The sequence below is a fragment of the Dama dama genome, chromosome 30 (assembly GCF_033118175.1).
Source record: "Dama dama isolate Ldn47 chromosome 30, ASM3311817v1, whole genome shotgun sequence".
Lineage (NCBI taxonomy): Eukaryota > Metazoa > Chordata > Mammalia > Artiodactyla > Cervidae > Dama > Dama dama.
The window spans coordinates 68141013-68247333 of record NC_083710.1 but is presented as its reverse complement, the minus strand read 5'-3'; the positions used below and the strand labels follow the sequence as shown (position 1 = coordinate 68247333).

The window sequence follows — 106321 nt, the reverse complement described above, 5'->3', positions numbered from 1 at the left end:
GTTTTCAGGGTCTGACATCAAAGGGAGATATTTAAGTAATGTTCTGTTGCCTTAGCACTGAGCACCTTGCTTAGCGAAAGTGCCACACAGCTTCTCATTTGTAAAACTTCATGCATTTACAGGGAGCTTATTGCAGGAGTAAGGTACAAAAATTCTTTCAATTTAAATTATCTTTACACTGAAAACTGAACTTTAAAATGTCTTAATGAAGAAAAAACCCATGTGACCACCCAGGCTATGCTGAGGTGCTGTCTGCCTTCTAATACCCTCTTCCCATTTACATATCTAATTCTTCACTGGCAGAAACAGATCACTGCATGATTTTTTTGCTGGAGGAAAGGCATGGTAGGAGATTTTTGTAAAGCACACTTAGGTCTCTCAAGGTTTGAAGTTAAAATTTAATATTATAAAGGGAACTGATTTTATACTTATTCTGACTGAAATTAAAATGAATATTGGATATTTCTGAAGGGATCTTGTGAAACAATGCCCGTGGAAAAATGAAGAACTTAATATATACACACATACACATACTTTTATGGCTGAAATGGCATGGGGACCAATGAAGCTCAGAAAGTAAGCTGTCAAACCCATCAGTCTTGATTGACTTTCATTTTAAATGCATTTGTTCCTATACCACTGTATCTAGGGAATGCATATTCTCTGTGCCATAGAACTGAAATTAAATCTCCTTTCTTGTAGTTGAATGCTTTCGTTCAATTTAGCCTGTATCTGGATAGGAAGGCAAGATTGAAGATAGACTGGATTTAAATATTAAATACTATTTTTAAATTTTCAATGTGGATTGGGAGTTGTTAGCTTCTGTTCCAGTCAAAAGAAACAACATGAGACAAATACAGAGTGTTATTGAGAAGGGTATAGGGCCCGGGGTCACATGAGCCGCTCAGAGACTTTGGAGGACTTCTGAAGGACAGGACAGTAACAGAATTCTATTTATATTAGTTTCCCAAGGCTGCCATAACAAATTACCACACACTCGGTGACTTAAAACAAATGAAATATTTTCTCTCACTGTTCTGGAAGCCAGATGTCCAAAATCGAGGTGTTGGCAGGGCCACCTTGCCTCTGAAGTCTCTAGGGAGAAGCCTTCCTTGCCTCGTCCAGGTTCTGGTAGTTTGTGGCTGCATAACTCCACTCTGCCCCCATCCTCACATGGCCTTCCACCCATGTGTGTCAGCGTCTCAAACCTCCCTCTCCTTTCTCTTCTAAGAATACCAGCTCCTGGACTTAGAGACCATCATAAATTCAGAATGGTGTCATCGTGAGATGCTTATCTTACATCTGCAAAGACATTCTCTTCAAATAAGGTCACCTTCACAGTTACAGAAGTTAAGATTTGAATGTATCTTTTGGGGGCCACTATTCAACCCACTACACTATTACTAAAGAAAACACGACGGAGGAACTAATTGCCCCAAACTTGTCAAAGGGGAAGCATCAGAAGTAATGACAGTAATAATTAGTTTTCAGGGCAAAGCCTCAAGAGGTTCTAAGCTCCGTATGAGTGAGAAAAACAGGGATGGGACATGGAAGAGAAACAGGGAAGATGATGGAAGCTCCACAGAAGAGTAGCTACATCCCTCTTTACAGCTCTCCTGTCTCTTCCCTTCCTAAGAAAAACCCTGGCATTAATTGCTTTTACTCCTGATCTTCTTACCAGTGAAGACCAGAAAACAATGCTCTCAAGTCATAAACATTCTTCCTGAGGAGAGTTAGTCTTTGGAGTTCTTATTACTCCTCACCATTTCAGAGAACATCAGTTGCTCCTTTTCTGCCTACTTTAATGCTGCTTTGTCATGCCTGTCCACATAAAGAGTTCAGAACAAACTTCCAGTTCAGGAGAAAGACCTATTGAACAAATATCCTATTTATATAAGCTGTGTATGGTCCTTGATGCAGTCCCACAGGCTGGAGTAAAAACCAGGGAACAAATGATCATCAGATACGTGAAGAGAAGTCATGCAAAGAGGGTTTATTACACTGAATAAAACTCTTTAAAATAAAGCAAACCAACTGGGAAAAAAAAAAAAAACCACCTCAAATTACTATTTTCAGGAAGATTTTAAGAAGCTATGGCCTGGACTTTACCAATCTGTGAAAACAGGCTTGTTGAAGGATTAAATGAGTTAATAGATGCAAAAGCACCTAGAACAGGGTCTATAATAGCATGATTACATCAAAAGAGCAACATTCATCCAGGATTTACAAGAAACATCTTGGAACATGTTCTTTATATAATCTGTATCTATCTGAGTTACAATAAGAGACAGACACCACATCCTATTGTGAACAGGGGAGGCTTTCATATAAAGAATTATTCAGCAGTGAGAGGAAAATAACTCTAAAATGTGGTAAGGAAGGGAAAGCCTGTCTTTGGCCCCAGAGAGAGGACCTGAGGGGGCGTGTCCCAGAAAACACGCTTGGCAGGTAGCCTCCCCAGGGCTCGGCTTCAGGTGTGTGGGAGAAGATGTGGCTGAAGTCCACTGGACGGCCAAGAAGTTCGTTGGCTTGCAGAGACCAGATATCACCCACAACCACTAGACAAGAAGGAAGCAGGGTGCAGGGTGCAGGCGGGCGGGGACGCAGAAGGAGCTGGTATACCAGGGGTGACAAGAGGCGTTTGCTCTGTCTACACTGGGAAAGCTGTGGGAAGGGGTTACCGACCTGGGCTGGAAATGTAACGTCACTGGGGACAGCTGGAGACTAGCCGAGCATCACCACTTGTCCTCCGCTCTGCCCTGCGGATCAAGGGTGCAGCAGCTGGAAGCAGCCACATGCCCTCTTAGCCCGCAGCGTCGCTCCATCGCCCTCTACTGAGAGATGTTAGCACCGCGCTCACTCTTGCGGAGAAACGCTTAAAGGAATCCCATTCATTATCACAGAGCAGGTATTGAAGAACAGATTTAAAGCTTAGAGGGAATAAATTGATAACTATAACAGAATCTAAGAATTCGTGTTGGAAAATACTTGGATAATTGAAAACCTCTTTCTTGTCCCTGGAGTGGAGCAATGAGGTAATTATTAAATGTTTATTAAATTTAGTCTGGCGCAAACAATAAATTATTAATGTTCAGCATGACTTTCTTCTATTTTCTTATGATTGGAATATTCAGGATAGCTGACACTTTAGTGCTAGGCACCCTTAAAAGCAGACTAGATGCATTAACCTATTCAGTGTTCACTATAAACCTTTAAATTCCATACTGTTGTTATTCACACTTGAGGAAACTTAATACATATATTTTATTGACCATTACTTTGGATCAGACCAACAGCCACAGTCTTTCTAGGTACTTGTGGGGAGGTATTCTATCTGCACAAATGTCGTGATAGTTCTGATTAAATCCCACCTCTGTATACTTACGGTTTTATAAAACTTAAACACATTGGGCAGGGGAGCAGCTATTGGTATAATTCAATTCAATAGACCAAATCAAATACAATTAATTATTTTTACTTTTTACTAAGAACAATGGAAAGTACCTAGAAACACTAGTTGTGCTTTACCACTTTAATGAGGTCAATATCTAAACAATCTAATCCTTCCATAAGAGGCTGTTACTTTTTGGGGGTGGCAGGTGGGGGAGAAAAGAGCTACAGACATAGAACACTACAATCCCCCTGGGAGATAGTTGATTTTTTTATTATTTTGCTAACCAATCTTCTTTACTTTCAATTGAATATATATACATATATATATATATAAAATAATAAATCATACAGCTAGACTGATCTTACAGTGGGCTTTTTGAGTAATGTGCTGAGATAATAAACTGAGAAAAATATCTTGGGGGGGAATTTCTTTTATTGTCTTTTATTTCTAAAGGATTATTAAAGCTTAAATATTAGGACTGATTAGGACATAGGGAACCATAAGCAACTCTAATGTCATTTTTCTTTTTAAAAAGAAACTATTTACCTAAAGAAAGTATGAGGAAGTATTAGAACATGCTGTCTGGCTCTACTGTTCCTACCCTTCTGGATGAGAAACAAAGAATGGTATTTAGTTTGTGGTGAAAGGATAAAATGCCCTACTAAAAGTGATGCTATTAAAAAAAAAAAAGACAACATTGCTGGGAGCTCAAAAACTTAACAAAGAAACTTCTTTTTTGGAAAAATTAGCTTTCTTTAGCATCATATTCGGATCAAATACTTTACTCTGAAAGAAAAATCAACATACATATGAATAAATTTATTTAAATATATTTGTATTTATTTCAAATATTAATCGAATTTTTTCAATCATTTGCACTACTGCAGGGACAAGAAAGCAGCTGATTTTCAATTACACTAATTATTTTTCAATATGATTGATTGAATTCTACTATAGTTAACAAAAAGAAATTTAACTTCATGTTAGAATTTAATCATTCAAGATGCCTGCTTTAACAGCTACACTTAATTGTTCAAAACCACAACTTATATCTTCAATGCTTCATCACTTTCTTTTGTAGTTTTAGTCACTGCCATTACAGTTGCTAAATTACAATTTATCAATAATATTATTTTACTTAGATGTAGTGCATTTATATTTTATGGTGATTTAAACATTGCTGGTAGCTCATAGTTTTATACATATACAAAGTAATACTCATAATGATGTTCTGAGATACTGAATGTTCCAAAATAAAGCTTTCATATTTAGGTTCACAGTGAAGTTTCATCTTTAAATTTCAATGTAGATTTATTTGATTATTTGGAAACTTTATATTACTAGGATCCCCTTGAAAGGTCATGAAACACATGGATACCCTTGGCTCCTATCCTGGTTCCTTTTTTTCACTTATTGCCTGAATTCTCTTGTTCAGGTCATTTAACTGCTCTGCTAGGAAATAATGTATAGTTTTCCTTTTATCCTTTTGATGGTGGGGGTAGGATTCGAATCATGCATATGGCAGCAATTTATGAACAATCAGACAGTGCTCTAACACTCCTTCCCAGAATCCCTGCTTCATCTTCTTATCTATTCCTCCCTGACTTTTGGAAATAGACAAAACTGGCTCCCTCCCAAATGAGGTATGCCACAATTCACTGCGTACTTCCTCAAGGGAATGTTTCAGGCTGGGAGTGTCTCCCAAACTCTGTATACATAAGCTTAAACAGAGCTGGTGATAAGTCTTGGTGGAAAAAGCCTGAGTCTTAGAGTCAAAGAAGGCAACAAACATGGGACTGTCCTCACCAGCCATGTGGCTTTTGCCAATTTGTTACTCCTCCAAGCTATAGCAGGCTTCTGTTACAGCTCAGCTGGTAAAAAAAAAATCTGCCTGCAAGGTAGGAGACCGGGGTTTGATTCGTGGGTTGGGAAGATCTCCTGGAGAAGGAAATGGCAACCCACTCCAGTATTCTTGCCTAGAGAATCCCATGGACAGAGGACCCTGGCAGGGTACAGTCTATGGGACTGCAAGAGTTGGACACAACTTAGCGATTAAGCTATAGTAGTTGTGACATGGGTAAAAACGAGATAACATTTGAACTCAGCAGTCTGCATGGCCGTTGTAAAAATCAGCCCTAGGAATATAGGTGAAAGTACTTTGTGTGTGTTAAGTCGCTTCAGTCATGTTACAAACCATAAAAATAGACATGTTATGAAAATAATATTAGGAGGCATAGTTCAGTTCAGTCGCTCAGTCGTGTCCGACTCTTTGCAACTCCATGAACTGCAGCACGCCAGGCCTCCCTGTCCATCACCAATTCCTGAGTTTACTCAAACTCATGTCCATTGAGTAGGTGATGCCATCCAACCATCTCATCCTCTGTCGTCCCCTTCTCCTCCTGCCTTCAATCTTTCCCAGCATCAGGGTCTTTTCAAATGAGTCAGTTCTTCGCATCAGGTGGCCAAAGTATTGAAGTTTCAGCTTCAGCATCAGTCCTTCCAATGAATATTCAGGACTGATTTCCTTTAGGATGCACTGGTTGAATCTCCTTGCAGTCCAAGGGACTCTCAAGAGTCTTCTCCAACACATAGTGATAGATGATAAATTTCAATTCAGACATACTTTCTTTGGAATATCTGTTATATCCTGCTGTGTTGATTTTACATGGGTTTTCTCCTGTACCCACTTTTGTACTCAATTTTACCTTTTTTTCCACCTTTAAACATATCATGGCACCCTATGTATTACTTAACTGAAAGTCAATTATATTGAACAAGGAAGATAAATCTTTAAACAATAATAAGGCAATTTACTTATACTTGGAATATTAAAAAATTGCTAAAATCTTTTAAGTTATTATTTTATTATATTACTAAAAGGCTGTGGAAAAAGAAGATGGAGTTCAATCTGCCTAAGGAAATTATTTTTAAAGACCCACTGAGTAGAGCAAAAAGAAAAATTTCATTCCAAATCACAATTGGCTTGCTCAGAATAGTTTTCAGAATTGATCTGTAATTGATAAAGAAATTAACTTTTTTCCAGTTTGGGAACTATTTTCAGATTGTACCTGACTTTTCTTGGGAATGATAGAAAATACATGCTCTAAACTCTACTCACTCTTGGGATTTAAAATATGTTCTTATAATTTCAATTTTGCTTACAATTATACAGCTTACTCTGATTTTCCTCTTCTTTTATGATCTTCAAGTATTACCTACATCAAGCATGTATAAAACATTGTCTTACTTTAAACACATATGGTGAAAATCATTCAAGCAGATGGCTATCCACAGTTGTTGGTAACCAAGGATCCAGTGTAGGTTCAGTTGTTGCTGAAATGGAGTCCAGTTTAATAGCTCAAATCAGGACAAGAATTAAATTGGAAATTGCAGGCTGAAAAATTCTGCATTTGATCACAAAGAGATTATAGGAAGGAAAGAACACAGTGAAACAAACAGGCTGTATTTTAAAAAGAGCCAGGCTTCTGATAGTTCTGTTTTATCAGTTCATAATCAAAGTAAGCAATATAAATCAATTATTAAAACACTAATATGTGTTTGAATTTTTAAAAAGTATTTTAGGAGAGCCAAATTTCTTGCAGATGTCAGTGGCATTAACATCCTCTTTCTTGACGTTTAGAACCATGGTGTACTAGACTTGCCAAACAGAATTCAGTTTCACTTTGTTGGAAGTCCAGGGGTGGGTTATGATTTTAGCCTGTCTTCTGCCCATTCTAGCTAGGTGTTTAGATGTTTGTAAAACTTCCTGTTGTTCTCAAGCTCTCAAAAGTAGTGGCAGGCAATTTTGTAGTGGTAGTGCAAATTTGTAATGCAAACAAAACCTTCTAAGATTACTCAAGATCGGAGTTGGTCATAATCTCTTACTTGTTTAGCTATATTACATACTAACTATACAGCCAGTAAAAGTAGATTCTACTGTCTCATAAGATAGAAGGCTCACTTGGTTAAATTAAAAATATTGCGGGGCAGAGATTAGAGCAAATCAATCATGTAAGCTTTTTTAAGTCTTAATTCCTTCTGATATATGCAAATGGGGTTAATAATTGCACCTAAAGGAAGACATTATGAAGAGTCATTGACACAAAAAAGCATATGAGATTCATAGAATATTCCTGATTTAGAGCAGAGCAGTTAGGAGTATACATATTCTGAGTCCAAAATTCTGGCTCCATTACTTGCTGTTGGACCTTAGGCAAATTATCTAACCTCTCTGTTCTTCGAATTCTTCAATTATAACATGGGATTAATAAAACAATACCTCATTCATAGATTTGCTGTGGGGATTAAATGAACTGTTTGTAAAGCACTTATTACATGGCTAGCACTTACTGTTTGCTAACTAAATAACATAGCCATAAGCACACAAATGTAAGTTTATCATTAGTATATATTTATCTTAAAAATGGAATATTTTTGGTAGAACTTGAAAATTGCCATATATTTTGAAATTTAGAAACCTAAATAAGGATATGATAATGAGGTAAATATCCTGTTAACACAAATATAATGTAAACAAAACAAGCTAGAATGATATTTGTTATAATTCAACACTCAAAAAATTATTCTCTATGCTGACTAATATTAAAACTAACTGTCATTCTTGTAGTCTTAATTTTGTTTGTTTTGTTTTGGGGCAAAAAATATTCCATTTCTTACAGTTTGGGAACTGTCAAACCAAAGACTTCCAGTTTTATTTTTTTTTAACTATATTTTCAAATTACTCTCACAGGTACATGAAAACATGCTCAATATGACTAAATACTAGAGAAATAAAGAATCAAAACCACCATGAACTATCATCTCACACCTGTTAGAATGGCTATTATCTGAAAGGCAAAAAATGCTAAATACTAGCAAGGATATGGAGAAAAGGGAACCTGTGTATGGGTTTGTATATTGGTGAAGCCGCTATGGAAAAAAGTATGGAGGTTCCTCAAGAAGTTAAAAATAAAACTATCATATGATCCAGTTGTTCCATTTCTGGGAATATATCTGAAGGAAGTAAAAACTCTGTGTTAACGAGATATCTTCACCCCCATGTTCATACCAATATTACTTATAATACCCAAGACATGGAGAAAAACCTCAGTGGATAAATTGATGAATAAATAAATTTTGCTGTGTGTATGCATATATATTCCACACACAGTAGAATACTATTCAGCCATAAAAAGGAAGGAATTCTGCCATTTGTGACAACATGGATGGACCTTGAGGGTATCATGCTAAGTGACCTAAGTCAGATAGAGAAGGACGAGTTTCATATGATCTCACTTATTTGTGCAATCTAAAAAATAGTAAAAATAACACAAAAAAAGAGATCCAATTTGTGGTTTCCAGATATGGGGTGTGGAGGGAGGAAGAATTGAATGAAGGTGTTCAAAAGGCACAAACTTCCACTTATAAGACAAATAAATGCTAAGGATGTAAAGTACAGCATGACTATAGTTAATACCATCGTGTAGCACATTTCAGCTGAAGTGACTTAGCAGCAGCAGCAGCAGCATATTTCAATGCTGTTACAACAGTAAACCCTCAGAGTCCTAATCACAAGAAAAAAGGACACTATTTTTCCTTTTCTTTTTTGGTATCTGTATGAGACGAAGCATGTTAACTAAACTTACCGTGGTAATCCTCTCGCAGTATATATAAGTCAAATCACTGTGCTGCACACCTTAAATTTACACATTACTGTGTGTCAATTATATGTCAAAGCTGAGAAAAAATAAAATTACTCCCAACAATAATGGATAATTTTTTCAAATGTCAATTTTAATAGATATGTCCAAAAATTATTTGCATTGGTAGTAAACATTCAGTTCAGTTGCTCAGTAGTGTCTGACTCTTTGACACCCCACAGACTGCAGCACACCAGGCTTCCCTGTCCATCACCAACTCCTGGAGCTTACTCAAACTCATGTCCACTGAGTTGGTGATGCCATCCAACTATCTCATCCTCTGTCATCCCCTTCTCCTCTGGCCTTTAATCGTTCCCAGCATTAGTAACTTGAATACTTCTTTTTCTTTGCTATCATTATCATTCATTTAAATTAGCTGGACCTCATTAAAACTAGAGGAAAAAATTAAGAACTGCCAAGAAGTCAGTGTATAAGTTTTATATTGCTGCCCATAATAAATTGCCCCAAAACTCAGAGGTTTAAAACAATAGCTAATTCAATATTTTATCATTGTGTAAGTCACCACTGGGGAATCCCAGGTGTCACAGGGGTGAAGTATCCTCCTGCCAATGCAGGAGATGCAAGAGATGCAGATTCGATCCCTGGGTCAGGAAGATCATCTAGAGCAGGAAATGGCAACCCACTCCAGTGTTCTCGCCTGGAGAGTTCCATGGACAGAAGAGACTGGCAGGCTGAAGACCATGGGGTCACAAACAGTCTGGACAAGATTGAGCATGCTGTGATTTATGTCAGAGAGTGTTTTGCCTATGTTCTCCTCTAGGAGTTTTATAGTTTCTGGTCTTACATTTAGATCTTTAATCCATTTTGAGTTTATGTTTGTGTATGGTGTTAGAAAGTGTTCTAGTTTCATTCTTTTACAAGTGGTTGACCAGTTTTCCCAGCACCACTTGTTAAAGAGGTTGTCTTTTTTCCATTGTATATCCTTGCCTCCTTTGTCAAAGATAAGGTGTCCATAGGTTCGTGGATTTATCTCTGGGCTTTCTATTCTGTTCCATTGATCTATATTTCTGTCTTTGTGCCAGTACCATACTGTCTTGATGACTGTGGCTTTGTAGTAGAGTCTGAAGTCAGGCAGGTTGATTCCTCCAGTTCCATTCTTCTTTCTCAAGACTACTTTGGCTATTCGAGATTTTTTGTATTTCCATACAAATTGTGAAATTATTTGTTCTAGTTCTGTGAAAAATACCGTTGGTAGCTTGATAGGGATTGCATTGAATCTATAGATTGCTTTGGGTAGTAGAGTCATTTTGACAATATTGATTCTTCCAATCCATGAACACGGTATATTTCTCCATCTGTTTGTGTCCTCTTTGATTTCTTTCATCCGTGTTTTATAGTTTTCTATGAATAGGTCTTTTGTTTCTTTAGGTAGATATACTCCTAAGTATTTTATTCTTTTGGTTGAAATGGTGAATGGCATTGTGTCCTTAATTTCTCTTTCTGTTTTCTCATTGTTAGTGTATCCTCTATGACCCACCTCCCAGAATATTGGAAATAAAAGCAAAAATAAACAAATGGGACCTAATTAAACTTAAAAGCTTTTGCACAACAAAGGAAACTATAAGCAAGGTGAAAAGACAACCCTCAGATTGGGAGAAAATAATAGCAAATGAAGCAACAAAGGATTAATCTCAAAAATATACAAGCAACTCCTGCAGCTCAATTCCAGAAAAATAAATGACCCAATCAAAAAATGGGCCAAAGAACTAAACAGACATTTCTCCAAAGAAGACATACAGATGGCTAACAAACACATGAAAAGATGCTCAACATCACTCATTATCAGAGTAATGCAAATCAAGACCACAGTGAGGTACCATTACACGCCAGTCAGGATGGCTGCTATCCAAAAGTCTACAAGCAATAAATGCTGGAGAGGGTGTGGAGAAAAGGGAACCCTCTTACACTGTTGGTGGGAATGCAAACTAGTACAGCCGCTATGGAGAACAGTGTGGAGATTTCTCAAAAAACTGGAAATAGAACTGCCATATGACCCAGCAATCCCACTTCGGGGAACACACACCGAGGAAACCAGATCTGAAAGAGACAGGTGCACCCCAATGTTCATCGCAGCACTGTTTATGGAAGCAACCTAGATGTCCATCAGCAGACAAATGGATAAGAAAGCTGTGGTACATATACACCATGGAATATTACTCAGCCATCAAAAAGAATTCATTTGAATCAGTCCTAACGAGATGGATGAAACTGGAGCCCATTATACAGAGTGAAGTAAGCCAGAAAGATAAAGACCAATATAGTATACTAATGCATATATATGGAATTTATAAAGATGGTAATGATAACCCTATATGCAAAGCAGAAAAAGAGACACAGATGTACAGAACAGACTTTTGGACTCTGTGGGAGAAGGCGAGGGTGGGATGTTTCGAGAGAACAGCATTGAAACATGTATATTATCTAGGGTGAAACAAATCACCAGCCCAGGTTGGATGCATGAGGCAAGTGCTTGGGGCTGGTGCACTGGGAAGACCAGAGGGATCAGGTGGAGAGGGAGGTAGGAGGGGGGATCGGGATGGGGAATACATGTAAATCCATGGTTGATTCATGTCAATGTATGGCAAAAACCACTACAATACTGTAAAGTAATTAGCCTCCAACTAATAAAAATAAATGGAAAAAATAAATAAAAAAAATAAATACGTGTGAATATCGATTAAAAAAAAAAAAAAAAGACTGAGCATGCACGCAAGTCAGGATTTGGACACAAGCCCCATCAAGCTAAAATCAAGTTATAAACAGTGCTATGTTTACTTTCAGAGGCTCTAGGGGAAATTTTGTTTGCATGCCTTTTCATCCTCCAAGGTTGCTTCCATGGCTCTGGGCCCCTTCCTCCAGAGTTGAGTCTCACATGGCTTCTCCTTGACCCTGACACTTCTTCTCCCTAAGACGTTTAACAACACTGTTGTCACACTGGGCCCAACCAGTTAATCCAGGGTAATCTCCCATATTTTAAGATCAGCTGATTCACGGCATTAATGCTATCTGCAACATTAATTCCACTTTACCATAGAACCTAACATACTGAAAGTTTCTAGGGATTAGGTCATGGACATTTTTGAGGAAGCAGCATTATCCTGTCCATCACAATTAGCAACCATTATCAGGTAGCAAAATCTTATATCTAACCAGGTTATAGGAGTACCAATTATGGGATGCAAAAGATAACTTTCATTCACCTAAAATGCTCAAGACTAATATAGATATGGTGGGTTTTCTGCCCACAAGGTGAAGCAGATAGTAGAAAAACATCTTTTAAACATCATCAAAACTCACAGAAATTTGATTTAGGGAAATTTTTAGCACTGGCAACAAGATTAAAAGGATTAATTTTCACAGAGGCTTTCAGGCAGTGTGTGCATTATTTGTGAATGTGTGATGTGGGCAAAGATCACCTCATTCTTTCAAATAAAAGGCAGCCAAATATCAAAGTTTTATCAACTTCTACAACAGCTATCTTTGCAGATGGTATGGAGGACTTCCCCAAAGTATTGCTAATGTAGTAGATCTTAAAGATCAGTCATGGAGAATTTTACTGTGTCATTAAATACTTGCTATGTATTTTAGTCCCCCAGGCATGCTAGAATTTACTACAATGATTTAAATAGTAATTAAAAATCAAAAGTAGTTCTTCGCCACACTGAAGTCTGATTTGCAGAATAAATTTAACTGATATGGTAACCTTTTTTTTTTTCCATTTTGATAAAACACAGAATCTTAGTTTCCTGAGCAAATTATTTAAAAAGTAAAGAAACCTTATTATAACCTTATCAAGAACAGACCAATAATCCCCCCCCCCCCCCCAAAATGTTCTTCTAGCAGGTGAAAGGAAATTGTTTCAGTTTTACATTAAGTACACAATTGCTATTAAAGCTTCTTTTTTCTTTGGTAATCTCTTAGATACAATTTACATATTGACATTTTCAGTATCATGATATTTAGTTTTACAATTTGGGGTTGTCTGATTAGAAATTTGGAGTGTATGATCCAAAGCACATGAACACAACTTAATAAATTCACATTTTGTAGGTTTCAGAAATAGAATACATTGAGACATATATGGATTTTTACTAACTCTGTTACCACAGAAAACCAAACAAATAATAATTTTGTAGCCGGTTTTACCATGAAAATTAGGAACAAGTTGAAATGTATTCATGTATAGTTCCATTTGTTTGCTCACAGTGTCAGACTGACTTTAAAATGCATTAGTCTCTTTTAGGGCCATGATCAATACTTTTAAAACTTTCAACTCTCCTGGGTTTCTTAAAACCCATGGTCTGTAATGTAATCAATTGGTGGTATCAGTTAATTTTCAATATTCTTCTACTGAATCTCCTAGTCTGTATCCCTGTTGCTTTAGCTCAAAGGAAATCAAAAGGGGACTTCAGAAACTAGAAGCAACATCCCCTTGAATGAAGTTTGTATGACTCCAAACATTTTGATTTTAACTAATGAGAAAATGGGTACTGTTGATTTCTAAGCAGATAACTACTCATCAATTCTGAGCATAACATCATGATTCTGCCCTAACTGCAATTAAATTCTGCCTGTAAAATCAGGTTGTTTTTTTTTAAAAAAATAGGGAATAGGATCTTTAGTTTTCTAAGTAAACCTTTCTTATGGGATCTACATAACAGTTACATGAGTGCCAATCCTAAAGAAAGACAATGCCAAAGAATGCTCAAACTACCGCACAATTGCACTCATCTCACACGCTAGCAAAGCAGTGCTCAAAATTCTCCAAGCCAGGCTTCAACAGTACGTGAACCATGAACTTCCAGATGTTCAAGTTGGATTTAGAAAAGGCAGAATAACTAGAGATCAAACTGCCAACATCCACTGGATCACTGAAAAAGCAAGAGAGTTCCAGAAAATCATCTACTTCTGTTTTATTGCCTATGCCAAAGTCTTTGTGTGGGTCACAACAAACTGTGGAAAATTTTTTAAGAGAGGGGAATACCAGACCATCGGACCTGCCTCCTGAGAAATCTGTATGCAGGTCAGGAAGCAACAGTTAGAACTGAACATGGAACAACAGACTGGTTCCAAATCAGGAAAGGAGTACGTCAAGGCTGTATATTGTCACCCTGCTTATTTAACATATATGCAGAGTACATCAGGCAAATGTCAGGCTGCATGAAGCAGAAACTGGAATCAAGATTGCCAGGAGAAATAGCAATAACTTCATATGCGGATGACACCATTCTTCTGGCAGAAAGCAAAGAACTAAAGAGCCTCTTGATGAAAGTGAAAAAGTCGGCTTAGATAGAACTCAACATTCAAAAAACAATGAACACAGCATCTGGTCCCATCACTTCATGGCAAATAGATGGGGAAACAGTGACAGGCTTTATTTTCTTGGGCTCCAAAATCACTGCAGATGGTGACTGCAACCAGGAAATTAAAAGACACTTGCTACTTGGAAGAAAAGTTATGACCAACTTAGACACCATATTAAAAAGCAAAGACATTACTTTGCCAAAAAAGGTCCATCTAGTCAAAGCTATGGTTTTTCCAGTAGTCATATATGGATGTGAGAGTTGGACTATAAAAAAGCTGAATGCCAAAGAATTGATGCTTTTGAACTGTGGTGTTGGAGGAGACTCTTCAGAGTCCCTTGGACTGCAAGGAGATCCAACCAGTCCATCCTAAAGGAGATCAGCCCTGAGTGTTCATTGGAAGGACTGATGCTGAAGCTGAAACTCCAATACTTTGGCCACCGTGTGCGAAGAGTTGACTCATTGGAAAAGACCCTGATGCTGGGAAAGATTGAAGGTGGGAGGAGAAGGGGATGACAGAGGATGAGATGGCTGGATGGCATCACCGACTCAATGGACATGAGTTTGAGTAAACTCAGGAGTTGGTGAAGGACAGGGAGGCCTGGCCTGCTGCAGTCCATGGGGTCACAGAGTCAGACACAACTGAGCGACTGAACTGAACTGATACCCTTTCAGTTGTTTTCGACTCTTTTCAACCCCATGGACTTGTAGACTGCCAGGTTCCTCTGACAATGGGATTCTCCAGGCAAGAATACTGGAGTGGGTTTCCATGCCCTTCTTCAGGGCATCTACCCCACCCAGGGATTGAACCCCTATCTCTTATGTCGCCTGAATTGGCAGGCATGTTCTTTACCACTAGTGGCACCTGTGAAACCCATTTAACAGTTTTCTAGGTCAAATGACAACATGCCTTATACTCAAGAAGATCTTTGCTTGTATTGGTTGGGTTTTAGCTGTTCCCTAATTAGTTTATATTTAATATTGTAATTTGTAATTCAATTAAATTATTAAGTGACTATGAATAAAAGTAAATTTGGCTTACTATAAATAAACTAAATTAAATACTATGGAAAGTTATTAAAGGTTAGTCACTAAAAAAAGCCTTATGTCAAATTAGGTGGGCGAGGCACCTCTAAACCAAAGGGCAAAAATCTCTACTGGTTAAATTGCATTAGAGAAAGTTTTAAGACAAACAAACAGAACTTGAAATAAAAGTGTATGGTGTTTCTATAAGAAAGACAAAATGAAACACCACTGGTCTGAAAAAAAAAAAAAAGGAAATTGGTTTAATCAAAAGTTTGGCAAACAAATGTGCATGTCTACATATTTAATTGAAATAAATGTTGAACACACACACACACACACATATATGTTTTTATGAGTTTTTACAACTTTGTGTTCTAATCATATTTTTTGATTAACTGATCAACTAACTCCGGGTCTTATTTTTAGATAGCAAGACTTTACAGAAAGTTCCCAACCCTCTCTGTTAATTATCAATGTAACCACAAAGCACTGTGGAATGTTGGCTCACTGAAAATGAACTATGTATATGACAATATCATCCAGGGCCTTGAAGTTAGCTTGGTTATGTTTTATTTTCATGACCCTCGACAAAGTTTTTAACCATGTGAGTTTAGTTTCTTTCACTCTGGACAAAGTTCTTAAACACTCAGATTCGGTTCCTTTACTTTTAAATATATAATTTAAATAGAATTTAAAACCCCAATCTTAAAGAGATCTGATTAAGATCTGATTAGTAAATATATGCAAAAATATGTGGCATAGAGCAGTCACTCAATAAATGTTAGTTCCCCTCTCTTGACCTGGAACTATATATTTGCTCTTTTAGAAGATTTATGTAGAACTCTGTTGATTTTCTTCAGGATCTATTTCCCTTTACATTTTTATTTACAAAACTTAATATTATAGCAAAAATTTTACTTAATTTGTGAATGTGTAATAGGTATTTGAGTTATAAAACTCATTATGGTTTTGAGTCTTAAAGAAGAAATCGGTGTGTCTCTCCTGTACTGAAGAATCCTGCTTGTCTTGCTTAAATGTGGATGCAAGAACACTGTAAGAGGTGTCATGCCTTTTATAACCAGATACTTAATGCAATTCTCCCCTTGACTTGCCTTCTGAAAACTTCACTTGATTGTCTTCTAAAACATCCTGATCAGGGTAAATAAAGAATAAAATCTTTTATTTGGATTTAAACCTATTTAATCAGAAGCAAATTGCCTCAAAATAATGGTGTTGGCCATACTGCATCGAAAAGCTCTAGTTGTAAATTTCATAATCTAGGATCTTTCTCCACAACTGGACACATGCAAAGCCTTGTAATGCAAGAAAATGATAGACTACTTTGGATTTTCATTTACCTACAAAAATGGAATTATTACCTCCTTTTGAACAGCTATCACCAAGAAGAAATCCTTCTGCTCATATGTTTAAAACATATTATATGATAACTGCTTTTATTAAAAAACATGTCTCTTGAAAGACTTACTTCTCCCCCAATACTGGGCAATGACAAGATAAAAATACAAGATACTTCCCCTATAGTTTGGATGTTTTTCTGTCCCTCTTATTTTTGTTTAAATAATAAAATATATAGCAGTAGAGTGCAAAACATTGATGAATAAAGTGCATAATGAAAAACAGCATCCTATAATTTTCTGCTTTGTGGGTATATTTCTAGATCCACAAGAGAGATGTGGCATTAGTGGATGAAAGTGTTTAGCATATATGTTGTGTGTTTAGGTGCTCAGTCGTGTCTGACTCTTTGTGACCCCATGGAGTGTAGCCCACTAGGCTTCTCTGTCCATGGGGATTCTCCAGGCAAGTACACTGGAGTTGGTTGCCACGCCCTCCTCTAGGGGATCTTCCCAACCCATGGATTGAACCAAGTCTTTAGCATTGCAGGCTGATTCTCTACCATCTGAGCCACCAGGGAAACCCATTTAGTAAGTCTTTAATAATACATTAAATAACTCTAAAGTAAAATGGTATTGTCAGAGAAAAACTTATCTATCACATATTACCATAATCAATAAAACATATCAATAGATATTGTCATTATTATAATAAAGAGCTTAATCCTATTTACCACTTATGATTAAATCATAAGTTTTTAACTAATGTGAGATTAAAATATGGTATTCTGTATCTTTAACTTTTGATAAAAATCTATTTTGCTATATTATTTAATATAAAATAATATGCTATTATTAAGCATTATATTTTAACAGAGAGAATGGCTTTAATCTAGCATATATTCATGATTTCTTTGCCCAAGCCAAAATATATTTAGTGCTTTTGTTAACATAAAATGTTATTTCATACAAATTAAAATTAAAAAGAAAACTGCAGTTAGGTAAACAGCAATAAATTCAAATAGAAAAAAAAGTATTTGCTAGCTTATTTTATGCTTGACATCTATTATTTTTATTTAAAAACCATTAGATAAGAAGCTTGAGCAGAAAATTTAAAACTAAAATAGCCTTTTCATGGGGAGTAGCTCTTGTGTATGAGGCAATGGCAACCCACTCCAGTGCTCTTGACTGGAAAAATTCCATGGACGGAGGAGCCTGGTGGGCTGCAGTCCATGGGGTCCCAAAGAGTCAGACATGACTGAGCAACTTCACTTTCACTTTCATGCATTGGAGAAGGAAATGGCAACCCACTCCAGTGTTCTTGCCTGGAGAATCCCAGGGACGGCGAAAAGATATTACAGACTTTATGGATGAAAAGTAACAGAAAGCAAACTATTATTAGCTGTGTGCCAGACACTTAAAAGAGTTTAAGGCAAGAATAGAAAATTGGTTGGTACCTGAGCATCACCGGCTTGGGGTGGGGGCTTTGGAATTTAGAGATCTCTTATTTTTTCCTGCTTCAAACTAGTATTATTGAATTGGTCATCAGTAAACTATTTTAATTCATGACTTGTATCATTCTACTGTGCTGGGGGAACAATATGATGGTCTACCATTTACATAGGTCTTTTATTTTTGCACAGTAGAGGTTTTCAGAATATTGTTTAGACAATCATAATATGAATAGTGTGGTTTTTAAATTCAGTACTATTTTTAGTATATGTGAAAGAAAGTAAAAAAAAAAAAGTCACCTTTTAAAAAAGATAACTTCATCCACATTTATAAGATCTCAGAAGATCTATCTGCTAATATTTAATTGTCTTGGACTGGAATTTAGTGCTGTTACCTGTGATGAAGCTACAGTTTATTTTCCCACTTGGAGGAGATAACAAAACGAGAGGGAAGAGGAGCCCACGTGGTGGGTCTCTTCCTTCTGCTTCAGGAGGCCAACAATTTCTGGTTGGTGAAACACAGAAAGTTTTAGTTTGAAGAAACATGTAGAAACCACAAAGCCACCTCCTACTGTTTGCAGGAGGTGATGGAAAAGATGATTCTTTGCCATCTGAGTGTCTGCGGCCTCCAATCCACCGTTCAAAACTCGAGGTGGGTGATCCAGAGAGGGTATGAGTGAGCTGAACAAGCACCAAAAGGACAGGGAGCAGAGAGAACTTAGTAAAAGTAGAACACAAACTTCCTGCCTAGATGCTGACAGGATGAGAGATGGCCACACAGAAGGAGCCAACATGCCCGGGAGAGGAGTTCACAGGCGTGAATGGGAAATTCATAAGAGAGTTTTCCCATATTTAGAAAAGTTGCTGACAGCTGTCGAGCTGGTGAGTAGATGAGAATCTTAAGTATTGCTCTGTTCTGTGTTTTGATCTTATTTTAAAAGTTCTTTGAAGGCAAGAGGGGAGAATTAAAGTTCTTTATGAATTCCTACTGGAGGCTAAAACTAAGTTTTTTAACCTTGCAAAACATCAGGTGCTAAATCAAGTGGGTCTCTGAGATCAATAATTTATAATCCTAGGAAGAAACACATCAGGAAAGGCAAGGTGCTTCTCTTAAGTTGATCTCGCTGGTCAGGTCAGTTCAGTTGCTCAGTCATGTCCGACTCTTTGCCACCCCATGGACTGCAGCACACCAGGCTTCCCAGTTCATCACCAACTCCTGGAGCCTCCTCAAACTCATGTCCATTGAGTCAGTGATGCCATCCAACCATCTCATCCTCTGTCTTCCCCTTCTCCTCCAACCTTCAATCTTTCCCAGCATCAGGGTCTTTTACAATGAGTCGGTTCTTCGCATCAGGTGGCCAAAGTATTGAAGTTTCAGCTTCAGCATCAGTCCTTCCAATGAATATTCAGGACTGATTTCCTTTAGGATTGACTGGTTGGATCTCCTTGTAGCCCAACGGACTCTCGAGATGCTTCTCCAACATCACAGTTCAAAAGCATCAATTCTTCAGCATTCAGCTTTCTTTAGAGTCCAACTCTCACATCCATACATGACTACTGGAAAAACCATAGCTTTGACCTGATGGATTTTTGTTGGTAAAGTAATGTCTCTGCTTTTTAACATGCTGTCTAGGTTGGTCATAGCTTTTCTTCCAAGTAGCAAGCGTCTTTTAATTTCATGGCTGCAGTCACCATCTGCAGTGATTTTGGAATCCCCCAAAATAAAGTCTGTCACTGTTTCTACTGTTTCGCCGTCTACTTGCCATGAAGTGATGGAACCAGATGCCATGATCATTGTTTTCTGAATGTTGGGTTTTAAGCCAACTTTTTCACCTCCTCTTTCATTTTCATCAAGAGACTCTTTAGTTCTTCACTTTCTGCCATAAGTGTAATATCATCTGCATATCTGAGGTTATTGAGATTTCTCCCGGCAGTCTTGATTCCAACTTCTGCTTCATGCAGCCTGACATTTGCATGATGTACTCTGCGTATAAGTTAAATAAGCAGGGTGACAATATACAGCCTTGACATACTCCTTTCCCAATTTGAAACCAGTCTTGTTCCATGTCCAGTTTTAACCGTTGCTTGCTGAACTGCATACAGATTTCTCAGGAGGCAGGTCGGGTGGTCTGGTATTCCCATCTTTAAGAATTTTCCAAGGTCACTGTGGCCAATTAGGACATTATCATTCAGCCAGGGCATGCTTCCTTCCTTTCTAATCCATCCCCAAGTTCATTTCCTGTGAGAATCACGTTCAGAAGCAGAAACTAATTTACCAAGATGCATCAAAGCAACTGCCCTCCCATCAAAGTCCAAACCTTCTCTTTTCTCTTAAACTTACTCTCAGAAGAATGTAAGGCAGAGTTCTAACACTAAAAGAATATTACTAAAATGCTTGTAGAGAGAGAAGAAAAGGTTGATTGGAATTAATACTACCCAGTACACATTTTAAAGAAATATAGGGATTTCTCTTTTTTTTTTTCTTTTATGAGTGTGGTACACATGAAGAAATTATCATCCGATACATACAGAGGGCTTATTCTGTGTTGGATGCTTACAGCATCACACTGGTTAACTCATTGAGTCCTCACTAAGTGAAAGAGGTTCTGTCGGGATCATTCACAGTTTTCCTATAAATAAACTGAGGGCTGGCTCAAGTTCACACCTTTGGCAAACAGGAGAACTGGGAGTTTGATGTTGGAGATCACATGCTCAACATTACATACACAGGGACATCTCAGAGATGATGCAGACTGGGTTCCAGATGATCACAATAAAGCCAATACTGCAATAATAAGTCATACAAAATTTTTGGTTTCCCAGGGCATAGAAAAAGTAATATCTAAACTATGCTGTAGTCGATTAAGTGTGCAGTAGCAGTATATCTAAAAAACAATGTAGATTTTCATACAATTGTATTTTCTTAAAAGATGCATGTGTAACAAACATAACCCTAAGTGAGAAAAGTGCTTATTGAGCCCATGAATAATTAAATCCTTAATTTATTTTAATTATAATAATGGCTATAAAATTGATTCAATACTAAGGTGATATGAATTTATCATCCAATTATGTGTATTTTGTAACTTTTGGGAAAAGTTACAAAATAACTAATTCTATCCTATAATATCTAATTTGCTCTGTTACTTTTTTTATATTGGGTTGGCCAAAAAGTTCATTCAAGTTTTTCTGACTATCTTAAGGAAAAACCCAAATGACTTTTTGGGCAACCCAATATAAAATAAACAATTAACTGTACAGAACGAAGAGCATGAAAGTGAAAGTGTTATCATTCAGTTGTGTCTGACTTTTTCTGTGACCCCATGAACTATAGCCTGCCAGGCTGTCCATGGAATTCTCCAGGTAAGAATACTGGAGAGGGTTAACATTCCCTTCTCCCTGGTCTCTTCCCAACCCAGGGATTGAACCCAGGTCTCCTGCATTGCAGGCAGATTCTTTGCCATCTAAGCCACCAGGGAAACCCAATTATATTGATTTGTTTAGTACATATTTAGTCTTGGGCTTCGCTGGTGGCTCAGCTGGAAAAGAATCAGCCTGCAATGCGGGAGACCTGGGTTCGATTCTTGGGTTGGGAAGACACCCTGGAGAAGGGAAAGGCTACCTACTCCAGTATTCTGGCCTGCAGAATTCCATGGACAGTATAGTACATGGGATCACAAAGAGTCAGACATGACTGAGTAACTTTCACTTTCACTTTTCAAAGTCTAGGTATAAAAGTGTAGAAAAATTATACAAGCATTGTTTCCCTTAATTGAAAGCAGTATTCTCACACTAACTTTGCTAAAGTCCTATGTACTTTATCTATTGCAAATAATGACAACAAACACCTCTAAATTACAGATAATTTTTATCTGATATTTCCATTGTTTTTGTTAGTGCACCTTGATTTCCAGTTACCTGCTTTTATTAATGATGAAGTACATCTTTCTTTAGTAACTTAGATCCTCTTTTTATTCCCTTGAATTCCACACTCTCCATTTTTATCATTTCCCACCTTAACTGGATACAGAATGTGATTTTATACTTCAAATAGTCTTTCTCTGTTGTCCCACTGATTAAATATCAAAGAACATCTGATGTTAAAGGTAACTGTGCCAGACTCTGGACATATGGAGATAAATATCTTTAGTCACAGTCTTCTGAGGTCAAATAAGCCATTACAATGTCATATGATTAGTTGCTATCCTCTAGGGAAACCCGAAGAGCTGATTTTGGGGTAATTTTGTCCTGGTTGGCCAGAGGAAATGATTCCTGAGTTGACTTAAGTCATCAGTGGAAGTTAGCCATTCAGCTATGGTGACTTAATCATCTCTTATCACCAGCACCTCACATGATACCTGTCTCTGACACACAGTAGGTACTCAATAAAGGTGGAGCTGATTGAAGAGCAGGTGAGACAAGGAGTCTGGGGAAACTGAAGATAATTATCCAGGTCTGAGTATGTATTGCAGTCAATGGGCTCCTTTGGTGGCTCAGATGGTAAAGAATTTGCCTTCAGTGTGAGGACCCAGGTTTGATCTCCGAGCTGGGAATATCCCCTGAAGAAGGAAATGGCCACCCACTCCAGTATTCTTGCCTGGAGAATTCCATGGACAGAGGAGCCTGAAGGGCTACAGTCCATGGGGTCACCAAGAGTTGGTCACGACTGAACAACTAATACTTTCACTGTAGTTGGAGAATTTTGGAAATGGGTTTGCAGATATGCTGGGAGCTATAAAATAGCCTTCTCTACCAAAGGTATTTACATTTGAAGACAATGAGATTTCAAAGAGGAGACCGTATCTAACTTACTTTTATAAAGTCTACTTTAATTTCTCATGCTTCATCTTGTTAACTGGCCTGACAGTGCTTCTCCCAACCTCTCACTAAAGCACCAACATGATGAAAAAAAACAAATGGTACCTTAATAACATTCAAATACCAAGACAGAAAACCTATTCGTAAGAATCTACAAGAAATCTCTACCTATATGTGAAGCTGGATTGAGAAAACTGATTGGTGGCCTAACCGCAGGTAACTTCTGTGACAAAAATGCAGACCAATAAAAATAAATGAAAAAAAAAATAAAAGCAGACTTTCTTCAGGAAAAAAAAAATGCAGACCAAAGCCATCAAAAACGGTAGGAAAGAAAGCACTATACCTCTCTTGTGACACCTGGCTTCTTATTCAGAGACCCAAAATATGTGCTAAGAACAAAGCAAAACCAACATCCAAAGTAGTTATCCCTGTGCTCTGTGACAAGTGTGTGTGTAGATAAAAATATTATGCCCATGTCTCTCTTTTCCTCCTCTTCAAGACCATTGTTTTATATATTTTTCAGAGATGGCAACAAGAACCTTTTTCCCTACTATTTATGGACTGATTAAAACACTTATATACCAGACTATGTAGACTATCTCAGCACATGAAAAAGACTGTAAATTGTGCAGGTGACATTTCAGACCACGGTCAATACAAGTAAAAATCATTAACGTAAGAAAATATTAACATAAAGATCTAGAACAAAATACAGTGTACCCACAATTGATCTCTGGATGGGAGATGACATCCTAAGAATTTAATTCTAAAAAGAAAGGACTCAATTTAAAAAAAAAAAAAAAATTTGGATGCTTCTCCTTGCTCCCTAGTAGCTTGCTTGCTATTCCAGAGCACATATGACAGTCATAACAAGATAAAGTGCGTCTATGTCTATATTCCATACCATAAAAATTGCAACTGTGTATTTCTGGTCTCTACCTACTGTCTGTCACATATTAGGTATCAATACATATTTCTTCTATGATTTTTTTCTAAAATCATAAAGACAGAAAAAGAACTTTCGACAAAAATAACACTTGCCAGTCAAGAAGAAAACACTCATACTCTAGTAGAAAAACATATTTATAATGTCCAGGTTCTTCAGACATCTGAATTATGAATAAAACATTTCTCAATGCTTATTCTCCCTTCAAATAAAAAAAGTAATATTAAAACTAGATAATACAAATTTTGCCTATCAAATTGACAAGTTGATGTACCTTGTTACACGGATGGTGGTGTGAATGTAGATTTATCACAATCTTGCTAGAATACTTACAAAGAGACAAAGCAGGAGATGTACAATCACAATTTGAAAACAAATGTAGACATGGCATTGAACAAAACCCAGCTATGTTCTTTATAGTCCTGTAGATCACAATATACTCCAAATAAACAATGTACAGGAAATAAGGACAAATACAAAAGTACATATTCAAGAGTGAAATAAGATGACTGATAATAATCCAGCCACATACCCCAAACATTAGTTATGTCATTCTTCATGTTCTCTACGCAGGAAACTCTTATATGTAAACTATACTTCCTAGTTGGTGATATTCCAGACTTACTACTCTCCTTATTCTTAGATATGCATTATTCTGATAGTTTTCACTAAGGTTAGGGGTGCAACCCAGGAAGTAGATGTATTTTGCTAATGTATGCATTATGTATGTCCACATACTGTGTTAACAGAGACATTCAAGACACAATCATATGTTTTATTCTGTACTTTTATTATACTTTTATTTTCTAAATTTTGAACTAAAAGTCAAAATAAATTAGATGTTTACTTTTATTTTGTATTATGTGTGTTCTTATGTTTGCATTGTCTAATTAAACATATATAAACAGCATATAAATGTGTATAAACATTTTTGATGGTAATGGTAAGTCTGTTCGTTTCTCATATTATTAAATATCTGTTCATTTAAGTAGCTTTTTGCTGCATATGTTTGTAGGATTAAGTTATCTTTTTATTCTAAAATTTGCTAAAAGTTTCATTTAAAAAACAGATGTTTGGCTTTTATTAAGTACTTTTGATATCTTTCCAGAAGATCATTTATTTTGTAATATGTCTGAATTAATATTTTCTAAAGTTAATCATTCCTTGTTTTCCTGGAATAAATCTTACCTGATCATAGGGTGTTCTACTATTTCAATAAACTGCTGATTTTGAATTGGTAATATTTTTATCTAATGTTTTATACATGTGTTCATGAGAATTTGGTAAAGAGAGACAGATTAGATAAGCAGACACATAGATACACATAGACAATATCTGCACACCTTTGTCTGGTTTTATTTTACTAGCACTGGAGCCTCATATTATCTTTTTTGAAACTTTCCCTTTTTTCCTATGGTCTGGGACTGTTTGAAAAAACAGAAATGGGGAAAAGAGAGTTACTGCTAATGGGCACAAGGTTTCTTTTGAGGATGATGAAATGTTCTAAAATTAGATTATGGAGATGTTTGCACAACTGTGTAAATATAAAATCCATGGAACTATACTCTTCAAGCATGTGGACTTTATGGTATGTAAATTATTTCCCAATAAAGCTGTTTAAAAGAGTATTATTTCTTGAAGATTTAATAGATTCTATACAAATGCTTTTTCTAGCAATTTTCCTATCAAATCTTGAAATTTATTTCTATATAATTTCACTTATATTTCACACATTTTGTTTATCTGTAGTCATGTTTTCTATGTCTTTCCTAACACCAATACTGTCTTTCTTTGTCTCTTGTTTCTATTTGAAAAAGAATTTCTTTAGTAACTTTTTCAAGTAAACTTTTTTTTTAAGTCCATTTTAAGTGCGTTTATATTTCATTACATTTTTCCTTATAATCTCTTAATTTTTAACAGATGTTGGATTATTCTTTTTTCCTTTTCATAGCTTCTTGGTTAAATTTGTGTGTATAGAAAAAACCAATAAAAAGAAATAGATAAAAACTAAGTAGCCTGGCTTATTGGTGATTTTAATTTTTACCCTCAGGTCTTCTATATTTCTGGTGTTATCTAGAGTCGGTATACATCACTGTTATAATGAAAAAGAACCACTATTTAAAAATTACATTTATATAAAAATACTGAAGTTTTTATGTTGAAGAATTAACAGTAGGACATTTTGATTGATAACTTTCAAAGCATTTGTGAAATGGTTGTTTGGATGAACCTGTGTTAAAATCAAAATCTATTTTTTGTTATCAAACAATATGTGTATTTTGTTTCCTCTTAGGCTGTCCTTGATGGAGCAATGATTATGAGAAAAATCTTAATTTTAGTCTTTTCTTCTCATTTGCATAGATATATATTAATAATATAAAAATTATGTGTCCTTCGTCTTTTAAAATCAGACATAAGATCTATGAAAAAAAAATTCTAAAATTTTTATTAGAACCACATTTGCCTCTGCGAAAGCATCAGTCATATTGTCAAAGTGAAAGTTAAAGTCATTCAGTCTTGTCCAACTCTTTGCGATCCATGAAATTCTATAGGCCAGAATACTGGAGTGGGTATCCATTCCCTTCTCCAGGGGATCGTCTCAACCCAGGGATTGAACCCAGGTCTCCTGCATCACAAGTGGCTTTACTAACTGAGCTATCAGGGAAGCCCAAAGTGAAAGTGAAATGGAATTCTCCAGGCAAGAATATGGGAGTGGGTATCCATTCCCTTCTCTAGGGGATCTTCTCAACTCAGGGACCAAAGCTGGTTCTCCTGCATTGTAGGCAGATCTTTTACCATCTGAGCCACCAGGGAAGCCCCCCCCCCCCCATGTTGTCAAACACCATCATTAAAAGTGTGAGCTCACTCAATGTAAGGGATGAGGTTTGCACGTGTAGGAGAAATGTCCAAAGTTAATTGAGGAATTCCTGTGAAGTTTCAAGAGAAGGCAGGACCCAAATAGATTTCTCCTTTTTTTTTTTAAATAAAGCTAAATAAATCAGAGTATTGGAAAGGCAGATCATTCAAGATTCTGGGAAGTTGTCAGATAATAAATACAAATTTTTCTTAAGACTAGTTGTTCTTGTTGTTTGAATGCATGTGATTTATCTGTCAGAAGGTTCATTCTCTGTTCCTTCAACTTGGATGCATGTTTGATACCTCCCTCCTTGAATCCCATGTTGTATGAAACTCATGAGTTGGGTGTGGCTTGAGGATGCACTACTTTGGGACATAATTAGGTAGTTTTGGTGAAATCCAAAAGTGTGTGCATGTATGTGCATGTCTGTATATATTTGTAGCATAAATGTCCACATACCAAAAGGGCTGCTTCCACGTAGTGAACTCAAAATAAACAGTTCTGCCTTTATAGTAGCAATATTAAAATATGAGTTGAGGTGACTGACCCAATCATCAAGGTGAGCAATAGGAGGATTGAATGAATGCACTGACACAAGCAGCAGAACCGATGTTAGTTTGGAGACAGGGTAAAACTGACAGGCTTGATAATAGGTTAGAGATCAAATTGGATATAATGGGCCAGAGATTAAAGTCAATGATGTCTAACAGGTTTCTGTCTTAGAAAAATTATCTGAAGGTTATATTTATTTATACTGAACATATCAATGCAGAAACAAATGGTAGAAATAGAAGATCAGTTCAGTAATTATTTAGTTTATATTGTCTATAGTGCGTATGGGTTGAGGTGCTGAGTAGGTGTCTGCAGACCAAGGCTGGAGATCAGGAGAGTATTACAGGCTGGAAATATCAACAAGCTCTAATTAAAATGCAGTCATTATGAAGCCGTGGGGTAGGTTAGCTCAGTCATGGGGAATGAATAGACTGAAAAGAAAGTCCAAGACAGAATCTTGGAAAACAAAAGCCTTTGAAGCAGACACAGAGGTTTCAAAGTAGAAAGAATAGAAAGGTTGCAGTGGAGACCAAGAAAATATCAATGACAAGTGAGTCATTAGCCGTATTCAGTGCTTTAAAGAGGTCATGTTATTTAAACACTAAAAACTATTTTTTGGACTTAGAAATCCTAGAAGACACAGTGAAATATCAGAAGAAATCTGCTGCAGATGTGAGTCCAAAATGGAGGGATGAGTGAGTTGGGGAATCATATGTAAATGAAAGAAAATGATTTCAAAGTGTTTGGCTCTCAACCCATACTTCTGAAATGAATAACACTGTGATGCCATTGGTAAACCTGAGCTTTTCCATTGGTTAACTCTTACACATTTTTTCCATTTACCATTCACTTACAAAAGTAACTTAGTTTTTCTTAATTACATTCATGCTCTTTAAACGTGAACACGGCTCCTCTTCAATTTTACAAACTTTGACTATAAAAAGTCTGAGTGAATCCTTCATGAATATTTTCTTTCATTCCTTTTTACTTCTTTGTCTCTGTCAATCTTTCTTTTGTGTCATCTTTCTGAGATCACAAATACGTTCTTAAGGGCAGAGAATATTAATGATTTCTCTTGGTATTATGGCACTAAGCTTAGTGCCTCTGTTTCAATATACGTGTGTTTGATGGGTATTCTTCTCTTCCCTCGGTCTTCAAACCTCTCAACTCAAGATGTCCAAGAAAGTTTGTGGGCTACTAGTTGCTCACAATTCTCAAAGTTAAAAAAAAAAAAAAAAGGTCCTATTTGAAGTTTGGGAAATGCTGTATATTATTGTCTTTCATGGAGATTCTAAATATACATGAGCATAGAAGACTCTCTGTAAAGTTCTCAACAGTTCAATGCATATTAGTATGTTACAGTACTATTTAGAAAATGATAAACTTTCGAACACCTAAATTAGTTTTAATTTGTCCTTCAGAGAAGGTCTCCAGACATTAACTTCACTTTACTCTTGCTCACCAACTGTCTACATTTTGATTAATTTTGTGTTTCCATAGAGGGTTCCATAGTTCCAATTTTGTGGTTTGTTCCTCTCACATTATTCTCACACATACAGTATATATTGTTACACCTCCTACCTCCTACTGTTACTCACACAAAATGAGTTTAACATCTAGACTTCATCTCAGGATTCCTTATGCTTCACTGCAGTGAAGAAATTTTCATGCTCCGCCATATCAAATCTAAATCAAAATCTAAATAGCTAGGTTTCTTCATGTCTTTACACTAAGCCTTTGTGTGAGCCTTGTAGCCCCTCCTGCTGAAGGTGTATTCCTAATTACAAGTCAAATATGGCCGTTTTCTGGTCTTGCCAAGTAAATGACTTTGGACAAATTTCTTTGTTGGGAAACACTTCAAGTTTTCTTTTACTTAGACGATTTCTTTTTCTTTGAACTTTTGTGCTTAATCTGACCAGTTTTGACTTTTAGGAGTGTATGAAGGTTTCTGTGAATCTAATTTTTAGTTTTTTATAGTCATCTGTGTTTATGGGTGATTGTCATAGCAATAATACAAAATCTTAATCTACCATATATTGGCTGTGATGTGAACTTCAATCCTTTAATCTTTTGATTCACAATACGAAATATTGTTTGTTTTTGATTGCAAATAATTCTATAATCAATGTCCAGTTTATTTTTCTATATTTATTTAATACCAGGTTTTGGGATCATAAAGACGACTATAACTAATAACACAAAATCTAAAAAGTAATGCCAGTATCACTTCCTGGACATACTATGTTCACAATTAGGGTTAAAGCTCTATTTGATTATTTTCCAAGAGCAGATATAAGGGGGATTCTCACTCTAATATCTATAAGAGTATCAATAACTTGACTATATTTGGTTTATCTTAAACAAATAAACAAACAAACAAGGACAGGCATGTCTCTCCTTCCTCCCTTACTGATTCAAATATTGCCAATATTTGCTGTTTATGCCACTATCACCTGGAGCCAGACATCTTGGAGTGAGAAGTCAAGTTGAAGCTAGTGGAGGTGATGGAATTCAAGTTGAGCTATTTCAAATCCTAAAAGTTGATGCTGTGAAAGTGCTGCACTCAATATGCCAGCAAATTTGGAAAACTCAGCAGTGGCCACAGGACTGGAAAAGGTCAGTTTTCACTCCCATCACCAAGAAGGGCAATGCCAAAGAATGTTTAAACTATCACACAATTGCACTCATTTCAAATGCTAGCAAAGAAATACTCAAAATCCTTCAAGCTAGGCTTCAACAGTATGTGAAGTAAAAACTTCCAAGAAAGGTAGAGGAACCAGGGATCAAATTGCTAGCATCTGTTGGATCATAGAAAAAGCAAGAGAATTCCAGAAAAACACCTATTCTGCTTCACTGACTGTGCAAAAGCCTTTCAATGTGTGGATCACAACAAATTGTGGCAAATTCTTCAAGAGATGGGAATATAGAACCATCTTACCTGACTCCTCTGAAACCTGTATGAAAGTCAAGAAGCAACAGTTAGAACCAGATATGGAAAAACACACTGGTTCCAAATTGGGAAAGGAGTACATGAAGCCTGATATATTGTCATCCTGCTTATTTAACTTATATGCAGAGTACATCATGTGAAACGCTGGGCTGGATGAAGCATAAGCTGGAATCAAGATTGCTGGGAGAAATATCAATAACCTCAGATATGCAGATAGTACCACATATAGGGCAGAAAGCAAAGAGGAAACCAAAAAAGAGTTTCTTGATGAAGGTGAAAGAGGAGAGTGAAAAAGTTGGCTTAAAACTCAACATTCAAAAAACTAAGATCATGGCATCCAGTCCTATCACTTCATGGCAAATAGATGGGGTTGGAAACAGTGACAGATTTTATTTTCTTGGGCTCCAAAATCACTGCAGATGGTGACTGCAGACATGACATTAAAATTTGCTTGCTCCTTGGAAGAAAGCTATGACAAACCTAGACAGCATATTAAAAAGCACAGATGTTAGTTTGCCAACTACTGTCCATATAGTCAGAGATATTGTGTTTCCAGTAATCATGTATGGATGTGAGAGTTGGACCATAAAGAAGGCTGAGCACCGAAGAATAGATGCTTTTGAACTGTGGTTTTGGAGATGATTCTTGGACTACAAGAAGATCACACCAGTCAATCCTAAAGGAAATCAACCCTGAATATTCATTGGAGTGACTGATGCTGAAGCTGAAGCTCCAATACTTTGGCCATCTGATGCAAAGAGCTGACTCATTAGAAAAGACCCTGATTCTGGGAAAGATTGAAGGCAGGAGGAGAATGGGATGAGAATGAGATGGTTCGATGGCATCACTGACTCAATGGACATGAGCTTGAGCAAACTCTGCAAGATGGTGGACAGTGAGGCCTGGCGTGCTGCAGTCCATGGGGTCGCAAGGAGTCAGACATGGCTGAGGGACTGAACAATAGCAATGCCATTATTGTCGTTGATAATAGTGATTTTTAGATTTTTAACCCATAATGAAAGTTGCTCAGTTGTGTCCAACTCTTTGCAACCCCATTGACTATACAGTCCATGGAATTCTCTAGGCCAGAATACTGGAGTCGGTAGCCTTTCCCTTCTCCAGGGAATCTTCCCAAACCAGAAATCAAATCTAGATCTCCTATATTGCAGGTGGATTCTTTACCAGCTGAGCCACAAGGGAAGCCCAAGAATACTGGAGTGGGTAGCCTATCCCTTCTCCAGCACATCTTCCTGATACTTATTGATACTTTATAAGTGCCAGAAAGCAAGTTGTTTTTATATAAAATGAAATGCCTAAATCTTAGGTGTACATTTATTGAGCTTAGATAAATGTATATTTGTATCTTATTATTATGATATATATTATATACAGTATTAATATACTATTATTAATTTATTATTATTACTAAATATCCTAAATTTATAGTCAACATATAGATCCCAAACAAGTCTTAACAATTCCTTTTATAGGTTTTATATAAATAGTATCACAACTGCCTTTGGTACATGCTACTAGACATATGTATTTTTACTCTTTGCCTCAGGATCTTGACAAAAGAGGCCCATTTATACATCCAGTTATTTCTGTAATTTGGTAAAATTGATTTATATTCTATTTTTGGTTCCATATATGCCATAAACTATATAAATACTTCTAATTGCTTATTAAAATGACAAAAGTGTTTCAGAGCATATATACTAAGAGATAACATATCTCCTTGGGGCTGAAGAATTTGGTCCCTTAGACTAGTTTAATAAGTAGACAGATTGAATAAGTAGTGTAATAAGTTTAATAAGTAGACAGACTGAATACCTGGGTAATAATGCTTACTTCTTACTGAGAATGTATATAAAGATTGGTAAGATTCTTATGTACTTATTTTTTAATAATGATTCTATTATTGGAATGAAATAATTTCTAAATCTCACCCTTTGTGACCCCATAGACTGTAGTCTGCCAGACTCTTCTGTCCATGGAATTCTCCAGGCAAGAATACTGGAGTGGGTAGCCATTCCCTTCTCCAGGGAATCTTCAACACCCAGGGATCGAGCCCAGGTCTCCTGCACCGCAGTCAGATTCTTTACCATCTAAGCCACCACGGAAGCCCCATAAATGGATACATGTATTTCCAAATAACATGTAAATAATACCAGTGGGCTGAAACTAACTATAGGCAGAGGTAAGAAACATCACAACCTCTAGACTTAAAATGAAAACTTTGAAAGTAAAGCCAATTTCCTTTCTTTGAAGAACAGATGAGGAACAAGGGGAAACACTAGGTATCTTTGCACTATAGTTGTCCGTGTTGTTTTCTGTTACAGAAAAACAGCTATATCTACCATCAAGACCGAGACATATAAAAAGGAATATTTCTTTTGATAAAAGAAACTTGCCCCTTCTCACTTGCTATCATCCCACCTTAGCAAAGGAATATTTTTGTATTACTTAAAATCAGAAAAACAAAATGAGAAAAAAAGGCAAACTGAGGATATAAGATGAGAAAATATTTCCTTCTGTAACAGATTTTATTTTTTCTTTGACTGTTAATGGGCAACAGGTTCTAGTTTATTTTTATTGTGTGGGAGCGGGTCCTGTCTGTTCACATTTGTTGAACATTCCACCTCTGTGTATACTAGTGCGTGATGGTGGCCCACACACACACAAAGTCATTTCAATGCCAGAAAGTGGCATGAGACATAGTGAAAAATATAGATAAACTCTAAATTGATTTGGATTTGGTTCAAGGTCTCTGAACAAGAGCTGAACTCTGTCTTAAAACCCATAGAGAAAACAGCTTGTGAAGAGGTGGATTCCGATTGGCTTTGCTTGAATGGGAGTTATTAATTTAGGTCAGAGAGAACATTTTTAGACAGAGCTTCCTCAAGAAATAAATATCATTCATAACCTACATTGTCAGAAAAATAAAGGTTTTCTATCTCTGTTAGCATGATAAAATAAGTAACTCAACCACACAGAAATGAGCTGCAGTAGAATAGTTCTACTTTCATGTCCTATATTTTTTTTTAACTGACCTGACATTCTGAGTGGAAAAAGAAGAGTAATACTCACGTAGGATGGGCCTGATTCAATAAAGTCCATAGTTTGGGAAAGTCCCTATGATTAACCAGAGGCTTCTCTGGTGGCTCAGATAGTAAAGAATCTGCCTGCAATGCAGGAGACCTGGGTTCAATCCCTGGGTTAGGAATATCCCCTGGAGAAGGAAATGACAACCCACTCCGGTATTCTTGCCTGGAGAATTCCATGGACAGAGAAGCCTAGCGGATTACAGTCCACGGGGTCACAAAAAGTCAGACACAGCTGAGCGACTAACACTGTGATTAACTAGTTCATTTATTTTACCATTTGGTAATGCAGCTTTTCTTTTTATTACTTTGAAAATGACAGCATTAATATTTTATATATAGTACAAAAAAAAGAGTGGGCATTACTATAATGATGACCATTGGAAATAGCTTAGTATCTTTTTAAAATACTTATCTCTAAATTTCACTTATTATAGTGATTCAATAACAGATTCCTTCTGATGCAATACACAATAAATAAGACTAAGGAATAAGAATTCCTAAAAAAGTCATAGGAAGACTAAGGTATTGAGACTATACCGTATGAAATAGAAAAGATTAGCAAAGTAAGGAAGGTTTTAAAGTTTACATACATATTTTTAAAAGAAAGCTGTGACTGGAAAACTTTTCCAGAGAAGAGTTTGCATATATTTTCCTTAGAATGTGATAAATCTTATGCATAAGTATTTCCAAATATTGCAATTATTAATTTTAAGAACTCTGTGTGTGAAATTTAAAAACATAGGAGGGGAAGGTTTGAAGGTTTCCTTTCATGGCAGTTATTAAAGTAAAATACATTATTATTTGTTTGACATAGCTTATATATATATTTTACATATTTATACATAGTATAAAACTTTATATATACAATTACATACATTTAAATAATTTATATATATTAAATATAGAGGAATTCACCTATATGCAAGACCATTCAAGTCACTTTTATAACTTTGACTCTGTAGTTCATAATTGGTGTACTTACCTTTAACATTCAACTTTATTCAAAAATTAATTTAAAGCATTAATTAGTTCATTCTATTTCATGTACTTTACCTAAACCTGAAATTAACTTGATTACAACCAATTTTTATGTTCATTATGAAGAAAAAATAGCAATAATAATAATTTACCTTTTTTTGGAGGGTTTTTTTTTTTTACTTAAAATTATTTCATGTAACCCATAAAGAATTATGAATAGAAGAAAAAGATTCTTCAGAGGGAGTTCTATGCCCTTTAGCCTGGAGGCAAGTTTAAATGCTAAACTACTGTATTGATTATAGAGAAGAATAGCTGCTCAAAGGTTGGCTGTCTAGGACTACCCTATCAGAGCATGATTAATTTATCCAGGCTAAGGTTGGCAAGTTCACAATGAGTAAGAACAGAATTCCTTTAAAATTCTACTATTTTATTCCTGGCAACTCATTTTGAATTTTTCTTCCAGTATCAGTGAGTCACTGAAAAAGATTTCCTTCCTTGCACATACGCCTCTTGTGACTAAGACTGCTGAGAATAAATAGATAAAAATACCTCAAGTACTGGCAAAGACTTAAGGACTTTTCACCAGGTCGTTTTCCAAATAGAAAATGTTGAGTAATGTCATTCAAACATAAAGTCTCTCCTTAAATTTCTCTCTCCAGCACTTGAACAAATACACTCTTCAACTGATTTTACTTTATTATTTTAGTTCATCTTTCTCTCTTTTCCCCTTAAAAAGCACAATTTATTTCACTCATTAACATTCCCCTTTCAATCTAAATGATCTCTTACTTTCTCATTAGAAAACATGAACATTTATTTATTTCTCCCTATATGTATATATGGGGTGTTCCTGATGGCTCAAAGAATCCACCTGAGAATGCAGGAGACACAGGTTTGATCCCTGGGTTGAGAAGATCTCCTGGACAAGGAAATGGCAACCTACTCCAGTATTCTTGCTTGGGAAGTCCCATGGACAGAGGAACCTGGTGGGCTATATATAGTCTATCGGGTCGCAAAAGAATCAGACACGACTTAGCAGCTAAACAACCATAACAATATGTATGTATGATGAGAAACTTACAGACTCTCAATGAAAAAATATTTTTAAATATATGTCCTCCCTCCATTCACATAAATAAAGAAACCTCATCATCAGATGCTATAATCCTAAATCAAACTTTGAAAAAAACCTCTGAACAATAAACAAAACTCCTGTTTCAAGTAATTTTTAGCTCAGACAATTAATGCGATCTTCCCCACAAAAGCTCATTAAATGACAACAAAAGAATTAAAAAGTAAATTCTGCTTCAGTGGTAGTAGAACATACAATTTTGTGAGATACCATTTTAACAGAACCGATATAGAGGAGGACCAAGTAATCCTGTGTTTGTTATTTAACACATGGGCTTGGAAAAAACAACCAAGCAATCCCCAGTCTGAATGTAAGAATGGATGAAAGCTGAGGGGGAAAAAAAACACAGAAGATATAATCAACACTAAAGCCCAAATCCTATCACGTGAGAAGCTGTCATGTAGAAATTTCATGCTGTTCCATTCTGGCATAACAGTAAATTTAAATGTTCCTTGAGCAGTGTTAAGCTTCTTGTGAGACAATCCTATAAATGGGTCTTTTTAGTTATAAAAATGTTAAGAAAACATGCTTTTATGAAATGTCAATGTGTTTCCAAAGAGTTCCTGTGGTTCTGGAATGAGGCTATAGAAATTCAGTTCATTCCTGAAGTTTTAGCTAGTTCCTTTCAATACCTGTTTACCCTTTAACACCACAACTAGGACAGAAAGTTATGAAAATACTAAGCAAGTCTACAAAGGGAACCTAGTTTTATGGAAAACAGGTAAACTAAACACAATTTTTTCTCCCAACCCCTGTTGGGCATAATTGGCAGTTGACATTAGTATGGTTAAGTAATTTTGATAAAATCTCTACTTCTTCAGTGCTTGTTTACTACACCAAGGGTACTTCTGTTTGGATCCAAGATGGGACAGGGTCCAAGAGAGTGAGAGGGTAACAGGCAGGAAGGCCAGGGGTCTCCAAATGGAGAAAAGAGGCTGTAAGTGCCAGACATTTTTATCTCTCTTAAACGGCAGGAACAAACAAACCAGCGATCTGTTTTTCCTTCTCTATACAAATTTAAAAGGAGGTTTCTCTTAACATTCTGTGTTGCCATGACACCTGGTCTCACCTAAAGCTAACTACTCTCAAACTTTGAGTTAACCAATACATTTCTTTTTCGTATGGAAATGTTGTCTTAAGCTATGTTAATGAACCCCAGACTCTATCTTCAAGTTGGTTCCGCCAAACGGCCTAATTTACTTACTCAGGTATTGTTCCCCTAATCTATGTAAACGGAACTACTTGTTGGTATTCTGCCCTTCTACAAGATTCAAGTCAACCGTTTTATGGCCTGGGATGAATTATCTGATGCCATTCTAAATTTTATGACATTCCTTTCATTTCATTAACAGACTGTGAGTGACTATATAACATACAGCTAAAGACTAGGAGGGGGGTACTCTTTTGCCCCCTTCTGATGCCTATGTCAGAAGCTTTCTCTATACTTTAATAAAACTTTATTACACAAAAGCTCTGAGCGATCCAGCCTCGTCTCTGGCCCCCGACTGAATTCGTCTCCTCCGGAGGCCAAGAATCCCGCGTCTTATCGTTCAGCAACAACCTTTCAAGAGTGACACAGGAAGACTATGGACTCACCTCTTCCCATGAACACCCTGAAACTGAAGAAGACCTGAAGGGTGACTAAACAGTGATTGGATATTTACGGACCAGATAGAAATGAACAAAGACAGAGACACAGTATACACAGGAATACCACCCCCATGTGGTGACCCTGGGGAGGGATATTGTTGAGGGCTTGAGACAGACTCATGTGCCCTGGAACACAGTGAAAAAACAATCATTTAAGGGCATCTAGATTATGCAGGGGGACTTCCCTGGTGGCTCAGAGGTCAAAGCGTCAGCCTGCAATGTAGGAGACCTAGGTTCGATCCCTGGGTTTGATCCCTGAGTCAGGAAGATCCCCTGGAGAAGGAAATGGCAACCCACTCCAGTATTCTTGCCTGGAGAATCCCATGGATGGACGATCCTGGTGGGCTACAGTCCACGGGGTCGCAAAGAGTCGGACACAACTGAGCAACTTAAAAAAAAAAAAAAAAAAAAAAAAGATTATGCAGGAACAATGCCTTCACACAATGCTGCTACTTCAAGACCAGGAGAGATGGCCGTTTTTACCTAGTTCATGAAAACAAAATCAAAAGTGAAACAAAATGAGGAGACAGAGAAGTATGTTCTAAACAAAACAAAAAAAAAATAAGATCTCAGAAAAATTCTAATGAAATAGAGATAAGTAATTTATATGATAATAAGAGTTCAAAGGAGTGGTCACAAGGCTGATTCTTAAATTCAGGGGGAGAATGGGGAAACTCAGAACTCCAATAAGGACTTAAAAAATATGAGAAAGTCCCAAGATTGAATCATGATGAAATAGAAAATCTGAATAGACTGATCACTAGTAATGAAACCTCCTTGTGTCTCAGATGGTAAAGAGTCTGCCAGCAATTCAGGAGACCCAGGTTCTATCCCTGGGTTGGGAAGATCCCCTGGAGAAGGAAATGGCAACCTACTCCAGTACTCTTGCCTGAAAAATCCCATGGATGAAGGAGCCTGGCAGGTACAGTCCATGGGGTCAAAAAGAGTCAGACACGACTGAGCAACTTTACTTTAGTAATGAAACTGAAAGTGAAAGAAAGTGAAAGCGAAGGTCACTCAGTCGTGTCTGACTCTTTGCGATCCCATGGACTATATAGTCCATGGAATTCTCCAGGCCAGAATACTGGAGTGTGTAGCCTTTCCCTTCTCCAGGGGGGTCTTTCCAACCCAGGTCTTGCACATTGCAGGCAGATTCTTTACCAGCTGAGCCACAAGGGAAGCCCAAGAATACTGGAGTGGGTAGCCTATCCCTTCTCCAGAGGATCTTCCTGACCCAGGAATCGAACCAGGGTCTCCTGCATTGCAGGTGGATTCTTTACCAACTGAGTTATGAGGGAAGCCACTGAATCGGTTATCAGAAAATCCCAGCATGCAGAAGTCTAGCCACTTTTACTGGTTTCTGCCAAATAGTTAAAGAAGACACAATGTCTATCTTTCGCATATTATTTTAAAAATGAAGAGAGGGAACATTTCCAAAGTCCGTTTTTGAGGACAGGATTACCCTGATATCAAAATCAGACAAGGAAATAATTTAGAAAAAAAAAGGCCAGTACCAGTGATGAACATAGATATGTGGTGTAGTTGTGCTTGTTGTTGTCATATCCAATTCTTTGCAACCCCATGGACTGTATGTAGTCTGTCAGTTTCCTCTGTCCATGGAATTCTCCAGGCAAGAATATTGGAGTGGGTTGCCATTCCCTTCTTCAGGAGATTTTCCCAACCCAGGGATCAAACCTCAGTTTCCTGCACTACAGGGAGATTCTTTACCGTCTAAGCCACCAAGGAACATAGATGTAAAAATTCTCAAATATTAGCAAACCAAATTGAACAGTACATTAACAGGATGATACAGCATGATCATGTGGGACTCACTCTAGGGATGTAAAGATAAAACATTTGTAAACATTTATTCACCTAACATAGGAGCACCTAAATATTTAAAGCAAATATTACCAAAAATAGAGACAAACAGCAATACAAAAATAGTAGGGGACTTCACTATCTCACTTATATCAATACATAGACCATCCAGATAGAAAATCAATAAGGAAAACTGTTCTTAAATGACACATTAAACCAGATACAAACACAGTGTTCCATCTAAAAACAGCAGAATACATATTAACTTCAAGTGCACATGCAACATTCTTCAGGATGATAAACTACATTAATAAAATGAAGGATAACAATCTTAGAATCATCTCATCAGATGTAGAAAAAGCATTTGACAAAATTTAACAGCCATTTATAATAAAAACTCTTAAAGTGGGTACAGAAAAAACATCATAAAGGACACGTATCACAAGTCTGCGTCTAAGACCATCTGCATGTGTGCCTGTGAAGTTGCTTCAGTTGTGGCCCACTCTTGGCGACCCTATGGACTGTAGCCTTCTAGACTTCTCTGTCCGTGGGATTCTCGGGGCACGAATACTGGTGGGGGTTGCCATGCCCTCTTCCAGGGGATCCTCCTGACTCAGGGGATGAACCTTTACCCCTACTGCCACCTGGGAAGTCCCAGTTAAAATCATACTCAAAAGTGAAAAGCTAAAGGCTTTTCCCCTAAGTTTGGGAACAAGACAAGGATGCTCACTCTCACCACTTTTACTAACATAGTATTGGAAGTCCCAGCCCCAGAAATTAGGCAAGAAAAAAGGCATCCAGTTTGGAAAGGAAGGAGGAAAACTGTCACTATTTGCAGATGACACTAAATATATATACATATATATATGTATATATATGTATATACAGACACACATATAAAATTCCAAATATTCCACCAAAAATTATTATAATTAAATAGGCTCTTGAATGGGGGGGGGGGGGGGAAGAGAGAATGAAAAAGCTAGCTTGAAAGTCAATATTCAGAAAACTAAGATCATGGTATCCAGCCCATCACTTCATGGCAAATAGAAAGGGGAAAAGTGGAAGCAGTGCCAGATTTTATTTCCTTGGGCTCCAAAATTAATGCAGACGGTGACTGCAGCCATGAAATAAAAGATGCTTGCTCCTTGGAAGGAAAGTTATGACAAACCTAGGGAACATGTTAAAAATAGAGACATCGCTTTGCCAACAAAGGTCCATATAGTCAAAGCTACGGTTTTTCCAGCATTCATGTATGGATGTGAGAGATGGACCACAAAGAAGACTCTGAGAGTCCTGTGGACTGCAAGGTTATCAAACCAGTCAATCCTAAAGAGAATCAATTCGAAATATTCACTGGAAGGGTTGATTCTGAATCTGAAGCTCCAATACTTGGGCCACCTGATCCCAACAGCTGACTCACTGGAAGACCCTGATGCTGGGAAAGATTCAAGGCAAAAGGAGAAAGAGGCAGCAGAGGATGAGATGGTTGGATGGCATTTCTGAGCAAACTCTGGGAGACAATGGAGGACAGAAGATCCTGGCGGGCTACATTCCACAGAACCACAAAGAGTTGGACATGACTTAGCAACTGAACAACAACAACAATGATCACGTAGAAAATTACAGTCAATTATATTGTACCAACTTTCTATGGTAATGGATGGTAATTGGTTTTATTGAGAGAACCATATTCTAATATATAAAATATCAGTTCACTATGTTATATACCTGAAACTAACATAACATTGTATGTTAATTACAACTTAATAAAAATGTACTTGCTTGGCATTTTAAAATTTCAGTGTGGCAATCTAAATTTGAAGAAAAAAAAAAGCAAAACAAAGCAGTAGGCCCCAGACACATAACAAAAGAACATATTTGGATATGCATACAGGAACTGATAACTCTAGTGCACATATGAGCTGCATTTTTATGCTATAAAGGATAAACTGCAATCTGGTTGAAAGATAACACTAAAAGGTGTGAAGCCAATTTTAAAATATATGGAAACTGTCTTAGAGAAGCCTGTTTTTGGAATACATTGAAAAAGGCCACATTTAAATGATAATTTTTAGTATTTCTTAAGTGTTTAAAAAAAACAAGCCATCACCACCTAATATTGAGGTGTCCATATAAGTTTTTAACCTATTCATGATGAGATTTTAAGGAGGCTGTACTGTCCAAGACAAACCTAGTTACAAGGCCATCCTATCTAACAGGAAACATAAAGGAAAATTTTAGCACTGTTTTCTTTTACAGACCTAATAAGATACATTGATAAAAGAGCTACTGAATCTAGGGTAAAATCATTTTTTACATACTCTAATATATTTGAAACATATATAGTAAAGAAATGGACTTTCAAAGCAATAATGTAATTTATAAAGAGCTGTTAAAGTACTTTCACCTTAAACATGTAACTTAATAGTCTCAATAGTTGCTGATGAAAGTAGCTTAGGATTTATTATTCCCATGCTACACATGAAGGACCTAAGGAGAAAAAAGATTAAGTTCAAATGCTTGACCACACACTTTGTAACTGGGCGAGGCAGAACTAGAACAGTTTATACTGTATCCTGTATCACATCATACTATCTCTCCAAATACATTTTTATTAAAAAGTTTGCCAATATGTATAAATAAATTAGCAATTAGCAAAGGAAATATACACCTAAAAATCATCTGTTGTAGTCCATAGTATAAAAGTATAGATGGAGATTCTATAGGAAACTACACAGGGTAGGTTTTAAGACCATGCTAACACTGGTTTTCCTATTAGGCAGACCTGGGCTTGGGTCTTATTACTATCATGAGTGGACTGTGTGACCTATAACATAGGTCATATAACAAATGCTGAGAGTGAACAAATATTTAGGGTCAAGCACACTGTAAATGCTCAATAGTTGTTGATACTTATTAGCTACTATTTTGTAATAAGCATGTACTAAGGCCTTGATTTTTTATCCTTTTTTTACTGAAATATAACATACAAATTCTAGAATGTAAAATCCCTGTGAGGGAAATTAAAGACAAGCTAAAGAAATCAAGGGATACACATTGTTTATGAAATAGAACACTTGGCACTACCAAGTCAGTTCTTGCTAAATTGACCTATAGATATAATTCAATACCAATAAAAATCAGAGCAGATGTTTCTGCTAATTTTTGTTGTGAAAACTGAAACAAATTTATCAATAAATCTATCATTTATGAAATGCCAAGTACTAAGACTTGTGAAGATATTTTTAAGTAAATTTAGGAACACACACATCTGCTACAAAAATTTATTACAAAAGTAGCCAAAGTATTAACAGCATGTTTTTGGTAGAAGATCAGAGAAGTAAATTAATGGAACAAAATAGACTGCAGAGACAAACTCAGAAATATTTAGTCATTTGATTTGAAGTAAATATGCCCAAGAATGAAGTGTGAAATAATGTATATCCAGTAAATTGTATTGTACCAATTAGATATCCTTATGAGAGACATAAAAAAAAATGTGACCCCATTCACTTGATACGAAAATGAATTCTATTTGGATTTGTAGGCAGAAATGTGTATAACAAAGCAACTTTTAGAAAATAGCATAGGATAATATATTCATGATCTTAGAATGGGCAAAGACGTTCTTCAAAAGCAGTATCCATAAAAGAAAAGTAGAAAGGACTAGAATTCATTAAAATTAAGAACTTGTGTTCATTAACAAATACCATTAAGATATAGTAACAATTTAATTTGTATCTAAAATAAGTATAAGGTAGAAAATTCAATAAGGCTGAGCAAAATGAATTTAACAAGGACAATACCAAAACAGAATATTCAAATAACTACAGTATTAGCTTTATATTCATGCAACAAATTGAAGATTTTGTTTCTCAAATTGTATCTTTATTCCATCTAAGTTTAGGATTTTTAAATTTGTATTTTTCTTATATGTGGTACATAATATTTCAGACACACTAGAAAGTAATACATAGCTACAAAACCATCCATCACACCCTTCCCTGACAAACACATAATAACTCACAAAAGATTCACCACCTACATTTTTCTGTACTACCTAACATGCATTTCAGAGTGATTTTAAATATATACTTGTGGATTTTTCTCATTTTTTATACAATATTACAATCTTAGGATTTCTGTTTAGTACTCTATAAACTTTATAAATATGACTTTAAATAATACCATAATAATAAACCATTTATATATTCCCTTATATATTTGAATCATCGTCTATTATTTACAATATGAGGATCTAAAGGTTCTACCATTATTTATGAGAGTCTCTTTCCCCTCCCCGACTTGGTCAAAATCTACCAGTGCCTTATTTTTTATTTTTATTGAATACACCTTAAAATACCTATAGTTCTTTATAATTTCCAAAAGTTTCACACATGTTTTCATTTAATCCCATAATAAACCTTTTTTAAAATTTCCATACCCCAATAATAGGGACTTCCCTGATGTCCCACCTTTTTGCCTTTTCATACTGTTCATGGGGTTCTCAGGGCAAGAATACTGAAGTGGTTTGCCACTCACTTCTCCAGAGGACCACATTTTGTCAGAACTCTCCACCATGACCCATCCATCTTGGGTGGCCCTACACGGCATGACTTACAGTTTCATTCAGTTAGACAAGGCTGTGGTCCATGTGATTAGATTGTTTAGTTATCTGTGATTGTGGTTTGCATTCTGTCTGCTCTCTGATGGAGAAGGATAAGAGGCTTATGGAAGCTTCCTGATGGGAGGGACTGACTGAAGGAGAAACTGGGTCTTGTTCTGATAGGTGGGGCCATGAACTCATCTTGTGCCCATCTTCTGTGAAAACTCCAAAATTACAACTTGCTTTTGGGGTTTAAAAGATCCTGGACTTTCTCATTATAAATTTCCATATAGGATACTTCCAAGGTAAAGAGGTCTGTGACTCATTTCGCTCCAGAGATCCTTAGAAATAAAGCACAGCAGAGCCTTGGGATGAGGATTTATTTACTCAGCATTGCCCACCATGGAGAAGGATTATCAAGAGCCTATCCGTCCATATGCAAAAATGCAAGCATTATATCCCTGAAAGTCTTTCTGACGAATTCCGTTCCCCAAGGAACTTGAAAACCACTTCTTGACCAGCACGAAGCAGATCAAAGGCTAACAGAGTTTTGCCAAGAGAATGCACTTGTCATGCAAACACCCTCTTCCAATAACACAAGAGAAGACTTTACACATGGACTTCAAACAGATGGTCAATATCAAAATCAGACTGATTATACTTTTTGCAGCCAAAGATGGAGAAGCTCTATACAGTCAGCAAAAACAAGACTGGGAGCTGACTGTGGCTCAGATCATGAACTTCTTATTGCCAAATTCAGACTTAAATTGAAGAAAGTAGTGAAAACAACTGGACCATTCAGGTATGATCTACATCAAATGCCTTATGATTATACAGTGGAAGTGACAAATAGATTCAAGGGATTATATCTGATAGACAGAGCCTGAAGAACTATGGACAGAGGTTCGTGACACTGTACAGGAGGCAGTGATCAAGACCATCCCCAAGAAAAAGAAATGCAAAAGGCAAAATGGCTGTCTGAGGAGGCCTTACAAAGAGCTGTGGAAAGAAGAGAAGTGAAAGGCAAAGACATACCCATTTGAATGCAGAGTTCCAAAGAATAGCAAGGAGAGATAAGAGCCTTACTCAGTGACCAATGCAAAGAAACAGAGGAAAAGAACAGAATGGGAAAGACTAGAGATCTGTTCAAGAAGATTAGAGATACCAAGGGAAATTCTCATGCAAAGATGGGCAAAATAAAGAACAAAAATGGTATGGACCTAAGAGAAGCAGAAGATGTTAAGAAGAGATGGCAAGAACACACAGAAGAACTATACAAAAAGATTGTAATGGCCCAGATAACCATGATGGCATGATCACTTACCTAGAGCCAGACATCCTGGAATGTGAAGTCAAGTGGGCCTTAGGAAGCATCACTATGAACAAAGCTAGTGGACGTGATGGAATTCCAGTTGAGCTATTTCAAATCCTAAAAGATGATGCTGTGAAAGTGCTGCACTCAATATGACAGAAATTTTGGAAAAATTAGCAGTGGCCACAGTAATGGAAAAGGTCAGTTTTCATTCCAATCCCAAAGAAAGGCAATGCCAAAGAATGTTCAAACTACTGCACAATTGCACTCATCTCACACATTAGCTAAGTAATGCTCAAAATTCTTCCAGTCAGGCTTCAATAGTATGTGAACTGTGAACTTCCAGATGTTCAAGCTGGTTTTAGAAAAGGCAGAGGGACTAGAGATTAAATTGCCAACATCTGCTGAATCATCAAAAAAGCAGGAGAGTTCCAGAAAAACATCTACTTCTGCTTTATTGATTATACCAAAGCCTTTGACTATGTGGATCACTACCAATTGTTGAAAATTCTTAAAGGAATGGGAATGCCAGACCACCTGACCTGCCTCCTGAGAAATCTGTTTGCAGATAAAGAAGCAACGATTCACCAGACCAGGTTGGATGCATGAGACAAGTGCTCAGGGGTGGTGCACTGGGAAGACCCAGAGGGATCAGGTGGAGAGGAAGGTGGGAGGGGGAATTGGGATGGGGAATACATGTAAATCCATGGCTGATTCATGTCAATGTATGGCAAAAACCATTATAATATTGTAAGTAATTAGCCTCCAACTAATAAAAATAAATGGAAAAAAAAACTATATGGCAAAAAAAAAAAAAAGCAGAGACATTACTTTACCTACAAAGCTCTGTCTAGTCAAAGCTATGGTTTTTCCAGTGGTCATGTATGGATGTGAGAGTTGGACTATAAAAAAAGCTGAGCACTGAAGAATTGATGCTTTGAACTGTGGTGTTGGAGAAGACTCTTGAGAGTCCCTTGGACTGCAAGGAGATCCAACCAGTCCATCCTAAAGGAAATCAGTCCTGGGTGTTCATTGGAAGGACTGATGCTGAAGCTGAAACTCCAATACTCTGGCCACCTGATGCGAAGGACTGACTCATTGGAAAAGATGCTGATGCTGGGAAAGACTGAAGGCAAGAGAAGAAGGGAATGACAGAGGATGAGATACTTGGATGGCATCACTGACTTGATGGACATGAGTTTGAGTGAGCTCTGGGATTTGGTGATGGACAGGGAAACCCAGCATGCTGCAGTCCATTGGGTCACAAAGAGTCAGACATGATTGAGCGACTGAACTGAACTGAACTGAATTACCATCTGATTTTTCAGATGGTAAAGAATCTGCCTGCAATGTGGGAGACCTAGTGTCAACCTCTGGGTCAGGAAGATCCCCTGGAGAAGGGAATGGCTACCCACTGCAGGATTCTTGTCTGGAGAATCCCATGGACAGGGACTACAGTCTATAGTGTTGCAAAGAGTTAAACATAACGAAGCGCCAAACACTTTCACTTTCACCTCAATATTGCCTCTCCCCACTTTCCTCTCTCCACTGGTAACCAATAGTTTGTTCTCTATAGTTGTGAGTCTGCTTATGTTTTGTTTTACTCACTGGTTTATTGTATCTTTAGAAACATGGATAAGTGATATCGTATAGTATTTGCCTTTCTCTGTCTGACTTATTTCACATAGCGTAATGCCTTTCAAACCCATCCTTGTTGCTGCAAATGGCATTACTTCATTCTTTCACATGGCTGAGTAGTATTCCACTGTATATATTTACAACATCTTTATCCATTCATCTGTTGATAGACAGGTTGTTTCTATATCTTGGAAAGTACAAATAATGCTGCCATGAATATTGGGGTGCCTGTATCTTTCTGAATTCTCTATCTTTACATGTTAGAAGCAGCTGCTTCTGGTACAGGGTTGTGTGAAGGGAGCTTCAGGGGCTAGCATTCCCTCTAGGCCTCCAAATATGCTTCACTCAACTGAGTTAGGCTCCTGCTCTCTCTGGAATTTAGTATTTTCTTTGTTTTAGTTAACTCCCACTCTAAGATGTAGTGGATAATGATCACATATGAATAGTAAAAACTCTTTAAAATGCAATGTATGTTAAGACATTAGGCCAAATTTTCCTTAAGTCCCTGGGAGTACTCATCATTATAATTTTGTTTAGAGGGCACAGCCATTTCATTACTTTATACTGAATACAACTTCTTTCTTTCACCAAACCTTCCTCCCCTTTCCCTTAATCAATTAAATCTACTATTTTTTTAAATTGCCCACCTACAAATTAGGCTGGTAAAATCAACTAAAGTACCCTAATACTCTAATATTTGCAAATAAGCCAAATGTTGTAAATATATATATTACATTCAGTTTAAATGTAATTATAAATATCATTACTAAAATATCATTGGTAGGAAAGTAACTTCTATTTCCACTGCCTCATCACCAACAGCTAGTATTTCTTTTTATAACAAGTTATTTTTTCTCTTTACTTCACTATTTTGGACTATACTTTTTTATAGGACCACTATTATATTATTCATCTTTGTATTCATCTAACATTATAACATTTACTTCACACAGTTAGGGAAGTACATAACAGTTGCTTTTGTCTGTAGGTTAGGAGAAGAAAACTGCTACCTAACACTTTTGCCTAAAATGGTTTTCTTCAAATAGAAGAATTATTAGTGAGGATGCTTCTTATATTAATTAATAGATATCATCATGCAGGAGAGTTTTTTGTTTGTTTTAATATATACCAATATATTATTATTCTGCATTCTTATGGTATGGCAAGGCTCCAATAGTCCATACACTATTACATAATGAATATGAAAATCAAAGTTAATTATTCTAAATCTGATGAGGTAATATCCTTAAAAGTGCACTCTTAGGGAAAATGTGCTTCTTACTCTTAGGGAAAATATTTGCTTTTGTTCCTATAATAAACTCAAAAATTCCCCAAAGAATATTACTATCAGTTATACTGTAAAAGCATTTGATTAACTCGGATCTTTTTTGGCCCTTTGACTAAAAACTAGATTTAAGCAGATGGATTAAGGATTTGGATGATATAATAACCAGCTCTGATTGGCATCTTTCCATAAATTAATTGTTGGGCAAGAGAAAACGTCATATGGAAAGTAAGTGCACATAGAGAGGTAACTAACAATGTCGCATAGACGCTGGGGCAAAATAGGTATAAAGGAGGGAAATGAGGGAGAGAGTGATGAAGGGAAAAAGAAAGAAGGGAGTGAGAAAGAAGGATGGAAAAGGAGGGACAGAAGGAAGACGGAAGTGGGGGCGGGGAAGGAGAGAGAGTGAGTGGCAGGGAGAGAGAGATGAAAGCAAGCAAGGGAAAGGCAAGACAAGGAGAAAATGAAAGAAGGGGAAGGAGGAAAGGAAGGGGAAGTGTGGAGGGGAGGAGAGGAGAGGGAGAAAAGTACATAATCCTTTTTTAAAAAAATGCAATCAAATGTGGTTGCTCTAAATAGATTCACTTGGGGAATCAGTTATTTGGTGAGTTTGCCTGGCATAATGAAAATAGCACTAGACTAGGAGTCGAAATACTTTAGTTCTTCTTCCAAATAGACAACCAGTTGCCAGTGTAATTTTAGGCAAATATGTTAACTCTTATCTTCAACTTTCTAATTTGCAAATTTAAATGTTTAGACTAGCATCCCTTCTGGCCTTAAAATCTTAGGTCTCTCAATGTTTCCATAGTAGAAGGCAAATTAATTGAAGGAAAATGAGAAATAACTGAGTCAGTGATGCTGTTTAGATAAGAGACATTCTGTCTTCATAACTGATGGACTTCTGAAAGACCTTCCTGGTGCAACGAGTGCAAAATTTGTATATTAAGGGTTGTTTGATTATGGAATTTCCAACAAGTGTCGCACTTGGTGTGTTGGCAACGAGACAAGGAGATGGATAATATACTCTTAGGCTGGTATGATTCTGACATTCATTACCAAAGATGTCGCTGTTTATGATATCTGTGGAGAGCTGTAATGCACTAGCACACCTAGGAGACTGGTTGTAAACTTATATTAGGCAATCAGGGAGATGATGATAAACACGACTCGAAAGAAGCTAGTGACATGAACATATTTTACCAGATGCTTGGAATACAAGAATTCAGATAAGACTGTGCATATGTTTCGCTCTGGCAGTTGAATTTATACTCTGTGAGTTGATCAAATCACATAAAAATCAAGACTCCTTGAAGAAGTCAGATGTCTACTTTTACTGATCACTTGAACTATATGGTGCAGTTAGAGCTGCCTTTGAAATGGAAAGTATTTATTTAAGTCACAGATAAAAGGTTGCTCTCAGGAACCTTTCAACCACTATTTCAATTATTTTCTGGCATGATAAATTTTCTTCCACAGATGCTTATGCCAACTGCACTACTGTAAGTCAGCACTTGAAAAATGCCTTAATTTTTTACCTTTGAAATATGCATTCAGGTATTTGCATTTAAAAGGCTGTTCACAAGTTGCTGAAACAATGCAAATGAATACCTTTTCCTTGTACTGCTTTGGAGCTGGAATTTTTAAATATGGGAGTAGTTCTGGGAACACACCTTAATTATAAGCCAAAAACAGGGCGCCTGAATCTTTTCAAAGCTAACAACTGTAACTTACCGTGTTACACATTTTCCCTGATAAATATGCAAAAAGTAGGAAGTTTGAAAAATGTCAAGAAAAGAAAACTATTTTCTACTTTTTTCTTAATCAATTTTATACCAAGAGATTTGGTCCAGATGATTAAATATTCTTCAAAACCACAATGTTAGTGACTATATGGTATTATATTTGTAGATATGTCATCATTTATTTTATAATCTAACTTACAGCACTTCAGTTGTTGTTTGTTTGTTTTTTTTGTCATTATAAGTAATGCCAACATGAAGAGCTATGCTCAAAAACTTTCCTTTATTCTGGTTCTTCCCTCAAGCTGGATATCTAGAATGTAATTACAAGATCAAATGATATTCCCTTTCTCAGTGCCACTGATACATATTGCCCAATACTTTCAGATCCAGAAGTTGTGAGAGGTCTCTCTAAATATTCTGCCCTCTGCAACAAAGAAGTATGCTAATTGGTTTAAAAATCATGTTGTTTCCACTTGCTCCCTTCTTAGTAGTGGGGTTTAACAATGGGTTAAACATACTTTTATGGGTACATCATCTTTCATTTATATATTTATGTGTGTTATTTGCTCAGTCATGTCCAACTTTTCATGACCCCATGGACTGTAGCCCACAAGGCTCCTCTGTTCATGGAATTCTCCAGGCAAGAATACTGGAGTGGGTTGCCATTCCCTTCTCCAGGGCATCTTCCCAACCCAGGGATCAAACCGGGGTCTTCTGCATTGCAGGCAGATTCTTTACCGTCTGAGCCATCAGGAAAGCATATATATATTTGGCATTTATTTAAAACTATTAACTGACCTTCTCATTGGAGATGTGTCTGACAGATAAATAAAACACTGAGGACTGTAGTCAAATGAATTAAAAATGCTACTAATTGTACTATCCCTCATGAAGGTGAATAATAAATACTAGTGTGTGAAAGACTCAGATGATACACAGAGAATCAACTTGTTAAACTTTATTTAGTGCAAAGATATCCAAATGAATTTTACTGTTAGTCCATTCTTCATGTAATACATATACATATTCTGGTAAGGTAATGGCTTTGAAAAGCATGTCCTGAAAATTCACTATTAAGTATATCAGCTCCTTGTCATATTTTGCAAACTTTTTTTCCCGATGCTTGCCTCTTAGTATATTTTCTGTTTAAAATTACCCAATAATCAATACTCACTCCACCTAGTGAGGTTAAGCCTTACATTACCATCACAGTTGCTCTATTTATTCTACTTTCTCTACCCCTGCTCACCGGTTCCACCCCTAATAAACAAGCACAAAGAGATGTGTTGGTTAAGGGTGAAATTTGTAAAGGCCAAAGTTATTTGTTATATATTTAAATAAATAAATAAATAAATATAAAATCATGCTATCCGAGGAAACCACCATTTGTTTTCAGGTATTCACTCCGACTTTTTCTCAAGGCTTTTGCTGTTCTCTGGGTGAATGGAGCAGGGATGGGTGGGTGGGTGGGTGCGGGTGCACACGCATGCATGGTTAAAACAGTAAGGATGTACAGAATAAGGATGCACTGTTTGACTAAAATGTTCTTCTGCCCTGAGTGCTCATAATTCCTAAAGTTGTCCAGCTCTTTACAGGCCACTTGGCAAGTTCACTGGCCCTGAAGTACTATTTTCATCTCTCTCTAAATTTCGTCCCCACAAATCTGGAAGCAACATGAAGACAGAGACAGGCTTTTTTTTTTCCTCCTACACGCCCTTCTATAGCACCCACCCTCTCTAAAGCAGCACCTGCCATGTGATCATGGATGGATCCTTCCCACCCAGCTTTGTTTAGCTGGAGCAGAAACAAACTTCTACCTCAGAGCCAGGCATTGCATTTGCAAAGTGAGTAAAAATTCACTTATTTTTGTCTTGAAAACACCTTAGAAACCTAGAAACCCGAGACAGTCATGACTAAGCACTTGAGGAGACACAGAAAATACAGGCCTGAGACCAGATCATGGCAGACCAAAGCAGTGTGCAAAGTTAAGTTATTGGTAAAGATGAGTGTACATAAATTGAAGAGCACGGTTGGTTAATAAAAACAGAATGATGCAGACAGGACAACAGATAGACCCAGACAAGATGAAGAGAATAGCCACTCTCATCCCTGGTAACTTTCCTTTTATCGTCTTAGAACTAACTCCAGGATGCCTGTCAGTCACTCAGTCATGTCTGACTCTCTGACCCCATGGTCTGTAGCCTACCAGGCTCCTCTGTCCATGGGATTTCCCAGGCAAGAATCCTGGAGTAAGTAGCCATGCCCTTCTCCAAGGAATCTTCCCGACCCACAGATTGAACTCCGGTCTCCTGCATTGCAGGCAGATTTGTTAGTGTCTGAGCCACCAGGGAAGCCAGAACTCCAGGAGGCCCAGCCATAGTCTTGATCTTGGTGGTTCATGAAGTTTCCCAAAATTATTCAATAGCAAGCCTTTAACTAAACTAGTTCAAGTAGTTACTAATATTTGCAATTCAATAAGTTTTGGTTTGAATGCTTAACAATCTTATTTGAATTTGTGGCCCTAGAATCCAGCACAGAAGGATTCAATATGTATCAGGTTAGTTGCTCAGTTGTGTCTGACTCTGAGACCCCATGAACTGCAGCACGTCAGGCCTCCCTGTCCATCACCAACTCCTGGAGTTTACCCAAAATCATGTCCATTGAGTCGGTGATGCCATCTAACCATCTTATCCTCTGTCATCCCCTTCTCCTCCTGCCTTCAATCTTTCCAACATCAGGGTCTTTTCAAATGAGTCAGCTCTTCACATCAGGTGGCCAAAGGATTGGAGTTTCAGCTTCAGCATCAGTCCTTCCAATGAACACCCAGGACTGATCTCTTTAGGATGGACTGGTTGGATTTCCTTGCAGTCCAAGGGACTCTCAAGAGTCTTCTCCAACACCACAGTTCAAAAGCGTCAATTTTTCTGTGCTCAGCTTTCTTCACAGTCCAACTCTCACATCCATACATGACTACTGGAAAAACCATAGCCTTGACTAGACAGACCTTTGTTGGCAAAGTAATGTCTCTGCTTTTTAATATGCTGTCTAGGTTGGTCATAACTTTCCTTCCAAGGAGTAAGCGTCTTTTAATTTCATGGCTGCAATCACCATCTGCAGTGATTTTGCAGCCCCCCAAAATAAAGTCTGTCACTGTTTCCACTGTTTCCCCATCTATTTGCCATGAAGTGAATGGACCATATGCTGTGATGTTAGTTTTCTGAATGTTGAGCTTTAAGCCAACTTTTTCACTCTCCTCTTTCACTTTCATCAAGAGGCTTTTTAGTTCCTCTTCACTTTCTACCATAAGGGTAGTGTCTTCTGAATATCTGAGATTATTGATATTTCTCCTGGCAATCTTGATTCCAGCTTGTGCTTCATCCAGCCCAGCGTTTCTCATGATGTACTCTGCATATAAGTTAAATAAGCAGGGTGACAATATACAGCCTTGATGTACTCCTTTTCCTATTTGGAACCAGTCTGTTGTTCCATGTCCAGTTCTAACTGTTCCTTCCTGACCTGAATACAGGTTTCTCAAGAGGCAGGTCAGGTGGTCTGGTATTCCCATATCTTTCAGAATTTTCCACAGTTTATTGTATCCACACAGTCAAAGGCTTTGGCATAGTCAATAAAGCAGAAATAGGTGTTTTTCTGGAACTCTCTTGCTTTTTCGATGATCCAATGGATGTTGTCCATTTGATGTCTGGTTTTTTCTAAAACCAGCTTGAACATCTGAAAGTTCACAGTTCACGTATTGCTAATGCCTGGCTTGGAGAATTTTGAGCATTACTTTACTAGTGTGTGAGACCTGTGGCTAATTCATGTTGATGTATGGCAGAGGCCAACACAATATTGTAAAGCAATTATTCTTCAATTTAAAAAAATATTGATTGGCATATAAGATATATCACAAAGTACAAGAAAGAGAATTTAGACAATATTCATTGGGAAAGAGAATTAATACAAAGCATTATAAAAGTAAAAAAAAAAAGATTGAGGAAATAATTAAAGGCTTAGGTATTTTCAGAGTTCAATTGAAAAGCCAACATGAAGTTCTTCCTTTTATCTCTGGACTTGTATATAATTCCATTTCTTATCCTGTTCTAAGAATTAAATACACTATGCATTTTTCATTTTATTATTTTCTGTTTTGCACTACTGAATTAAATACACTATGCATTTTTCATTTTATTATTTTCTGTTTTGCACTACTGAATTGTTTTACATTTTGAATATGCATTTGAAATCTAATGATACATTATTTTATGTTATGTAATTCATGTTTTGCTTCCTCCACTATTTGTAAGTCCTTTGAGTATAGGGAATATATCATAATCTTGTATTTTCCATACATTAAATCCTCACTAAAATCTAATTTAATGTTTCATATTTGAAAGGGCCTGAGGAAACTTCTCACCTTACTAAAACCTTCTCATTTTCTACCCATTAAATTTGGTAATGATTCCACCTTCAAATGAAAAATGTGACACAAACATATGTAGAGTGTTATGAGTGAAAATTATAGCCTTGACAGTTATAAAGTTATCTACTTTATAACATATATGAAAAAAAGTGATTGCATACCATCAACTTCTTTTGCCCAGCTTTTTTTTTTTTTTTTTTTAATATAGGTATAGTTGACTTAAAACTATTATGTTAGCTTCAGGAGTACAACACAGTGATTCAATGTTTTTATAGACTATACTCCATTTGAAGTTATTATAGAATATTGGGTTTCTCTGGTGGCTGGGCTTCCCTGGCGGCTCAGGCGGTAAAGAATCTGCTGGCAACGCAGGAGACCTGTGTTCAGTCCTTGGGTTGGGAAGATCCCTTGGAGTAGGACATGGCAACCCATTCTAGTAATCCCCATGGACAGAGATGCCTGGTGGGCTAGAGTCTATAGCGTCTCAAAGAGCTGGACACGACTAAGAACAGCACAGTACATTGGCTGTATTTCCCTGTGCTATACAATGTATCCTTGCAGCTGATTATTGAATACTTAGTAGTCTGGACCTCTTGGCTTTCTAGGTGACTCAGGGGTGTAAGAATCCACCTACCAATGCAAGGAGACACAGGAGACATAGGTTCGATCCCAGGCCAGGAAGATTCCCTGGAAGAGGAAATGACAACCTGCTCCAATATTCTTGCCTGGCCAATCCCATGGACAGAGGAGCCTGGCAGCCTACAGTCCATAAGGTCACAAAAAGTAGATTGTGAGTGAGCATGCATTCTTGCTACACCTCTTAATCCCCTACCCCTGTGGGTCTGTTTGTTTTGTTATATTCATTTACTTTTTGCATTCCACATATAAGTGATAACAGAGTCTTTTCTTTCTCTATCTGACATTTCACTATGCACAGTACCCTTCAGGCCCATCTATGCTACGTGTATTTGAAGAAAATGAAAACATTAATTTGAAAAGATACATTCACCAATGTTGTTGTTATTCTTTGGTGTGTGCAGAATTTTATTATTCCATAGTGAGCCCTGAGAGATGAAGAAAATGACCTACAACAAACCCACATTTCAAGGACCCTGTGTTGTCATTTAGTGTCAGCATTCAAGTAGTTTTTGGGAAAAAGGACTTGTTAAAAAAATAAATCAGGTTTCTCAGTTGTGAATCTAATTTGGGTGTAAAAGTTTTGTTGATGAGATAAACAAGTTCAATCTTAGATATTTCTCCAAACGACATAAAAAAAAAATGCAGTGCCTATGATGGGGGAAAAAAAAAAAAAGGAGGAGGGTGGATAAAAGAAACTTTCCTATCAAAATTTCCCATTGATTTTACTTTGCTCTATCCGGTCTTTTTACTTATAAGGCAACACAATAGCTTTGACATCAGAACATATTTCTTCTAATGGAAGTTAAGGGAGACCTTTTGAAATAAACATCTATCCCCTAGTGAGTGCTCTGGAACTGCTGTTCCTACTGAGCATATATTACAACAAGACTTGGGATTGAGAGGAGAGCTATTTAAGATTACTGTTCAAATACTCTTCTTTTCTACCAATTGTTTATAAGAATACTCAAAGCCATAGATAATAAGTCCCAGCATAATACGCTAGCTTCTTTCTTTCAGTTTTGAGGCATGATAGCACAAGTCAGTGAATGTTCTTATAATAAACAACTCAATTAGTGCAAAGAAATATGTTTAATGAAAATTCTAATGATGCAAGAATGAGATGGAAGGAAAAGAAAGGACTGAAGGGACATTTGACAACATATTAAGATAAATTCATGAGCTATTTTATTTTAAACAAATGAGCTTACAGTGCTTATGGAGTTGGAATATATAGTAAAATAATGGTGACACTTAAATTTAAAATTTTAAACACATTTTCCAGCCAACACTTGAGAGGGAAATTATCTTTAAATCAAAATTATTCATATTAACATCTTTTTTACCCCTGATTTCTGCTATAAAATTTAAAATTCCCAGGATATAATAAATATCAGCAAAGAGTGGGCAAACTAACGTTTCACTAAAGAAGATTATCTTTTCTGACAAAGTAGTGATAATCATTCTCAAATTCATCATAAAATGTGAATATGTTGAAAGGGTTATATTATCTTGCCAAAATAACTTAGTTCTAAAAATAAACATATCAATTTAACTACACTACCACTTAGCATCTCCCCTAAACCCACCTTGTTTTGGTAATTTATAATTCTGCTTGTCATATGTTCTTTCATTTATAAAAGATGTGTATTTTAAAAATAAATTGGCTTATTCGGACATAAAAGAAATTGAAACAAGCAAATAACCACTCTTTAAAATATATTTATTAGTGACCAATGGAGGGGTCTAGACCTGAACCCCCAGTGAAAGAAACTGACTTTTCATATAGTTTTACCAATTTCATAATTATTCTAATTCCTAGATAACCCAGACTTAGAGAATATAAAATTTAAAGAGGAGAGATTGGACCCCGGTGTTTTGGGGAATCTTCTGACAGGTGATGAAAGGAACTGGAAAAAGCATGTAACAATCCCTTTTGGTGTCACTCATGACATTGTTTGTTCTTTTGGGATTTAGCAACCAAGATTTGGTTGGGCTTCCCAGGTGGCACAGTGGTAAAGTACCCACCTGCCAACGCAGGAGATAAGAGAGACATGGGTTTAATCCTTGGGTTGGGAAGATCCTCTGGAGAAGGAAATGGTAACCCATTCCAGAATCTCTGCCTGGAAAATTCCATGGACAGAGGAGCCTGGTGGGCTACAGTCCACAGGGTCACAAAGAGTCAGACACAACTGAGCACAACCTAGATTTAGTTATTTGGGCTCTACTCTGTACCGTTAATCACTAACCACTTATCTTGCATCATTTTCCCTCTCAGCACATAACCAGATCTGTTACATCAAATCTTTTTATTTTTTGTTATCTCTTACCCCTTAGAAAGTAAGTTCAATGAGAGTGGAGACTTTGATTTCTTCATTTCGAATATCACCAGTGTCTGCCTCAGAATTGGTACACAATTCATATTGGCTGCCTGAGTGAATGAATGAATACACGAAGGCATGAATTACATGTGGGAATATCTTAGTAAGGTCAAAGGTCTAAACCACAACCTTGTGGATGGGACATTTCTCTGAAAGAAACTAACATTTGTTGTATCATTTTGTGAAAGAAGTCGATTCTAAGGCATTAAATGGGGACTCAGGAAATTGGACAATACAAACATTCCCTTCTTTTGTGAAGTGAGGGATAAATTTTTATATTGAGGCTGGAGATATGGATATAGGGGATGAGCCATCCACCTTGAATTAAAGACAGTTCCAGAATGGGAGAAAGAAGCAGCCCCATAAAACTCTAAAAGGAGTCTGGGAAAGTGTCAGGGTGTAGTTAGTATCCTGTCACTATACAATCCAATGTCTGACATTTCATTCCATTCAAATGAAAATGTCAATCTCATCTCACTTGGCTGTTGTGGAAAGACCAACGTGTTTTTGCCTACCCTAAGTACAACATAACTCGCGGAAAAGCATGTATCCTCCCTACTAGGAAACCAGAGTAGTGGCACTAAGAATAGAGATCACTGCTGGTAGAAAGCCCTGGAGAAGAGCATGAAAACCCACTCCAGTACTCTTGCCTGGAGAATCCCATGGACAGAGGATCCTGGCAGGCTGCAGTCCATAGGGTCACAAAGAGTCGGAAATGACTGAAGCGACTTAGCACGCACTCACACTGGTAGAAAGGCAGCCTTTGTGGATGACTCAGGCAATGGAAGAGGAGCAGAGGGCCTGGGGGGTGGTTCTTGAACTTCAGCAAGGCAGAGAACTTTAATTTCTGGAAAGATCTGATAAGAGTGATTATCATATCAGATCTGTACACATATCAATATATTAAATATATAAGGTCATTTTAACTATATTACTTTATTTTATACTATAAAACTAGTATACTTCATTTTATGTAAAGAATGGATAGTATCTCCTAAAAATACTGATTCATTCAATATCCAAGCATGTATTATTTAGCTCCAAATACTAAAGCCTCTGTTCCAACAATATTATCTAAAGTTAATATTTTATCAAATAGGCATCATTGTTTGAAGTTAAGACTGGACAAGACTATGGATGATTCACATGAATGTATCATTCCTCAGAGAGAAAGAATATAAACTTTAGCTTCAGAAAAACCTGCCAAGTTTCAACACCTAGGACAAGGTATAACCAGAATGAGGAATTTTCTGCAGTCATAATGCTAGCCTTGATACTAACAACTATGACTTTCTGTCAGATCGTGCCAAGAATTTAGGTCATTACAATCTCTGCAAAGCAGCTTAAACTTTTGTTATAGAGAAAGGTTCCTATTTAAGGATTTAAGCAGGAAATGACAGGGTCACATATACTTTTTCAAAGATCACTGGGACTTTATGTGGAGTCTATGTGAAGAACACTGGAAGACATTCAGAGGGAGATTAGTTATGTGGATGGTTCATCAATCTTGATGAGAAAGAGGAAGGGTCTGCAGTAAGATAGCAACATGAAAGACACACAGAACTGTGGGAATGTTTTCGATCTTAAGGAAGAATAGTGGGCAGCATTTATTGACATGTTAGAGGATGAGAAAAATGTGTGTGATTAGGTAAGAAAAAAAAAGATGATCCACATATTTGATTTAAGCTATAAATCTTCAACCTCTGAGAAAATGCCTTGGCTCTATGAAACCCTTTTCCTCCTTGGTACCATAGCTAGCCTACACTCTCCAGGTTTCTATGTGGTTGCCAAAGGCCATATGAGTGAATTCTACCTAATATAATTGGATGGAAATATGTACTCCATTTTCTAACTGCCACTTGGCTGCATCCAGAAAATACAGTGGAAAACTGAGCCCTTAGAGGATGAAAGAGCTAGGTTTTTGCATAATTGCAGAGAGTGAGCCCACTTCTCCATTCTGTCCCCACCCTTATGACCTGAGTGTGAGAAAGAAACAGCACTTTTTGTGTTGAAGCCTCTACATTTTTTTACCATGTGTTTTATTACAACTCACTCCTTTTTTTAAAGTTGCTAAGTGTTCTACTAGTTCCCTAGCAATTAGAGAATGGATATGAACGGTAGAACAACACTATATATTATGTGTAATGCATTAGGGATTTTTAATGATTAATGGTGCTAGTGGTAAAGAACTCACTTGCCAGTGCAGGAGATGTAAGAGATACAGGTTCAATTCCTGAGTCGGGGAGATCCCCTGGAGTAAGAAATGGCAATCCACACCAGTATTCTTGCCTGGAAAATTCCATGGACAGAGAAGCCAGGCAGACTGCAGCCTGTGGGGTCCCAAAGAGTGGGGCACCACTGAAGCAACTTAGCACACAATGCTTAATATGACTAACTACTTCTGATTCCATGGTATGGTCTTATTTTTTCAATTAGTTATTTTTGGTGTCTTTATAAAATTCTGAGTTAAAAAATCTTTCCTTATATCTTTTATGAGGAATATTTGAACTAGGTGAATCCAGCTGAGAGCTGTGATCAGTACTCTGGAGGCTGGCCTGAGTAGAGCTGCGAAACTGCAGGTTACTTATTTGCCAGTTTATTCATGAGCTAAATCGTTACCTAGCATGAGCGCATGCTCAGTTATGTTTGACTCTTTGTGACCCTAGGGACTGTAGCCCGCCAGGCTCCTCTGTCCACGGGATTTTCCAGGCAAGAACACTGGAGTGGGTTGTCATTTTCTCCTCCAGGGGATCTCCCTGACCCAGGGATCGAAACCACATCTCTTATGTCTCCTGCATTGCAGGCAGATTCTTTTCCTCTTGAGCCATTGGGGAAGCCCAAATTGCTACCTAGAGATAATTACTATTCTTTTTGATGTATTTTTGCAACTTATTTGATTATATGAGACTGGTTTTATCATAATTCTTCCACTTTTTGTCTCATATTTACAAAATAATATTTCATTATAAGTCAAATAATGTATCATTTTTTCTATGGATGCTGTTTTTGAATGCATTTGTTTGCTGTAGACAATTTGCAATCTTTGATTAACTTGAAGGCTGTTATATTTTTATATATCTAAATTCTGTTAAGATCCATCCTAAGTTTCACACAGAAGCCATGCAAATTATTGATTTAAGACCCCTTGAACTGAGAATTTCCAACTATTGGGCAAGAAGGCAAAACTCCAACTATTAATAAAAATATCGCAATCTGTGTGACATCTTTTATAGTCCGATATTTTGAACTCTTGTTCATTTACTGTATGTGCATAGTCGTTCAGTCATGTCCAACTCTCTTGAGACCCTATGGACTGTAGCCTGGCAGGTTCCTAGATCCATGGGATTTTTCCAGACAGTACTGGAGTGGGTTGCCATTTCCTATTTCAGGGATCTTCCCGATCTGGGGATTAAACCCTCATCTATTGCATCTCCTGCATTGGTGGGCGGATTCTTTATCACTGAACCACCTGGGAATCCCTATTCTTACACTAAGTGTTCTCAAAAGAAGGTTTCATTTGGTCTTAAATTCCTTAAAGAATAACATGCAGATATAATTGGCAAAAATTATCATTTTTCCAATGAAAAAGGGATTAACAGTAGTACAGCAATAATTCAGTAAATCCCAGTTAAACTAAATTTACTTCATTAGGTTTTCAGTTCCTACTATGCAAAAGGCACAATTTCTAAGCTTCACAATCACTATCAAGTATATCTTTATTTTTAAAATGCCCTAATCCTATTTTATAGAAAAATTATAAAATGAGGGTATTCTATTAAGTAAAATTATTTTAGTGATGTATTTGAAACAACACTAAAAAAGTGCTCGGTCTTTCAGCTGGTCTGTCTAAAGAACACTTAACACATACTCCAGGTTATTGAACTTAAAATTCATGTTGCTATCCAAAAGTTCCTTTTCTTAGAATACACATCAAGCATTTATAGAAGATGGTGAGTTAATGTAATATTCTGTTATTTTATCAAGAAATGTAATATTTACTAAATCCTTTAAATTTTGATGTGTCCCCAGATGTTTATTTCATATCAAAACTTATTTATCATTTAAAGACAGAGATACTAGTAATTAATATAGATTTCATTCCTCAGTAAAAAAGAAAACTAACAAATTCTCTATTGACTAACGTAAAAATACACTCATGCACGGTTCTACAAGGTTACTTTCATAAAGGAACTATGTAGGCTAAGCCAATTTTTATTCCAAATGGCAATGACTTGTATCAGTCAATAGGTGCTGGCTTGCCAAACTTCTCTCTCTGAAGTTTTATAAAAAATGTGGCCAAATTCTACCATTTCCTGGAAAAATTAAGACATCTTCAACAGTAAGAACAGATTTAGTACAGCATTTGCAACTAAAATGTATAGTGTTCCACAGTTTTTGCAGAAGCTCAAAACTGCACTGTTGAACACAGAGCCTACCTTTATAGGACATCATTTAGATTTTGGCTCTCTGGTGGTTAATGTTCTTGAAATACATGGAAAGTTCCACCTTTTTCTAAGTTTCAAATTTGAATAGTGAATAAATATTCAATTTTTATACTTAAAATTATTATTGAATGAAATTATACTGAAAAGGTAGTGATCAACCACCTTTCAGTAGTTTAAGAATTTCCATTAAATTCAGGAGGAAAATAGCTCGGTTAATATCACAGCTCGGTTAAATGGAAATATTTTCTTTATCCAGGTTTTTTTTTTTTTTTTCCCATTTGTGGCTTGGATTGGTGACTTTGTTCATACTCAAGAGGGTAAACTAAGCCTAACGAATCAAGTATGAGAAAAACCTGGTTATTTAGCATCACAGAAGTAATGTATTTGAAGACTATTCGAAAATCTTAGCAAGAGCTCCTTTATTGTTTTGGTGGAGGTGACTGCAACAGTTCTACTGGAGATAGTGATCTTGAGATAGTGAGTTTTTTGGTTTTTTTTTTTTGAGATAGTGAGTTTATAAACTGAGGTGTTTTATCTCCTTCACAGCAAAATTTCATTAAAGAATAATAGCTTTCTTCACTTTCTTCCCTCACCACTCTGTTTTTTTTTTTCTTTTTGTACCCCTCACATGCCACCTACAATCTCTGGCTTTCCCTCCTCTGCTAGACATCTAAATAGGAGAGTTCACTGTCTTAGCCTTCTTGAACTCTGTAACAAAACCACAGACTGAGTGGCTTAAACTACAAACATTAATTTCTCACCATCCTAGAGGCTAGGAGTTGAGGGCAGGGGCCAGTTGGTCAGGGTCTTCTGAGAGACCTCTTCCTAACTTCCTCACATGGCAGACAGGGAAAGAGAGTTCTGCTTTCTCTTTTTATAAAGACACTAATTTAATCACGAGGGCTCCATCTTTCTGGCATATCTGCTTCCCAAAGGCCCCATCTTCAAATATTATCACATGAGGGCTTCAACATGTAAATTTGGGGTGGGGGATATAAATATTCAGCCCATACTATGCCCTGCTTTGCAATCCATTTATTTTCTCTGCTGATATTTTCTTTCCACAGAGTTTTACATATTCCAGAAAGAGAGGAATTGCTTTACAATGATGTGTCAGCTTCCGCCATGCAACAATCTGAATGAGTCATAAGCCATATGACTTAGGCCTCCCTCCTACCTCCTCCTCTTCCCACCCCTCTAGGTCATCACAAAGTGCCTGACTGGGCTCCCTGCCTGACTGAGCTTCCCGTTAGCTAGCTATTTTACACATGGTCGTATATATATGCCAATATCTTTGTATTTAAGTGTTTACTCTGAATTTATAAGTCCTGCCCTGGCCATTCATCTAAACTTCAGAACTAAACATCCAATTACCTTAAACTTATCACAATTTGTGTTGTTTCCTGCCTTTATTTCTTACTGCATCTTTGCATCTCAGTCACAAATGGAGTCATGTACCTATTGACTCAACCCAAAAGCTTAACAATTATTCCTAGATGTCCATTACATTTCATATCCAACACTCCAAGAGGTCAGTTCTAAATCCAAAACACATTCTAAATACCTCTGCTTCTCTACACTTACTTCATTACCTCCCTAGTTTAATATTAACTCTAGTTTCCTAACAAGCTCTATAGTTTCCTAATTGATCTTGCTTCTATTATTTGTTCCTTGGCATCCATCACCACAAAACATCCAAGTAAGGCTAAAAAGCTAATTAGATTATTTGATTCCCTTCTTTAAAACCATCCCATGTCTTCCCAGTTATAAGTAAAATCAGCACTTCTCACCTTGGTCTACAAAGCCCTCTGTGATCTGGCTTCTGCTCAGCAAGTTGACTTTTCTCATGTTCCACATTGTATACGTCTGTCATTCATGCTGGACTTACTTCTGTTTTTAAAATATATCAAATTTCAGCCTTGTTTGGGGTCTTTGCACTTACTGTGGAGTTGTCCAGAGCACTCTGACCCAGATTATCATGCAGCAAAATATTTCTTAGCATTCAATTCTCAGGTTAAACATTATTCCTTTCAGTGGCATCTTCACTAACTGCTCCAACATAAAACTGACCTTTAAGTCAACATCTATCCTATCTGTTATCTCCCTTTTATCATTCTATGACCCCTAATTAGTTATTTAATTTCATTATTTGCATGTTTATTTCTCCACATTTCTATAATTTTAGACTTCAGAACACATATAATACATACACCGCTCTCCCCAAAAATTTGTTGAACAATGGAACAAATCAATGAGTATTATATACCTATTATATACCAGGGCTTCCCTGGTGGCTCAGATAGTAAAGAGTCTGCCTGCAGTGCGGGGACCTGGGTTCGATCCTTGCATCGGGGAGATCCTCTAGTTAAGGAAACGGCAACCCACTCCAGTAGTCTTGCCTGGAAAATCTCATGGACAGAGGAGCCTGGCAGGCTATAGTCCAAGGGGTGTAGCCTTGTCCAACGAAGAGTCAGACATGACTGAGAGACTTCACTTTCACTTTCATATACCTATTTGGGAACATAAAATCAAGGGAGGTTTCCTCTGTTTTTTAGAGCAACATTTATGGCAGGAGTTACTTGAGATGTTTATACAATGAAGGAATTGGTGGAAAGGGTAATGACAAGAGCCTGGAGGGAGTGAGGAGATGTTCAATGGTTAGCACTGGAAGGGTCAGTATGTATTTCTTCACAGGACTAACAAAGGTAGATAAAGAAAAGCTTCAGTGTAGATGAGTATATTGTCAATACTGTGATCAATATATTGTTGTCAATATTGTGAACTTCCAGCAGGAGAAGCTGGTGCCAGAGGCAAACTTCCACTCTTCCCTTGCTCTTTATTTGAAAACAAGAAGTAGAACTTTAAAAAAGGATAAAGGAGAAAAGAGAACACCAGAGGACTGTTTGCTCTGACGGAACTCTGCTCTTTAACAGTCTCTTTGGATATTTAATTAAATATGCTGGTTGGAATCTCTGTTTTGATTCCAACCAGGTAGACATATTACTGACTCTCAGCTCTCTCCACTTATATTTCTGCTAAATTTTCCTCTTTTCATATCCTTATTAATCTTATCCAGAATATCTTTGATGCTTTTCAATTCTGATTATTCTTATCAAACACACTTTTCAAACTACTTACTTCTGATTCATTAGATACCACCCGTTTCCCCCCAGTATTAATGGGATTTTCAAATGAAGCAATCCATATGCTCACTTGACTCATTGAAAAGGGGACATTTTTCTTTGAATCCATTGTTGACAATTCAGAGCATTATGATGGATAGAGAAACATTGCTTCCACTGTGTAGTTTCCATTGAGGGGGAAATGCTAGTAGCAAAAGGAGAATTTGCCAATAATTAGCCAATGGTAGCCCAAAGAGAAGTCACCCACTGTGACAGGTGAAGAACATAGATAAGGGGGCTGCTGAGACCTGCAGAGTCAATCACAGTGATGTGCCATCAAGTGTGATGACCTTCAGTTTAACAACAATCTGCATTTAAAGATGGCACAAAATTGAACACAGAAAATTGCTCCTCTTAGTTAACAAGTCTCACTAAATCTTTTTTTCGTTTTTTATTTTTTAATACACTTAGAATCCCAGCATGGATCATTATTTGCAAAGAAGGAACTTAACGAGGTTTTCAGTGTTACTCATCCCTATATCCATTCTTATATCAGAGAACCCCTAATTCACATCTGCTTTTGGATCATATATTGGGCTCATAAAACCTTGTATGGAAAAATGATATGCCCATCATCAATGTCTATCTACAAATCATGGCCAAGTAGCCCAAAGCAAATAGTTTGCAGCAATAAGTGATTTTATTTTCAAATAAAAGAATAATCAAACTATACTAATCAATCTATCACTTTCTTTCTCCTTGCTTTCCTGAAAGGCTCTCAATGGAAGGACTTTGGAAAAGTTGGCCTCACTACAGACCAAGAAGTTGTGTGTGTATTAGTTGCTCAGTCTTGTCAGACTATTGATCTGAACTTGTTTAGATTCTCAGTCATGTCCACCTTTTGCAGCCCTCTGCACTATAGCACACCAGGCTCCTCTGTCCATGGGATTCTTCAGGCAAGAATACTGGAGTGGGTTGCCATGCCCTTCTCCAGGGTATCTTCCCAAACCAGGGATCGAACCTGGGTCTCCTGCATTGTAGGCAGATTCTCTACCAGCTGAGTTACCAGGGAAGTCTGGTAAATCTGATTTTAGAGTGAAAAAATGACAAACTTCTCATTCTTTTGATTGAACATGGAGGTGCGAGATGTGTATAAATATATATACTGACATTTTTATTGCTAAAATAGTGAATATTTTATTGTTAGATCTATTAAAAACAAATTACTGGGATATTTTTTCATTTATAAAATTCTCAACAGGTTCTAGAATCATATAATAGTATATATATATATATATATATATATATACACTAAATTGCATTGTTTTAGTAATTTATTATAATTGCTAATTATTAAGCAATTTAAAAGCTACTATTTAATAGACAGTAATAAAAAGCCATACATAGATCATCACACTCAATTTCCCACAACATGCAGAACATTAAATGTCATTATTGACATCTTGTAGATGTGGAAACCAATGCTCATAAAGGTGATGTAAGTGACTCAAGTTTGAAGGGCAAATTAGTACTGGAAATTCCAGTTGTTCTTGAATCCATTCTGACTGATATTTATTACCTTAATCACAATATTACAGTGACAATGCTATTGTTAACTATCTTATGTTATATTTTAATATTGAAGTTCCCCACAAGCTTGTGACAGTTAAGTAGTTTTAAATGATACCACTGGCATATGAGAGTCTCATATCCCAAAAGGGCACAATGCTATCATTTTGCTTAGATCTCCAAATTTTGTTAAAAATCACCTGTACTTCCAACAAATGTGCATTTCCTTGCTAGTTATATGAAATATTTTACTGTAATAACATCTCATAAGTACTTCAAAACTTAGATGAAAAGTAGAAGATTATACTGAATAATACAGAGATGAAATATATAACATTAACACCAACTTTTGTTTCATATTAGTTTTGATCATGTGTGTGTAAGTGCGCGCTTAAGTCATTCAGTGGTGTCCAACTCTGCGACCCCATAGTGTGCAACCCCGTGTACTGTGTCCCACCAGGCTCCTCTGTCCATGGGATTCTCTAGGCAAGAATACTACAGTGGGTAGCCATTCCTTTCTCCAGGGGATCTTCCTGACCCAGGGATCAAACCTGAGTCTCCTGCATTGCAGGCAGATTCTCTACCATCTGAGCCACCAGGGAAGCTCTCATAACACAATTTTGTAATTGTGAGAAAAAATATTCTTAATTATGTTTAAGTGTTGGTTTCCTTTTAATAGAGCATAGTGACTTAGAACTGTGGTGCTGGAGAAGACTCTTGAGAGTCCCTTGGACTGCAAGGAGATCCAACCAGTCCATCCTAAAGGAGATCAGTCCTGAATGTTCATTGGAAGGACTGATGCTGAAGCTGAAACTCCAATACTTTGGCCACCTGATGCGAAGAGCTGCCTCATTGGAAAAGACCCTGATGCTGGGGAAGAATGAAGATGGGAGAAGAAGGGATGACAGAGGATGAGATGGTTGGATGGCATCACTGACTCAATGGACAAGAGTGTGAGTAAACTCTGGGAGTTGGTGATGGACAGGAGGCCTGGCGTGCTGCAGTCCATGGGAGTGACTTAGAAGTCTGTTTCTAAGTTTGGTTTATTTTGTTCATTAGTTTAATAACCATCATAACTGAGAGAGTGGTCTTACAAAAATATTAATTCAAGTGAAATGATTGAATTATAGACTATAGTGAGTATTGATATGATGATCTAAAAGCCTTTGTTGAAATATGGCTTATTGATTTTCATCTTCTTTGATGTAGTTTTTCTACAAATGAATAATATAAAATTCACTGTAGTGCTTTTTTGGAAGATCTAGAAATCCCTGATGCTCAAATAATTTAGAAAACTTTGTTTCCACGTATTTGAACCATGGATATCTGATTTTTTTCTGTTTACAAAATCATACTGATTTTGGTTTCAACATCAAATACCTGAATACTAATGAAAACTTTTCTAAATTCTACTTAGCAAGAATTATATACTAAAAGGAGATTTTTGTCAAACATTGATCAAATGGCATTTTTGCTATAAAGGGATAGATAAAGTATGTTTATATTCTGAAATGTTAAGCTAGCTAGCATATCTTATTGGTATCACAGAAAATGTCAGCTGATTTGAAATATTTGTCATTTTATTTGAAGTGTTATCTTTATCAACCCTATAGTGTTCCTCGCCAGAAGGCACTGAGTAAATATTTGGATATAAAAGAGTTTCTTGAAAACCCCAAGTTTTATTGCAAACTATTGTTCAATTTCTTTTCTGTTTTGAAAAAGTTCTTGTTTTAATAAAATTAACTGCATCGATGATATCCTATAATACTTTATGCATTTCTGGTTTCAACCTCTTGTCACAATCACATGCCAATGAATGATGTGATGGATGAGACTCACTTTTATACTGCGCCTCTCAAATTTTCATCAGTGATTACATTTGCATTGTTTTCCCATAAAACATTACTTTTACAAAGGAAGTCATTTATTTTTTGAAAAACACATCTTCTCTGTTATGCTTCCTTTATTGGTTCAGGAAAAAAAACATGCATATATTATAACACCAAGAAATAGAATTTAGCAAATATCATAAGCTGTGATGTGTTAGAAACATCTGGTACTTTATCAGCCTTACAGAACACCTCCCAGAATGAATAACTTGTCCTAATACTTGTTTCTTTTTCCACAGTACATTCTTTTTATCTTGCAACACTATTTGCTGACAAAGGAATTCACTTCAGCCATTTTTGCTCTAGCAGGAAGAGATATTTACTTGTAAGATTCCAAGTGGTTTAGCAGGTCTACAAACTTGCATTTCTTTGATTTTATTTTTAAAAAAATTGAAGTTAAAAACTACCTTTAAAAGCTAAGACCCAATAATATAGACTTAAATGTATTTTATGCCAAAATTAATTTCCAGATCACAAATTAGGTAACCTGTGCTATGTCGGTTATTTGTCTTATGTATATCTAGAATAATCTTTCACCAGGCTGTATCTTTTTTAAAAAGGTAAGTAATTCACTTTGCAGAAGAAAATATTTTAGCTCTGTTTTGGACCTTAAAAAAGAAAAGAGTACCTGTGAGTCTGCTGTACTGTCCCCTATTTGGCCCACAAAATTAAATACCAGGCAAGGCTCACAGGGACCCTTAGCTAACAGAGAGGTCCTACCATGAAATTAACAGTTGTATTAAAAGCACAATATACAGTTTTATAGTGATAGTTCATTAGAATTTAATGCTTCTTTATGCTTTAAGTACTTCTTGTCTGATTTTTATATTCATAGAATTTTTTGAACAGTTAGTGATTATTAGTTTTTTAAGTTAAAATTTGTATTTGAAAAATTCTAGCTGATGACTTCGGTTTCTAAAATCACTGAATCATAGAGTCTCCTTGGTTTGCAAGTGTGTTGTTGCATGGTTTTCTCAATACTGTACCCAACAAAATAACAATTGTCTCCGTGCCTACAGCTATCAGGGGCTTCCCTGGTAGCCCTAGAGAAAGTAAAAATCTGCCTACAATGCAGAAGACCCAGGTTCAATCCCTGGGTCAGGAAGATCCCCTGGAGAAGGGAATGGCAATCCACTCCAGTATTCCTGACTGGAGAATTCCATGGGCAGAGGAGCCTGGTGGGCTACAGTTCATGGGGTCAAAAAAAGTTGGACATGACTGAGCGATTAACACACACACACACACAAGGGTATTCAAAAGATCCTAGTCCCTGAAAAAAGAAACCAGAAAATTAAGCCATGTTGTATTGTTGGCTGTAGGTACACAGGTCAAGCAAAAACACTACCGTGTCAAGCATCTATTTCATTTTGAAACTTCATGTCACTTTTTTGCTGAGCTTTGGTGTTCTGTCATGGATTAAGAACAAAAGCCTTGCAACTAGACAGGGAGAAACTACATTTGGATCTATGCCATTGTTAATCTTCCAAGTATAATTAATATTTGGAATACTTCCTTGGACTCTCAAAGGTCCCTGCTCTCCATTTTCCAAATTTAGTTATTTTTGCCTATCAACCATTAGATTATGAATTCATTTTTTGAGAGTAAGGATTATACATTCATATATTCATTGCCAGTTCTAAGCCTAGTAGCATCTAACACAAAAGAAACACTTGATAAATATTTTGGTATTATGCAGATTAAAATAAATTCCTGGCATGTTTCTATAAAGATATTATCTCTTTATTCTCTTCGCTACTTTTACCTGATCACTGTTTTTCCAGGTTATTTTGTACGTTTACCCTCCATATTCATCAGTTTCCTCTAACCCTTTCCATTTCTGCTTACTGACTTTTCAGCATACACCTTCCTTTTTTTTCCCTTCATTTTTATGTGGATTCAGCTCATCATGATGAGTGAGGGAATCTTGATAATCACTGGGATGGCTGGGATATTTGGTTACTATAGCTGTAGTTTTTGGTTTGCTATTGCAGAGAAGAGTCATGCATTTCTGCAATATGCCACTTGGATTCTTTGTTGGAGAAAAATGAGTGGCTTGTACAGTCTACTGGTCTCAGTAGGTAATTTTGTCCTTATTCCATTCAAAGTACTCCTGAACTTAAGGCGTCTTCACCCAGCTTTAGTCAATTTTCTCCCCACCACACACACCCCCACCAAAGCTTCTGACTCCTTTTTCCTGGAGGCTATGTAGCCTGGATAATGAGCAGGCTCTAGACTGACACCTGGAGACCTGTATCCCAGCATGTCATGACTAACTTTGTGGTCCAAGGCATGATCCTTACCTTCTGTGCCTCCACTTATTCATCTGTGCAATAGGGATGATATAGTGTGTGTTCAGTCATGTCTGACTCTTTATGACCCCATGGACTGTAGCCTGCCAGGCTCCTCTGTCCATGGGGTTTCCTAGCCTAGAATACTGGAGTACATTGCCATTTCCTCCTCCAGGAGATCTTCCCAACCCAGGGATCAATCCTGAGTCTGTTTCATCTCCTGCATCAACAGGCAGATTCTTTACCACTGAGCCACCCAGGAAGCCCAGGGATAATACAGTACTCATGTCATATTTCACTGAGGCTGATATGAGATATAAGGCACATACAATAATGCCTTGCACTAAGGTAAGCATGAAATAAATGGTAGTTTCATTTTTTTTCCCTTTACATCCCATTCCTTCAAGATTGCTTATCTGGGCTTGAACCTGGAACTCAAGATAAAGTTTCCTGATCTAAGTTTCTCCAAATCTTTCTGATAGATATTCACTATTCTGTTGACTAGCCCACCCAGCAATTTTGCTGATGGCATTCTCAAAGCCTGTCTCCTCCTTCCCAATCTTCAGATCTGGGAATTATATCCCTAACATAATAACATAAAGAGCATGTTTGAAAGAACCACTGTTAAAGAATGTGGGTTTTACATCAGAGGCGATGTTGATAGGTGACAGATAAATGGCAGAAAAAATAAGAAGAAGAGGTATGATTCTTGCTATGATCTTTAGCATCGCTCCCTTTTTTTCCCTGATTATTATATTCTAAGTAAATTACTATGAATAAGTAGTTAATACATGTCTAAAGTACACTTCTCTAAATAAACTCTTATTGAAATCCTCCTAGCATGAATTAACAAAAATGAATAAAAAGAAATACATATCTTAATAAAATAAGAAAAACTATAAAAAAAAGTCTTCAGTTATTAACTAGAACAGTAAAAAATGTGGGCTTCTCTGGTATCTCAAATGGTAAAGAATCTGCCTGCAATGCAGGAGACCCAGATTTAATCCTTGGGTTGGGAAGATACTCTGGAGAACGAAATGGAAACCCACTCTAATACTCCTGCCTGGAGAATGCCACGGACAGAGATTTCAATTTTGAATTGCACATTCTACCATGTTTAGCTGTAGTGGAGGTGATGGAATTCCAGATGAGCTATTTCAAATCCTGAAAGATGATGCTGCACTAAATATGCCAGCAAATTTGGAAAACTCAGCAGTGGCCACAAGACTGGAAAAGGTCAGTTTCATTCCAATCCCAAAGAGAGGCAATCCCAAAGAATGCTCAGACTACCGCAGAATTGCACTCATCTCACACAATAGTAACTGCTACTGCTGCTAAGTCACTTCAGTCATGTCCGACTCTGTGCAACCCCATGCCTGGGATTCTCCAGGCAAGAACACTGCAGTGGTTTGCCATTTCCTTCTCCAATGCATAAAAGTGAAGAGTGAAAGTGAAGTCGCTCAGTCATGTCCGACTCTTCATGACCCCATGGACTGCAGCCTGCCAGGCTCCTCCGTCCATGGGATTTTCCAGGTAAGAGTACTGGAGTGGGGTGCCATTGCCTTCTCCCACACACACTAGTAAAGTAATGCTCAAAATTCTCCAAGCCAGGCTTCAGCAATACGTGAACCGTGAACTTCCAGATGTACAAGCTGGTTTTAGAAAAGGCAGAGGAACCAGAGATCAAATTGAAAACATCCGCTGGATCATCAAAAAGGCAAGAGAGTTCCAGAAATATATCTATTCCTGCTGTATTGACTATGCCAAAGACTTTGACTGTGTGGATCACAATCAACTGTGGAAAATTCTTCAAGAGATGGGAATACCAGACCACCTGACCCACCTCTTGATAAACCTATATGCAGGTAAGGAAGCAACAGTTAGAACTGGACATGGAACAACAGACTGGTTCCAAATAGGAAAAGGAGTACGTCAAGGCTGTATGTTTTCACCCTGCTTATTTAACTTATATGCAGAGTACATCATGAGAAACACTGGGCTGGAAGAAGCACAAGCTGGAATCGAGATTGCTGGGAGAAATATCAATAACCTCAGATATGCAGATGACACCACCCTTATGGCAGAAAGTGAATAGGAACTAAAAAGCCTCTTGATGAAAGTGAAAGAGGAGAGTGAAAAAGTTGGCTTAAAGCTCAACATTCAGATAACTAAGATCATGGCCTCTGGTCCCATCACCTAATGAGAAATAGATGGGGAAACAGTGGAAACAGTGGCTGACTTTACTTTTTTTGGCTCCAAAATCACTGCAGATGGTGACTGCAGCCATGAAATTAAAAGATACTTTCTCCTTGAAAGGAAAGTTATGACCAACCTAGACAGCATATTAAAAAGCAGAGACATTACTTTGCCAACAAAGGTCCGTCTAGTCAAGGCTATGGTTTTTCCAGTGGTCATGTATGGATGTGAGAGTTGGACTGTGAAGAAAGCTGAGCACTGAAGAATTGATGCTTTTGAACTGTGGTGTTGGAGAAGACTCTTGAGAGTCCCTTGGACTGCAAGGAGATCCAACCAGTCCATCCTAAAGGAGATCAGTCCTGGGTGTTCATTGGAAGGAAGCTGAAACTCCAATACTTTGACCACCTCATGGGAAGAGTTGACTCGTTGGAAAAGACCCTGATGCTCGGAGGGATTGGGAGCAGGAGGAGAAGGGGACGACAGAGGATGAGATACCTGGATGGCATCACCGACTCAATGGACATGAGTTTGAGTAAACTTGAGGAGTTGGTGATGGACAGGGAGGCCTGGCGTGCTGCGATTCATGCGGTCCCAAGAGTCAGACACGACTGAGCAACTGAACTGAATTGAACTGAACTGAAAGGGTTATTTCCAGAAGGTCTGAAAATTAAAGGAGCTCTCTTCCTGTTGATCCGCAGTGTACGAAAGTGAGCCCTATTGACTGCCTCAGTCCTCAGAGAAGAGCTCAGGGACTCAGGGGTGGAAAGCCTACTCTCCCTGTCCCTCTGAATCTAGCAGAGTCTTCTTCCTGGGGACCATTTCATGACTCATCACCACGACGCTGCTGCTCAGGTGTGGCGCCCCACATCTGTGTGGGAACCAGCTGCCAAGATGCAAGACCAGGGCTCTCAGCCAGCAACTCAGTCACAGCCTTTCTACCCCTTGCTGGCCTTGTTCAATTTATGCACAAAGACCTGAAAAGACTTAAGAACAGGGATGAGGACTGTAGCTGGTTGTATTACCAGTGAACAGAAGCAAAATGAACCTTTCAGAGCCAGAAGCTATAAAGCCAATTGGCTCAATGCCACAGAAAACTGATTCTAAGTGTGTTAATTGAGCATAAATTAATGTGAATACAGTAATGATCCATGTGAATTTTTGATGACTGATGATATCATTCATCTCCAAAGCGTGAAGAGGAGCCACCCCCCTTCTCCTCTAAAAAAGCACTGAAAATGTAGAAGAGCTCACGGCATATTACAGAGGGGAAATGAAAAAGAAGAAGCAGGGGAGAATAACATATCTACATCTGGAATATTAAAATCCAGAAGATAGCTTCCTCCAAAAGCCTTCCCTATCTATTGGCTTAAGGTAGCATCTGTACACAGTTAATTCTCAGAGATATTTCTTTCTGTGTTAATTAAGATGTCTTTTATTTACTGAAATTTTTACAGATAGCTATCTTGGAAAATGTACTTATTGCTTTGGATTTTTCATTTAAAAATGCATTTAGAGTGGCTCGTTTTTCTGTTATTTCTCCCAACTTGTCACTAAAGTATTCATGGTGACTTGCAAAGAGGAAAATGCATATATTTTCACAAAGCAAAATAGGGGAAAAAAACCCATCTAGAACCCAATGATTAAGAAATCGTGTGGACAGAATAGTGGAGACCTTTCAATGAAATAGAAGGTGAATGGGTAGGATTGAGCAAAATTATCAAAAGCTCATTAATACATGCCTTAGTACTGAAAGTAGGACAAGCCTGCTGGTCTTAAAGAAGGTCAGGAGCTATTCTACTCCTTTTCAACTGACGGATTCTAGGTCAGACATCCAAGGTACAAACCAACCAGGAATGAGGGCTCCCAGAACTTGACTACAGTAATACTCACTTTGAGACTCAGATGCCCACTTCTCTGTCCCTATATAACAAGCAGAATGTGGTGGGAGGTAAAGTGACCACAGAGAAAGTCCTGCAGGAGATGGTGGAATTGGGAAGGGGTGGGGAAACACACAGGCTGTGAATCGTAGTTCTCCCTTCTTCCATTGTTGGAAAATGTCAAAGGATTCATCAGAGAGAGGAGACGATCATAACTCAGACAATTATACCAATTATAACAAAATGACTTTTTAGAGAATTTGTATTTCTTTAAGTCAAAAGGAAAAGAAAACAAAGGAAAAAAAAAAAAAACACATAGGGCTTGGGAACAAAAGTAACACAGGATAATATGAAAGGGAATACAATGTCTAAAAATATTCCCAGAAATTATATAGCTTGGGATAAATGGTATCATAAGCAACAGAAAATATCTTAAAACATTTGCATTTTTCCTACAGTTTGTGGCAGAGTTATTTGGAGCAACATGAATGGACTTAGAAATTGTCATAGTGAGTAAAGAAAGTCAGAGAAAGACAAGAATCATAAGATATTGCTTACATGTGGGATTTTAAAAAGGTTACTAATGAACTTATCTACAAAGCAGAAACAGAGTTACAGATATAAAAAGCAAATTTATGGTTACCAGAGGGTAAGCTGGGGAGGGATAAACTAGGAAATTGAGATTGACATTTACACACTGCTAAAGGTAAAAATAGATAATAAGGACCTATTCGATAGCATAGAGAACTTGATTCGCTACAGAAATCTGTAATAACCTATATGGGAATAAAGTCTAAAAAAGAGTGTATATATAGGTATGTATAACTGATTTACTATGTTGTACATCAGAAAAAAACACAACACTGTAAGTCAACTGTACTCCAATAAAAATTAACTTTAAAATGTGTTATTTCATGGAGAGCACACCGTTTAAAAAGATCTCAAAAAAAAAAATTAAAAAAAAAATCTCAATCTAGAACTTACTTACAGCTTTAATGAAAAAACTTAAACTAATTAAATTTAAATTAATTAAATTAAAATCATAAACTGGTGAGAACAATGTATTTCGTTGTCCAGAAAAGCCCACACATTTACAACTCAAACTTCACTTCCCCCACCACACCACAGTTGCTAGAGGAATGAATGAGGGCTCCGACCAGATGAACACCTTAAAACTAATGCTAAGAAGCCATAGATCGATAGGGTCTGATACTGGGGATGCTGCCAGTTGTCACCCTGACTTACGTCTCACTCCCTAGTTGAGAAGAATGAATTTGCATTGGCCATTTTTTGTGGAAATTCTGTCTGTGCCACTGATCTTTCCAAGACATGGAAAGGAGAGTCACACAAGTCCATTAAGGTAACATAGAGGCAGATTCAGTAACATTGTTTCCTGCAAACAGTTTCCTGAAACCAGCAAGGGAGCATGTATCTCATGAGTTCAGTGATATAAGACTGGAAATTCTGAGACTTATGTCATCTGTAATTGTGACAGACCACAATGCAAGTCAACATATAATACACCCCTAAAGAGAGAGCAACCCACTCCAGTACTCTTGCCTGAAGAATCCCTTGGACAGAGGAGCCGGGCTACAGTCCATGGGGTCACAGAGTTGGACACAACAGAGACCCCCCCCCCCCCACACACACACAAAGAGAGCGCAAGGTGGCTATCTAAAGTCATTTGTTTGTACCCAGCACCACAATTTTACTCCTCTCTACACTCTCTACATAATAGGTCCTCTGTAAGTGCCTTTCTTTAATCTTAGGAAAAACACTTTATTTTTTCCAGTATTGTTATCTGCTCAAAGTCTCAATATACATTAATTGATCTCACACTTAATTCTAGGCAATACAGTAACAGGTTAGTATGGAAGGGATGTTCCCAAGAAAGCATTTTAAGACAAAATTTGCCTCTACCACATTCTCAACCACTCCCTTTAACTCACGCCTTTTATTCTGGCTTCTTGGAAGAGGTTGTGAGGATTTTTTTTAAATAAAAGCAAAACAAAAATTTGAAAATGATTTCAGAATATATCATTAAAAATCATAGCAGCATAAAGCAGGAAAAAGGAAAAGGAAAGTTTCACTTTAAAATCATTTTTAAGGCAATAAGTACAAGGAAAGATATGTCAGAAAAGGATACTGTCAATTATACTTCAAAAATTGTATTAGTTTCTTTTAAATAATGGATTAAATTGGTATTCTCTATTTAAATCATTTATAACACAATATAAACATTGCATTATTCCCTATTTATATGTGTAACATATTTATATTATTTATGCCCAAAATAACATGCCTTAAAATCATTTATATATTCTGCTAGCATTCTACTGTTCAGAGCATGTTTAGTGTGCACCATGTTCTTCATCATTGAACATGGAGGTTAGGGATGCTGACCTACTAAGCACCTATAATTTCATCAGCCACACACATCCACAGTTCCTCTGTATCTGCAGCTACACTACCAACTGCAGATCTTGTAGTATTCACCTTTCGGAAAAAAAATGAATAAATGGATACTAGCAGTTCAAACCCCTGTTGTTCTAGGGTCAACTGTATATCAATTAGCAAAATGTGACATATCAAATGTGGTAATTTAGGCCTCTGTATTTACTAAGCATTGATTTCATTTGCTATCGGACTGGGGAAAGGTATCTATTTCTAGAGACATTTCTCACTGTCTCCTGTACTAAAGAGTTCAGTGAGCCACGAGGAAACACATGGGTTGGTTTTGCTTCCTGTTTTCCTCAATATATAGAGATGTAGGTGTTTTTGTTTGTTTGATTTTCAGCACCTGTGAAATTCTAGAAATATATCTCCCCGAAGTTTATTTCTTACTTCCTTGGCTGCCGTACCACCATACTGTTCACTTTGATCTTTAAGGGAGAATTCTAAATGTTATTTCTCTCCTTTGTCTCCCATTGCATCTTTATTTATAGTTTCACTGTTAAAACATTTACAGTGTCTACTCTATGTGGGACACTAAGGTAGGTGTGGAAGAAACAAAGCAATTAAAAAAAAGAGACGAGAACATGCAAAAAAAAAAAAACAAAAAAAAAAAAAAAAAAGAAAAAAAGAAGAAGAGATGTGCTAGTAAGACAAGAAACATGCCAAGAGGTGATGGTGAGTGTAAGAAAATGAGACAGCACAGAAGGGAAATTAACCTTTCCTGGGGCAGAGCAGAGAAGACTTCTGGGGAGACCATATCTATAGAAAAATTCAGGTGATGCTAAAGAGTCCGAGATGATTGGAAGTAGTAGGAAGAAGAGAATTCTCATTAGTATAGGGCAATGATTATCAATTTGATCCTTCGTTAAGAAGCATCAAATTGATAATCATCGCCCTACACTACTATATACTGTAGTTCAATATAATGTTCAAGGAGAGGGATACATCAAAATAGTCTGTATCATGGAAGACTCATATTAAACACTATACGCTGTAGCACACTTTGTGTTCTTCAAAGTTTTTGTCACTACCCAGTACACACTGCGTATTTACCTGTTTATAGTCTGACACTCTCTTTATAATATTACCTCCACCAGGACGACAGTGGTTTCCTGTCTTGTTCACTATCCTACCCCCAGCACTTACAACAGAGATATGCACAGTAGACGTTCAGTCTTTGATGGAGAAACAGATAAATTAATAAATTGTGTGCTAACAACTTATCCTTTCAGACCTCCCACACTCTGATTTTAATTTACTTTTCCTGTTTTAGTGCAACCTAAATTATAGCCGAATTCTTCACCCTTTCCAATCATTTTTTTTTTTTTCTGAAGCTGTTGTTTTATCTCTATGACTTGACTATATTACAGGCATACTTCATTTACAGTGCTTTGCAAATACTGTGGTTTTTGTTATTTCCTTTCCAAACTGAAGGTTTGTGGCAACCCTGTGTGGAGCAGATCTATTGGCATCCTTTTTCCCAACAGCATTGCTTACTTTGTGTCTCTGTGTTCAGTTCAGTTCAGTTCAGTCACTCAGTCGTGTCCGACTCTTTGCGACCCCATGAATCGCAGCACGCCAGGCCTCCCTGTCCAACACAAACTCCCGGAGTTTACTCAAACACATGCCCATCGAGTTGGTGATGCCATCCAGCCATCTCATCCTCTGTCATCCCCTTCTCCTCCTGCCCCCAATCCCTCCCAGCATCAGGGCCTTTTCCAATGAGTCAACTCTTCATATCAGGTGGCCAAATTATTGGAGTTTCAGCTTCACCATCAGTCCTTCCAATGAACACCCAGGACTGATCTCCTTTAGGATGGACTGGTTGGATCTCCTTGCAGTCCAAGGGGCTCTCAAGAGTCTTCTGCAACACCACAGCTTAAAAGCATCAATTTTTCGGTGCTCAGCTTTCTTCACAGTCCAACTCTCACAACCATACATGACCACTGGAAAAACCATAGCCTTGACTAGACGGACCTTTGTTGGCAAAGTAATGTCTCTGCTTTTTAATATGCTGTCTAGGTTGGTCATAACTTTCCTTCCAAGGAGTAAGCGTCTTTTAATTTCATGGCTGCAGTCACCATGTGCAGTGATTTTGGAGCCCCCAAAAATAAAGTCTGACAGTGTTTCCACTGTCTCCCCATCTATTTCCCATGAGACTTTGGTAATTCTCACATCACTTTAAACTTTATTATATTTGCTATATATATATATATATATATATATTTGCTATAGTGATCTGTGATCAGTGATCTTTGATGTTACTATTTAATTGTTTTGGCTCCACAAACTCTGCCTATGTAAGTTAGCAAACTTAATAAACACTGTGTGTGTTCTGACTGTTCCACCAATCAGCTGTTTTCCCATATCTTTCCTCTGCCCATCTCCCTCTCTCTGTGTTCAAGTGAAAGGAATGGTCAAATGGTCTCACATCTCTCACTTTAATCAAAAGCAAGAAAATATCCAGCTTAGTGAGGAAGGCATGTAGAAGGCTAAAATAGACTGTAAGTGATGCTCTGGTGTCTAATAGTCAGCTGTGTTGTGAAGAAAAAGGAAATTCTTGAAGGAAATTAAAAGTTCTATTACAATGAACACAAGGATAAGAAAGCAAAACAGCCTAACTGTAGATATGGAGGAAATTTTAGTGGTCTACATAGAAGATCAAACAAACCACAACATTCCTTTAAGCCAAAGCAAAAGTGAAAGTTGCTTAGTCATGTCCAACTCTTTGTGACCCCATGGACTATACAGTCCATGGAGTTCTCCAGGCCAGAATACTGAAGTGGATAGCCATTCTCTTCTCCAGGGGATCTTCCCAACCTAGGGATTGCACCCAGGTCTCCTGCATTGCAGGCAGATTCTTTACCAGCTGAGCCTAACCCAAATTAAGGCCCTAATTCTTTTCAATTCTATGAAGGCTCATAGAGGAGAGGAAGCTATAAGAGAAAAATTTTCAGCCAGTAGAGGTTGTATCATGAGATTTAAGGAAAGCAGCAAATGCTGATGCAGAAGTTACATCAAATTATTTAGAAGATCCAGCTAAGATAATTAATGAAGGTGGCTACACTAAATAACAGATTTTCAGTGTAGACAAACCAGCCTTATATGAGAAGGAGATGTCACCTCTGACTTTCACAGCTAGATAGAAGTCACTGCTTGACCTCAAAGCATGAAAGGACAGGCTCTCTCTCTTGTTAGGGGCTAAGGTAGCTGGCGACTTGAAGTTGAAATCAATGTTTACTTACCATTTCTAAAATGCTGGGGCCCTTCAGGATTATGCTACATCTACTCTTCCTGTGCCGTATCAATGGAACAAGCAGTCCAAGATGTGGACAACATATCTGTTAACAACATGATTTACTGAATATTTTAAGCCCACTGTTGAGACCTACTGCTTAAGGAAAAGATTTCTTTCAAAATATTACTATTCTTTGACAATGTTCCTGGTCACTCATGAGCTCTGATGAAGATAAACAATGTGATTAATATTGTTTTCATGCCTGCTAACACAAATATGTTCTGTAGCCCATGGATCAAAGAGTAATTTAAAATACTGGAATACTGTAGTGGGTAGCCATTCCCTTCTCCAGGGAATCTTCCCAACCCAGGGATCTAACCCAGGTCTCCTGAATTGCAGACAGATTCTTTACCTTCTGAGCCACTGGGGAAACACAATATAATATCAAATGACATTATTAAATAAATACATTTCATACAGCTCATAGCTGTCATAAATAGTGTTCCTTCTGATGGGTCAGAGCAAAGTTAATTGAAAACCTTCTAGAAAGTATTCATGGTTTTTTATGCCATCAACATTTGTGGCTCATGGGAAGAGGTCAAAATATCAACATTAATAAGAATTTGCAAGAAGTTGATTCCAATCCTCACAGATGACTTTGAGGGATTCAAAACATCAGTGAAGGGAGTAATTGAAGATGACTGTGAAACAGAAAAAGAACTAGAACTGCAAGTAGAGCCTGATCATGTGAGTGAATTGCTGCAGTCTCATGAAAAGACTTCCACAGACGAGGAATTGCTTCTTATACATGAGCAAAAAAAGTGGTTTCTTGAGCTGGACTTTACTCCTGGTAAAGATACTATGAAGATTGTTGAAATGACAATGAAGGATTTAGAATATGACATAAACTTAGCTGATAAAGCAGCAGAAGGGTTTGAGAGGACTGACCCCAACTTCGAAAGAATTTCTACTATGGGTAAAGTGTTATCAAACAGCATGCCATGCTAGAGAGAAATCATTCATGAAAGGAAAAGTAAATTGGTAACAGCAAATTTCATTGTTGTCTTATGTCAAGAAATTGCCACCCTAACCTTCAGCAACCAACCCACTGCCATTAACACTGAGGCAAGACCTTCCAGCAGAATATAAAAGATTACTGAAATTTCTGAAGGCTCAGATGACGGTTACCAATTTTTAGTAGCAAATTGTTTAAGTAAGCCATGCACATTTTGGGGGCATAATACTATTACACACTTAATAGACTACTGTATAGTGTAAACATCAATTTTATATGCACTAGGAAACCAAAAATTTCCTTGTGAGTTGCTTAAACTTAGATTCATAATGAAATTCCAGCTCCTCTATTTACTGTGTGTCCTTGAGCAAGTTACTCTGTTTCTTTACATGAGAAATGAGATTACTCACTTCATCTGTTTATTATAAAAATTTAATTAGATAAACTCTGTGAAACTCTTAGTATAGTACCTGAAACATAATACATTTTTACTTTCCTTGTATCAATAGCTTTAAGAGTGCTTGTCCATGACCCTTATCAGTGTAACCAGTTTGAGGACAAGAAATAAGACAATTTATTTTAATCTTCATTATCTACCATGATGTTCTTAATATGGTTGGGTGATTAATAAACAAGTGTTTATTTATTGTGCTGAGTAGTAAAAACAGCACTTCCTTTCAGTAATAGGTCCACTCAATATACATGAAATGGTTTCACCTATTTCAAATACATAGATAACTTTTTCAGATAGAAAAATTAAAAACTTAAGAAGGTAAATCATTAAATATACAAAGGCTTCTCTCAATTACTGAAAATTTTCACTTGCATATGATATATTTTATTTCTAAGAACCTGCAAAGCTATTTCCACTTAATGCTAAATAAGAGTACCTCAACATTTTTGTTCACTCAAAATAATGTGCCTGTTATAACATTTTCAATTCTCAATGGAATAACTTGTAAATAACTTTGCTTTGTTTTCAGAAATTCTGCTAACATCATAGCAGAGATGCTATAGGTAGAGTGGGTGTGAGTTTATTCAGTGTTATCTAAACTGGTTATGAAAACAATTGTCTAGTCTTATGTGAGAAGGGATTTCATCTATTCTGCCAGCTTTTGTAAATAACACATTTTCAAATACTTCACATACTACAGAGTGAAAAAAAAGTCTCATGGAGGATATTTTAAAGAAAGAACTGAAGGCAAGAAATGTTGAATTCATTCATGCATGCATACATTTTTATATTTATAATCAAACACTTCTTGAATGTCTGTAAGTATTGCTGGCAATGTTGAAAAAGTAAAAAAATATGAGTTAGTAAGTGAAAATTTCCCCTTGGTACTATTTAGTTTGGTAAGTAGACAAAATTTAAATAGAATGAAGTAATAAAATAGAGGCAAATTCAAGAGCTGTGACGACAGTGGTGAATGGGCTGATAGATAAGGTAGTCAATCTACCACGTGAGGAATAGAGAATAATTAGGACAGATATGATAAAGGAAATAATTTTTTACTTGCTTTTAAAAGATGCAATATATTTATACAATGAAATACTAATCTACCATGGAGGAAGAATGAAATAATGCCAATTGCAGCAATAAGGATGGACCTAGAGATTATCATACTAAGTGAAGTAAGTTAAAAAAAGAAAGAAATACCATATGGTATCACTCTGTGTGGAATCTAAAAAAAAAAAATGATACGAAAGAACTTATATACAAAATAGAAATAGGCCTACAGGCATAGAAAACAAACTCATGGTTTCCAAAGGGGAAGGAGGGGAGGAATAAACTGGGAGTTTGGGATTAACACATATATACTACTATGCGTGAAGATCACCACCAAGGACCTACTGGAAAGCACAGGGAACTATACTCAATATTTTGTAATAACCTATAAGGGAAAAGAACATGAAAATATATATATATATGTGTATGTATATATATATATATTTACTTATATAACAGAGTCACCTTGCTGTAAACCTAAAACTAACACAACTTTGTAAATCAATTATATTTTAATTAAAAAAAGAATGTCTTCCCAGTACACCGAGAGGGAGGTGGGAGAGGGGATCGGGATGGGGAACACATGTAAAAACATGGCTGATTCATGTCAATGTATGACAAAAACCACTACAATATTGTAAAGTAATTAGCCTCCAACTAATAAAAATAAATAAAAAAATAAAAAAGAATGCAAACATTATTGGGGTAATTAGTGGGGAAAAGCATGAAGACATGAACATTTGCATTTAGGAAACTGCATATTTGGAGCTGCCAAGAAATTGAAGAGAAACTAAATTGCAGACATGATTAGAGGCAAATAAAAAAATCTTCAATGCAATGGCCAATAGATATGTGGATATTCTAGGATTCCAATGGGATTCCTGATTCTCAAAATTTTAATCAATTCTGACATAGGTTAGAGTAATAAAGTGAAGAATCACACTCTTCTGATGCTCAAAGTGTAAACCAAAGGTAGAAGACTCCGGAGGAATTATTCAGAAGACCTGACACACAGAAGTGATGCCAAAGTTCCCTTCAAGAATGTTATAGATTTGAAGGACCATAAAAGAGAGAGCAAGGGAGGGCGAGAAGGGGGACTAGAAGGAAGAAGAAGAAGAAAGCAGGTAGGAGCTGTATTCTCTGAAATTTACTCTGAGCCATTAAACAAGAGTTGCAGGTGGTAAGTTAGGTCAACTAAGAGTTACATTTAAACTCTATTTTGGAGATCCTCAAGAATTTATCTGAGGAAAAAATGCCTAAGTTTGGTTTTACTTTTCTTGAAAAAGATGTAGAGCTTTCTTTGTATTATCTTGTCATCAACAGCTATTTTTTTAGTGTACTTCATGTAAGCTTTTTTTTTTCTAAAATGATCTCAGAATTTGTCTTATTTTGATCAAAATTTTATCTTGAAATTTTAATTTTGGAAATAAAAATAGTGTCCTATTTTTTTCTTAAAGCTTGTTATTTTCTCACATGTAATTTTGGAAAATGAGTGTGTGTGCCTATGATTTAACTTTTTTTCAGAGAAAACCCTTACTTTGCACTTTCATGTAGATTTTTTTCCAAGTATTTTGCCAGTTCTGGTATATAAAATAAAATTTAAATGTTTATATTAACATAAAATTATCCTTTGTGGCTACAGTCCTATGAATTTACTCTTATGCAAATACACATGTAACCACCAATCAAATAAAGGATACAGAACTTAACATTACTTCTGATTCAAAACCTCTTATTTTATCCCTTTGTTTTCTTACCATATTCCATCCTTATACCACGTCAATCATGCTGTTTTCCACAAATAAATTTTCAACATTTTAGGGATATTCATAGAAACACGAAGACTGTAACTTTTTGATAAGGCTTTTAAGATTCATTCAACATTCTGTGTGCCCAAAAAGGAGCTCTTACAAGTTCCTAATTGCTTAGTAGGCTTCTAAAATATCAGTGTACCATAGTTTGCTTATTCATTCAACCACTGAGGTATATTCAGGTTGTTTCCAGATTTGACCATTATTAATAGATCTGCTACAAACATTCATGTATGAGCTTTTGTGTGAACCTGAGTTTTTAGTTTTCTGGGGTAAGCAGCAAAGAGTGAGATTGTTGGGCTTATGGTAAGTTGATATTAATATTAAACATTTAAAAAACTACCAAAACTCTCTTCTAGAGTGGTTGTACATACTGCATCCCCTCAAGCAATGTGTGAGAATTCTTGTTGCTCCTTATCCTCATCAGCACTCAGTATTATTAATTTTTAAAGTTTGCCCATTCTAATAGGTGTGTAGTAATATTTCATGATTTTTATATTTTCTTAATGGTTTTGATTTTGAATATCTTTTCATATGTTTATTTGACTTCCAAATGTCTCCATTGGTATAGCATCTATTCAAATCATTTGCCCTATTAAATTTGATTTTCACTGTTGTATTTTGAGATTTCTTTATATATTCTGGATACAAATCCTTTATCAGACATGGTTTGAAAATACTTTTGCTCTTTCTATGGTCTATCTTTAACAGAGCAAATGTTTTTAATTTTGATGGAGTCTTACTTTTTCTTTTTTTTTTTTTCCTTTTATAGACTTGCTTTAGGTGGGAGGTCTAAGAAGTCTAAACTCCAGGTCATGAAGGTTTCTTTCCAATTTTTCTTCTAAAATTGTTAAAGTTTTCTGTTTTATCTGTAGATCTACAATCACATCTGAGCTAAGTTTTAAGATGCAGACTTGACCTCATTGTTTATTTTTCTTTGGATGTGGATAACCAAATGTACCAAAACTATTTATTGAAAGGCCTAACTTTTCTTCATTGAACTGCCCTTGTATCTTGTAAAAAGAAAATGACCCTCTATGAGTGGGTCTATTCCCTGGATTATCCTCTCTGTTCCATTGATCTATATGTCCATCCCTTTGACAATGCTATACCATCTTGATTATTATAGCTTTATAATATTTTTGAAATAAAAAATCCAAGTTTCTTATTTTGTTATTCTTCAAATTGTTTCAGTTATTCACAACTTTTGTGTCTCTTATATTCATTTTGGAAACAACCTATCTATATGAAGAAAAAATCCTGCTGATATTTTGATTGGATTTACATTAAATATAGACATAATTTTGTGTTGAATTGACATCATTTCTATGTTAAGCATTTAAATCCATGAATGTGTTATGCTTCATTTAAGTCTTCCTTGATTTCTTTTGACACTGTTTTATATTTCCCAATATCGTTATTGTATCTTTTGTATGCTGAAGTCCACGGGGTTGCAAAGAGTTGAACAGGACTGAGCCACTGAACAACAACTATATAGAAATGTAACCACTTTTGTTTGTTGAATTTGTAGCTTACCATCTTGGTAATATCTCTTATTAATTCCTATTAATTATAGGATTATTTCTGGAGATTCTTTAGGGTTTTCTATACAGAATGTCATATACATAAATAAAAATAACTCTTACTTAAATGTTTCTTAGAATTTTCCAGAAATAATGAGGACCAGGATGATTTAATTTGCAGAAAAAAATATTAACTATAGACTCAATAGTCATTTGGCTATGGAGGATATTTATTTTGGGTATATGTGGATTGTGGTTTTGAAAAGTTAATATATTTCATACAATTTGTCAAAATGGTACAAGTACAGCTTGTTGAGGTATTTTTATATTGTCTTTTTTATTATTTCTAGGATCTGTTGGTATATGCTATCTTTGATCTTGATGGTGTGTGTCTTCTATCTTTCCCAGTCCTACTCAAAGTTTACTGTTTTTTGACCATTTCAAACAGCTCTTTAATACATATTTTCTTTAATGTTTTTCTGTTTTCATTTTTTAAGGAAATTCTGCTCTTAACTTTCTTACTCTCTTACTTCTGCTTGTTGTGGAGTTATTCCCTCTTCTTGTTTTAAGTTCCTTAAAATGGAAGCTTAAATTTCTTTTTTTTTAATGAAAGTCCTTTTTTCCTTTTCTCATTTAATCATTTATCATTTAATGCTATAAGTTTCCTTCTAAGAACCACTTTAGTTGCATCACATGCATTTTGATATGGTGAAATTTCATTTTCACTTATTTCAAATATATTCTAATTTTGCTTGAGAGTTCTTCCTTGACTTCTGGATTCTCTTTTTTTTTTTTTTTGACTTCTGGATTCTTTAGAAGTGTTTTCTAAATGTCTAAATATTTGGAAAATTAATTTTTTTCTGTTATTTATGTTTAACTCAATTCCATTATGGTCACAATATACTACACATGATTTCAATTTTTTAATATTTGTTGAAGTTTTATTAATCAGGATATGGGCTATTTTGGTGAATGTTCCATGTGTATTCAGAAAGATTGTATATATTGCTGCAGTTGGGTGGAGGGTTCTATAAATATCAGTTTAAATCAATTGGTTGATAATGCAGTTTAGTTCTTCTATATTCTTGTACACTTTTGTACTATTTTTTCAATTATTGTATTATCAATTACTGAAAAAAGAGTGAAGTCCCTATAATTGTGGATTTGTCTCTTTGCAGTTGGGTTAGTGGTTTGTGTTTGTGGTTGTTTTGAAGCTCTGTTATCCTCAAATATGTATGTGAAGTTGTTTCATCTTCATATATAATGCGCCCCCCCCTTAATCTCTGGTCATTTTCCATACTTTGAAGTTCACGTATCTAAATAATATAGCCACTCCAGCAGTCTTCTGTTTTGTATGTGTGTATGTGGATTTTTCCCTTTCCTTTACATATAATCTACTTATATAATTATATTTGAAGTTAATTTCTTATAGATAGTGGACATATCTTTTATATTTTTAATTCATTCTGATAATCTTTGTATTTAATTTGTGTGCTTAGACCTTATACATTTAAAGTACTTACTGGTATATTTGGATGTCAATCATTTCATCATTCATTTTCTGATTGTTTCCTCTGCTTTTAACCATTTCTTTCATTTTTTTTCTGCCTGAAAGATACTTGATCATCTTTTGAATTCTATTTAAATTTATCTATTGTGCTTTTGGATATTTCTCACTGTAAAGCACAGGAGTGACAGTTGCTACAGAGATTACAGTACTAATACTTAAATTTTCGCAGTCTACTTAGGTTTAAAATTTCAATTAGACTGTAGAAACCTTATGAATATGAAAGTATTTTACCCTCCCTTTGTAATATAGTTACCTTAAATGACTCATGCATTGAGAACCACATCAGATGTCATATTTTTTGCTTTCAATTGTCAGATGTTAAAGAATCAGAAATCAATCATATTTGCCCAAATATTTATCATTTCTGTTGCTCTTCCTTCACTTCTGATGTTCCTTTTGGTATAATTTCCTTTCTTTAGTAGTTCTTTTAATGCAATTCTGATAGTACACAGATCTCTCATTATTTTTCCTTTATCTAAGAGTCTCTTTACTTCATGAATATTCCTAGAAATATCTATGGATTGATTTAGAATTTGGGAGAGATAGTTCCTTTATTTAACATTTTTCCTGTTTGTTATGATTTCTGATAAGAAATCTATAGACATTCTTACAATTGTTTTTCCCTGGATGATTTCAACAATTTTCTTTTATCTCCTTAGTTTTCAGCTCTTTGATTATATACGTCTAAGCACAAATTTCTTTGAGTTTATCTTTTTGAGGGTATTCTGAGTTTCTTGAATCTGTAGCTTTATATCTTTCTTGTATTTGGAAAGCTCAAATATTTTCTTCTGCTCTGTATGGTTTTGCTTCTCCTCCTGGGATAATAATGACACAAATGGTAGATGTTAGAAATTATTCCAAAGATCTGTTAATACCTGTTCAGTTTTTTCAATCTTTGTTCTCTCTGTAGTTTATCTTGCATACTTTCTATTTATCTGTGTTACTGACTCTTCTCCAATTTCTATTCTGCATGGATTCCAGCCAGTGCTTTTTTCCTAGTGCTAAATAATCTACTTATTTCTTCTTTATATTTTTCAGTTATTTGCTGATATTTTCTATCTTTCCCTTTCTTACTTAAATTTCACATTTGTCAGAATATTTTTATAGTAGCTCTTTAAACTGTGGTTCTTGATATGGTGTCACATCAATGTCATCATCTTTTGACTATTCATGTATGATTTGATTTTTTTCCTTGTTACCTATATCCTGGGTAATTTTCAATTTTATCCTGGGGATATTGAATATTACTAATGAGAATCTAGGTCATATATCCAGCTTATGAAGGATCATTTAATTTCTGAAACTAGAAGTCAACTCATTTGGAGTTAAGTCACTGGATTTGACCAGCCTTCTGTGACTTGCGGATTGAATGCCAATTCCATTTTCAAACTCTTTACAATGCTATTCAAATGTGTCTTACCTGTGCACCACTCAGTTATGAGTCTAGAAATGGGGTCATTGTTTTTAACAAAATTCCATTCTCAATGTCTTCAGAGTACAGTATAGCAGGAGATAAACTTATCTGAATGTAATCCTGGGGATTCACGTAAAAAAATGAGTTAGTTTTCATGAGTAGCTCTCTCTGTATGATCTCCCCAGTACTTTCCAATTCTCTCGTGATCCCTTTCTGTTTGTTTTACTAACCAGAAAAAAAAGCTTGGGATTTGTTTCTTTCATTCTGGAGTTCTTTTTGTGAATTGCACCCATGTCTAGGGAATGTGGTGGGAAGAGCAGTGAAACTTGACCTTACCCTCTTGAGACCACAATTATTTCATTCAAGAGGTGAAGGTGTCCCTCTAGATTTTAGTTGACTGTAGACCCTTCCTGCTATGACTGCTGCTACCAAAAAACCATTTTCTTCCTCCTGAATTCTAAATTAGAGAGCTTTCCTGGGGTTCCCTATGTGCTTGCTGACACCCACTTCCATGTTTCAGTATATCTTGAGTCTAGGTCAGAGGATACTGGAGGAAACTCACCACCAGTTCAGTGATATTTTGAATTCTGGTCGTCTTCTCCAATCTACCTGCCATTTTCTTCTTTTGAGTCCTCAAAGTGCTTCTCTGTGCACACAGTAAGGTTTAATAGCTTATTATACTTTATCTAAAACTAGAAATCCTGGATTGATGATTTTGAATTCATGGTAAAAATGGAGTCAAAGCTGTGATTCTATTTTCAGTGAAGAAAAATGTGGCTGGAGTAATTGTGTAACAAGAAGATTTAAGTGATCAGACCAGAATATTTTCCTGCTGAGTAAACCAAATACACACATGTATCAATGTACATGTGTGGCACTATATAAATACAACTTTTTTCTACTTTAATATTTGTTCCAGTATTATATACTTTTGTAGCTAGTATCTGTGAGAGTTATAAAATGAATTAATGCATTCTCACTGATTCATTTTAAAAAAATATATAATCACCCTCATGTCTCTCCATCTCTTCCTGCCCTACCATTTTTACTAGATATTTTGACAGCTGTCAATACCATGTATGAAAATACTTCCAATATTATCTTGTCAATTGATTCTATTTATCCAAGCCGAAAGAATTATTTATTATTGTGCAGGGCAAAAAAAGAACAACAGATTGATTTTTCACAGTAATTTTCATGTTTCTTTTCTGAGATCACTCCTCAGAACAAACAGTTTTGCTCAAAATATATGTGCTGTTGCCAATAACATTTGGGAAAAGCTTCATCCTGTCAGAGAAATTCCTGTTATGTTACCCACTGTCAACCCAGTTTTATTATTGTTTGAACACTGGAGCCGCCTAATGTAACTACTTTTGAACACTGTTACTTTTATGAAAAAACCAGTCCCTTGATGTTCACCTCATCTGTGTGTCCTTATCCTTACATCCAAACTTTTGCTTTCTACATTAGGAACATTCCAGAATTATCGCTATTTTGTCTCCTGTACCCAAACATAACATTGCAGCTTTTAGGAAGGATTGGGAGGAGAGTTCCCTGGTTACTTTCAGCATTCTGTCTAGCAGGCAATCTTTTATTGCCATATGTAGGGAAAGAGAAAAAGGTTAACAGCTAGCCTCCGGGAAGTCTTACAATGTGGTATATGCTTTTTTGTTCCTTTCTTTGTAATATTAAGACAGGGAATTGTTAGGAATGTACCTATTCTAAGCGGGGTGGAGCAGGGGAAGCAAGGGAGGGAGGAGAGAGGGAAGGAATGAGAATGAATGAATGAGTGAGAATATCTGACTGATCAAGACCAGGTCAAACCTGTATAGATGAGAAAATACACATAACAGGTCTGACTAACTAGGTATAGAACATGAAAAGATTTCAACCTGGTTACATACTCAACCACTTTCTAAAGTATGTTGTAAGTCAGAATGAATGGGATGTCAGGAGAGTCAAGAGATCAACGGGAGCTCTGTTCTCTTGATAAGGATGCTGTATGCTTCCTGTCCTGAATTTCTCTTCAACGTGGTAAACTTGGTGCTGGCTAAAACCTATTAAGTTCTGTCAGTTGGATCCTCAAACTAAACCCAAGATTATTGCTGCTAATAACACAGAATAGCTATTTAAGCAGTTTTATTTTCACAGCTAAGTTCCTCGTTTAATTTTGTTTTTCATAGAGATATGCAGAACAAGAGGATGAGCTGTTTATTATTTCGTTTCTAATTTACCTGGGAATTATGTTTGGTTTTGAGAAAACCCTATTGAATAACACACAGTATATATTTGTCAATACTACCATGTTGTGTTCTTCTCAATATGGAAAAACAGAGCAAGTTATCATCAAAATGAGTTTTGCCTGAAACTCAGTAGTCATGGAAATGGATGTGTTGTGGGTCTCATTTCAAAATTATCTTGCCAGTGCTTTGGTAACTGAGTAATATTTTCCAGTAGTACTTAGACTTGTAGCTAAAATTTTAAAAATCTTAAAACTTGTTCTCTTATAATTCTTTGCTATTGTAAATTGCTGGTTTCTATCTCATGACACTACGCATGGTCTTAATTTTTCCAACATGAATAATCACTAATTAAACTTGAATTTAACAAGATCTATACAATTTAGATAGCATTACCAACTCAATGGACATGAGTTTGAGCAAACTCTGGGAGACAGTGAAGGACGGAGGAGCCTGGCATTGTTGCATGGGGCCTGGGGTTGCAAAGAGTCAACATGAATGAACAACAACAAAATACAATTTAGAAAGAAACTTGCAGCATTACTGCCTGCAATGTGGAGAATTAGGAATTCAGATATATCCCCTATTCACAGAAAATACTCAGATGCAGGAAAACCATAACATAATACATGGTAATTAACTGTAGAGTTCAACAGAAAATACATGAAACTTCTGGGGATAGAGAAAACTAAGATTAAGTTAAAGCTTAAAAAAAAATTTTTTTTAACAGAATTTGATGCCAGTTTAACTCTAAAGACCAAGATAGTAATAAGAATTAGGAATTTCAGAATATTTGTAATGAACAGACCTAGGAGAAATGAGAGACTAGAGTTTATACTGGTACAAAATAGATTCTGATCTCCAGATGCATAAGTAAGACCAGGGCACGTTTAAGTGTTACAGTTTCAGTGAAGGTGTAAATGGGGGGTGGTGGGGATTGTCTAGGAAATGATTCAGTGAAAAAACTCTTAGTTTCTGTTCCTTTTCTATGTCCTCTAGGCAAGAGTCTTCCAGGCCTTCCTGTTCTCTCATGTTGCTGCGTTTTGAATTTACATTCCCCCGTAAATCTGAGCCACCACCACTCCCCGATCTGAGAAATGAAAGTGTTTTCAGACTGGTGTCACACTGAAGGTGTGCTAATAACACATTATTTGGCACACTGTGACATCATTCAGAACCAAATTAAACTATTTTTCTGGAGAAAAACATAATCCAAGTCATTCAAGATTGCCCCGGGGTAGCCTGTTAAACATGAATTCGCAATGTGAAGTTGCCAAAAACAGGAGAAAAAAATCCATTGTAATTGCAAGTACTAGCAGAAGAAATTTACCAAGAGATTTACCCCCGTGACATAGATACACACACTAACTCAGGCCAGGGAAACCTCAGACTATCAGAGACAAAGGGAAGATCTAAAAGAAGCCAAAGATCAAAGCTGGATTATCTCTGAGGAAGAATAAATTAAACAGCACATTTTCTAGTGTTTATAATGATGTCATAGACAATGTGATATTCTTTCCAATGTGCTAGGAGGAAATATCTATCTTTCTAGACTTATGAACTGAGAGCAAATATTAGAGAAATGCACCTTCAGATAATTTTACTCAGAGATTTTACCATCAAAAAACTTTAAAGAACAAAACTATCCCAGATGAAAAATCTGAGATGTAAGAAGCAATGATGAGGGCAGAATTTTAAGTATTTAACTGAAATGAAAGAAACACCATCTATATAATGCAATAATAATAATATTTTATTTGTGGTGTTAACAATAATAAAGTAAGGAAGTTCTAGTACAGCAAATAACACTAACTTATCAGGGTTTCTGACGTTAATAAAAATATTTCAAACTTGCTTTATTCAAGACGGTGGTAAATAAATTTTTAACTTCAGATATTACTTTGGTAAGCTTGATAAGTGTGGATATAAGATATCAACACCAACAATACACACAGAGAACAGAATGTTTAATTATCAAACCAATGGAATAAAATTATAAATAAGACAGTATTCAAAACTTAGGTTTTAGTAAGAAACTTAGAAGAGGGAGTACAGGAGTTTTGATTGCTGGGAAGAGGCAGAGAAGAGGAAGAAGAAGGAAAAGGACATAGAGAAAGAGAAAGATTGAATCCTGACTCCTAGGCCCTGTCCTCAAGTTATCTTTGTAAATGTGTTCCAATGCAGCTATTTCTAACTTACAAAGCTCTTGTTTTCTTTTTTAATGAGACAATAGAGGCACAGAAACATTCCCCATATAATCAAAATATTTAAAATAATTTAAAATAAACTAAATAAAAATGTATTCACTGGGGGATAAGAAAATTCTAATTTGGTAGTATCTGTTTTAAAGGTAGTTATTGCTATTTGTGATATAGCTGTACTTATTTTACACTTTTGGTCTCCACATATTGAAAATAAAGTCTGGGGGCCAAAGGAATTATATATTATCATTTCCTTTTAAGACTAATAAAAATACAGTTGAAAAACTCAAAAATAGAGATAGGTAGTGTTGAAATAAATTTTTCCTACGATTAGACCCAGTGTACTGAAAATTCTTATTCTGCATTACTTTCCACACCTGAACTGTGTATGCATATTTTTGTAACCTCTAAAGATATAAGACAAATTAAACTGACTGAATTCATAGTATATACCGGACAATGCCATAGACCCATATCTGTCATTTTATTTAGTCTCCACAGCAAGTTTAAAGTATTATTCCCACGTTGCCTATGAGGATATCTATTCAGAGTAGAAGTGTCTTGTCAAACTGGTAGAGCCAGGATTCACAACTAGATCTTTCTGAATCCAAAGCCTTTGCGTTAGTTAACTACAACTCAGTACCCAATAGAAACAGTTAAACGGTCAATGTTAAACTAAACAGAAAGTAACAAATTCCCCTATTTCATTAAATCCTGTTAATGATGTTATACTAAAGAGAATTTCCCTAAACCATTTCCCCTTATCCATTAAAACTGTTGTTGTTCTTTAGTTGCTCAGTTGTGTCCGGCTCTTTTGCAACCTCACGGACTGTAGCCCACCGGGCTCCTCTGTCCATGGGATTTCCCAGGCAAGAATACTGAAGAGTTGCCATTTCCTTCTCCAGGGATCTTCCTGACCCAGGGATCGAACACACGTGTCCTGCTTCACAGATGGATTCTTTTCCACTGAGCCACCAGGGAAGTCCCCTATTTAAATTGTTTCCATACAATTTATCTTATTTCTCCAAGAATGACCGTTCTGGTCAACATATAGAAACATGCTAAGAAAGGGTTCCCATTTCAAATTAATGTGTGTATTTCAATATGCATGGCTCAAACATGTCTCATAGATGAAAACTTTAAGAACACAACTTCTGCAGAAACTCTTAAAAAACAATACCAGGAACCTGTGGAGTTTGTGTTAAGAAAAGGAGAGCTGCACAGTTGGAGGCCTGGAAAGGGGGCTGGATCCATGTGAATTTAAAAGGCAACCAACAGGTTTTCTGTCATTTATCTGTGAGAGAACAGTCATTGGTTTGACATACTGAAGTCAGCTCAGGCTGAGGCGGCTTTATTCTATGACTATCAGACAGGAAAAATTATTCCCTATCCTCCTAATAGGGCATCAAAGCAAACTCAGAGACTGGATAGAAATAATGGACTGGACAGTGGTGTGGGGATTTCCAGGCACTGTTAACAAGAGGTAGGTTTCCTTCACTTATGAAACACTAAAAATTGTGCTTGAAATTCGACAAGTTTATGAATATTTACTTTTATTCACCTAGCTTTCCCAATGAAGGGGCTGATTACTCCATGGCCTCGTGTTTATAGGATTGTTTGCTTGAGTTTGACTCTGTTGCCTATAATATCGTCCCTTTGATCAAATACATAGCTAAATACTTTCAAGATCTAGTCAATTATTAAGAAACCTAGTGTGCTACTACTTTATAAAAAATGAAAAAGAAAACAGAAAAAGGAATGTTGACATCATTAGAAATTTATGATGTATTTAAGCATACACAGTTTTTTGTGTGTGCAAAATACTGAACCTATACCTTATTTTTACAAATGGTGTTGTTGGACTTCAAGAAAGATAAAACGAAAGTCTTTCAGGTCCAGATCACAGCATGCAAAAAGAAACATCAAAGGGACAGGAGTCTGCCTTTTGAGGACAGGCTTAAATGATGTAGACTGTGGACTGAAAAGATAAAAAAAACTGTGAAGTTGAAGAAGGAATGATTCTGCAATTATGGAGGCTAAGGATATATTTTAACCAAATTCAGTAAAAAAGAACCTCCTTTGAACCCAGAGAGATGAAAATTGAGGGCATAAGAGGAAATACTACTTGACACAGTATAATAATTTTACGAGGTTTACTTTTCTTGTCAGAATTGACATAGTCTGAATTTATAATGAATTAAGAAGATTTAGGAAACATTTTGAATGGAAGTAGTAAAGAAGTAGTTTGAATAAAATGGATAGTCTGAGAGTGCACTACTTAGTTTTAAGAGTAATATTCAGGGGAAAAAAGCATTCTGCATTCTATATCTTGGTGTCTACTACAGGAAAAATTTTGACTTGGATAACCTACATGGTTTAACAAGCACAATACTTCTTTCATATTCCATTATAATGTTATTATGGAATCTCACTTAGCCACAAAAATGATTTTGGAGAACATGCTCTCCCTGTATATGGAGACAACCTTTATTTTCATGTAAGAAAGTATTAAATAAACTTCTTCAGACATACAGATGGCCAGAACACACATGAAGAGGTGTCCAGCATCACTAATTATTAAGAGAAATCCTAATCAAAACTACAATGATGTATTTCTTCACACCTGTTAGAATGGCCATCAAAAATCTACAAACAATACATGCTCAAGAGGATATAGAGAAAAGGGAACCCTCCTACATTGTTGGTAGAAATATAAATTGGTACACCCACTGTGGAGAACAGTATGGAGGTTCCTTACAAAATGAAAAATAGAGCTACCATATGACCCTGCAACCCCATTCCTGGCCATATATCCAGAGAAAACAATAATTTGAAAACATTTATGCACCCCAATGTTCAGTGAAGCCCTATTTACAGTTCAGTGAAGCCCTTAAGTTACATGGAAGTAACTTAAGTGTCCATTAACAGGCGGAATGGATAAAGAAGATGTGCATATATACAATGAAATATTGCTCAGCCATAAGAAAGAACAAAATAATGCCATTTGCAACAACATGCATGGATCTAGAGATTGTCATACTGAGTGATATAAGTCAGATACAGAAAGACAAATATAGTATGCTATCACTTACATGTAGAATCTGAAAAAAGTACAAATGAACTTATTTATAAGACAGAAATAGAGTCACAGGTGTAGAAAACAAACTTATGGCCACCATGGAAGAAGAGGGGGAGGGAAAATTGGGAGATTGGGATTGACATAATAAAATATGTAAAATAGATAACTAATAAGAACTCACTGTATAGCACAGGGAATTATACTCAATACTCTGTAAAGGTCTATATGGGAAAAGACTCTTTAAAAAGAGGGGATATAAGTGTATGTATACTTGATTCACTTTGCTGTGTACCTAAAAATAAGACAGCTTTGTAAATTACTATGCTGTAATAAAAAAATTCTAAAAAAATTTTTTGTAGCATACAAATCATTAATCTGAATATATACATAGAACATTACAATATATATAAATTGAAGATTTTAAAATATACTAACTTTAGAAATGGAATCAATGGTTGACCTTTAATCATATAAAATAATTCTGGTTTTCGCTTTTAGCAGGTCATACTTTTGAGAGTTTGAAGACAGAAGTCACAACTCTTTTCAGGAAAGCTTGTGATATGTTGAATCCATCAAAACTAATTAGGATAACACTTCTATCAAACTATCTCAAATAGTTTTCAAATTCATATTTTAATAAATATAGATCTGATAGTAAACCACTAGCACAGGTTTAATCCTGAAATAATCTGTAGTTGAGTAGATGTCTCCTGACAAGAAAACATATTAACAGTTGGATTTGTCACCTAAGCAGAAATTTATAGTTCATATATTAAAAATTTCACCTGAGTCTTCCCAGTTTCCCTAGGTATCCTAGCTGTGTTCTACCTCATTCTATGTCCTTTTCATGTGACACAGTTGAATAGTTTTTTCATATATATATATATATATAATATTATAACTAGTCATAGAAACAAATAGGTGAAGAACACAATTTACAAAGCATTTTTATATATATTAGCCACTGTGACCCTAAATAGTCCAACAGGGACAGGCATTAATCACAAGTTTATATTAGAATTAAGGAAACAGAAGCATACTGAAGTGTTTAAAATGACAGAACCAGATTTCTAACTCTAAACCCTGTGGGAATACCTTACATTCCTCTATAAAGTGTAGCAGGGATCCTGATGAATAGACAAGCACCTTAGTGAGGTCCCACATATTTTTATACCAGTAAGTTAATAATTTTCTCATTTATTTAAAAAACATCCATTAATATTCTAGAAATGTACAAAGCACTGTAATCAACATTGGAGAAGCTGAAAAGATGATTTTTCACAGTGAAAATAGAGACATTTAAAACAACTCAACAGAAATGGGCAGAGTCAGGAAGTTACTTGGGGATCGTTGTAGAAATTCATAAAGAAGCATGAACAATTCAGTCTGGAGATTTTAGGAAAAAATGCACTTAAATATTGAACTGGGCATAAATAAGAAAAATAAGAATGTACCACAAGAGTGTAAAAAACCATGCCAGGAAAAAAGGATCAGTATTTTGGGGAAAAAGACATTTGTAATGTTTAGGGGAAATTTACAAGAAATTTGCCCTACATTACCCCCTTTTAGGAGCTGATATTTAATTTTTTTTGAGATTGAAATACCATCCTCTTTTCTGATTTCCACATTCAGCTGGGTCTCTGGCTTGTGAATTAGTGAATTAGACTATAGTCCCACCCCTGTGTACGCTCCAGGTATTGTCAATATTTTGTATTTCTAGACAAGCAAAAGAACATGGTAATATTTACTCATCAATGCTGTAGGGAATATGAAAAAAGTAAGTTCATATCCTGAGATCTTCTGAAAATAGGTATTGCAATATCTGGGTGATTTTGGGGGACCATCTATGTCCCAAATCCCCATGGGTACATTCCTCACTTCCTTCAGGTATCTATCACTATAATCCCCCATTTCTGTGAACTTGTTCTCTATTCCTCATAAAATAGCAACACCAATATCCCATCTCATCTGAAACTTTCTATCTAAGTTATCTTGCCCATCTTCCTCATGACATTTCATCATTATCTGACATATATTAAACCATTTACTGATTTCTGTTCTGCCCTTTCTCCACTAGAATAGAAGCTCTATGAGGCCAGAGAATTGGTCAGTTGTAACATGTATCTGTAGCAAATTGTAAATTGCCCAACACACTAATATTCAATAAACATTAATGAAATAATTAGGTTGGTGAATGGACATAAAAAGTAAAACATCCTGGAAAATAAAGTTGTTGTTTTTTTAGTAGTTAAATCAGGATCCTACATCAGATTTCAGGTGTAGAAGAGCCATCTTGAATTTCAGTCTTTCTCTACTCCATGATTACAAATATTGTCAAACAGAAAGAAACAAAGGCCCTAATTAAATTACAAGCATGCTGATGTTGTTGTTTTAGTTGCTAACTTGTGTCCGACTCTCTGTAACCCGATGGACTATAACCCACCAGGTTCCTCTGTCCATGGGATTCTCAAAGAAAAGATACTGGAGTGAGCTATCATTTCCTTCTCCAGGGAATCTTACCGACCAAGGGATTGAACCTGGGCCTCCTCTTTACCACTAGCCACCACGGTTTTGACCAGTATGCAGGAGAAGAAGCAACATTTAGAACTGGACATGGAACAATGGACTAGTTCAAAATTGAGAAAGTATTACATCAAGGCTATATTGTCACCCTGTTTATTTAATATATGCAGAGAATATCATGCGAAATGCTGGGCTGGATGAAGCACAAGTTGGAATCAAGATTGCAGGAGAAATATCAATAACCTCTAGATATATAGATGACACCACCCTTATGGAAGAAAGTGAAGAGGAACTAAAGAGCCTCTTGATGAAAGTGAAAGAGGAGTGTGAAAAAACTGGCTTGAGACTCAACATTCAAAAAACGAAGATCATGGCATCTGGTCCCATCACTTCATGGCAAATAGATGGGGAGACAATGGAAACCATGAGAGACTTCATTTTGGGGGCCTCCAAAATCACTGCAGATGATGACTGCTGCCAAGAAATTAAAAGACACTTGCTCCTTGGAAGAAAAGCTATGACCAGCCTAGACAGCATAGTAAAAAGCAGAGACATTACTTTGCCCACAAACGTTCATCTAGTCAAAGCTATGGTTTTTCCAGTAGTCATGTATGGATGTGAGAGTTGGACCGTAAAGAAAGCTGAGTGCCAAAGAATTGGTGCTTTTGAACTGTGGTGTTGGAGAAGACTCTTGAGAGTCCTTTGGACTACAAGTAGATCCAACCAGTCAGTCCTATAGGAAATTAACCCTAAATATTCATCGGAAGGACTGATGTTGAAGTTGAAATTCCAATACTTTGGCCACCTGATGCAAGGAACTGACTCATTTGAAAAGACCCTGATGCTGAGAAAGAGAACAGATGACAGAGGATGAGATGGTTGGATGGCATCACCGACTCAATGAACATGAGTTTGAGCAAGCTCCAGGTGTTGGTGATGGACAGGGAAGCCTGGCATGCTGCAGTTCATGGGGTCACAAAAAGTCGGACACAACTGAGCCACTGAACTGAACTGTAGGCACCAGGGAAACCCACAAGTATGCTGACTTAAATACAAATACTTGAGTTGATTAGAAAATAACTGATATATTAATATTAATATCTTTGTTCAGGAAATTATACATAATTCTGACTAAACTTTAAATGGCTCCCCCAACATTTACTTGTTAAAAAGCTGTTTCTAATGTTTCATTTGTTAACAGCTGTGTTTTTTCAAGACTTTAAATGATATTGCCATGAAATACTATCAGTGCATTTGTCCACATAGGCATGATTAGCTTTCCAGAGGGCAGTTTCACAAACAGAATTAATTTTAGTCGATTTCACTTTCAAAGCCCCAATCATCATGAATCAAGTGAAATGGAATGCCTGCAGGAGCCCACCACCTATGACACAGAATGACTGCAAATTCTGAGCATATGTGCTGTAAACACTTGGCTTTATATCATTATATTTCCTGTCTGGCTTTGAATGAGTTCTGCCCTGCAGGACTATTAGCAAACAACAAAAACGTTCGCAATTCACAAGCCAAGGGATAACTAACCTACTTAAGTATGTCTTCCCTTCGGACATATAAAAAATGCCAGCAGTTAAGCAAGTTGATGTATCAGCACGCCTTGTAAGGGAGGGATTTTTGCAAGAATATGCACTTATACTAAATATTACTGTTCCCATCACTGCCTGGAATTTATGTAATTTAATTAACTTAAGCTTCAGTGGCATTTTGGAATTGGAAGAGGTTCTGAAATAAGTATTGTATAGGATCTACTTACCATTCTATCATGGAAGAGAGATGCATAAATCTAAGGCTTTCGGTAAGATCATGCTTTAATATAAATTAGTTTGGAAAGTTTCAGACTATTTAATAAGCTTTCTCTCTTTATATACCAGAGTCATAGTCATAATGTGGAAATCTTTTGGACTGAACTCACAGAATACACACATCCATCCATCCATATATATGTGGAGATAAACATATATATAAATGCACACACATATATTATATGCATACACAAATACCTTAACATGTATGTGTATGCCATGTGCTTACATTTTTTTCAGTATAATATACAGAGAGAGAGAGAGAGAGAGAAAGTGTGTGGGTGAGTGTGTGTGAATGCTCTAATTCTTTGTGACCCCACGACTGTAGCCCATAAGGCTCTTCAGTCCCCGGGAATTTACTGGCAAGAATACTAGAGTGGGTTACCATGTCCTTCTCCAGGGGATCTTCCCAGCCCAGAAATCGAACTCGTGTCTCTTGCAGGTGGATTCCTTACCTATGGAGCCACCTGGGAAGCCCAATATACAGATAGAAAAACGCAAGTATATGTGTATAGTTTGAATTTTCAAACTATATACCCTGATCCACATGAAGAAACAGAAGTTGACATTCTCAAGAGTCCCTGTCAAATTCCTTTCTAGACAACAATCCCAGTAATGGTACCCACTGCTTGTACTTCTTACTATAGAGATTAGTTTTTTTCTGTTTTTGTATAAAGTCCATGCTTTAAGCCATGATATTCTTTACAGAAAAGCAATGTAGTATGGACAAAGGTTGAGATACTTTGCCTGAGATACTGTTATGATCCTTGAGATTATTATAAGAATAAATTTAGTTTATGTCAAAACACAACAAAATTGTATAATCAATCAAATGGGAGGTTTTATTATGACTCATTTTTCTTTTCAATAGTCTCTCCAATAAGGCTAAATAACTCCTGCATCTATTTTTCCTAAAACTCTTACTTATGGCTAATAAGCAAATACATAAAAAAAGATAAGGATATCACACTCAGGCACATATACTCTCTGAAGTGAGAGACTGTTTCTTATTTATCTCTATTTCCCAGTGGAAAAAGGAAAGTATTTGTAATAAAACCTAAGGAACTAAAAGCAAACAAACCCTAAGCGAATGAGTGACTGATTCTAGAACATTGATGAGGCACTATCAATTGCACCACATCATGGCTGAGAAAGTGCAAAAGCTTTTCACGTTCAGTGAGGACTCGTATTGTGCTGAAACTTGTTCCAAGTAATTTTGCTTGCAATTAACTTCTTTAATCACAATAAATCCATGAAATGAGCATCTCCATTATTCTCAAACCCATTTTACAGATGTGTACAGTGGGTCACAGGGCTTCCCAGGTGGCGCTAGTGCTAAAGAACCTGCCTGCCAATGCAGGAGACGTAAGAGACACAAGCTTGATCCCTGAGTCAGGAAGATTCCCTGGAGGATGGCACAGTAACCCACTCCAGTATTCTTGCCTGGAGAATCCAATGGAGAGAGAAGTGTGGTGGGCAACAGTCCATAGGGTTGCAAAGAGTCAGACACAACTGAAGCGACTTAGCACACACAATGAGTCAGAAGGTTACTAGCACACAATTAATAAGAGGTGGATCCAGAATTAAATTGTGGCAGCTTGGCTCCCAAGTTTGAACGCAACATTGACTCTTTACAAACATGGGTGTACCTGATGCCCTTGAGAAAGAGGAGGGTGAGATTGACGATGTTGATGTGGACAAATGATAAGGAACCATGTTATGTCCTTTTAGGATAAAATTTACCCTTCAGACTACATGCATACAACTTCAATTAATTTTTCCTCCTAATTACATTATATGTTAGGTAGGAATAAAGCTATCTCAAGGGCCATGATAGGCTATATAGAAATGAATCACAAGATGCAAAAAACACTCTACATAACAGTAAACATTAGGCAACTAAAAGAGGACAGAGGAGCCCGGCTCTGGCAGCAAACACTGTAGCGTAAATAACTTGCATTCCCCGTGTTGGACTTAGGAAATTATACAGAGCCTGGGTCAGGGCCAGGATTTTGGATTTTATGACTGCTCCTTAGAATAGAAACCAGTACTTCAATTGGCAATTAACAATATCATCTATTCTATTAATAATGACATTTATTATGGACTAATTTATTTCTCACAGGGGTTCCACAAGTAACAAAAGAAAATTAATATTAACTTTATCAGACACAGTAACTGTCAAACTGGGCCTTTATCAGGATAAATTTGGGGAATGTAAGTAGCATTTTTAAAATGGCTTGAAGTAAACACTCCACTGGTGAATGATGAAAACCATTGCTCTCTGAAAGAAAAAAAATGAGTGCTCTCCACTCATTAAAACAAATGGAGGTTCACATTTAGAAGTAGCCAATCTCATAATCATACCCTCTTATCCATAAGTTACTATCCTATCTTAAAATGCACATGGCGTGTCATGATGACATGCCTTGGTGAATCATGACAAAGCAATTTCAGAAACAACTGAGTATATAAACAGTCTCCTGATTGCAAATTCCCTTCAGACTGTGGCAACGACAGTCACAAATTCACTCTCTCCCAGTCATGTGGTTGTCATTTGTACCAGCGGCCTCCTGAGAAAACCCGTTTCTCGCCTTGGGAAATCCTTCATCCTCCCAGCACTCTGCTAACTTCCCAGAGATGACGATCAAATATCTGAATGCACTAAATAAATGAGAATTTCCAGAAAGATAAAAATCTATCTATACCTGTGCTGAAAGAGTAACCACTAACCACATGGAACCAATGAGCACTTGACATGTGGCTGATGTGCCTAAAAACCTGAACTTTTAATTTTAATTAAAATTTTAAACTTCAATAGTCACATGTAACTAGTCATTGGACAGTGAGACACTAAGTATATTAGAAATTAAAGTGAGTCTTATCGCCATTCTTGTTGTTTTCTTTCGTGGAAGTAACAAAACATTTCTAGATGGTCAAAAAGACAAATGTAAAGTTAAGATGGATTTTTGGATGCTGAGAACTAAAACGCTATTAATTTTCAATTGATTTCCACGTTTCAACTCCTCATATTAACAAAATCTTTTTCTTCTTCTTGAAAGAATTATATTTCTTAAAGCATGTCCTATGCAGTTCAAATTTTGCAAATTTTAAGCCACAATCACTACTATTATAGTGAATATATAGCATATATATTACAATATATGTATATATAATTAGAGTGATATCAATAGAAAAAAAATGTTTATCTAAGGATAATGATGTGAAGAGCTTACTCATTGGAAAACACTGATTCTGGGAAAGATTGAGGGCATGAAGAGAAGGGGTCGACAGAGGATGAAATGGTTGAATGAGATGGTTGAGCAGACTCCATGAGATAGTGAAAGATAGGGAAGCCTGGTGTGCTACAGTCCATTGGGTCGCAAAAAGTCAGACACGAGTTAGCGACTAAACAACAACAATGATATTAGAAGGCACATGTCACTTATCAGTATATTCCTCAATGGGAATCAGACAACAGTATGTTTGTTCTCATTGAGATCCATCTGTCAATTTCATCTGACAGCCCATGTAATTGAGTCAGGTGACTATCATGTTAACCAGCATTAGATGTTTTGATCAGTCTGATAAATTCCAAAGTAGAGAAAACATTCAAGCTGCAGTGAGACAATGCAGAATGTGACGGGGCATGTGGAAGTTGTATTTATTTAATATTAAAATTAGAATTCTGGATTGTACAGACTTCTAAGTGAATTTTCAGCCTAAATAATCCATAATTGCTGCCTTGGATTAGACCATCTAACTACATTAAGTTTCAAATGTCTCTTTTCATTTTACTCACCTATTGTAAGGTAGGTCTGTAATGATTCAAGGTGGCATCACGATATTTTACCAACCGTCTTATTATGGTACTTTTACCATCTAGAAATATCTTGATTATTCAATTAATAAATCTACTTGGAGTTCACTGCTCAATTATTGTTTGCCTGATTCTGTTATAGTTGCCATAACTGAAATTGGAGAAATATGAAGAGTGATATCTTCCGCTCTCAATGAACTTGTGACGTTGTCTTAGAGACAAAATAAAACCTTTAAAAACTAGAGAAAAAGAATTTTTCTATGAGACCAAGAACTGCATCTTCATTTTTCTGTCACTTCATTATCTCTGGTGCTTATTTTGAACTCACAATTAGCACTCAAAAAGTATTTGTTGGTAGATGGTGAGTAAGAATTTAATGGTATGATTTTACCTGAAAGGTCAACTTCCTGCAATATCACTAATATTATGTTACTCATATTTAGAAAGAAACACAAATAACACAACAAAATCTCACACAGAATTTATCAACCTGCTTCAATAGGTTTTGTTCACTAAACCTGAAATGTCTTATCTTCCAACATCCCTTTAATATCATCTGTCAAATCCACATTCAAGGTGTAGATGACATATAAAGATCCAAATTCACTTGTCTGTGGTCTTTCTAAAGGGTGTAATTTTTACAGTTTTTTATAATGGTCATCTCATTATTTCTTTCCCACTAGATTAGACAATTTGAGTGTCAAAAATGTTACTGTTGCCTGTTTGTTTTTACCCATTATTCATTCACTTTATAGTTAAGGGCAATACAATATTGAGTAAAAATGGATCTAGCTTCTACTATAATGGAGCTTATAACTTAAAAGAGGCATTAATCAGAGAAGCACACAAATAAGTACATGATCATGAGGTAAAATTAAATTGTCTAAAAGAAAAAAGTTCTCAAAAAAAATAATGATAGCTCAGACTGGAAAGCTGAAACATTTGTTAAAGAATCTTTTTTTTTTTTTCTCTCTGTAAGCAATGCTTGAGAAGACAAGGCAGTCAAGGATTTTTATCTGAATTCTAATTTCAGTGAGAAGTGACTAGTCAAAAAACAAGGGGTTAATAAAATACATTTTTAGAAGATTATGCTGGCTACATAATGATAAAAAATAAAACAGGGGTGAGTCTGATGCAAAATTGACCAAAGGAGGGAAAGTAGTTGATTATTTTAGCAATTGGAAAGAAAGATGATGTTAGATTGAAAAAGAATGTTGGTTGTGGACATGAAGGTAAGACAACTTTGAAACATAACTTTGAAAGGCAACAGTGAAGCTTGATGGCAGATGGGAAATGCTGGGCATCATGGCAGACACCATCTGCTATACGCCCAGCTTACCAATACCTTCTCAGACCCAACACCCCAACATCTGCTCTTCACCCTACGTCTCAGCATGTGCTCCACCTCCCATGTCCCAATACTTGTTCTATCCAGCAACCCCTCATGGCCTGTATCCATAGTCCATTCCTCTTCAGCCTCCTTTTCCCTTCCAATAGATTCTATCTTTTCCTGCTAAGGACAGACAGCAATGGATCTTAGAAAGGAAAACATCTCTTGCTTCAGGCCCAGGGCATAGACTGTGATTGTCAAATACTGATGACATTTAAATTATTTTGGGTTACTGATTGATACAGGGTGG

At 36.4% G+C, this 106321-nt stretch overlaps 1 non-coding gene and 1 pseudogene across 1 annotated transcript; one reads left to right on the top strand and one right to left on the bottom strand.

The window, feature by feature from the left end:
- Positions 1-18918: 18918 nt before the first annotated feature.
- On the top strand, positions 18919-81307 carry LOC133049352 (tigger transposable element-derived protein 1-like; annotated as a pseudogene).
- On the bottom strand, positions 65648-65719 carry TRNAC-ACA (transfer RNA cysteine (anticodon ACA)). Its single transcript has one exon. It is a non-coding gene; the product is annotated as a tRNA-Cys (tRNA).
- Positions 81308-106321: the final 25014 nt, after the last annotated feature.